Source organism: Diadema setosum, chromosome 17 (assembly GCF_964275005.1).
Source record: "Diadema setosum chromosome 17, eeDiaSeto1, whole genome shotgun sequence".
Taxonomy (NCBI): domain Eukaryota; kingdom Metazoa; phylum Echinodermata; class Echinoidea; order Diadematoida; family Diadematidae; genus Diadema; species Diadema setosum.
The window spans coordinates 6,857,220-7,001,398 of NC_092701.1; the positions used below are offsets into that span (position 1 = coordinate 6,857,220).

The 144,179-nt window shown below is 38.7% G+C and overlaps 7 protein-coding genes and 1 long non-coding RNA gene across 11 annotated transcripts; 4 read left to right on the top strand and 4 right to left on the bottom strand.

The window, feature by feature from the left end:
• Positions 1-2,677: 2,677 nt before the first annotated feature.
• On the bottom strand, positions 2,678-6,449 carry LOC140241253 (uncharacterized). Its single transcript, XR_011902067.1, has 3 exons — positions 6,301-6,449; positions 3,222-3,319; positions 2,678-2,781 (listed from the first exon to the last, which is right to left on the bottom strand). It is a non-coding gene; the product is annotated as an uncharacterized lncRNA (long non-coding RNA).
• Positions 6,450-18,391: 11,942 nt separating this feature from the next.
• LOC140241029 (DNA-directed RNA polymerase I subunit RPA12-like) lies at positions 18,392-23,282 on the bottom strand. Its single transcript, XM_072320799.1, has 4 exons — positions 23,103-23,282; positions 22,178-22,278; positions 19,826-19,935; positions 18,392-19,177 (listed from the first exon to the last, which is right to left on the bottom strand). Exons 1-4 carry the CDS (start codon positions 23,233-23,235, stop codon positions 19,153-19,155), a joined length of 369 nt encoding a protein of 122 aa, XP_072176900.1. The 5' UTR covers positions 23,236-23,282; the 3' UTR covers positions 18,392-19,152.
• Positions 23,283-25,148: 1,866 nt separating this feature from the next.
• Positions 25,149-36,981, top strand: LOC140240706 (3-keto-steroid reductase/17-beta-hydroxysteroid dehydrogenase 7-like). 2 transcript variants are annotated; one of them, XR_011902039.1, is made up of 10 exons: positions 25,149-25,261; positions 28,961-29,164; positions 29,745-29,837; positions 30,337-30,454; positions 30,737-30,852; positions 31,283-31,463; positions 32,811-32,867; positions 33,325-33,423; positions 34,237-35,245; positions 35,280-36,981. XR_011902039.1 is itself a non-coding variant. In XM_072320468.1 (9 exons), the coding sequence occupies exons 1-9, from the start codon at positions 25,215-25,217 to the stop codon at positions 34,342-34,344; spliced, it is 1,023 nt and encodes a 340-aa protein (XP_072176569.1). In that variant the 5' UTR covers positions 25,149-25,214; the 3' UTR covers positions 34,345-36,981. The 2 variants fall into 2 exon arrangements, 1 of the variants encoding a protein (XP_072176569.1); XM_072320468.1 differs by having other exon boundaries at positions 34,237-36,981.
• Positions 36,982-49,900: 12,919 nt separating this feature from the next.
• On the bottom strand, positions 49,901-59,489 carry LOC140240838 (uncharacterized). Of its 2 annotated transcripts, none has more exons than XM_072320610.1 (3): positions 59,349-59,489; positions 52,936-53,527; positions 49,901-51,743 (listed from the first exon to the last, which is right to left on the bottom strand). In XM_072320610.1, exons 2-3 carry the CDS (start codon positions 53,501-53,503, stop codon positions 50,464-50,466), a joined length of 1,848 nt encoding a protein of 615 aa, XP_072176711.1. In that variant the 5' UTR covers positions 53,504-53,527; positions 59,349-59,489; the 3' UTR covers positions 49,901-50,463. The 2 variants fall into 2 exon arrangements, with proteins under 2 accessions (XP_072176711.1, XP_072176710.1); XM_072320609.1 differs by having other exon boundaries at positions 52,936-53,522; positions 59,349-59,477.
• A 2,456-nt stretch (positions 59,490-61,945) lies between these two features.
• Positions 61,946-84,491, top strand: LOC140240780 (uncharacterized). Its single transcript, XM_072320552.1, has 15 exons — positions 61,946-62,180; positions 63,188-63,397; positions 69,398-69,575; positions 70,193-72,187; positions 72,607-73,010; positions 73,749-74,115; positions 75,203-75,350; positions 75,973-76,145; positions 77,055-77,158; positions 78,074-78,302; positions 80,051-80,136; positions 80,943-81,100; positions 81,356-81,605; positions 82,281-82,357; positions 83,835-84,491. Exons 1-15 carry the CDS (start codon positions 62,085-62,087, stop codon positions 84,190-84,192), a joined length of 4,833 nt encoding a protein of 1,610 aa, XP_072176653.1. The 5' UTR covers positions 61,946-62,084; the 3' UTR covers positions 84,193-84,491.
• A 4,017-nt stretch (positions 84,492-88,508) lies between these two features.
• On the bottom strand, positions 88,509-93,123 carry LOC140240450 (small ribosomal subunit protein uS2m-like). The gene is made up of 3 exons (XM_072320221.1): positions 93,034-93,123; positions 92,442-92,555; positions 88,509-90,881 (listed from the first exon to the last, which is right to left on the bottom strand). The coding sequence occupies exons 1-3, from the start codon at positions 93,098-93,100 to the stop codon at positions 90,223-90,225; spliced, it is 840 nt and encodes a 279-aa protein (XP_072176322.1). The 5' UTR covers positions 93,101-93,123; the 3' UTR covers positions 88,509-90,222.
• A 728-nt stretch (positions 93,124-93,851) lies between these two features.
• On the top strand, positions 93,852-99,604 carry LOC140240942 (inosine-uridine preferring nucleoside hydrolase-like). The gene is made up of 5 exons (XM_072320713.1): positions 93,852-93,861; positions 94,514-94,758; positions 95,178-95,472; positions 96,825-96,961; positions 98,668-99,604. The coding sequence occupies exons 2-5, from the start codon at positions 94,573-94,575 to the stop codon at positions 99,007-99,009; spliced, it is 960 nt and encodes a 319-aa protein (XP_072176814.1). The 5' UTR covers positions 93,852-93,861; positions 94,514-94,572; the 3' UTR covers positions 99,010-99,604.
• Positions 99,605-130,593: 30,989 nt separating this feature from the next.
• Positions 130,594-144,144, top strand: LOC140241090 (inosine-uridine preferring nucleoside hydrolase-like). 2 transcript variants are annotated; one of them, XM_072320857.1, is made up of 5 exons: positions 130,594-130,779; positions 131,208-131,325; positions 140,568-140,744; positions 143,038-143,174; positions 143,803-144,144. In XM_072320857.1, the coding sequence occupies exons 1-5, from the start codon at positions 130,594-130,596 to the stop codon at positions 144,142-144,144; spliced, it is 960 nt and encodes a 319-aa protein (XP_072176958.1). The 2 variants fall into 2 exon arrangements, 1 of the variants encoding a protein (XP_072176958.1); XR_011902060.1 differs by lacking the exons at positions 130,594-130,779; positions 131,208-131,325; positions 143,803-144,144 and having other exon boundaries at positions 140,709-140,789; positions 143,038-143,106.
• The last annotated feature ends 35 nt before the right edge of the window (positions 144,145-144,179 follow it).

Consider the following 144,179-nt stretch of genomic DNA (forward strand, 5'->3'; position numbering starts at 1 on the left):
ATATTAATTTGTCTATGTTTAGTAGGACCGATTTAGTTTTTGTAATGTTTTTCCTGATTTTTTTTTTTTTGTTACCAGATTTTACTTTCGACCACCAGAAAATAAAAATCAATGATATTGGTTGCCCGATAAAACTTAGTGCGGAGCCCTGTGTATTCTATTCTTCATTGTGATCGGCCTATACTTCCAGATTTTCATAATCGCATTGCTGGGAAAAAAAAAGTTTCAGTGCTTGCGTTCTCGGGGAAGTAAACTTCGTGAAAGGCAAAAAAAAAAAATAGTTTGAAAAAAGGCACTACGAGGGAGATTGATGTTTTGACAGTGGAGCGTGATTAATGGCAAAGATATAACTGTCAACGTAAGCAGGTGCGCCCCGACGGTTGAGAAATCTACGCGCACGGTATGACTGTCTCGATCAAAAATCAAAACACAGTGGTTAAAGAAAAGCAAATGATGGTGCAGCGCGTAGTGCTATCGTAAAGCACTCCATTGGCACGGGTGCTATGTGCATACCATGTACGTGTGTTGGTAGGTGTTGGGGATTTTCCTTGTCAGCTGTGTATCGGGTATTTCTTCTTGGGCGCGCGATTGTTCTGGTCTCAGAATATTTACAATCGAGTGTGAAAACATTTGTGACATGTCTTCGCTGTCCACGCGCGCTTAATCGGAGATGCTGAGTGATGTTTGCAATTTCGATTCGAGCAACATGCTGGGAAAAACAATAAGTTAATTAAGATCGGGACATTAGATTTCCCTTCGAGGTAACCGAACTTCGAGTTATCTTTTTCGAGCTACGCGAATTTCAATACACGGAAACTCCATAGGAACAATAGGGACTTTCATTTTGCCCCCGAGGTAAGTGATATTCGGCTTATCCGACGTCGAGGTATCCGAAGAGAAGAGGTACTGCATGTACATGTAGTTACACTATTCACAGGACAGTAGAGAAAAAGCACGAGAGAGGGAAATGGGTGTCTAAAATAGGTCGATGTAAGGAGTGCCAAGCCAATTAAGTCTCTAATAGAAGTCATACATATATAAGGAAACAAATTAATCACAACATAAATGATCATGCTCATGTTAACCAATAATTAGCATCTAAAAATGTGTGTAGAAAGCCCATAATATCAGCCTTTCGCCCCGAAGGCTTGTATTATGAGAAAAGAGAAATTTTGGCCGACCCCCCCCCCCCTCCCTGTGAATCTTTAATCCACCAGTACTATAAACACATTCTGAGAATGTGTTTTAGTACATGTACTAGCAAATTCACAAGAGGGTTGGGGAAATTCAGCCAAAATTGTGTGTGGCTAAAATAATTAAAAAGAAAGGTCATCAGCAAAACTACGGGGTGGATGCAGACGAATTTTCATGTGATGACTAAAAAATATGCAGCTAAAGGAAAAAAAAAAAAAGACGGCGGAGAGGGGCCAAGGCTAATTTGACTCCCCTCCCCCCCCCCCCCCACCAAAAAACAAACAAACAAACAAACACCACTGTTTTACAGCACCTTTCAAGGACTCTTAATTTTTTGTTTGTTAAAAACAAACGTCTCGAAGTAAAGAATTCCATATTGTAGGCGAAATGTAGACCGATACAATGTATAAAGTGTACATCCCAAGCTATTAAAGAAAAAAAAAAGAAACAGATTATGAATATCATTTAAAGTAAGAATTTCAGTGTGTTTAATCATCTTTAGTTGAGTTGCAAATGACATGTACATATTTAATAAGAGCAGTAAACTTCGAAGCGCCCCCAAGCCCTTCTATACTTAATTATTCATGTGTAAAGGTAGCGCCAGGGCACTCTGGTGGTCTAGTGGTTATGACGCTGGTCTAGTAATCCAGAGGTCGTGGGTTCGAATCCTGCTTGGGCTGCCTGTGATTTTTTTTTCACAGCAGCCTACAAACTGCACACTGCAGTTGAGTGCGTTACTACGGATGGAGACAAATGAATAATCTATTATTTTAATATACGATGTTTGACATCCTTATTGCAGTCACTTTCTTTAATCGTGAATTTAGAGACATAATGAATTATTATTAAAAGAACTCAAATTTCTGTATTTTGTTGTGAGTTTGCATGGGAACATACACGTATCATAATTTACAATTTTAGTTAGATAAAGAACATCTTAGAACAGTCTAGTGATGGTTGAATAATTATGTCAATTTGTGAAAAGTCCTATCATTTACATGGAGTGCATGTTCCCATGTTTATAAGAATCATACGTGACACATTCAAAGTGGGTTGAAGACAACAAAATAATAAATAAAAGAATAAAGGAGAATAGAACTTAATCTGATTACAGCATCATCTAAATATTGCCAATGTGCACTTAGAAATCTATCAAGATTTATCACAAGGTTATGATTACCACACAAAACCTTCAAGATTTATTATCATGAAATACATACCAATGAACACTTAAAAAAATCTAACGTTCCACATCCACATGAAGCTTTCCTTGATATAAATGTCTCTCTGTAGTGTTATTAAAGTGTAGCAAAATTGTAATTATGACATCACAGAATGGAATGCATTGTTTTCACCTTCAATCTTAGGATCTCCTTTCATGTTTCCACTTTACAATCACATTTCACTGTAGATATACCGTCCTTATGTTGTCGCCCTTCATCCCAATTTCTCCCTTCTATCCTATCTGTAGATTGTCTTCTCTCCTAAGCCATTGTATTCACATTCCTTGATGATCAGCACGATGCTGTACTTTTTTCTTCTTCTCTGAAACAGTCCAGCTCTTCGCTACTGCATGGCATCAGTCATCTGAAAGAAAAGACAGAAATTAAGAACTTTCGATTAAAATCAAACATCATGATACAAGATACAACTTTTATTTTGAGAAAAAGAAATCAGCCAACTAAACTGTAGTTGAAATTATTTTGCTCTATTTATTTAAACATAAAACAAAACGGTATACAGGATCAAAGAATGTCAAAAAAAATACTGCTGTTTTTGATGCATATTCAAATTGTCTCGCCTTTTACATATTTTAATGATGCAAGATCTTATGTCTAGCACTTAGTAAGTCTCATGTAGAATTTAAATTATTATTCACATGAATAAATCTGCATGTCCTTGTAAACAAGGCATTGCTTTGAAAAAGCTGAATATTACTAATTGCATCTGGGAAAGAGTCTACGACAATCAAACTTGTTTATTATCAGAGACTTTAACATCTTAATAAGACCTAGACTCTACATTACCATTGTATTCACATCCGTTGGTGATATACACGACCCTGTACTTTTCCTTTTCTTTTCTGAGACAGTCCAGTTCTTCGCTACTACATGGCACCAGTCATCTGAAAGAAAAGAAAGAAATTAAGAACTTTTGATTAAAATCAAACATCATGGCACAAGATACAACTTTAATTTTGAGAAGAAAAAAAAAAATCAGCCAACAAAACTGAAGTTGAAATTATTTTGCTCTATTTATATTAAACATAAAACAAAATGGTAGGCCTATGCAGGATCAAAGAATGTCAAAAAATGCTGCTGTTCGTATTTGATGCATATTCAAATTGTCTCTTCATTTACACATTTTACTGATGCAAGATATTATGTTTAGCACTTGGTATGTCTCATGTAGAAATTGAATCATCATTCACATGAATATAAATCTACATGTATTTGTAAACAAGGCATTGCATTGAAATAGCTGAATATCACTACATGTACCTGCATTTGGGAAACAGTCTATGACAATCAAACCTGTTTCTTATCAGAGACTGTAACATCTTAATTAGACCTAGACTCTACATTATCATTCAGCTTTTAAAGGTATTAACCATTCACCTATAAAACACTGGCATTGTCATGTGCATCATATTTCTTTGATACTGCACATATTTTCATGAAGTCTGCACAAGAATGCAAATGAAACACGTCTGCTGTTTGGTATTTATGAAAAAAAAAAATCACTAACCTGGAAGTCCTTGGCCTTAGAAATAACACGTGGCGAGTTAGTAGGAATTGACGTTAAAATAGAATAAGAATAGATCTACTAAATAGGCCTTTGCCTCATGAATGTCTGGTCTAATTATAGACTAAGTGAAGTCTAGACCTTTCACTTTTAAGTTACCAGTGGTTCACAAAATTTATATTATAGATCTAGACTACATCTAGATCTAGACATCTAATACTATTAGATCTTGGCAACTTTTGTCTTTGTGACACGAAATTAACACGTCACGGATGATATTGCGGCGATATCCAACAGGATGACAGTACCACTATAACTGACTCAGTAAGTTGACATAGATAACTAACATCAACTTGTTAACGTACGTTAGAGATGGCACCATATACAAAAGCCGGTGACACTGACACTGACAGATCGAACGACTACGTTTAGACTAACGTTAAAGAGTTAGACTCGCCATCTCAGTAAGTCGGCCAAAGACAAAGTCAATACAGGGCTAAGTCAGTGTTACTGTTATGTTAGGCCTAACAAATGTTAACGGTTACTCGGTTAGGTTAGGTTTACCAGAACTCAAGAGTCCTGGTTAAATCAGTCGAGGGACATTTCTTAGAAGTCCTTCGATTCCAAGAATAAAAAGTGTGAAAGAACAAAGGGAAATAAGGAAAGAAGAAAGGACAAAAGATTATGTATGGCTGCTGTGGAAATCGACAGCGCCACTGTATCACTATCAATCAAGCGTAAATATATAAACGCCATTTGGTTGGGCCACATTCACAAGTTTTAGGGGAAAAAAGCCCCACCGCTGTGCTTAGGTACTCCACTCGAACTAACGTTAGACATACACTACACACAGTACGGTACTAGGGCTGAATTCACAAGTATACTTTAACACTGCACTGTACAGGAAAGCCACCTAACCTGTAGAGTACTCGTAGTGTTTAGGTAGTATCACTAGACCACATACTGTCATAGATGACATCTACACCAACGCTGCACACTGGCACTGGTCCGACGGTCCCTGACCAGGAAAAATCACTGTTGGACACTGACCAGTAACTTTTTCAGGAATGGACCAGTAAAGATTGGGGGAAAAAATGGGTGGACTCTACCTACTATTACCACTAGTCTAGATGTAGATCTAGAGCTAGACTACCGTGTACCGGTATGGCTCTGAACTGTGTTAATTTGACTTGGTCTTAACTACACGTAGCCGCGACAAAACGCGGCTACACCTCTATTCCTTCGCAGACGTTGTCATTTTTCAGTGCGGTTGTGCGACTCCTTCATGAATATTTTTATTAATCGTGGAAAACTAAAATACAAGGAATTATCGTAATCTATGATAATCATTCAATAATCAGTATGCGATTTTTTCTTTAATTACGTCAAAAACTCACCGAAATCTGTGGCTGAAATCAGGTCTGTAAACGTCCTTATTGCTTCACTCCTCATCTGCGTGTTATTTGAATGGCATTCACTCTCGTATACTACAACGTACAACGTAGGTAGTCGGAGAGCTAGAGGGCGCCTCTCCGACTACCTACGTTGTACGTTGTAGCATACGAGAGTGAATGCCATTCATAATAACACGCAGATGAGGAGTGAAGCAATAAGGACGTTTACAAACCTGATTTCAGCCACAGATTTCGGTGAGTTTTTGACGTAATTAAACAAAAAATCGCATATCGATTATTGAATGATTATCATAGATTACGATAATTCCTTGTATTTTAGTTTTCCACGATTAATAAAGATATTCATGAAGGAGTCGCACAACCACACTGAAAAATGACAACGTCTGCGAAGGAATAGAGGTGTAGCCGCGTTTTGTCGCGGCTGCGTGTAGTTAACTTGGTCTTAGACTTCAGCTGATCTTAGTTTTAGTAACTGGTACCGGTATTACAAGTAAAGTCTTAACTTAGACTTAATAGTTAGACTTGAAAGTAAAAGTCTAACATGTCTAACTTTATTCTTTACTCTTCCTTTGAGTTTTACTGTTAGACTTTTTTTTTTTTTTGTTTAGTACGCCTACTTTGTCAATCTCATGATTTCATTTTCAACTCAAAAGTCAAGGCTTTAAATAGTGTCTTCGAGACTTTGAAATCTTGCAATCTGCATGTCTTGCACACAGACGTTACGACTACAGTACTCAGTAGTCTCAGAAGTAACGACATAAGTTGAAAAGAAACAATAAATAATATGATTTGGGATCTAATTTGAAATTGTATGGCGTTTACAGACTAGGCTTCATAAGCATCACGCGATTGAATACATGGGACTACACACTACCGCAATTAATGGTTATGGTAGTCCAACTGAAACTGTTATTTTGAGCATGATTTTAATAGGATTATAGCTTACCATTCACTTCACTCGTGGACAGTGGGCTGGCTTAGGCCGTCATTCATCTTTCAGAAGGTTTGGTTCTCACTCTGAGATCTGGATTAGGGCCAAAACCTAATTCTAGGCCAGTAAGTTGAACAAAGCTCAAAGTAACGCAACTGCGACAGTTCGTGAAACCCGCATTGCTCTTCACCGTATCCAATTCGGGTTTTACGAACCGGCGTATCTTTCGTGCGTCGGTTCGTGAAACTCCTTTTTCTCAATTTCTCGATATTTCGAGTACCGTCGTTTTTTTCTTTCTTTGATAAAATTAAGAATAATTAATTTTGTGATCTAAAATTTTGTGATTCGGTAGAGTTTTGAAAGCACTTTCATTTGGTACCAATATCTCGATTTTGAAAATTTTGACCAAAATCGAAATAGCGTCAGTTCGTGAAAACGCCGACGAATTTTTCTCCAATCTACGGGTTTGATATGCACGATGTGTCTGCAAGTGTCATGGAATTTGAAGTATGTACCAAAACATTACAAATACATACCGATATTCATGTAAAACATTGTAATTTCTATGTTCGTGGATGAAGAAGAAAAAATAACCAAGAAAAATCAGGCCAATAGATTGAGCTACATTGAGATCTGAAGAAACAGAGCTATTACATAAAGGGTTTTGGGGTTGGGAGGAAATCAACTACATGTATACAATCTATTAACGAAAACAACAAGACGGAGTGGGCAGTTCTTTTGTTTGCAAAGGTGTTCATGGGTTGGATGGGGTGAGGAGTTGAGTGGAGTCAAAAGGGCACGTACAGTGTACAATATATTGTAATTGTATTATGAACGAATTGTATGAACCTTCAGATACACTGTAGTTTGTAAGATCTCTTTGTTTAAGCAAAAGCTATTCCCATGCAAGATCTGCTTACACAAGATTCCACATTATTTAATTCGTCTGATCTCGTTCAGCCATCACACTAAACCCCACACAGAAAATCACTTGTACATCTTACTAGGATTTTATTTCACTTTTCTATAACAAAAAAAAAAGAAAACACAAAAAAAAAAAACGTGCACCGTTCATTTCCCCAAATTTTATACATTGTACAGTGTATATCTACAGTCTACTATACAGGCAACTCCCGTTAATCACTAAGTCTTCGGGACCGGCAGTTTTCTTTCTATACCGAAACTTCATCATTGCCGAACATTGAAGTATATGAAGATTAAAACATGTAGATGATAATTTTGAACAAGAACTTTTACTTTGTTGTACTGAGAATTTCGTGGTTGTGTTCATTACGGGAGTGCACTTATGTCACTTTTTACAAACCTAACATAGCTCTAGATCGCAAGCCACCTTCGAAATTGTGTTTTCTCTCTCTAGCTCTCTTTCTACCCCCTCTCTCTATCTACGACGTACACAGCTATGGATACACACACACACACACACACACACACACACACACACACACACACACACACACACATACACACATCCGAAGGCAAGCCACAAACCTGCTTGTGATTTACATTTGCCAATAACCAATAACCCTTTCATACAGGGGAAGTCTACCCTGAAAATTCGTTTGCGTGAATAGAGGCACAAAAAGTAGAGAAGCAGGACAGTGGAAATCTGAGCAAACACTAAGAAAAGCTAGGAAAGTTATGATTTTTGAAGTTGTGATCAATAAAAGCACATTTTGGCAACTCTGAGATGAAGCATGTTAGCTCATTTTCAATTCCCTTGTTGTACAAAATACCATACAAGCTCTCTTTGACTCGTTATTGATGATGGAATATATTTCTTGCATGCAGCTGTATACAGAAAAATATACCTGTATAAACTGTACAATGACTGCATAAAAAATGCATGTATGATTAGAAATTTACTTGATATTACAGAGCAAATAGGGATGAGCTTGCATGCAGTACACGTATCACAAAAATTGTCCATTTGTGTTTGGTTGATCACGACTCCAAGAAAAAGCAACATTCTTAGTTTTGATCAGAATTTGCTCAGAATTCGCTCAGCCTTTCACTGTCTTGTTCAGACTCTCATTTTCTATGTCTGTTCACACAAACTAATTTCAAGGGGGATTTCCCCTTTATAATATATTAAGATCTACATGTGATTTTTTTTTCTCTCTCTCTCCTTCAGACTTTTACTTCTTTCTCTCCTTTTAACCTCCGCCTTTCTTGTTCTGAAAAGGTTATCAAGGTCATAACTTCTATATTATTACCCGATTACATAATACAAATGAGTTTCATTATGCTATTTTCTTAATGGACAACTTTCCTGATTACGTCACTATTGGACTTCTGAGTAAGGTTGTACATGCATATAGCTGTGTTTGTATATATATAATACCTATGTGTGTATACACACATTCACATATCCCTTCCTTCATCTCTCCTTCTCCTTCTCTACCTTTACTAGACCCCTCGTTTACCCATTCTACCCTGTTCTTCCCATCTGCTCTACCAGGTGAAAGCTTTCATTGAATCTGTTATTATTTTGATGGGGCCACCTTCCCCATCACGTTGATGTATCTCTTCATCTTTGCAATTTTTATGTGCGGTCCACAGTATGTATGTATGTATGTATTATTGTGAAAGTGCTAGGATATAAAAACTGTGTCACTTTTTCATTCTGCATCCCATACAAACGTCTGTATCTATGTATGTACATGCATATGGCTGTGTATGTATGTATGTATGTGTATACCTGTATATGTATTATATACACATCCAAATATGTGCTAGACCCATTTTTTATCCAGTTTATCTCCTCCTTCCCATCTGCTCCGGCAGGCGAAAGCTTTCACTAATAGTCTTATTATTTTGATGGGGCCACCTTTCTGATTATGTTGCTGTTCATTACCGAGTATTTTTATATTTTTCCAATATCTAAGTTCCATTAAGTTCCTTTAAGCAAAATCTAAAAGCCATTTTTTTTTTTTTTAATCTTATGTATAGTTACTTGCTGTGACCGTTTTGATATATCTGTTCTTATTCTCAATGATGCCTCGCTCGGGTGTCTTCATTTGACTTCATTTGACCACATTTCTTTGACCAAAAGTGCAATTTTATGGAGCATTGAATCCCTGAGTTTTACCTTGACCATCATAAACTATTTTTTACATTCTGTAGAGTTTATTATTATCTCGACATACCGATTTTCGCTTGTGTTTCGTCTTCTTTCGTAATTTAGCATGTTGTACCTAACGCTTATATTGTTTCTTTGGAACCTACATCCTACAAGCATTGCTTTTTAGTAGGTTCCTCATATTTACACATCATTTTATTACATGTCCTTATACATTTGTGAAATTATGTCTAAAATTGAATGTTGTGTTATACATATTTTACTCCGAAATCAAATGGAATATGAAGCCTGAATATGGAATGTGGAATATGGAACTTGAATAAAAAAAAAAAAAAAAAATCTATTAAAAAAGAATGTGTGGTTTATGATATTCATTTTACTGAGAAAGCTACGCAGGACATAAATATGTTATTTCTTTAACTCTGCCCCCCCCCTTATACAAAGGTTCGTATATGTGTGTACAAGCAAATGGCTGTGTATTTGTGTGTATTGTGTATACCTGTATTATGTATTGTATACACATGTCTACTTATTCCTATCTTTATCTCCACTTCTCCCTCTATCCCTCTCCTATCTCTACTCCACATCTCTTCCGTGTTGATACTTGCTTTGAGAATCACTCCCATAACGTTATCATTTCCCCATATTTCTGCAATTCTGAATGGAGAAATATGAAATTTTTATGTATATTTTTGGACAGTTAGAGGAACTATTCTGTGAATTTGATGTTGTTATTTGTATGATGTTTAAAGAAGAATGTGGGTCATGAGGTTTTGTAGGGGTCGGGTGAGAGTGCTGTAGGGTATATGTTTCATGTGATAATCTAGTCATTGGAATGAAATTTGGTTATGAAATATAAAAACAGTTGATGTAATTGTATTGGGGTTGTGCAATCACATTCCTAAATACATGTATCTTATTTGTGGTTATTATCAGTCATGCAAACCTGATGTCTTGTGTATGATGTTTTGTAGTTTCATTGGAGCAGAGGCAAACCATTCGTCACAGTATTTCTTATATAGTTCTGCTTGTTTTGACAAAAAATGTGGAATATGTTCATATCTTGCATGATATATATCAGATGATGCTCAACTTATTGATTTGTGTAATTATTGATATTTTCCCACTTATTTCTATCACATGTGTAAATGCTTATTTAATCTCTAACTGTCTGAATGTTTGAATTTGTATGTATATATTTTATGTAATATTATACGCAATTTAGCCCTCGGGCTACGAGATGTGATATGAATAAATAAACCTTTCAATAATAAATAAAAAATGTACAGTACCAGTAAATTGCACTACAATTACTGTATGCAAATATGCTTGTTGAGATTTCGTTAAATGAAATGTGCAAGTTTAAACTTTGACCTTGACCTATGACCTGCTCTGGTTTGTTCAGCTTCTCCAAATGAAATTTAAAGGACAAGTTCACCTTCATTAACATAAGGATTGAGAGAATGCAGCAATATTAGTAGAACACATCAGTGAAAGTTTAAGGAAAATTGGACAATCGATGCAAAAGTTGTGAATTTTTAAAACTTTTGTGTTGGAACTGCTGGATGAGGAGACTACTAAGGCTCATGATGTCATATGAGTACAACAGTATAAAGAAAATGTAAAGTAAATTCAACATATTTTCACTTTTTCCGCATAATAAAAGAGCACTTGCCTTGCTGCTTTCTAAAGGCAATGGGAATAATATTACCCATAACATATGTCAGTAACGAGTCAAGGAATGTGTACTTTTTTCAAAAGATGAAATTTTGTGAAATTCTTTTTATATTTTCGTTATATTGTTGTACGCATGTGACATCATACACTGCAGTAGTCTTCTCATCCAGCGGTGACTGCACAAAAACTTCAAAAATTCTTTTGAAAAAAAACTTTTGAACGGATTGTCCGATTTTCCTTAAACTTTCAATGATGTGTTCTACTAATATTGCTACATTCTCTCAATGCTTATGTTAATGATGGTGAACTTGTCCTTTAAATCAGGCAAGATTCAATCATACTGTCACACTCCCTCCCTTCATGATGAAAATAAGATGATCGATCCATCGATGAAATCTTTCAAACAAAAAACCCTTGAAGAGGGATTTAAACTCCTGAAAACCAAGCGACTCTTGAGCTCTTGTGTAAAAGCATGAAAAGGGGGGGGGGTGTAATTGATCGGACTCAGATCTCCCCCCCCCCCCTCCCTTTTTAAATTTCCGCAACCCCTGCATTGTTCATGTACAATGCCACGTCTCATGAGCAGCATGGTACTGCAGTTATGGCACCTATGAAGTTAGTTACCTTTTAAGAATAGGAAAATTACAAAAATGCCTTACATACATGGTACTGCATGTGACATAACTCTCTACCCCCCCCCCCCCATGACAGATGCAAAAGAGTAATCACTCTTATCTTCAAAAAAAAATCTAATCACTAAATTCTATGCATATCACTAAAAAAGTCAGGTTTAAGAATGAGTGTCATCACACATAGCAACAGTCAAATTGACTTTCATTTCCATCTTTAAAACTCTACCTGGACTAAAATTACAGACCTGTGTATGTTGAAACCTTACTTTCATATCATATGTGTGTAGATTGCCGATATATATTCATATGGCACCACTATTTAAAAAAAAAGACACCACATTTGCACCTACAAGAAGTCATTTAAGACTTGTCAGACTAAATGAGGAAAAGCAGGACTGCAACATATTTCTTTAAGTTGTACAGTTGTATTTCAGGTTTTAATTTTCCATCTTAATGAGAACAGCACTTCAACCCATCAGATCTTGGGGAAACTGTGAGGCAGAAATAATCCTCTTGTCATTATTAAATTGGCAACTCTGAATTTCATTCTATGTCTTTGATAGGAAAAAGATGAGCTGGAACTGGTTAGGCCAAAAAAAAAAATGGTTTGTTTGCCCTTCGCGACCGACCGAAAATCACGGAAATTTCGGGTCGCGTTTTTTTTTTTTTTTTTTTTTTTTGCTCTTTCAAGTTTATTTTTTTACACAAATTTCACCTTCTACAAAATTATCCATTTTAAGCTAGAGAAAGAATAAAAAAAAAGTCTAAAAATGTTTGTTTGTTTTTTTCATCTCATCGACCCGTCGTAATTGTGTTCGGGCCGCGCGGGTCCACAGGCTACGTTTTACAGCATGCATTGCATGCTACAATGTAGCAACCTTTTTGGCTCACATGCGTGCACGCGCACGAAATCCAATCAATGCATGTATATCATGCACTTAGTACAGGTCTGCACACTGGCGACCAGTAGTCGCGCTAGCTTGCGCATTGGCGCTGCTCACGCACTGCCATGCCATGCATGTACAGTGTAACTGCTTTTCGTTTGCTTGCGATCGGCGGTCATGCCAGACAAGAAGCATTGATGGAAGCGCACGCATTTCTGGGTCATTTTACTCACGATCCGATCCCGGCTTCGCAGCATCGTGGCAGTTGACATGTTAGAATTAATTTACTTGTGTCGATTTTTAGAAAAGTAAAAACATATTCGATATTCAGCGATAGAGTAAATGGATCTGATTGCGTTCAGTTTCATTTTAGACAGTCATTTCACAAATGAATATTTTCATTCGTTCAGAATGATCTCACAATGAAGATAGGCGCAAAAAGGATCACGAAATCGGCCCTTCCGTGTACTTTTTAGGAACGCATGCACAAAATGTGAAGAGATAATACTAGGGAGAGATCATGAAATCATCGCAGTCCCGCTTACTATTTGAGGTAGAAATCGTCCCAAAAAGGATCATGAATTCGGCCGGCCGCGTCCTACACCTTTCAAAAGCTCATGTACGAAATGCGAAGAGATTATAGAGGAGAAAAAAAAATGAATAAAGGACACATTTGGTACGTGCATCATAAAAGATTACAGCCGAATAAAAATTAATGAAATCAACGCAATCCCGTTGAAATTTGAGGAAACAATAGGCGCAAAAAGGATCTTGAATTCAGTCCTGCATGCCGTGTTGGTTATCAAAACGCATGCACAAATGCGGCGAGATTATCGGGAGAAAAATAAAAAACACATTTTCACCCTTCTGGTGCGTGCATTACAAAAGATTACATCCGAAGTAATCAATGAAATCGCCACAAACCCGCTGATATTTGAGGTAGAAATAAGCGCAAAAAGGAACGTGAATTCGGCCGTGTCGTATACCTTTTAAGAACGCATGTACGAAATGGGAAGAGATTAGCGGGAGAAAAATAAAGGACACATTTTCATCCCCTTTTGGCGCTTGCATCATATAGATTACAGCCGAGTAGTAATTCATGAAAATTTCGCAATCCCGTTGAAATTTGAGTAAACAATAATAGGCGCAAAAAGAATCTCGAATTCGGCCCAGCATGCAGTGTATATAGTTTTGAAAACGCATGCACAAATGCGAAGAGATTATCGGGAGAAAAATAAAGAACGCATTTTCAACCCTTCTGGTGCATGTATCACAAAAGATTACAGCCGAAATAATTAACGAAATATCGCAATCCCGCTGATATTTGATGTGGAAATAGGCGCTAAAAGGATCGTAAATTCGGCCGTGACGTATACGCATGTACGAAAAGCGAAGAGATTATAGGGAGAAAAATACAGGACACATTTTCAACCCCTTTTGGCCCGTGCATCGTAAAGATTACAGCCGAATAATAATTCATAAAATCATCGCAATCCCGTTGAAGTTTGAGGAAACAATAGCAATAGGCGCAAAAAGAATCATGATTTTTAGCCGTGTCGTATATCTTTTAAGAACGCATTTACGGAATGCGAAGAGATTATGGGGAGAAAAATAAAGAACGCATTTTCAACCATTCTAGCTGGTGCGTGCATCACAAAAGATTACATCCGAAGTGATTTACTAGTATGAAATCGTCACAATCCCGCTGACATCTGAGGTAGAAATAGGCGCAAAAATCATGAATTCGGCCGTGTGGTACATCTTTTAAGAACGCACTTACGAAATTCGAAGAGTTTATCGGGAAAAAATAATGGACGCATTTTCAACCCCTTTTGGCGCGTGCTTCGTAAAATATTACAGCCGAAGTAATATTTATGAAATCGTCACAATCCCGCTAATATTTGAGGTGGAAATGGGCGCAAAAAGGATTGCGAATTCGGCCCTGCATGTCGTGTACCTTTCAAGAACGCATGCACAAATGCGAAGAGATTATCGGGAGAAAAATAAAGAACCCCGTGTATCGCGTGCATCAGAAAATATCACAACTAAAATAATTCATTAAATCATCGCAATCCAACTGACCACCAAGAGCAGGTTACGCAGCAAGTTCGTGCGCCGATGTTTAGAAAAAGTCGCAAACGCATTTGATACAATCTGATTTTGTTCATTATCATCTTACACTAATTCACAAACAAACATTCTAATTTTTTCCTGTCTTTATTTTTAAATTTCTTGTGCAATAAATAATGCAAGTTTTAAAAAAATATTAATCTGTAAAATGTACATGGGGGGGGGGGGGTACATCCATAAAAAACAAGAAAATAAGTTTGCAAGTCATTTAATGTTTTTTAAAATGTTGTCGTTGTTGACCGGTAAATTTTCTGTTCGGACCTGTAAAAAATGGTAAAACGGGGCATTTACCGGTCCGACAGAGACAGGTCGGACCGGCAGAAAAAATGGGTTAGTGTGCAGCCCTTCACAAGATGGCAACTTTTGCAGCATCCGTTACCAGCTGTCATGGCACCAAAACTGTTTGGAGTTCAGTTGCCAGCATCTCACTGGAAGGTACTTTTTTTGGAGCTGTTTGCAAAATTGAACAAAAATGAACGTTATAAGTGTTTGTCAGTGAGTGTTTCTGCCTCGCGTACCGGGCCCTATAGCAAGACGTAAATTTGAATGAATCTCTTGGAGTTTTGAGTGCATTGACATGGAAAAAAGGGTACCCTGATATTAAAAAAAAAAAAAAAAAAAAAAAAAAAAAAAAACGACCTACCGACCCTCTTGGGTTTTGGCAATTAAGGGCAAACAAGCAATTTTTTTTTTTTGGCCTTAGATTCATAAGAATCTGCACAAAATTAGAATCCTCCATCCCCAATGAAAATTGGCAATATGAGAGAGAAACAGGCTCTCTTTCAAAATGTGTTGCCAATTTAATAATCGATGTAAAATTTAGCAATCAAGAGGATTTTGACAATTTTATAACAGAATAACATAGGGTTCAAAATGAAGGATAATTTGTCTTGCTCTACCTTACGAAACACTAACAGTTAAAAATTGCATGAAAAAGATACAGCACCAAATCACATACAGCTAGTCCCTGGGACACGATGGATTGCAGAAATCAGAAATAAATGGCTGATACATACTGATACTACTCAAGCAACAAGTGAAATCCTTCACACCTGTCACAAAGTTTCTTGAACCTTGGGTCAGGTCATACATTCTACCTCTCCTTGTGGTACATGGCTGCTTTGCCCGATTAATGGTTATCTGCTTTATTACTGTTACCAATCTTATCACATATTGACCTTCCTTCAAACTCAGGCAGTAGTGGTGACCAAGAAGTCACATCACTACACGTATTAAAGGGAAAGCAAACCCAAAGAGCAATGTGGATTGAGTGAAAGCAGCAACATTAGTAGAACACATCAGTGAAGGTTTGGGGAAAATCGGACAATCGATGCAAAAGTTATAAATTTTTAAAGTTTTGGTGTTGGAACCGCTGGATGAGGAGACTATTAGAGGTTATGACGTGTGAGTGGACAACAATACAAAGAAAATATAAAGGAAAATCAACACAAATGCACTCTTCTAGCATTATGAAAGAGCACTTGACTTACCGCTTTCAGAAAGCAGGGGGAATAATTGCTACCCTTAACATTATGTCAGTATCAAGTTGATGGAATTTGTAATTTTCATGAAAAATGATTTTTTGTGAAATTTTCTTTATATTTTCTTTGTATTGTTGTCCACTCATACGTCATAACCTCTAGTAGTCTCCTCATCCAGCGGTTCCAACACCAAAACTTTAAAAATTCATAACTTTTGCATCGATTGTCCGATTTTCTTCAAACTTTCACTGATGTGCTCTACTAATGTTGCTGCTTTAACTCAATCCACATTGCTCTTTGGGTTTGCTTTCCCTTTAAAGGGATGGCATAGTATATGTTGAGGTGGGGATTCAGCTTTTAACTTTTTGCAAGATACAGAAACCACTTTTATGAAATGTTGAAGAGCATGTAATTCTAATAAGCAGAATTCAAAGTTTATTTGATGAAAATGGGTTTTGAAAAGGCCGAGGTATCTGAAAAAAAAGTAAAACAAAGTGATCCTAATAAAAAGTGGGTACAGTGAAACCCCGTTATAACGAGGTCCGTGGGACCGCCGATATTGTCTCGTTATAACCAGTTCCTCTTTATAACCGTACGCACTAAAAACAAAGAAAAACATAAGCATGGAGTCACATACCAATCAATCAAACTTACGAGCAGTCTTTGCGCTGTTATTACACAAGTAGATGGATCATTATTATTGAGAAAGAATAAAAAGGAATCATTTACGAGTTGATACCAAAAGAATTAAAAAAAAGAAGGGGTTGAAAACGCGTTGTTTTTCTTCCGAAAAATCTCTTTGCGAGTGTTGTGCATGCGTTCATGAAAAGTGCATGGCAGGGTTGAATTTGTAATCCTTTCTAGACCTATCTCTTCCTCGAGTATTGAACGATTCTAAAAGAATGAAAATATCATTTGTGAAACACAGTATATTATTTTTATAAACAAAATCACATTGTATTAAAAATGTTTGTAACTTTTTTTTCTGAACATGGGTGCAAGCAGAGTAACATGCATTATTCAGCTTATTTCATGCTGTGTGTGCCCAGCAGGATTGCGATGATTACATTAATTATTCAGGCTGTATTCCATGATGTTTGCACCAGCAGGGGATAAAAATGCATTTTGTATTTTTCTCCCAAAAATCTCTTCGCATTTTGTACATGCGTTCTTGAAAGGTACACGACATGGTTGAATTCGTGATCCTTTTTACGCCTATCTCTTCCTCATTATAACGGACCATTCTGAAAGAATGAAATTATTCATTTGTAAAATACAGTGTGAAATAATAATGAACATCACGATGATTTCATCAATGTTTCCCAACCAGCAAAACAACTGGAAGTCGGAACTAATATGGAAAGGATTATGATAAGCTGCACATGCATTCCAAAAACATATTTCTACATGTTCTGTCACCAGTTTGTTTCACTGAATGAAACATTTTTGAATGAGTATTTTTTTTTTCACATTACGGACTGGTTTGAGCTAAAATCAAGTGGGCTGCCTACGCGTATCTCAAAAAAAAAAAATGAAATACTTATAATCATGTTCAAAGACTGAAGAACATCGGGCGGTATTCGTGTGTCTTATCGCATGGTTTATAAGAAGACATGCAAGGAATGGTACTCAGCATTTGTCACTGATAAAGGAGGATAAAAGAGGGATAGCGGCGATCATTCATCGATAGAGAGACGGCATGAGGATCACTACAATAAAGCTTACGTGTTTATGCACATATAAAATCGTGATACACGTGCCCGCTATGTGGTCAGAATGACTCTGCAGAACGAGAAAGAGAACAGAAGGATAGCGTGAATTTGGTTTTCAATGTTTCGTCTGTCGCGTGTTTGAAAGCGGCAGGTCAAAAAATGGAACCTCGTTGTATCCGATCAAATTGCAAATGTGTTTCTCTATCATGACGCACCGAAGATGTCCTCGTTATAACCGGAATCTCATTATAACCGAACTCGTTGTAACCGATCTGTTTTACCATAGGTTTACACTCAAAGAAAAATGTGACCAACGTGATTACGTCGTTAAAAGCGGTTCCTCGTTATAAGCGAACTTGCTATAACGGGGTTTCACTGTATCAGCTTTTATAAAGATCGCTTTTGTATTGGATATCTAAGGCATTTCAAAACCAATTTTCATCAAATAAACTTTGGATTCCTCTTAGGGAATTATACGCTCTTTAAGCCCCATCTCAACCGAAACTGTACCATCCCGTTAATGCTTCACATAAAATTGTACTGCCTTTTCTAAACAGCATGTAACGATGTGAGTCTCTGCGATATCTTGCATGGTTTTCTTTTTAAACCAGCCCTGTGATATTGGGATTCGAAATTCTGTTGTAGAAAGACAACCGCTACATATGCACACTTTAGCACAGATGGGCAATTTTGTCTGCTTTTCTCCTCTTCAGTACATGACAGCGTTTTTGAGACATTGGAGTCACAAGTCACTGAGGCACATGAGCAGCCAGAGGTCATTGAACTATCGCTCCCTTGAGGCTCTGATGTTGCACACTAGTGCAGATTCGGGACTCTTTTCTTTCTCTTCTTCAATTTGCGCCCTCACAGGCTGGTAGCACGAAGCCTTTTTTATCGCGGCAGTCAATGCATCTCAAGTCCACTAACTGATGCCTCCTTCTAGGCTCGCATTCCTACAATGCCATCAACGACGAAATATTGTTACGCTCCCTCATTGACTGTACTGTGTGGAAATCAGGACGAAGACAGTCCAGGCAGTGGACTAGTTGCAGACCTGCACAAGTTGGGAGTCCTCCCAGATGAGACCGAGTGCTGAACAGTGTAACTCATCATGCAAGGCTCTTCAGCACACACAGTCCCATACACAGTCAACAGCATGTGTGTACAGTCCTGGCAGAGATGTGTTCATTCACCAGTCTGCAGGCCCTTGAGAGTTCATTGCACTCTGTACGTATCATCTCCCATATGTCCTCAAGAGTGTTCAATTTCTTGATTTCTGTTCAAGAGAAGCGGAGCAAAAATATTGTAAGCACTCGGGTAACAACAAACATAATTTTTACATTAGAAAAACAGAATCAAGATAACTGAATGAAAGTAAGAAAAAAAATCGCCCTCAACATTGTTAATGCCTACTGCGTTCACAGGAAATTTACTTACTGACAGTGAAGATGAAACTACAATGTTTTTTCGTTTTTTGTATGTAGACTGTGTGTCCATGTTCTATCACTCCACTATTTTTATCAACATAACTTTCTACTATCATTCTCAGTGATTACCCTTATTACTTTTATCTTTTATAATCATATCATCATCTCCATAATACATTACTATCTTTCATTATCATTACCAACAACACTACCTCTATCATCTATATCATCGTCATCATAAAAATCAGTATCGCTATCATTATTGTTGTTATATATCACACTCCGAGCCTGTTTCACAAAACTGTTGAAATCATTATAGACTACAATACTTGTCCTCAGTTACTGTGGCAACAACCTAATCAAAAGTTACTACTACACGTACTGATTACTTTGTCTAATGGCTGCTGTCAGAGCAACTGTAATTATTGAGGGTTTCAATAATTGCAAATCTCTTCATGAAATGACCACCCGGTCTCAGCATTCTGAAATTTCCTTACTTGCAACTTGGGCAGAAGTAGAAGACGGTTTGCCCTTCATCTGCTGACCGAGTCTGCCTGGTGTGGTAGTGAAGACCTTCATGGCCGCAGCTTGAACACACTCTGTCAACCTAGAGGGCGACAGAGAAAATAACAGAGGGGTATGTAATGCACCAAAATTAAATCATTGCACAGGTTCAGTGACTGGTGTTCAGGAGAACTGGGAACCAACAGTCATAAAAAAACAAACAAACAATCACACAAACACACAAACAAACAAGACAGCAAAACAAACAAACAAACAAACAACAACAACAGTTTAGTGATTGAGCAAAACTTTGATGGTTCATGTATCCTAGTCAATGACCAGTTGTTATTGTTGTTGGGGGTTTTTTCGGGGGGGGGGGGGGTTGTCTTTTTTTTTGGTTGTTTGCTTGTTGGTTATTTTTCATAGTCACTGACAATAACAAACTTTATAATACATTGTACATTGACACGTACAAGGGCCTACGGTGCATGTCAACACTTGGGCAAAAATGCTGCATATTAATTAAGAGTACACTCAAAACAGTCAATTTAATGAGTTCTAGTACAATAATACACCACTTATACCCCTTTCCCGCTGCCCGTCTCGGTGAACCACCGAGAGGTTCCCCGGTGAATTCACCGGGGAACCTCTCGGTGAAAGTTTCAGTGCCGTCGTTTCACACTGCTCTCGGTGAAACTTTCCCCTAGACGGGTTTTCTGCTCTCAACGTGGGTGATCTTATGTACTTGAGTTTGTTGTGCATCTGTGATTTGGTTTTTTCGATCCCATGTTCAGCAAGTTTTCGGAGGAGGGACTCGTACGCGGCAGCGTCAGCCGACGTCCCGCTCAGTTCTTCGTTCACTGCTGCCTCGCTATACGTACTCTCTCTTCGTCTTTGGTCCACACTCCAGCCATTTGCAAAATTCCCTCAAATTTCAACAGCACAAAACGTCAACGGATTTCTCCTGCACACTGTAAACCCAGCACTTGACGAGAAAAGCACAAAATACGAAAAAATCAAGCAAGAGGTGGACTGTATCAGACTTTACTGGAAGAGTTAAGAGCTAGACACTAGAGGAAGACGAAGAGGGAGGACGCATCAAATCGATCAAGTACACTGTAAACCTATATCAGCTTTGTGTATGTATACACGGCGTGCTAATTAAACAATACCACGCACAGCACGATGCAAAACAATGCCGTCGCACTGTGAACGCCATATTGCACACGAAACGACATACAGTATGTAGTGTCGAGTTTATGTTTACAAACACGAATTACTAGTACCCTGTACGTGTGGATTTGGGAGGTCGAGTGCGCGCTAGCTAGCTGAAAACGTGTGCACGACCAGAAACAAAACATGACCTTTGACATAATCTGCATATTTTCCCCGGTGTTTCACCGAGACAACCTTTCACGCTGGGCGCTCTCGGTGAACCACCGGGTGATTTCCCGTTGAACTATCGGAGTTTACCCAGGACGCTTCTCGGGTAAAAATTGCCCAAAATTTCATCGGTGTTTCACCTAGGCTTCCCCTAGGTTTCAACCGAGTGACCTTTCACACTGCGGGGTTCCCCGGGTGCCCCCAGGTGCCCCCGGGGAAGATTTTCTTCAGCGGGAAAGGGGTATAAGATGACAAACTGTATTCCAACTGGAAGAAGAAGAACAAAACAATAACAAAAAGATGGCTTCACACTGATTACATTGGTCCAATGTTGCTCTTGGGTAGTCACATGACAAGCGGTACGGTAATGTGAAGGTCACATCACTCTGCAATGTCCCACTTACAGAATATTCTAGGAAAGTTAAGTAAATGTATTGAAAAGGAAGAGAAAGAATTAAAGGGGAATTCCAGACAATTTTCATAATTTCACATCATGTAGTACATAAATCGACAGCTCCATGTACAGGTTCGTGGAATTTATTGTGGTCCTTGAGCAGAGAAACCGATAAACTGAAAATCTTACACAAATTGCACTGAACAGTGTTGATGACATCAGAGTCTCATATATTTCAGAAATGTAGCAGTGTACACATGTTATTTCATTACAACTCTGCTTGCTCAACAAGTTCACCTGTGTAGAATGTATACCCTATATGCATGCCTTCTTCTTTTGTCCTGCTTCCTTGAGTCCCAACTCATGCGTTGTTATGGTGAGGTTGCCATGTCATCATCCTTGTTCATTGCAATTTGTTATCAATTTTAAACATTCTTATTCCTCATCCAAATCACTATAAATTCTGAAACTCTGTACTCAGTTTGACTAATTCATACTTGTAGTTGTTCAATGTAAAAGTCTGGAAATCATCTACAGGTCCCCTTTAAGAACATTGTGTCACACTCACAATTGGACCCAGGTCTTCTGATGGCTCCTCAGCTTCAACTTTCTTCTTTTTCCTCTCATTGACCTTTTTATGTGAGTGATAGACAACATCTGCCCACGTATCTGTACAAAAAGAACAAAGTTTGACCGCTGTGTCTGTTACCTAAAAAAAACTTACAGTAACTACTTGGTAAATACATGTATATTACACTGCACTTGGCTCGGGCCTGATCAATACAACATGTCAAACATTACACCCCACACATACCATACAGTATGCTCCATTTCTAATAAAATTAAAGTTAAATCTGTTAACATTGGTTAACTATTCAGAAATTGCTTATAAAAGACAGTCAATGAATGAATATTAAACTGACATTTTAAAATGTCATACAAAATCATGCCTCATCAGGGTATCATGATAAGTGTCTGTCATAATCACTAACTATAATGACAACTGAATTGGATATCTTGCCTGTGGATGGCCATTCAATGTTAATGGTACGGTAACCGCAGCAGCGACCCCATACGGACAAATACGTACCGTCTGTTACTGTGTTACAGCGCCCCGCGACGGGGTTAATGGTACGGGTACATTTTTACAACTGCAGTGCAGGCTACTACACCACCGTCCACGAATACCACACTATTATTGTATCAATCACTCAACTCGAGGGAACATGTAGAATCTATGTTTTTATTCGGGGAATTGTGGACATTCTGGAGTATCTCTTCCCTTCATCATGGTACTCTAGCACAGGTTATCTGCATAATTAGCTGATCCTATGCTTTATCTATCATGTAATATGGACAATATATATATGACTTCTGTAATGGGTTAGAAACCTTATTGCTTGAACCCGACCGACAGCCTCCACTGTCAGATAATCTGGCCGGGAGCTTCGGGGAAGGTGGACGGCAACGCTACGCTACACCTACGCACTTACCAGCTGCATTTGTCTCGTAATCGCACGTTCGGCACTGGATAAGCAAACTGCCACGGGTTGGAAATGGCAGAATTGACCCACATCTGGGGCAAAATTCTTTGGCCACGCTAAACATGCTACTCTTCGCATCCATATCCACTAATTTCCGAATTCGAATTAAAACATATGAATTGTGTTGTAATATTCTATTCAGCAGCAGTATTAGATGTAAATAGCATTCGATCCAAGGTTGAGTTCCACTCCAGTGACACGTGCGTGCCAAGAGATCGTACGATGACAATTGTATTTTCATCGGATACACAAATTTGAGAAAATGTGGTTGCTAGTATTGATGCAAGGCGTTAGATGCATTAAAAACACTCGTGGGTGTGTGCTGGGTAACATTGAAAGCAAAGTCAGTATCTAGATGCCTCCTTCTTGGTGTACCTTTGGACCTATGACACATTTAGCATTGAATTCAGGAAAATGTGTGTGTCTGCATATTAATTTTGTGTGTGTGTGTGTGGGGGGGGGGGGGGAGGGGGGATGGGGAGTGGTCATTTGAAAGGATTCCATGGCATTATGAGGGTCATTGAAGTACCTCACGTTGTTCTGATCTGATAGAGTTGATATTCTGATATAGCGCCTTTTCCACTGGATATAAACCGGGATATAAAGCGCTATGCCTATGCACTATTATCCCTGGTCGCCAAAGGAGATAGATCCAATGGATTTGCACAAGAATATCAAGGTCCTCTTTTAGCTAATCAAGGAAGAAGAAGAAGAAGAAGAAGCCACAGAAGACTGAAGAAGAAGATATATTCATTTTCCCCCTGCAACATTAAATTTTGTTTCGTGTATATTGGTCTTCGAGCACATCTCCAAAATTTGACACTTTAATTCCTTTCACCTTCGATATTTTTGTGTTTGTGTTTGTGTTTGTCTGTTTGCTTGTTTCTTTGTTTGTGCGTGTGTGTGTGTTTGTGTGTGTGTGTATGTGTGCATACCCGTTCTTTTATTTGGGGGTGGGATATGAAAATTAGACACTACAGGAAGGCACCTTGTTACTGCGGTTTAGTGCCACTATAAATGCATGCATACGATGATCATACAATTAGCTTCAGCTAAATGATATATTTCAAAAGTTCTAATTTTGTACTTGTATTGTGTTAATAAGGCCTACTAAAGAATATGACTATCACTTGCAAAAAAAAAAATGAGACATGAATTAAAAAAAAGTCTGTTACAAACAGTGTCATTAGGACAATTTAATAACTATAAATCTTATGTTAATGTATTCTATAATCATACATTCTAAAATATTATTGCAAGTATTGTTGATAGCATGTTTATATTATCAGCTTCACATGATTAAATGTACAGTGGTATATATATATGAATTTGATGTGTTCGTTGATATATTGGTGTTGCTGTTGTTTTCATTCCAGTGTTCCACATCCTACACGCTTGGCTTTTTAGTGGAACACTCTTTTCCATCGTTATGCTTACTTCTTTTTTGTTACCATGACAAAAGTGCATTGCTCCTTTTTTGTATAATATCATTCGTGCATATATTTCACATTGTGTTCAATAAACTGTCCTTATCACTTGGATGACAGTCAAATTGTCACATATGACTGCTATGAATCATGTTTTTTTATGGAAATAAATAAACTATTGAATTGAATTGAATACAACTTCTTGTAGGTATATAAGGGTACATTTTGAGTTCCACTTCCTAGCTGTGTATTCAAGGGTACATGTAAATGTTTGTTTCCTCGTGTTTTGTGGGGTTTTTTTAGGGGAGGGTGGTGGACACTGAAAACAAACTGGAAAGTTATTTTTTGACCGAATCTGCTTTGTTCTTTTCTTTTCTTTTCTTTTCTTTTCTTTTCTTTTCTTTTCTTTTCTTTTCTGTTCTTTTCTTTGCCTTTAAGTTACTAGTTCGACGGGGTATTGTAAGGTATTATATTCGGTGTCGGTCTTAATGAAGGCTACCACTTTCTCGCTATACGGTATCCGAAATAAAGGTTCGTCGCCGATAGACTTCCATGCATATTTGTTGTACTGTTGACCTGGTCCGTGTGAAGAAGTGGCCGACGTCTGATGTTGGACGGAGACTGAGACGTCAAAATGAAGGACAATAAGAGCAAAATTGTGTTGATTACTGGAGGCAATGCGTAAGTAGATCAAATTTTGGACGATAAATAATGCAATGTGCCTCAAACGCCCAAACACCTTGCCAATCGACATGATACCGATGAGGCGATGGGAGGTGCAGGTGTTGAGTAATACACAGCCACACAGTCACAGGTCAAGCCCAGTCGCTGCCGTGCATGCTTCGCACGGCGTCTGGTCGGGCTATAAGGTGTGGAGGTGCCAGCAGGCGCAGGCGGTGGTAACTCTGTGTTCAGCCCTCCTGGGCTAGAGTGGGGTTCAACACCCACCTACCACTGCTGGTTTGCCCATGGTCCATCAGTCCATTCTGTACGTAATTCAAGTGACCAGCTGATTTACAGTAGTACACTACACATTTGGGTCAGGAGTGGGGTGTGGGTAGGTGTGGATTTACTGCGACCAGCCCAAACGCGAAGGCAGCCCTCTAACGTTGGGCCTCAACACCCGCCTTGGCCCCGGGGCGCGTGTTTTTTTTTAGACGGCACAGATTGGGGACCCTATCCCTAAACCTAACCCTAATCCTAATCCTAACCCTAACCCTAACACTGACCCCAACCCTAACCCTAACCCTAACCCTAACCTAAACCATAAACCCTAACCCAACGTTTTTCCCATAGGTTTAACACGTGCCATGCCCCAATCTGTGCCGTCTTTAAAAAAAACGCCCCCGGGGCACTCCATGTACACAGCACATACTGTGCAGTGTGGGAGCGTTGGGGCTGGTCGCAGTTATCTAGGCCTATCTGCGTATTAAAATCTAACTATCTACATACAAGGCCAAGGAGCCCCAGCCTGAGGTTAGGTGTGAATTTACAAATCTCTAGAGGGTCTATAGCAGACAGACTACACTGCAAGTACAGAAGAGCACTTGTCTTGAGCAGATCATTTCACCAAGGAGATTCAAACAGTTGTCAGATTTCTATTGATGTACAAAAGAATTTCACAGAGTGCATTTGTGCCTTTGATTGATGATTGATGTTCGAAGCCGCCGTCTTGCTGAGCAATCTGAAGATTCATTTTGAACGTTAACATAATATTGGCCATATTTTGCTTATTTAATTATTAAATGAAATAAAATTTCACTTAATCTGTTAATGATCAAGCATGGTAAAACAAAAGTCAATCCTGTGCAGAAATTTGTGCAATTTAAGTGTAAATCACCAGAGCTGTATCATGTGAAAATGTTTAAAACTGTACCATCCTGGAAAGCCAGTTTTATCACTTTTCCGCTTAATTCCAACAAATAAAACTAAAATTGTGACTAATCTTCAAGTATAATTCTTTATCGATAGATCTATATCAGATTAGTGCCCGGGTATGCCCAGTCGAGTAATTTTCATCTTTATTTTAGCATTTTTTGCGCAATTTCTATTCGCACATCCTCGTGTCTGTAGGGCCTGCCACCTACTTTTTATATGAAGGGATAGCGAAAAGTAATTACCATCACAAAGACATATCTTCCTTAGAAAGTGGCTGGTGATTATGCAATGAGACACAAGTCAATTGTCTTCCTATCTGCATGGCAGATCCTGTTTGACACATGCTTCAAATATTTTTGAGCAGCGGCATCGAACATCTAGCAAAGGAAGTATATTAGACAGTTATGACTCCATTCCCTTGAACCTCCTTGGTTTTACTAATTTAGAGCTGTAGACACGTTTATAGGTCAACTAGAAAATTGTTTTGTACACTTTGCTGTGAAACTGTTGGAAATTCGGGTTAGTCTCACACTGCTCTGACTTTTCTTAGACAGGAGGCTAACCCCAGGGTGCTCCTTCATGCAGTGAAATGCTTTGCATTTGGGCTGGTCGCAGTTAACAGGAGGCATGCCTTTCTACAACTTAGTAAGGTTAACCAAAAGATCGGTCTGTGAGTGTAGGCCTTGATCTTGTCGTCGGGGATATGTTTCATGGAAACTGCGTCTGGCTTCACAACTCTCCTCGTATGGTAGACCGATGGTATCTGTTGGAGGGCTTCTTATCTGACGTTGGGATGTGTGGTCAGCCCATACACGTCCCAACGTCAGATTAAGAAGCACTCACCGTGAAGAGACAGATCCCATCGGTCTAATCCTAGAGTAAAATACCCAAAATGAAAAATACCTTTGGGAACTGGGAGCTGTTGAACTGTTAGTATTGTTACGTAGAAAATTATTCTGATTATCCAAAAGCTAGGCTGTAGCAGTATTGGAACAGAAAAATGAAATTAACCTTCTGAATTCCTTACTTTTGAAATCATTATTAATGTTAAAGAAATGAATGGCAAGTATTTTTAGATCACAGATTGATTTTTATCTATGTTCAGCAACTGTATGAATCTGGAAAAAAAAAAAAAGAGAAACAAACTATTAGTTAAGAAATGGACTGTGCATTGAAACAGAATTCATTGACATGTTTATCTGCCGTGGTACCAATGCCAATGGTGAGAACGAGATGCAGATGCAGATGGACAGATTCTCCTCAGCCTGTGACAACTTCGGCCTTACAATCAGCACCAAGAAGACTGAGGTGATGTTCCAACCAGCTCCAGGGAACCAGTACCACAAACCACAAATCCAGGTGAACGGACAGACTCTCCAGGCAGCAAAGACCTTCACCTATCTGGGCAGCACCCTCTCCAACTGTGTCACAATTGATGCTGAACTCAACAACAGGATCTCTAAAGCCAGCAGCGCTTTTGGGAGACTCAGAAAAAATATTTGGGAGAAGAGGAATCAGCCTTTCAACAAAGCTGAAAGTCTACTGCGCAGTTGTTCTCACCACGCTTCTCTATGGCTGCGAGACTGGGACTTTGTACCAAAGACATGAGAGGCAAATCAACCACTTCCATATGTGATGCCTCCGCAACCTCCTTCGCATCCGCTGGGAGGATAAAGTTCCAGACACAGAGGTACTGAAGCGGGCAGGCATCCCTAGCATCATTACCAAAATCTGCAAGGCCCAGGTGAGATGGGCAGGCCATGTCACCCGCATGTCTGACGACCGCATCCCGAAAAAGCTCTTCTATGGAGAACTCGCTGATGGGAAGCGCAAGGTGGGAGGACAAAAGAAGCGCTTCAAAGATAACGTGAAGTTCTACCTAAAAGACTTCTCCATCAACACCCAGTCCTGGAAGACACTTGCCGCAGATCGCCCTTCCTGGCGCCACGCTATTGCTGTAGGGGCCCATAGAACAGAGGAGCAGCGCGTCAAGCAGGCAGAGCACAAACGCCAGATGCGAAAAGCTAGAGTAGCCAACCCCAACAGTGTAGCCCCTACCCACTTCTGCCCTACCTGTGGGAGAGGCTTTCTTGCCCAGATTGGCGTCATCAGCCACCTCCGATCCCATCGAGCCAATTGATGTCATTGGTCATCCTCGAGAACGAGGGACAAACACATACACACACACACACAGTACTAAATGTCAGACATCTGTACCAGTTAGCAAGAAAGTACTCTAAAGATCTATGATAATACTTAATAGGGTATCTAGCAGATGTTCCAATTATTGCAATTTACACCAACAAAAGCACTGTTACAAGTATGGATAATGGTTAGTAATAGGGAGCAGGATTATCATGACATCAGCACACAGTATTCTTAACCAAGAAGTAAATTCTTATTCATTTCAAGCTTTGTATGATCTAATAGTCTCTTATTCTCTATGGTATTTACTCTATCTCTTACAATTCTCGGTATGCTTGTATCCATTGTCAAATCCAGGGGGATAGGGTATAGTGTTGCCGATCGCCTCCTGTCCCTGGACATCACCCTCTTGATCGTCCTCGCCTGCCGAAACCTGACCAAGGCTGAGAAAGCCAAAGAGTCGCTGGTTGCTGCACACGAGGGAGCCCAGATTGAGATTGTACAACTTGACACCAGTAAACTAAGTTCTGTCTACGAGGCGTGTGCAGATATCAAAAGAAGGTACAAACTTGTATTTGTATTAAAGTATGCACTAATCTTGATGTGGAAGATAAGAAAGATAGGGGCAGAGATTCTTTAGATGTTCTGTGTATCATCTTGTTGAGTGGTAATCCGTCAAAATTGGACCAATTTTCCTATGACACATATTTTGTATTTACCCCAGCCCAAGAATACTCAAGACTAGTCTTCAACAAGTCATTTCTTTTGGCCTGGTTTGTGTGCACTTCCAGTTTTCATGGCAATTCCTTGACAGATTGCAATAATTCATGACATGGAATGCAAGATATTAGCTTAAATTTCAGGTAACATGATTTATAGCCGACTTGGCAAGATTTAGGTTTCTTCAAATTTGTGTAACTTGTAAATTGCCAAGTGTTGTATGTACATGGTGGAATAAGTGTATTTGTCATATATTGGTATTTTGATTATAATCTGTATAGACTCTCCTCCCACTATTCCACGGTCGTTGAAAATGTGTTTATAAACTATCTAGATATGTTCTGTCCAAGAATCGGGTTCTAACCACCACAAGATTCATTCTTTGGAGAAGCCATTGCTTTTACTGTTCTTTGTCTCTCAGATTTTTACGCCTGGATTGTCTCTACTTAAATGCTGGAACCATGCCTGATGTGTCCTTTAACTATGTCAACTTTTTCAAGAGCTTCCTAAACCCGTGAGTATGTGCATTATAAAAATACAAAAGTTTGAGACTTTAAAAGTCTTCAAATGGCAGTTCTAATGCGTTTCCTGTGATGATAACTTCTAGATAATGAGAAGTAGAAAGAAAAATAAGTGGCAAGAAAGAACACTATTAGCAAAGGTTATTCATCAATCTCAATACAAGTTCAGTTTGCACCTGTTATTGCGTACGCTACAACAAAAATGTATGATGTGTCACATTGCATCAGTTTTATGTTACAATGATGATCATTTTTATTGTTACTACCAATACAATAAGTATCATCATCATTAGTAGTAGTAGCAGTAGCTGCAGTAGTAGTAATGATTATAATAATAATAGTATGAGTAGTAATATTGCACTACTTTAGTAGTATCAACATCATTGTCGTCATTGATTGTTTTCTTGTGGGGTCTGTCTAAAAAGTTTCAGGCTCAGAAACTTATACAAGTGCTCACCATGCAACATCCTTGATTTGTTTGTTCTGCTGCAGGCTGAAATTTATCAGGATCCTTTCAACGGGCGAAGGGCTCCTAAAAGTGAAAGACAGCATGACGGAAGATGGTCTTAGGAATGTCTTCTGCACCAATGTCTTCGGGCACTTTGTGCTGGTATGGGAGACCAACGGTCTGCTCTATATGTACGACATGACTTGAATTAACAGATTCAGTGGTTTTTAGACTCTTAACAGTCAATGATTTTGTATGATTATTACAATTTTCCATATTACTCTGTTCTTACTTTACCTGTCCTCCAATTTTCTTACTGCTGTCACTGCTTGAAACCCTGGTGTACTATGTCACAGTGGTGTTTGAATGGAGGCTGATGACACTCGTACATCATCTTCCTCTCTCTTTTTTTCTTTTATCTTTTGATACTTTTGCCTACCATAGATTCAGGGTTTGTTGGATCTTCTCTGTGCTGATGGAGGTGCACGAATCATTTGGACCTCGTCCAGCAACGCGTCGGCAGATTTCTTCAGCATCGACGATATCCAGCATGAAAATGGGTGGGTTGACTTTGAAGATAACAGATCGAATGATAGTGGTGTGTAATTGAAAGTATATGTAGTCATTTAGATAGAAATTAAGAGTAAAAAACGCGAAAAGTGTAGTTTTTCCTTGTGTGACTAGTCTCACTCAAGTATGCAAGACACATACACAAAGTTAAAACAGACATGTGTAGCTTTTGTCTAAGCTAGATTTATTTATTTTATTATGTATTTTATTCTTTATGCTGTACAATGTATACTGGCACTAGTCCAAAGGTCTAGACCAGTAAAAATCACTGTCGGACTCGGACCAGTAACTTTTTCAGTAATGGACCAGTAAACAATAGAAAAATGGGATGCCTATTGGTCCGACCTGTCTGTCGGACCAGTGGAAAATGGGTAAAGGTGCAGCCCTGACTTTGGTGATTTTGTATTAATGTTTTGACAGGCATGAACCGTACAGCTCTTCCAAGTATGCCATTGACCTCCTGAGTCATGCACTGAATGAGAAGTTTGGCTCCAGTGGACTGACGAGCCGTGTGACGTGCCCTGGTTTCACCTCCACCAATATGACCAATGCAATCCTACCGGACTGGATATGGGCATTCTCTTACCCTATACTTTACTTGGTGAGACACTCAATTGCATGGGAGGTTGCTGAAACATAAGGATGGATTTCCAGCATGTGAAATTGAAAAGCAGTTTCAGGTCCCCTATCCTATTTGTCTTGATTAGATTTGCAGATAAAATTGTGTTTATCTGTTCAACTGGACTTACTTGTGAAAAGTCCAGTCAAACAGATTTGATTTACTATACAAATGATGCACAGGATAGAGTGCGTTAGTGGAGATGTAGCGCACTCGAGGGTATTTACAATTGTGAAACATGCACGAGGCGAAGCCGAGTGCATGTTGCACTACATTGTAAATACCCGAGAGTGAGCTGCATCTCCACTAGCGCCACGAAATAATCCTGTGCATCATTTGTTTTATAAAATGGGTCGAAAACTAACAGCATTTTTCACGTATCTTTGTGGATCAAGATGTCCGAAGATGTTCGTCCCAAACATTTACGCACGTCGCACTCGGAAATCCCGCACACATATAAGTACTGTACGTATAAGAGTATACGTACGCCACACATGCTATGCACACAAGAAAGGCCGGCCGGCAGCCCGAACTAGAAGTTGTTTACAGGATTGACAGCGTGTATAGTAACACGCGACGCACTTGTAACAACTGATTGAGTGCGCACTGCTGGTGCAAACATTGTGACGTCGGCCGTGCATGTTAGTGAGAAATTAATACAAGCACACGTGACTCATTTCAGCGCTTCCAATTGGCTACATTCTTGAACCCATTTTATAAATGATTTTATCATACTACCTGGATGTATTAAAATCTACATCGATAGTTTTGCAGTTGTGCCATTATGTGAAAGAGGTGTTAAGCTTGTGCTGAAATCAGGAAAGCTTCGTCACTCTTTGTCAGATGATATGATTTACATCAATGGTTGATACAAATACAGTGGACTCTCTTTATAACAAAGTTCTCGGGAATGGTGGTTGTCTTTCGTTATATCTTAATTCCATTATAACCGAACAAATAAACAATAAAAATACATAGAGTGGATAATCTTGGGGCCTGAATTTTTACCTTGTTGTAACCGGAATTTCGTCATAACCATGTTCATTATAATGGGAGTGCACTGTAGTCTCTAGGGTTTTTTTTTAAATCTTGTCAAGTTTAAACTTCCATAACGTTTGTAACTCAAGATTTAATTCTGATTAAATTTTTATTATCATTTGTGAGTGATTTTATTCTCTTTGTTCAAATCCAGCATGGTGTGGCGTGTACACCAATTATGAAGCTTACTTCTGTCTGTGTGGTTGTACTGTATATTATTTTGGTCTCTGTCATGACCAGTGAACACTGAATGATGTTGGTGTGTGTTCTTTTGTGTTTTCATATGTACAGTGCCGTCTCGTTGCACCAAGGTTGTGTATAACACCACACAATGGAGCCGAATCGCTGGTGAGTAACAGTGATATGATCATGCTGTTGGGTTCTTTTTATACCCCCACCCCCACCTCCCAACAAAGTTTGAAGTGGTGTTTGGGAACCAGCACATGGTTGGGTGGTCAGGCAGTGGGGCAGTTGGTGGCTGTTTTAAAGGTGTTAACAATTTTGGATTCACAATTACCTGCAATAATATGTATGTACCATCTGTTGTGAAATCAAAATGAGACCAAAATGATGTCCAATCTTTGTCCTCAAAAGTATTATGTTAAAAGTTCTTTCTGTTTTGCTCTGTTGTCTTTTGTTTGTGCATTTTGATAGTACGATATATCTTTAGAATGACCAATTTTATTTCGTTACTCTTCACAACAGCCGAATCTCTGCAAAACACGGCTGATACTTATAGTCAGTGTGCTTATCCGAGCTCATGATGTGTTTGTTCTGTTTGTTATTCTTTTCTTTTCTCCACAAGGTATGGCTTTTCAGTGCAGACCCTTCAGAAACAAGGTCGGACATGAAGTATGTCAGCCACTGCTCACTGCTTGGAACCAGATATATACACACCGACAAGGTATGTCAATAATTTGCATAAAATATTTACTTTGATAGTATCCAGGTCTATTTTAAGTATGATGAAATGTCAGCTTGAATGCAAAGTCAACTTACAAATTGATTTCAAGCTCTTTATTAAAACTTCAGTAAAATGTATGAATATATTATGATGCAAGAACAAGTTAAAGACCTTATGAGGAGTGTGTATGGCTGGGCAGAAAGGAGTAGTTTCCTTAAGTGACGCCTTAGCCTGGAATAGGGAAGAGTGCTGACGCTTTAAACAGACACAAACAATCGAAAGGAAATGGAGAAACAGGTGATGCAGATTTTTTATTTCAGGCAGGGCATATAATGTTCCTCAGTGAGGTCACAATAGTGACTACAGTCAACCTTGCCTAAGTGGAATCTATTTGGACTGAAGAAACAGCTTCGACCTACAGAAAATTCGACTTATGAGGGGTTAAAATCAATAGAATATAAAGGGAAGAGGACTTGAAAAGGCCCTCAACTTAGGCGATTATTCGACTTATGCGAGGTCAACTTAAGCAAGGTTAATTGTAGTTCTGTTTGCTGCCCTCACAGATGGGACTTTCCTGTGAGGAGTAAATGGACAATGACAAAATTGGCGAGGAAGATCTGCTGAATTATTAACATAAGATTATGTTAGAGCTGTCTGAAATGCAAACTCTTTGCCTAGTTACTTTTAGCCACCCAAATGTCAACACATTTACGATGCAAAATATTTCCAACTGGCAGCCACAATATTAAGGAAGGTATTACCTAAGCATCTCAAGCAGACTGCTGATACAGCAACTGATCTCTCCCAATCCAGCTTACTTTTGCTCCAGATGATCCCGAGACGCTCTTCAAGAAGATGAACGTGTTGGAGCAGAGTTTTAGGAAGAAGTTTACAACAACTGTATCAGCTGATAGCTCATGATGATAAATGTGGCTCATATTCCTAGACATAATTCCTCTGCATTGGATAATAATCTATCAAGTGAACAATGTGAGTGATATAGTATTGCTAATGCTGTCTTATGACAGGATAGATGGCAAGATTCATGATTTTACAGAAGAATGGCTACTTCCTTCATCTCAGGGCCTTTAATTTTGAAGAGTGCAGCAATATATGGCAGCCAAAATGTACTGTTATCTCCTTAATGGACAAAAAAAAAAATCCACAAGAAAAAGTTGTACTGAATGAAAATAAATGAAGATTTAAGAAAAAGACAAAGAAAGATGCAGCATGCCCGTTAAAGTGTATGGTACATGTATTTGACATGATCAATATGTGTTAGAATGGATGGCTGTGTAGAGATGATGAAAGGATACCACAAATGGAAAGACGCCATATTTCTATTGATCTGTGCTCATCACGTACAACATGTAGATGTCCGTCCAGCATTTATCTACATGTACATGTATTTGATGAAACATCAGCTTGTGAGCTGGGTGATAACAAATTGAAAGTGGTTGTTTTACAGGGTGTTAGTTTTTATTGTCCTTATTTAAATGATGCAGGCCTGCACAAGTTTATAAACAAAGACTGTACTAGTGGAATAGATGTAAACAGAAATAGCACCCTACCTTCATGATGCATGTAAAGTGTAATCTTGCTGCTGTTATCGTGAACTACAGTTAGAAATGTGATGATAAATCATTCTTGTAGTGTATTCAAATTGTGGGAGCACATAGTTACACTTCTGCAGTGTCGTTGAATGCATACTTTTGGCAAGGAGATGCATATGATATGGCGCGAATAAAAAGAAAACTACCCACACTTTCACCCAAGAAACAACTTGACAATGTGATGTTGCTCTGAATTCATCCCGAGGGAGGCAAGAGATTCAAAACAAAGTCATCCCGAGGGAGGCAAGAGATTCAAAACAAATTCAGAATCTATGAACTACATGTATGGTCAAACATTTGCACAATTACTGATAGAAAACTTTCGTGAATTCGTGATGCATTTTGTAGTTCCGAAAAATAATATGTAGGCCCTAAAAGCTTTAACAGCCTAAATCCTGTGTGCACACAGCCATTCTTTCTTTGGTCTGTGGTGTGTTTTTTATGTGTTCCACATTTCCATATCTGCAGCCATTTAATCTCTTGCTGAAAAACATCAGAAACGATGCGGAAGTTATCTGACAACAATGCCTTTATGGAAACCTTGAAGAAAGTTTTCTATATTTTACAATAGACTCCTATTATAAGCCATTCCAGGAATTGTGATATAGCATATTGACGGTACATTGTATACGTACTGGGGCCAAAATTTTCTACACACCTTTATGCACTTTGTTTGCTCAGATACTGTAAAGTGGAAATTTTCGTGGTGTTGAAATTTTCTCACATTTTGCACTTAACAAAAACCACCGCGAAAAATAAAAGCATGTGAATACACATATTTTTGCTTGCATCATGTTCCGTAGTTGATGTCTCGATTCATGGAATTAAAAGCCTGTGAAACTCTTCGTACCATGCTGAGCGCGAAAAATTAGTCCTGCCAAAATATCCACTTTTACAGTACAGCAAAATTTTTATTTAACAAAGGAAAACTGCCGGTCCCGTGGACTTCATTTTAAAGGGAGTTGCCTGTACATGCAATTATCATTGTGGTAAATTCACCTGGAGAGACAAATCTTGTTGCTGAAGGCTAAGTTACAACAATAAACAACTTTCAGGAATTATTGCATTTAACAACGCACATCCACTGTCACTATGCATTATGTTGTTCTAGGATTGCCTCGGTGGATGTCATTAATAAAGGGTAATTGTACTGTGATTTCACTTATTATATGTACAGATTGTATGTGCTACATTGTCCTGTATGAAGCACCAAACAAATACATACACTTTGTATGTATCAGTACTGACTTGGGGCCATTGTCATGATAATTTGAATAGTTGGAAAATTCATCATACATTTACTAGATCTCTAAATGATAGTGAAAAATTCAGAATTCATTCATTTGGAATTGGTGCTGTGTTATGTTAGGAATCAAATATTAACAAATGAGATTTCTTTATGAAACTTTTTTGTTAAATGCAAGAGAATATTAAGTCGAGGTGTGATGGTTAGGTTTCAATTTTCTTCAGTTTGTCTCCCTCACTTGTTAGAGGTAGACAAATTGAAGACAACTGAAACCTCAACTTTTTGTTGTCTTTAGCGTTGAAGCAATTCGTAATCATTCCTGGTGGCCATGTGATCAGGAATAAGTTAAGTGTATTTAATTCAGATGGGAATTAACTTGAGGTGTATTAACAGTATTACTATTGTAACAAGATTATTCAAATCTTGCCTTCAAATGATTCTTGAATTATACTTTTACAATACAGTGTAATTACAATAATATTCATTATACATGTATGCTTGATCTTTTATGTGTTTGCAAACCTCAGTTTTACCTGTGTATATTAAACTGTCCCAAGACATCACCTATAGATTTTTCTCAGCCATAGAAAATTTGGAGCAAAGGGCAGGGAAAAGGAGATGGGAATTATCTGTAAAATCAGTACATTGTATGTCAATCATGTTTTTAATGTCATTGAAATAAATATTGAATCTATAGAATTTTAGATTTGAACAGGTGTTCTTTATCAATGTGATTGTTTGAGTATCCCAGAAAGTCTTGTTATTTCTCATTATACCCCTTCCCCCCACCCTTCACACACGTACACACCCACACACGAACACAGGCAAAGGCACACACACCTAATGAGAAAAAGTCCATCACAAAGACTGTATACGCTGTTATTTTCACATACAGATATTTTCGTGAATAACGAGGTCACAGACATTTTCGCGAGATGTTGTTTTCGCGAATCGACGCGGACGCTTATGTTAATGCTCTATTAATACAGCGCATGGAGTCATTTTCACGTGTTGTTAAATTCGCGATCCAACTGTGATTTGCGAAATTCACGATAATTAAACCCTCGCAAAAATAACAGCTTATACAGTACTACATGTATATACTGGCACATTGCAGTACATGTACAGGTCACTTTGAACAGGTTAAATTGATATTGAATCTGTATAGGTGACATGCATCATTGTGATTCATGTATATCCAAGAGAGATTCTTTTTACTGCTACAATGTAGTTATCCCCTCTCTCACACAACACACACACAGTTACAATGTATAATGTCGAGCAGTCAATATCACAATGTACATGTAACACTGGGCAAAGTAATTTCACATCATTATACAAAATACAATGTATCTTTTTAATAAAAAATATTGCAGTCATATTGCTTCTGCATTTATTCGGCAAAGTACATTTTGTACTCATCAACAATGTCCATGAGGGAAATGACATTGTCATGTTAAGTGAAGAAGAACATTTTGCAAAGGCACAGTCCTTGTTCAAGCAAGTTTTAAAAATCAATTTAAAGAAATAGCAAGTGTGCTTTTAGAATCTTACCAAGAAACAGCTTGATATGGGCCGGCATTTTGGGTACAAATAATGGTAAAGCATATCTTTTTTCCTTCAACCCCACTTTTAAATCTCACCAGAAATCAAAAGTGAACTTTCATCAAGAATCAGATAGGCTATTGTCCATCTACAGGGTAATCATCGCTGGCAGTGGTACCAATGTCAAATTTTAACAATTATTAGTTTTGACATGCTGTAAATCTGGTCAGAATGACAATTCTACAAGTTCACAGGGACAACTCTGCATACACATACAATGTAGAATAGACATTCACCTACTAAAAAGGTGCATACATGGACTAATCTGTCTAATGATTCAAAAGAGCAACAACAACGATCATGCGATGTTAAAGGTCACAGGCAGGGGTCTATTGCTGATATCATGCGCTGCTTGTCAGGGTCAGTGTAAGGTTCCTTCACAACATTGATTCTACTACATTACCACAACACTTCTAACCTCGCTTTTTTTTTCTCCATTCCCCCCCCCCCTTTTTTTTTTTGGTTTAAATTTTTGATCCCAAATATCAAACAAATATACTGTAACCAATGAAGAATTGGTAGATTAGTGTATTAGTAAGAAAACGGGTGAAAATTTGTCAAATATTGAAAGTTCCGTGACAGATTACATAATCGATCGATTATTTTAGCAATCGATCATGAATCAATCAGTTTCAGGGAAACTAACGATTATGGATTGTTTTGTTAGAAATTTTAGAGGGGTAATAATTGTTGGAGATGCGATTATGTTCAGTAATAATCTTTCATACAGTTATTGCTTCGTTATCTAATCATTTCCGTATGATGAGGAGGGTTAATAGCATTAGTATTTGAGGAAAAGGTCAGTAAGAAAAAGGCGTAACTGTTTCGGAAATATAGCGGTCAGAGAATAATAAGAGGTCGAATATGTGGCGTAACAGCTGGGAGGGCCTGGGTACGGGCCAAGGTGTGGATGATTAGTGTTGTTGAGTGTTAATAAAGCGTTGATTGAAGTGGACACTACTGCCTGGCCGTTTCCTTTGAAATCTGCTGCAGTATAACACAAGTATTGGTGAGTAGTGCGATGCAATTACGGTGCTGTTTAAATAATATGCGAGTGAACTGGTGGTATCTGATATTGGTATCTCAGAGACTCCAACCCCAAGTACCTTCTGATCTGGAGATTCTCCCGCCCGAAACCCCTAGCAAACGGGAGACTCCAAGTTGATGTGTGCGAAGCGCGAAGTTCCTAGAGTTCTAGATGTTCTCTGGTGCTATCTAAGGCTTATTTTTTAAACATACGATAGCAATAAGTAAGAAATGCTTTCCACCGGGAGACGAAGAGCCAGGGCGGGAGAAATCAAATCTCAAGCGGGAGAACGGGAGATTTTGCAAAAATGGGCTTTCGGCGGGAGATCTCCCGTCGAAAACGGGAGAGTTGGAGTCTCTGGTATCTGCGATGTGGTGGATGAGCTGCACTGGTACTGGTATCTTCGTTAATTGTGACTGGTGGTAAGCAAGTAATGGGAATAGACTGGTAGTAAGTAACCCAGCAATATGGTACATTTGAACGCCGTTCTCCACGCCTGGTTGTATATTTCAACCAAACGGACCCCAGCCTAGTTCGGACCATCCTGACCCTTCTCCAGCTAGTTGCCGGGGGCCGGATGGCACACAGCGTTTAACAACATATACACTAGCGACTGAAGGAGAGAAGGCTACAATACTTTGCCTAATTTCAACTATAGGCCTTGGTGCTTCCAAAAGAACTTTTCACTTTGGGGCTGTGCCCTCCAGTGAATCCAGTCATCTCTGCCCATATACAGGTTCAAGTGCAATCAATTTCCATGAAAGAATAACACATGTACAAAACACTTAAAAGTCAATTCAGGTTATGTTAGCAGTCTTTTCCTTTGTCTCCCCTAGCAGGTTATACACTTTCTCTCAGTAAAGAGAAACATGCATGCAAATCATTTTTTAACTCTTGACATATCCTCTGCAAGAGAGCGAAATTGTTACAATTCATATTAGCAAGTTCAGGATAGCAAACAAAATGCAGATTCCCATGAAGCACCATCAACAGGAGGTCATTAGTACAAGTTACCAACGGATAGTTTCATAAACTTCAGATGCACATCTTGGTTGGCAACACCAGTAACCTATTCAAAGGAGATATAAGAGGAAGGACATACCATAGAAATTACCTTGTGACATCACAATATGTGAATACATTTGTATTTCCAGTTACTAAAAAACAAACAAGCAGACAACACACTATTCACTGATCAGGGCCCCGTTTCATAAAATTGTTATCAGTGACAAGTTGTCATAGTTGTGACAAGCTACTGAATCCTTGCATCTGATTGGCCATGAGCAAATTTGTCATAGATGTGTGGCAGTTGTTACTGATAACAAGTTTTATGAAACGGGGCCTTGATTTGTACTATACCATCTGACAACAGAGGCTATAATACATCATTATGGAGATTTTCTCTCATTCACATTTAAATTTTCTTTTTCTTACACAATAAAGCAATCTTGTACTTGCAACTTACTGACTAGTAGATCGGAGGAAACAGTGCAAAAGAATCACTAGCCCCAGTCACACTGGCAAAACTTCACAATTTCCAAGTTTGACAAGTTTATGTTCTCAAAGTTTCATCAGTTAGACTGCAAACTTCAAAACAAGTCCATGTCGTTGCTGCCACCTCTTAGAAGGGTTGAATGCTGCATTACATACATCTATGTGACTGTGATGCTGCTGCTGTCCAAGAGCCAAACGGGATGACAGAAGTCTGGGCCTTCTCTCCTGCAGCCATAGCAGCTCTCCTAGTATAGCTCCATTAACAGAGATATAAATTAACAAAAAAAGTTACAAAAGGACTGTACAGTACTGGTTAAAGCGAGAATTCAGCTTGTAACGTTTTGTGAGATAGAATTTAGAAACCACTCTACTCTACTCGCTAAAGAGCTTACAATTCTAAGGGGAATCAAAAGTTTGCTTGATGAAAATCGGCTTTGAAATGACTGAGGTATCTAAAAACAAGGTAAAACAACAAGATTCTAATAAAAGTCGTGGACTGTCAATTTTATTAGGATCGCTTTTTTGGATATCTCAGCCATTTCAGGACCAATTTTCATCAAATAAACATTGAATCCTTCTTGAAATTACATTCTACATACTTCATATTTCATAAGAGGTTTCTCCTTATCTCACCAAAAAATTTTATGAACCTGATGTTAGGTTTCAACCAAAATAATATGATCTCTTTAACTCCACCTTCACAATTAGTAATTCTTATCATGAGTCACTGACTCCTAACCAACATGTCCATACAGTAGATGTATGCACTATAAGCAGAGAAAATTGTTTATATAATCAAGTTATTCACTTTTTGCACAATCTTTATTAAAGGCAGCCGGTCGTCGCAGGCGATTCGCAGCTCAGTAGAAAAACACGACAAGCTGCTCCTCCCGTTATTGTACCCCCGTACGTACCGAATGCCGAACACGACGCTACGCAGCGCACCAGCGAAAACCTGAAGGGGCACGAGCGCCGTGCGAGCTGTCCACTGTAATTTCAACATGGACGCCCGAATACCTACCGAATGGGGCCGAATGGGTGCATGCACAAAACCGCACAACAGCCATGCGCATGAAAATCTCTCCCGGTCCGCGACACAAGAAGTAGTGAGAGCTGTAGGGTGTACGTACGTACGTATCTGGCTCCAGTCTCTGTTTATATGCACTATGGTGCCAATTTCAGCAATCTAGGCAATAATATTTAAAAATGTCTGAAAATATTATATAACAATATCATAAATTATTCATATATTACGTTGTTTAATATTTGGTATTTATAAATATGCTTTGATGAAGAAATATTAAAACTCTAAGCTTCATGTATAGCAAGTTGCAATGCATATGGCCATATGGCAGGTTGTTATGATCTCATCGTGCAATGTTGTCTGCTGCGTCAGCTGCATGTGTTATACGTACAGCTTACAGTACGTTGGGCCGGATCGTAACATAACAAAGTTGATAGAAAGTCGTCGGCACCGGTATGTCAGTATCAATATTGTGTGTGGTATGCGAGTACTGTTTGCAATAAAAAGTGCTGTACTGTTTCGGCTTAGCCTTGGCTTTGGTTTAGTAATGAAACCTCACAATGGAGATCAAACAGCCGTCCAACTCGAGGCAACGTATCTACTTGTTTGACGCTATCGACGAGTGGAGAACGCAGAGAGACGTGTTCTTAGCTGGAGGACAAGTAAGAGACCAGAGGGGGAGGCTTCAGCGTCAGCGTGCCGATGAAAATTTTGCTTTCCACTTGCTGGAGTTGCATGAACAGTTTTGCAGGAATTTTTATTTAGAGTGTGCAAATTCGTGTTACGACATGCACGGTGGAATTGTGTTGCCACGGCTTACGCCAATCAAGCAACCCCAGCTGGCCAAGTCAACAACTTCAAGGAATCCAGATCCAGATGATGTGTATAGTAGAAGTCTACACATGAATCAGTGATTGAAGTGGAAGGACTTTTTCTAATCTAGTATCAGTAACTTTAGGGCATTTGCGTTTGATCGACAAGTAGGCCTATTTTTCTATGTATAATTCCGCGTTCTCATTTATGTCAAATTATGATAATGCCGTAATTGAAATGACATTTGCTGGGTCAGTTTAATGTCATTAGTCCCATTAGATGAGACATTTTTCATATCAATCATGTTATGCAAATTCCCCAAGAATATGATTTAGGATTTGCAAATAAAAAAAAAAAAAAAAAAATGAATAGATCTATCGCAAGCTCCATCATACATGTAGTCTAACCCAATAGATCTGGTAGAACTCTAACGTTTAAACAGGGGAACTAAAGGTTCAAAGATGATAGATCTAACAATAATAGATTCTAGTTTAGGCCCTACTTCGACTTGAAGGTATGTCGGTTGGTGCACGGCCCCCTTCTATCACGGCCACAGTTACACTGTGCAGTGCAACTGTGGCCGTTGGCCCTGCACGGGCACAGTGACGTCGCTTCCGGTCCCCGTCCTGAATTTACACACGCCAGGGCAAGTATGGTTGGACCTACTACTAATCGACCGCCTAATGTTTATCTGCTTGATAAGAATATTTAACACTGAAATTCACGTAAAAAAACTTGACCTACGTGATTGAGAAAATCCAGCTCTATCAAATGCCGTTGTTCCGTTTTCGATTCGAAGTTTCAGTGCAAAAATATCGCCGACGAACTTGCGTGGCCTCGTTTCAGCTCCCCGCGGTAAATCGCGTTAATAGGATCGACCGCTGTTTTTGCATTGACAATGCACGCAAACCGAGTTGTATTGAACACCGTGTTGTACGAAGCTTTTTAGAAGCCTTTTAGAAACTTCCATAGACCTTACATTGTGCTGTCATTACGATTCGGTGAAAATATTCATTCGAAATTTTGTCCTTGATTAAAACCATTAATGAACAATGAATTATCGCGTTTTCCCACACCATCCTCATGGTACATTCAAAGCCAATCCATTTTTATGTGCTTTGCGCGCAGATAAGTGCGTACTAAGTGTTCAGTGCGCGAATTATACGCGGTCGTAAGGGTGGTCGAGGGCTATACACAAGACACAGGGTCTCCGACCCAATCGTCCGCGTTTAGAATGGACAACTTGGCGGTAATATCCGCTACCCATGACGATGTGTCATCGTCCATGATGGCCACCCTACCTATAATCTGATCTGACGATTACAGTGTAGTTAACGACTGACGACGATCGACGGTGCGATGAAGAGAAGGCGTACACTGTAGTCGTACAAGTATAGGCAGCTAGCTACTATAGCTCATGCGAACATTGCATCACACAGTACCGTACCATACATTCAATTCACATTACACAAAACGTACCTGTACTCCCCGCGCTCAGATCAATCACGCGAGCAAACGAGATACTATAGCGCGATACATTTCTTTAGGGATGTCTTGCGCACACACACATTTCGCTTCGTAGCAACTTCGGAAGCGAGTTTACGTGCTGCCGCCCGCGGCTGAAATATGTCCATGTATCCTCGCGACTGGGTGTCTTTAACACCTGTACCGGTACATATGAAAGACAGCTGGAATAAATTTAATTAGCTATAAATGTAAATAAACTGTGGGGAGGATTCCTCACAATTAACTGAAAACAAAAACAAAAACAAAGTATATGTACCTTTGGTCCACTCCCCTGGTGTGCGTAGCAAGAATCAACATCACCTAGCAGCCAGTATACGCAAATGCTCTCAGTTTGCAATTCCTTCCATGCAGTTTAAGCAGAAGCAGCTGTGCTCTCTGGCCGAGATGTGCCAAGGTGAAATTCCCTTGAGCGGCTGTGTTTATTATTTAACTGCTTTGAGCTGGGTGCTTCTGTTTTTTTTCCTCCTCCAATTCCTTGCCTGCTTCTTCTTCTTTCTTTCTTTCTTTTTTTCTGAGCATACCAATGTCTTGCATCTATTTCTTCCATTTTCAGCTTGTGCATGTGTTGGAGCAGGCTTGGAACCAGAGGCTTTCTGTCTTCCTCTGTGGTTTAGATAATCACACCTTCTCCATATCGAAGTCTCCAGAGCTTGCATCGCAACTGGTCAACTTCATTTTGCTGTTGGCGCCTTTCTGGATTTTCCTTTCTTCTTCGCCTGTCTACACGCTGCCTTACAGCTGCTGTCCTCTTCTGTCCTTTGTTAGTTCTCCCTTCAGAAGGGTTTAGAACACGTTTGGCGACTCGCCTCTTCTTACTAGCCGACTTTTGCCTCCTTTCTTTTCCTTTGCGTTCCTTTGCTTTCTCAGCTTGTTCATGTGTTGGAGCAGGCTTGGAGCCAGAGGCGTTCAGTCTTGCTCTGTGGTTAGATATTCTTTCCCTGCGCACTTCTTTGTCTCTACGCTTTTGCTCCTCGCTTCTGGTGAGTCGCCAGAGCCTGCATCGCAGCTGGTCAATTTCCCTGTGGTGTCGGTACTTTTCTGGATTATCCTTTACTCTTTGTCTGTATGCACGCTGCTTTTCAGCTGATGTCATCTTCTGTTTTTTACCATTTTTCCCCTCAAAAGGGTCTAGAACAGGGTTGCAGACTTGGGACTTGATGCTGGTTCTGCACTTAGATAGATCCAACCTGGAAAACAGCAGAATGATAATGATGTAGCCATCTAACAATGCATTCTAGTAATCTAGAGACTAAATTAAACTTATCAGCCAACAATAAAAATGTCAATCTTCTGCCATATTGCATTCTGCCATATTGCATTGTTTTCCCAATAGGTTTGCAGTACACACTGCCAATGTGAGATGACAATTTCACAAGACTGGCAAATAATCAATCATTATCTAGAAATTTACAATATAGATCTATACCCCAAACATTATCTTATTTTCATGAAAAAAGTTTTAGCCACTTTCAATGTGTGGAAAAATGGAGAAATCTGTTTACCTTGTCTTGACCCTTGACCCCACTGCCCAAAAATTTCCCTACCGGTACATATTCACTGCATGGTAATGCACATGTAAAAGTTGTGGGTGCTGTTCGTTATTCCGAAGCCAAGTTCAATATTCCGAAGGTTTGTTATTCCGAAGATTTGTTAATCCAAAAATGAAATTCGGAAAAACAAACTTTCGGAATAACGAATCTTCGGACTGAGGAGCCTTCGGAATAACAAACCTTCGGAATAACGAGCTGTAACAAAAATTGTAACTGTGGCATAACATTAGCCATTTAACATATGAACATAATTTTTGACCTCTAACGTTATAGCCAAATCCCTAATGATATTATGTCAGGCAGGGTATGCATTCAGTATTACAGGTATATCAGTACAAAGTTCATGAAGACCCCTTGAGCCACTTCTGAGAATTTTCATTTCACCTTTGGCCCTTGCCCTAGTAAATAACCCAAAACTTTTCTAGACTCTTGTAAGTCTCTTGCTCTGGTAATGCATGTAATACTAATGATGTATATAGACACTCTACTTGACTCTAGGCCTCCATTAGTTTTTCAGGCTTTGCAGAAATATAGGGGGAAATACATGACCAACATGTACTGAAATTTAGCATTTGACCTCGACATATGACTTTTATATTATAAATTACATTGGAGCTGTGTGCACCCAAAAGTTGATAGACAGCTTTGTTCACTTACACATACGTGGCACATTCGATGCCAAGTTAACAAGTTAGTTTGGATATCTCAAACCATGGTCCATGGAGCTACAAACGAAATGCTACAAACGAAACGAAACGGTTTGTACAACTTACTACAACTTAAGTTGTATGTTGTCCATAAAATCAGCCCCCATCCTGAGGCATCTATCCTTCCAAGTTTACATGACTGTTACTACGAATGCGTAGTAACACCTGTAATTTTGCCTTAAATCGACATATACCGGTAATCAACTAAGATCTACCGCGATGCCAATCGCATTAAACTTACAACACAAAAGAGAGTACATGGGACTACTACAACGTAGTCCCATTTGTTGCTTTTCATGTATGTTAAATTCTGTAACTGTAACGGCCGCGTCCTAAATTCTGATTCGAGACCGAGACCGGGCTCAAGTTTAGTCCTAATGTCAAATGACTTCTGAAAGAGGTTTCATACAACAAATAAAATTAAATATATTGTAATGAATGTCGTTCACGTACGGCATAGAATGAGAATCAGTCGTCATCGTCGCGTCGTTGGATTTGTACCGGCTCGCTCGTGCGTCCGATCGTGCACAGGGTCTACATCCAAACGTTTGAGTGCAGTGGTGATGGCACGTTGTACAACGCCAGTGCACAACACTCGCCGGGAGCAGAGAGCTAGCTAGAGGGAGAGAGAAGAGGCGCATATGATGGGGGGGGGGGGGGGGGGGGGGGGGGGGGGGGGGGGGGGGGGGGGGGGGGGGAAGGAAAGTACAATGTTGTTGTTGTTGTTGTTGTTAATGTTCTTGTCTTTGTTGGGTTTTTTTCCCTCTTTTTTCCTCGCAAAAATAGATCTACAGTTCACTGCCGATTTTTAATTTTGGCAGGTCTGCCTGGTGGGTGTTTCACAAAGAATTCAAGTTGAAATCAATAAAACATACGAATAAATTTTTTTTTAAAGAATTCAGGTTGATCCTACATTTGAGATTCAGTTCCCTAGTCAGTTTAATTTGATTTTTTTTTTTTCAGAATCTGCTTCAAACTGCATGTGAAAAATAATTAATTAACAGAAAATTCCTTCATTCCTTGTTTTATTTGTATCATTAATGCCTGCAGGGAAAAAAAGTCTGCAAAATTGTCATTTTCATCTGAAGACACACACAGCATACCAAATTTTTAAGATGATCTTAAAAAGTTAAGATCGACTTTGAAATCTTTGTGAAACCACCAGTGTGGTGATGTAAAGTGTACAATGTCTTTGTATGGTAACATATAATATACAGTACTGTATACGCCGTTATTTTCGCGTATAGATATTTTTGCGAATGACGAGGTCAGACATTTTCGTGAGATGTTGTTTTTGCGAATCGACCCTGATGCTTACGTTAATGCTCTATTAACACAGCATTAACACAGCACATGGAGTCATTTTCACGTGTTGTTAAATTCGCGAAAATTAAACCCTCGCGAAATTAACAGCTTTTACAGTATATGTAAACATATATATATATATATATATATATATATATATATATATATATATATATATACAAACATTGTATATACTGCCTAATTTTCCAGTCTAGCTTATTGCAATTACATGTACTGCATTTTTATTTTTTCATTAGTATCTTCGCTGGTATTGTTACATACCCCTCATGGCAGACTTGATCTCGAAACTGGTTTCAGCAACATATGGCTGACTTCCATCCCGTTTGTAGCAACACTGTTGTTTCTTTTGTATGAATACTTGTTTTGTAATCTTTGTTCTCTCTTTTCTATGTAATTCTGTGTGCAATTCAGTCTTATGACTGCGAGACATGAATACCTTAATAAAATACCATATCTATCTACAAGTGTATCTATCTATCTATCTATCTGACACCGTATATGCTTTGTAATTACCGAGGTGTCTGTATGTTATGGATTAAATGTTTATTACAGCACCATAGCTACTATAGCTAGCAATAAAACCAGCATTTGGAATGAAAGATATGATAAATGTTTCGGCTACAATGTATATTAAATGGACTTGTACAACAACAACTTTTTCAGTCCTTGGAGCATTTAATCATTGAGTCATAAGTACATGCAGGCCTTCATCAGTCAAATGATGTGTAAGAGATATTTTGCTCTTGTTTCACTTTATTTATAATGAGACATCTGGGCTGACTGATATTTGTATCACTAGATTAACATTATTTCAAACATTTCAATGCATTGGTCATCGAATCTAGTGTCTCAGTTTACAGAAAATTATTCCACACACAAACAACATGACAAATACAGCTGAAATAGAAGAGTTTCACAAACATGAGATCTAATTTGGGCACATTTGGTATCATAAATATGAATAAATTTGAGAACAAAATAAAACAGAAAATATAAAGAGAATTCAATGTGTTTACATTTATATGGGACAATGAAAAAGCCTTTGGCTTATCTTTTGAAAGGCATGGGAATAACATCACAATCAACAAGCATGTATGTACTCTCATTGACAAAAAAAAAAAAAAATTTTGAGAATTCTCTTTATAATTTCTTTATATCATTGTACTTCAGCAATATCAGCAATTATCGTAGTCTTCTTATGCAGTGATGGCAGCACAGAAAATTTTACAATTCTTGGTATTGCATATGCGCAGAAAACTTTTGTGCACGCTGAATAGCCCTGTCACAGATGCACTGTGGGATTCCTCGGTGCCATTATCGCTTCCGGTTGACCTGCGTGTGTCTTAGTTCCAATGCAATTCAATACAATAATTGTCTGCTTTTCTTTTATTGCTGCTCTTTTCTTCGCTTAGAAGTCAACTAAAAAAAAGTTTGAAATTTCAAAATTTTACTGATTTGCGGTCACTCGGGTCATGGTTCACTACTGCAAGGCTTCAATGTTCTGGTTACATGATGGAAAGTAAAGAAATATTCAACCAAAAATACCCCTGGATAAAGATGTTTTGTGACCTGCGTACATATGCCGTCAAAACGAGGCAAGTTTGTCCCCTGAGCTATCCCATAATGCATCTAAAATGCTGCTCTGCGCATGGCACCTAGGTATTGACGATACTGAGAATTGAACAAATTGTCCAGTCTTTTCTTCAAACTTCACTGATGTGTTCTCATGCAATTGTTATTAAAGAGCATTAGATTTTTGCCACAGACATAGAAGGAAAAAAAACCCTGTTCTGCAAAATATAATATAAAATTGATCTCACAACATTTGAGTTTTAACATCAGTGCCGGGCCATTTTTGCGTTCACTCAAATTTATAGCGCAGATAGCAGCTTGATGCAATTTTCATATGGGTGGACCATTTTACTTCATAAAGGCTGCGTCTTCACAAAATCCAAATCTACTTTGCAACACAACGCAGGGGGAGAGGAGAACGGCCAGTGCAATCGTCTTGACGTCCGCTTTGCAAATCTAATGCTCCCTGCAGTATTCACTTTCACACATAAATTTGGAGTTCATTGCCCTCTCATTGGCCCGAATTCACGAAGGTGGTACAAATGAAACCGTGGTTTAAACCATGGACAAAAACCATGGAGCGCTAAGTGTCGCACGGAATATTTCCTTACGAAATTGGTCATTTCGTCGACAAAATGACCGTTTCGTTAACGAAATCATCATTTCGTGGACGAAATGTTCATTTAGTTACAAAATGTTGTCATTTCGTTACAAAATAATCATTTCATCGACGAAATGACTGATTTCGTAACGAAATATTCCATGCGCCACTTGGCAGTCCATGGTTTTAGTCCCTGGTTTAAACCATGGTTTCATTTGTACCACCTTCGTGAATTCGGGCCAAAATGTTCACAGCAGAACTTCTGTAATCTTGGTTTTGACTGTTCACGGGGAATTGATTCATGAAAAGTCCCCCCCCCCCCTCCCTCCTAAAAAATAATAAATAAATCAAGATAAATAAATAAAATCCCGGTCACTTTCTTAGGGCATGCGACTTTTTGTGTGATACACAGCTCACAGCTGGCTACTTAATTACAATGATAACAATATATCATTCTGACAATCATTTGTAGAATTTGGTATTGAATGACCAAGAGTTTTTAGTATTCTGTCATTTGGTCTTAGAGTTTGATCATTCAGCTTACAATCAGCTACAACTTTGCCATGAAAGTCACAATAAACTTGTGGAAGATCAAAGAAAACAATCAAAATAATACTAACCTGCTTAGAATGTTCAAACTTACAATTCTACTTAACATCTTACTTTAAAAAAAATCGAAAATCATTATGCAGTAGTATCCTTTCCTATGCCACTATGCCCTTATGTACGTCCCTCACATATCTTTCTGTAATTAACTTATTTCTGGTACAGTTACACAAAATAGACAAGATTAATTACATAACAATGACCTCAATGGGGTCATTTGTTTTGTTTCAGAAGCAGATACTCCTAATGTCTGAAGGTGACTTTTAACCTAAGACAATATATAAAATAGATTAGGGTCACTTCATTCACTCTGTATGTACTCTTGATGGTCAAATGTTTCTAGTTTGCACAAACTCAGAAAGAAGATTTGCCTTCTCTTCAACCTTCTTGCAGCCTGAGGAAGAGAATTGGCCATTTTCTGGATAGTAAGAAAGTTTATCCGCAATCCACTCCATGTCTTCTCTCGCTAGGGTCACATTTTTCTGTGCTGCTGCTTGCTGAATGCACAGTAGGACATGCTGTCTCTCCAATGGCAGAAATGGAATGTGACTGTCAACAACTGCCAGCAGTTGGGTGTAGACTCTTTCAAGCTTGGTCGTGTCTTCCTCAACACCAGTGGGCAAGTCCTCAGGTGCCGATTTTGGAAAAACAGAGTGACCTGATTCTAAGATAGGAGTTAGCTCTTGCAGGTTTATATCCTCTCTTTTTCTGCCCTTGTAAAACTGTTCCATGACATAGTTTACTATCGCATTTCCTCCAATGTTTGTGATGAGGACGAAGGCCATCTTTTGCTCCTGAGACGCTTGTCGCTTGCGGACACTCTTCAAAGTGAATGCCAAAGCTTCAAAGAGGTTGGCAGCACTGTCGTATCCCAGATCTTCTACAACATAAAGGACCACGGGGCAAGCTCTATACAGGATTCTTCCAAGGTCAATGAAGTCCTCCAGTGCAACGGAGTAGTCATAGGCTGTTACAAGATGATCCCTGACTTCTACAAGTGAAGGTAGAAATTTCATCATGCACTGTTCTCCAGTGCTTTTGGGAAACAATGCCTTTCCCATCAAGTCCACAACGAAAGTCTTACCAACTCCTGGCTGTCCATGGAACATAATGACCATGGATTGGTCCTTGGCATCCTTGGCAAAAATTCTCAACAGCAATTTAGGCAAAACATTCACAACGATAGGTTGGCCAAATAATTGGCTGTGCAGGACTGTCTCAAGGGTTTCTCCACCAACAGCAACAGCTGGACTGGCTCGATGCTGCGCAATAAGCCAGAGGCTGAGGTAGAAAAGGACTGCGAGTAGCACAGCTGCCATGCACACGAGCAGGAAGAGCCGCACGCAGGGGCACCGACTCCCACTGGCGACATCTTCCTCTGGATGGTCCTCTTCCAGGATTTCTTGTGCTCCTCCAGAGAACCACACCCTGTCGCCTTTGTCCTTGCCTGAGATTTTCCTCCTCCGGGGACCTTTCTTTTTGATAGATGATGACAGCGGTGTTCTCGGTGAGTCCCCACTGCCGCTGTGGATCATACTTGGAGACTGTCCTGGCGATGGAAGACTGCCTGAGCTCTGGTCATGATCAGGGTTGAATTGCACTTTGCGACCTATTTATGGAAGCGAGAGACAAGTGGAATGATGGACATTACTTCTCACTACAAATGCATTATTTCCAGAAGCAAATAAGAACTACACAACAGGGCTCTACATTAGCGGTGGTCCAGCTAATATTGGTGTTGGGCCACATATCTTATCATTTGGTGGCCCAATCTGGCAACTAAGATTCAAAGTGGATTGTTGGGCCACTACATATCTTTTTGGGACCACCAAAATTTTAGTTTTAAAAATTGGTGGTCCCCCATGGGCCACCAGATGAAAAAGTTAGTGTCAAGCCCTGCACATAATGTGTACTGATATAATGGCAAAGACTACCCCGAAGCAAAATTTTGCATAATTATATAAGCAAGAGCATAAAGGCAACAATTCAGGGAAAGACTGAGCAAATTCAAACAATTATGAAGTTAGAAATCTTTGAGTGACACAGTATTCACAATCAGGATGTGTGGTGCCCTGATGGGCTGATCTGACAGCAGTCAGATGACAAACATATGTCATACATCTTTTCTTAGTCTGCATACATGCACAGCCAAGTCTTGAGTACCGGTAATCATTGTATAAATCATGAATTGAAGACACCCTACAATATTTTGAAAGAGTGAAACAAATGGGACTGATGGACATAAAGAATCTTATAAAGCTATTTGCCAAGCAATGTTTCAAACTAGGAGGATGAAAACTAAGCCATTTTTTGACTACAGAGTATTCACTGTAACTGAAAAAGCTTTGATACAATCTCCACACAATAGGACATCAACCTCTTGATTCTCCTCTATTGACTCAAAATTTACTGTATCCAATACAATTACTTTCAGCGTACAATTTGTCCATTTAGATGACAGCAACGAAACAACATTTCAGTCTACACAGTATGACACCTGCTTGCATACAGCCATGAAAATCTGCATTCGCCGAAATGAGGGAATGATAAATAGTGCTCAGATATTTTTCTTTGTATTAAAAGGTAGGTTCTTCTGCATGAAGACCAAACAAGTTTACAGTTGAGGCATCTAGTCTTAAATTTGGGTCTATCCCATACACCTGGGTTCAGCCATTTTTACAACAGGATCAATCCAGTTTTAATCCAGGATTTACATGTTCATACGTAAATTGGATGTTTAAAAGAGATTAAAGTAAGCGATACAAGCACCATGATGTGAATTGTGTTGAGAGTATTGATACCTGGAAAACTAGGAGAGGAAGAACGACCACTTCCAGAATGTAGCCACATGGTAGAATCTGGACTTGTGCCCATTTGTCTGGAACCAACCATAGAGGGTGATTTTGGACTGTAAGGAGAGGAATGTGGACTATATGGCAGAGTCGGGTGCTGCGATGCAGAAGGTGACCATGGGCGGCCGCTTGGAGTGGACAGGACAACATCCACGGAGGTTCTCATCCTGACAACTGTCTGACCGGATGGACAAACCATCACATCCATGGTCCGGTCGTATGTGACAGAACCCTCCTCGTGGGCATTGTTGAGAGGATGTCTGAGAGTTTCCTGTGTACGGTGCACAGTCCCGTCCAGATTGCCATGAATGGATGGGGAGACTGGAGACAGGGACCTCCTGCCTCTATCGTCGTTGGCACTAGGCCACATCAGCGCCAGGCAGTTCTCGGAAGCACTCCCTCGCTTGTTGGAACCCGACAGCAGCATGATGGGAGAGGTGTGCCGCGGCTCATCAAGACTCGACACCGGGGGTAGTGCAGGAGCTCTCACACTCTTTGAAGATGAAAAGGAGGTCATGCTGATTGCCTAGAATCACCTGCACTGTAATGTAAGGTGAGCAATGTATTGGCAGTGAGCAAACATTGATGTCACAATCTTTTGATGCTTTTTTAAAGAGAACACACCATTTCTGGGTGAGGGAAAATCAGATACATGTCTTAAGTTCTATTGGAAAAATTAAAAATTATTACATTACACAAATTCTATTTACTATTACATGAATAACAGTCCAACAGTTTTGCAGCCTGCCAATTCAACAGGCTGAGAGAAGAGTTCTTTAAAGGGGAATGTATGTGAATTGAGTGAACGCAGCAATGCAGAACCAATCAATGCTCAGAGTTTGAGGAATACTGACCAAGCCATTTCCAAGCTATTACTTTTTTCTTTTCTTAAGTTCTGTGCTGGCATCGCTAGATGAGAAGACTACAACAAATTGTGATGTCACTGTAATTAAAGATGAGTAGAAAGCCTCTCAAGATAATATTCAACATATTTTCATTTTTATATTAGCATAGTAGCATAGTAATAAATGTCATGAAAACTAAAAGTGATAATTGGACTTGTAAATCTATTTCAAAAACAGCAGGAATAATATTACCCTGAAGGTATGAACATATAAGTGTAAGTATTAATAAAAGTCAAGGAAATGTGTTTAGCTTAGTGGTTTACTCAATACTGTTCAAAGAATTTAATTTTGTGGAATTCTCTTTGTTTTGTTTGATACCACAGAAAATCTCCCTGCAATCGCTTTGGCCTGGGATCACTACATTGAAAGATCACACATCTGTCTGTAATGCGCACTGCCATGGAACATGGTGTACTGTATGGCGTAAAAGGGCATTGATTTTGATGTGAAAATTCATCATTTTGAATATTTACACACACAACCAGCTTGCACACAACACAAATAACAACCCCAAACCAACGCTGCACACTGGCACTGCTCCGACAGTCCCTGACCACAAAAAAAAAAATCACTGTTGGACCAATATTTTTTTAGGAATGGACCAGTAAAAAATGGGTTAGTGTGCAGACCTGCCCAAATAACCTCAATCAATCGCTACTGCGACTCAGTACAAGCTGAGAGAAAGACAGAAAAATTATCGTCTTCATAAAGATACCACAGAAGGACTTGCTCTGATCGCTATGAGATTGGTACATTCATATCAATCGCAGCGCTCGCTGCGCCATGCTGCTGTGAATGTGTTCTGTAGAGTAGCGGACCCATCAGTTTGTGGCAGGTGAAGGCCTTTTCAAGGGTATTTTGTAGTATTCTGGTAAAACGAGCAAAGAGGTACCAAAGGCCTCTTGACACTGCATCACAATTTTGTATGGTCATGGACAATTACCCTTTATGCAGAAAATTTGCAACCATCAAGAGGACCCAGTTTGCTGCACTCCACACAAAAATGTCCCCTGATTTCTTTAAACATTAAACTTTTGCAAAAACCAAATATTTCTAAATGGTCCAACTAGTTTTCTGCTTGTTTAGAACACTTTATTTGGATTCATTATCTCGATCCTTCACGATTGATTCCAGTTGAGCCCAGTTTTAAGAGTACGGGTCGCCGAAAAAAGCGCTAAAAATCGAGAAATACACCGTTCTCTTGCAGGATTTTTGCTTATTGCAAGCTTGGAGCGTGATGGTATCCTCAAAAACGGAAAAGAAAAACAAAAGTTCCGTACGTGTCGATGCAGTGTCTCAATGTACAAGGGTTGAATGCAAGTGCCGATTCCCCAGTATTCGGTCACCAACAGGCGCCACAACGTCGCCGATGCAATTGTGCGCCAACTAGGTAGTGACCGTATTCTGGGGAATTTTCAAGGTGACATATTTTGGGATTTTGTGAAATTCTGTGTGATATTTAACAAAATGAAAATTAAGATTAAGAAATTTGATATACAGTCAACTTCGGATATCTCGACGTCGGATAAGCCGAATATCACTTACCTCTGGTGCAAAAGGAAAGTCCCGATTGTTCCTATGGAGTTTCCGTGTATTAAAATTCGCGTAGCTCGAAAAAAATAACTCGAAGTTTGGTTACCTCGAAGGGAAATCTACTGTCCCCATCTTAATTAACTTATTGTTTTTCCCAGCACGTAGCTCGAATCGAAATTGCAAACATCACTCAGCATTTCCGATGAAGCGCGCGTGGACAGCGAAGACATGTCACAAATCTTTTCACACTCGACTGTAAATATTCTGAGACCAAAACAATCGTGCGCCCAAAGAAATACCCGGTACACAGCTGACAAGAAAAATCCCCAACACCTACCTACAAACGTTTTGTTTTTTGTTTTGTTTTCAGCAATGCGATTATGAAAATAGTGTGACATATGATCTGGAAGTATAGGCCGAGCATAATAAAGAATAGAATAGACAGGGCTCCACACTAACTTTTATCGGGACACCAATATCATTGATTTTTATTTTTTGGTGGTCGAAAGTAAAATCTGGTGACACAAAAAAAAATCAAGAAAAATATTAGAAAACTAAATTGGTCCTACTAAACATAGAAAAATTAATATTAAGCATTATTGAAGTGATACAGATGCCCATGTCTAAAACAAATGAATAGAAAATTCAATCATCTTATTTTGTGTTTTACGATTTAGCAAATAGGCGTAGAGATTATTATAAAAGTTGATGCCTAAATATTTAGGAGGTCAAAACTTACGTTTGGAATGGGAGCATTTGCTGACATTTGTTAGCATCCGACATTTGTTTTAGCATTGTAAAGAGCTGAAAGTTACCGTTATTCATTTCTTATTGTAAACGAAGCAATCATCCGACATTTATTAGTCTGTTAGCACCTTACAGAGCCAAATATTACCGTTAATCATCTTTAAATGTAAGCAAACAACCGACATTCATTTTAGCATCTTACAGAGCTGAATGCTATCCTTATCCATTTCCAAATGTGAAAGGAAACATCCGCTATTTGTTTTAGCATCTAACTGAGCGGCTAATACCGTTAATCATTTCCAAAATCATGTAAAAGCAACAATCTTATATTCATTTTTGCATCGTACGAAGCAGAATATTACCGTTATTCATTTCAAACATCCGACATTTATTTTATCATCATACGGAGCCGAATGTTACTGCTGTCCACTTCCGAAAGTGAAATGAATCATCTGACAATTATTTTATCATCGTACGCAGCCGAATCTTACTGTTTTTCATTTTTGAACGTCAAGGCAGACATCAGACATTTATTTTACCATCAAACGTAGCTGAATGTTACTGTTATTCATTTTGAAATGTAATAGCAAATATCCAATATTTTTTTTTAGCATCGTATGGGGCAGAATGTTACTGCTATTCACTTCCAAACATGCCAAACGAAAAAGCAATCATTCGACATGTATTTTAGCATCTTCCGGAGCTGAATGTTATTGCCATTTACTTTCGAACGTAAAAGCAAACATCCGGCATTATTTCATCATCATACGGAGTTGAATATTATTGTTATTCATTTCAGAACATCAAAGCAAACATTTGACATTTATCTAAGCATCTTCCGGAACTAAATGTTATTGCAACTTACTTTCGAACAAAAAAGCAAACATCCAGCATTTATTTCATCATCGTAAGCAGTTGAATATTATTGTTACCGGTACTCATTTCCGAACATCGAAGCAAACATCAAACATTAATTTTACCATTGAACGCAGCTGAATGTTGCTTTTATTCATTTCAAAATTTAGATGCAAACACCAGACAGTTATTTTAGCATCGTATGGAGCAGAATATTACTGCTATTCACTTCCGAACATAAAAGCGATCATCTGACATTTATTTTAGCACCTTCCGGAGCCGAATGTTATTGCTATTTCCTTTTAAAAGTATAAGAAACATCCGACTTTTATTTAACAATCGTACGGAGTTGAACATTGTTTTTCATTTCCGAACGTCAAAGCATATAACGTCGCTGGGGTGACAAGACCTTGTATCTCAAATTTTGGTGAAAATGACTTTTTTGTATTAGTGGACAAATAATCGGTTAAGTGATGTCCTGTCCAAATCCCAGCTGTCTTAGTTACCCCAAAAATGAAGCCACCACGGCATGTCAAAGGAACGGCTATCCCATTCAGTATAGTGCTTTGGCTGCCATGTTTTTTGGCTCTCCTGAACATTTGACATTTTTGAGATACGAGGTCTTGTCGCCCCAGCGACGATATTCGACATTTATTTCAGCGTCTTCCAGAGCACAATGTTATCCTTATTCATTTCCGAACGCAAAATCAAATGTCCGACATTAATTTTAGCACCATATGGAGCCGAGTCTAATCGTTTTTCATTTCCAAAAATATGAGCAAACATCCAACATTTATTTTAGTATTTTACCAAGTCGAATATTATCGTTATTCATTTCCAAAATTAAAAGCAAACATCTGACATTTATTTTAGCATCTTATGGAGCCGATTGTTACCGCTGTTCATTTTCAAAGGTAAAGTCAAACATCCGGGCCACCAAAATCTTTATTTCTGAAATTTTGATTTCAATTCCGATTTTCAATCAATTCATTCATATAAAAACTAAATTCCAATTGACAAGCATGCAAACAATCGGTAGGCACTATAACAGATCGTTCTACCATGTTGAACATCGATAAACGTCGGATAAGTCGAAGAAAATTTGACGTACGCGTACCTCGAATTTCGCGTACGTCGAACCATTTTCTTCAGTCCCGACGAATTCGAGGTATCCGAAGTTGACTGTATTTCACATACATTGCTGTAGATATGATGTACATGTATGTATTATTTTGGTTTGAAAAATATTGCAGAAAAGCTTAAATGACCGAATACTGGGGCGCGGTTTTACCCTATAGTCAGATGATAGTAGGGGTGCCGCAAACTGGTGCCTCGACTCTATTACAGCACGTTAGATCTAACCTTACAATACTACAGTAAGTTTTTAGCGAGATACACACAGCCGTAAAAGATCCCGCTTCATTCATTCATTGCAAAGAGCAGGGTGTCTAACCCGGTGAAGTGGTCCCACCCCACATCCAACTGGACCCCATGGAAGACCAGCTTAGTGTAGCTGAATATGGGCTATCCAGCCATCTTCACAGATGGAAAATGAACAACAAAAATAACAACAACAACTGCGAAGCACAGCATCTAGTCGGGCTATGAAGATCTATCATCTACCGTGCTGCGCTGTCTGCTTGCCATTGAAAGTGTCAAAACGGTGAAAATTTCATTACTACTGGACTTGAGTCTCACTCAGATGCAACAGATTCTATTCGTGGCTGTTGAATATTGATTTGAAAGCGAGTTTGTGCATGTTTTGAGATCAATTGACAAGCAATTGACGAGTATAAGGTGCGAAAGTACACTTAACGTTAAACTTACGTTGTGGTTAGCGCCAGAAGTAAGTTCTTGCTGAGCTCAGACAGGAAAATCTTGTTTGTTCAGAACAGAATCAGAGTTTTTAAATCATTTTTTTTTTTTTACTTTTTTTACGACGACAAGATACAGACCGGCGGTACTAGCTACATAAAATTAGGCTGAGCCGAGGTCGATCGATCATTGACATTGCGCTGTGCCGCACTGCACTGGCCAAGTGAGCACCATTCTTTTTTCTTTCTTTTTTTGGTATTTTTCATCACGCCCACGCCACAATACGGACAGCTGCTCTTTTCCCACCTCCTTATTCTCAATCTCATCCACCACTGCACCACTCCAGGCCAGGGCAGTGCAGTGCAGTGCCGTGGCATTGCCATTGCATTGCATTTATTGGCACCACCAATCCCATTCCAAGCATCATGGCATGGCATTCGTATTGTTCACACCACACTGTGCACTGTCACTATTTCGTCTTTCATTGAATTATAAAAACATTCTCACCTCCAAAGATAACACACTGTCGAGCTGTCAGCAGTACCTAACTCAATTAGAGGAATTTCAAGGTCCATATCTGCAGCAGCATAATGGTAGGAGAAATGGTGTGCAATACGACAGTCCACCTGTTCCCCGTGCCTGTGTGGCCTACCCATACCTGTGTCTATCAAAGTGCCGTGCTTTTTTTAACCTTGGCTCCGGTTTTGTTTCGCTGCGCACGTAACTGTATTATATGCCGACTATCCATAAGAATAGATGCACGCATCATCATACAATGGGACCAGCGATAGGAAATGTTGCCTTGGTTTCGTGTACGCTGCTGATGGAGTCTCTTCGTTTTCGGGATCCAAACCACCCGTCGTGCGACTAATTTTTCAAAGTACGGAGTAATATGCTGTCAGTCAGAGAGACTTGAGTCTTCAGATTTCTGGTACTGGTAGGATAAACTGAAACTTCAATTTCATATCATTCTTGTTTCATTGGTAAATCACTCGACGTATATATTCACCTGTCGGTCTGAGCTGTGTACTTTCTACTGCTGCTGTAGCTTGTACGGTAGCCCCGGAGACCGCGTCGTGCGGCGGCTGTCGCAGTTACTGCTGCTGGTACTGATTCACTGTGACGTGTTATTCACATCCAACACGGCTGACAGCTTCATCAGGGTCGTCGGGCCCGACCGGGCCCCCTGGCCCTAGTACACTGCTCTAACGTTAGTGACACTGTAGTGTATTGTGTTGATATCAGTGCAGTAGAAAACGTGTCTAACAATCTTAGAGATGTAGAGGTCTATGTGGTAACACTGAGTTTGGTGATGTTCCTTTAAAAAAAAAAAAATGTGACTGAGCTTTCAAAAATCATGTCATTGTTTGTAATGTTTTGTATGCCTATGCGACATGGGATTAATGTTTCTGAATTCATAAAAATTAATGAAATCTTTGACAATGAATATTTGTCATTTGTAAAAATGTAAAGTTTAAAGTTTAATTCAATTGCACACTTTTTCAGAGAATAGCCTAACCCCGACGGGGCACTGCAACTATCTAGTATGGTTGGACCTACTAGTGCTACTCATCGACCGCCTAATGTTTATTTGCTTGATAAGAATATTTAACACTGAAATTCACGAAAAACAACTTGACCTACTGTACGTGATTGAGAAAATCCAGCACTATCAAATGCTGTTCCCTTTTTGGTTCGAAGTTTCAGTGCAAAAATATCGCCGTCGAACTTGCGTGGCCTCGTTTCAGCTCCCCGCCGTAAAGCTCCTTATTGAGATCAACCACTGTTTTTGCATTGACAATGCACGCAAACCGAGTTGTATTGAACATCGTGTTGCACGAAGCTTTTTAGAAACTTCCATAGACATTACATTACGATTCGGTGAAAATATTCATTCGAAATTTTGTCCTTGATTAAAACCATTAATGAATAGTGAATTTTCGCGTTTTCCCACACCATCCTCATCAACGGTCAAAGCCGATCCATTTTTATGTGCTCTGCGCGCAGTGAAGTGCGTACTAAGCGCTCTGTGCGCCAATGTATACGCGGTCGGTTTCAAAAAGGGTGGTCGATATGTAGTAGTAGGGCTACCATACTAGTAAACACAGTAGCAGAGACTCCAACTCTCCCGTTTTCGACGAGAGATCTCCCGCCGAAAGCCCGTTTTTGCAAAATTTCCCGTTCTCCCGCTTGAGATTTGATTTCTCCCACCCTGGCTCTGTGTCTCCCAGTGAAAAGGCCTCTTAATCATTGCTATCGTATGTTGAAAAAATAAGTCTTAGATAGCACCAGAGAACAGCTAGAACCCTAGGAACTTCGCACGCATCAACTTGGAGTCTCCCGTTTGTTAGGGGTTTCGGGTGGGAGAATCTCCAGATCAGAAGCTGCTTGGGGTTGGAGTCTCTGCAGTAGTAATGTGCAGGGCCGGCGCACTGTTTTCAAAACTTCTGGGTTTCATGAGCTAACAAGCAAAAAAAAAAAAAAGGTCCTCAGCTCATCTCTCCCCGTCCACTTCCGGGTTTCTTCAGCTAACAAGCAAAAAAAAAAAAAAAAAAGAAGAGGTCCTCAGCTCATCTCTCCCCGTCCACTTCCGGGTTTCTTCAGCTGACAAGTTAAAAAAAAAAAAAAAAAAAGAGGTCCTCAGCTCATCTCTCCCCGTTCACTTCCGGGTTTCTTCAGCTGACAAGTTTTAAAAAAAAAAAAAGGTCCTCAGCTCATTCTCTCCCCTCCCATTGTAGTGCCTCTTACATACTTCCGGGTTGAAAAAAGTGTGGGGGCCCCAAAGTGATGACACCTTATGTATTCCTTTGTATGGTGCACAAAAAGTGTGGGGGCCCGAGCCCCCACGGCCCCCACGGCTGCGTCGCCCCTGATGTGTTGGGCGTGGCGCGGGGCGCTGTAACTAGAGTATAAAGTTTAACACTGTTCATGTTTGGGTTGCTGCCTCACTGGTGCGGTTAAGAATGGCCTTGTAATAGGCTGTATGGCTGTAAATTGATAGATCATTCATGGAATTGAATTGCTGTGTGCGGATTATGTGTGAAAACTGCCCATTCATGATCCAGTCTGAAAAAAAAGTATTACCGGTATTCACTTAGATCTAATCGTTATGTGCATGTGCTATTGCCGTATATCTTGTTTTGAATACAGAGAACATCAGCTCTCAACATGTCGCCATGCAAAAGCAGTGCCAGTGTGTACGTCTGATCTGATGGCTGGACGGTACAAGAGTAACTTTTCATCATGATGGCAGGAGACATCCCTTTGCGCCAGAACTTGAGCGTCACAAGTATTGCAGAGTTTAGCGAGCCGATCAGTGAGACAGATGAAATTGAAAGTGTAAGTGTGCATCAAAATATAGGCTATTGATAAGGGTTCATGACTATATGAGTTTACACAGCAGAATAATTGAGACAAAAACCAACTGAAAAACAAATCCCAAAAGAAAGTTTTGTCATTTATCTTATATGGTAGGCATTGCCTGCATTTCATGTCAACTAATAAAAGTGTCTGTCACCAGCATGTTTGAATTGTTATTACAGAATCATAGGTCAATCATTTAGCCTTTATCATTTATTTGGCATCTATTCCAATTATTGTGTATATTTAGCACTACATCCCTTATTTACTTCATGGACAACTTTGGCAAGATCCTATGCAGGAGTAAAAAAAAGAAAAATGATTGTGCATCAAACACCATGTTATCATTACACATTGTTATCAAAAGCTGTTTCATATATTAGAACCAGGAATTATCATCAACATCATCACTAGGCGTTTTCACGTCAGCCCCATGTTTCGAAATAGCGCGCTATTTTCTGACTTGGGACATTTTTCCGATAGCGAAATAGCGTACTATTTGACAATGTGAACACAAATTAATGCGCTAATTGTATCGCTCTGATTGAGAAAATTTCTCGAGTCCAACTCGGGAAATTTCTGAAATAGCGGGATAGTAGCGCGCTATTTGATAATGTGAAAACGACTCGAGAATGCATCCCATAATGCCTAGCGTGTGTGACCCGATCGATCAAAGCAAACTGCAGACAAATCATGAGGAATTTTTGAGAGGGCACACACATTACTGATGCTGTTTGCACATACTCAGCTGTCGAATTAGCTCGAAAAAATTCGGGCTAAGTCTCTTCGGACTGATGTGAATAAGAAATGAAATAGCGCGCTAGTTCGCAATTGTGAAAATATTTCGAGCTTGGATTTTTATTGGGCTGATGTGAAAACGCCTATTGCTCTCATTTGGAGGATCTCCCAGCAATAATGGTTCATGACAACATACCATTCATAGCCACCTGCATGAACATAATGTGCGTTTCCATCTGTATTTAAAGGTCCGGCAACTGCAGAAATTGGGAGACAAGGCATTCAAGAAGAAGGACTATGAAAAGGCCTCGGCATACTACAAGGAAGCACTGGAGATCGATGCAGAAAATGTACAGCTCCTGTCAAAGAGGGCAGTGTCCAACATAGAGCTCAAGAATTACCGGGAAGCGAGGCTTGATGCCGATGTCCTTGTGAAGCTTAACCCTCATGTTCCTCAGGTGAGACACGAGTTCAAATGTTCTCTTTTGTATTTCAGACTGCCAGGAAACCAAAGCACAAATATGACTATAGTTTGAGTTAATGCAGCAATATTAGTAGAACGCATCAGTGAAGTTTGAGAAAAATCTGACAATCCCTTAAAAAATTATGAGTTTTTAAAGTTTCTCTGCTGACATTCAGTCATTGCTGAATGAGAAGAGTACAACAGTTTGTGACATCGCTGCAGAACAAAGATATAAAGAAAATGTCAAGAGAATTTTGCAAAATGTCATTTTTCTGGCATAGCTGAAGAGCATTTGGCGAACATTGTACTTCTCTCAGAGAGCAAGGATAATAATATTACCCTTAACATATGTCAAAATCAAGTCAAAGAAATGTTCACTTATTATGTTAAGAAATAAAATTTTGGGGAATTCTCAGTACATTTTTTTATATCACCGTTCTGCGATGACATCAGAATTTTTTGAAATCTTCTCATCCAGCAATGGCAGCACCAAAAGTTTAAAATTTCATAACTTTGGAACAAATCATATTTTTCTCAACCTTCACTGATATGTTGTACTGATATTGCTGCATTCACTTAATCCACTAAAGTTTATTTGTGGAAACTTCCCATTTAATTGGAATGAAACTGGATGGAATATGATTAATTTGATTTACAATGATTTCATTTAAGGAGACTTGAGCAATTGGACAAATGATAGAAATGGCCTCCATTGTGATTTCATATCTATCAATCATTGTATGTTCTAGTGTGCATCCTGGATAATTATAGTCCATGGATTACATTTAATGTCATTATATGTAAATTTTGATTTCATGAAATGCATGTGACACTTCATGTACTCAGACAGACTTCCGCTGAATGCCACTGACTTGCACATCGTCGCTGTCACCACGAACTGGCATTTTAGCGCTCTAGCGCACGAAAGTTGATTTCGAGTAAATCGCGTTTAAAGTTTTTATGTTTTTAAACTTTATGTTTGAATGCGTTAATGGAATAAGATTACACTAAATTTGATATGTAGTCAATCTACATGACTTAGGCTTTCTATTTGAGTATTTTTCTATGATCAATCATCAAGAATTTCGTCAGAATTAGCTTCCATACAAAAATGTCAGTTCGTGGTGATTAAAGAAATCGTTTTCCCGCTGTGTGCAGTCACCACGAAGTGACATATTCAGTGTTGCGTACGCATTGTCAATGGAGTATCCAGCACAAATCATAAGAAATCGAGCAATCGTTTGTTTGTTCATATTTCTATACTTGAACTTATTGAAAACATTTCACTATTAATGAATGAGAATAAACAGCACACAAACTTTCTATAGATATGAATTGTGCTGAAATATCAGTTCTCAGTATGCCAATATGGGCTCCCAAACAAAAATGTCATTTTGTGAAAACTTCACTACACAGTCCGAAGTTTTGACAAAGAGACATAAATGCGCATTCTCACATTTAATAACACAAGGTGTACACAGACATTATGGGTACACACAGACAAACACACACACTCACAACCCCCCTCCCCACACACACACACACCCACACACACAACACACATACACACCAACAGAAGCTCACACAGCTAATATGCAGTATGACATATTCAGCCATCTCGACTAAAACAAAAAAAGGTGACTTTTCGGTGATCTTCGGGCGCTCACCATCTCCCCCCCCCCCCCTTCACGCGTGATATTATGAAAAAAAAAAAGAAAATATGCGACACGCGAAAACAAATGCAAAACAAAACAAAAACAAACAAACCAAAAAGGTTTGGGGGAGGAGTCGAGGCATCAAAAATGGTCAAAAATGGTCTGAAAAATAAAAACAAATTTGGGTTCGCGGGGGGGGGGGGGGGGGCAATTTGCGCTCGCGCCCCACCCCACAGACACTAAATCCTCGCCTGGACACAATGAAGAAATGTGTAACACATTTACATGTGAGCAAAACACTCTTCTGGTACAATACAACCATATCAGAATGCTGATCATCATTCCAAAGGTAAACAAGTATGCAAATGATTGAAAAAAATGAAATTTTTATCAGCATCCAAATTTGTTTTATTTCATAACACTGGCACTAGTATTTCATTACAAGAATTCAAAAGCATATGTTCGCTTTATTGTTAGATATTTCTAAGATTTGATTCAAGAGAAGAATGTGATTGGTTGGCTGTACCAAGTTGTTCAAAAGGAAAAAAAAAAGATCAGTTTCTGAAACTGAAGTATTAAATGGATGCTATCACTATATCAAATGGAATTTACTAATTTACTATCTGCATATCTACAAACCATCCCCCATGAGGTTTTATCAAACTACAACAACCATATCCCGGAGAAGTATGATGAAATTCGTTGCTTTCACTTCTTGAAGCACCTAACAAACTATTTGAAGTGAAAGTTTCGGGGCTCCATATTTACACAGCACCAGGGACAGTGAAAGCATACTAGAGCTACACATCTAACAGATTTGAGAAACTGCAAAAATATAGTAAACAATGTTCTTACGACTATAAACAGCATATTACCAATTACACATTCCCTAGACTCCGGCACATAGAATTGGGAAATGTTTCATGCTGAGCTCATATCACGGTTATTATGAAGTAAAATGGATATATTAATACATAATTGTTCAGCTTTTTGAATGGAAGAGTGAGTCGTTGTCAGGAGCATTGCTACTTCCATCAGGAGAAAAGTCTGTCTCACCCCACACGACTGTTAGAAGCGCCTAGTTACTCCCACTGAAACAGATTTGACCTCATATAAGTAGGCACCTTTTTTCACTCAAAATGCTCAAAACAACATCAGGTAAATTTGATTTTGTTCTTGCCACTGTAAAATTGACACATTTTTGTGTCTGGAGATGAGTACTTTGCTCACACCTTTCCTTTTGTGATGAATTCTGAAATTATGGAATATTTACCAATGTTAGTACAATGCAGGTGATTCATGATGGCTATGCAATGGGATGGGTCCATTTTAGTCAAGGGCCTTGTTTTACACCCGTTTGCCTCCACCTATATCGGTATATAGGGTGATCTGCTGCTGCCCAGCCCTCGCGATCGCAACCCCTGCAATCATGCAATTGCCTTACAAGGTACTTAGGGGTCACTGGGTGATCTTGCCATAGAGATAGGGTGAAGGCATGGGGACTTGCTTGAGCACTCCTAATACAGAAGATCCAAAGCCCAACCTTACCAGCAACCATCCACAGAGCTATCTGACAATAGGCATGCTGACATTGTTGCCTAAATGCAGCCATATAGGTGAAAGGCTTCACTGTTCTCGGGGTATTATAGATGGATTTTTCTCGGAGTGAATGTATTTGCATGATTATGATGTCAAGGGAGCCTTTGAGATCTGTAAGGTGCTGCCTCATTCTCATCAATGCCTCTGAAATCCCACAAGCCAACCTAGATTTCCCTCCCATCACTTGAAACCTTTGACACCCCCCCCCCCCCAAAAAAAAAAAAAAAAAAAAAAAAATGGTGGTGCAGATGCTGGTCTGATGCCATCTCTGATACCGCCCAAGTTACCTACAATCTGGCCTGGCAACAAAGCCAAAGGGCTTCAACGGGTGGTGAAGCAAATCTTCATGTCTTCATCCTGTTTCTATGGCAAATGATTACCCTCTGACCCCTGAGGAAGTTCTGAACATCATCAGATGTGGTTGTAATTAAGGCAATTGCAGGACTGATATGCATCTTTCGCCTGAGAATCCTGCAAATTTGGGGCTGATGTTGCCTGCTGCCAAACATCAAATTAAAGAGATCTTTGAAGACAATAAAAAGGACAGTTTTAGTTTTAAGACAAGAATGAATGACCTCATGATGTCAAAGTGTCTAAATCAACACCTGAGAACTGAGAGAGAATTGAAAAAGGTACCTCACATTGCTCGGTGGTTGATGTTTAATGAATAGTTTGTACGGTATTGCGTTAGGACATTTTCATTTATGCCTTCACCAGTTTTTGTTGTTGTTTTAATTCAAGAAGAAAATCAAGTTTGCTCGATAATATCAAGGCTGTACTCCTAAAATATATCATATCGCAGTGATGGAGGTTATGATCCATTTCAAACTCGCCTCAGGACCCCCCCCCCCCCCAACTCCTTGCTAAAAAAAAAGCTACATTGTAAAGGGTTTTTAGTTAATGTCCGATGAGTTTTTGTCAGCAGCCATGTATCTCTGCATTACTGTATAGGATTTTCTGTATCTTATTAATAATGGTTTTAGGGAAATGCATATTAGAAGCTTTGCTTTCTAGCTTTCCCTCCATTTTTAACATGATTTGATTAATACAATGCATCTGGGCATCTTAATATATTTTGTAAGTATGACATTTTTATATTCAACCTGCATGTAGAACATGATGGTATATTGATTTTTTTTTTTGCGTGATGTTAAGTGCACTTTTATTCTTTGTTGAAACAAGATAAAAGATATGAAATTGTGTTAAACATCGTAAGGCTTTTGAATATCAAATGCTCAAAACTCTATTCATAATTCCTGGCAAGAATCCTAATCTATTTGCTAAATTAGGACTTTTGCATCACAAAAGAAAAATTTTTTGTTCAGAACATTCTTCAGATATATTATGATCAGCACTAAATGCTAATAAACGCTGCATGTCAGAAAAAAAGAAACCCAGCAAATTGGTTTTCTATTTCCACATATATTTTTGTTATACATCTTATACAGGAGAATAAGAGTGGCGACCATTTCGAAATTCAGAATTTAAAAGAATAAAAATACATGCAGGCCCTCTATATTGTAAGTAGCACCCAATATATTTCTATTGCACACGCAACACATTATAACTGCGTAGGTACGGGACTGGAAATACTTCTAAATTGTTCCATACTTCCATGCATATTTTTTGCCATTCATATTGTACATGAGCATAGGAATGGCGGCCATTTTGAATTGAAAATGAGCTTTAAATACTAACTGAACCCTATGAAATGAAAATTCTCTTGCAAATGCAGATGGAGTAACTCTAGGAACATAAATGTACAAAGTTTAGTGGAATAATTGGTCATAGAATGCATATTATTGTGATTATCACGGCCAAATTAGCATATTTCGGCCATTTTGGATTTTGGATTTTGCCGAAAATGCTCAAGGTTTCGCGAGTGGCATCAATCAGATTTGGAATCAGTACCCTCGAATTGACAAGAAACCATTAAAAAAACATTGTATAAATAAAAAGAAACAATTTTAGGTGCCTTCTAGCCTGGACTAAAGAGGCATTTTAGTGCGCGTTGCAAAGTGTCTCTTTTGTGATATCTTGATCCGTGGATTTAGTTACGAAGTTAATTTTCACAAAGAGACATTTCAGAGCGTGTTGCAAAGTGTCTCTTTTGTGATATCTGAATCCGCGGATTTAGCTAAATGTCGTTTCATGTGTACGTCATAATTACGTAACCATCGAAATATGAGTCTCCAAATTTAGCAGGAATGTAAAGGGTCTAGAGTAGAATCGAAAAATGTGAAAATCTCGAAAACGTGAAATCCAATCATTTTCTACTAAAATGCCAGTTCGTGGTGACAGCGACGACATGTGCAAAGCACACCTCGTTTGTGCTTGTTTAGCTCACTGACTAAATTTAGACCATGAATTTGACTTTAAACTTCCCTATTGAATCCAGCCAAAGTGTTCAGATGCAGAATGTAACTTGTACAGCCAGGAGTTCAAGCACAGTACAATGACAAGAATATGATTTATGATGTAAGGGCTGTTCATCAATGACCAAAATGCTTGTCAGAGAGCCTGTAATGAGTGATACCAGACACATTTGATTCTCTCAGAATCAACACCAAAATGTTTTCAATAAGATAAACCGTGTGAAGTGAGAGATTATTTGAGTGAAATACTGGCGAGACTTAGCCACAAATCATGCCTTGATAATCAAACCATGCTGAAGAAAGAGAGTGAGTGTGTGACGAAAGAAGTCAGCAAATGGCAATGAATTTCATTCACTTCACTTACAGGGGCACTATCTGTTGGCCGTGTGTCTTGATAACCTCGGGGAGTATGCTGCAGCTATCGCAGCTTTCTTGCGGGCTGTCAAGCACGATCCAAACCATCAGTCACAGCTGGTTGATAATGTGGCAGTAGTGGCAGCAAACTTGTGTCAGTTCTCTGATGATGTCCTTCAGAAGTTGGAAGGTGAGTGAAAACTTTAGGTCCCGAGAAGTCCAAACTGAGTGATAATAATAATGATACCGGTAATAATAATAGAGAAATTGAGAGTTAGATATTGTCAATCTACTGAGTTAACCTATGATAAGATTTTAGAACTGCCATTGCAGTGTATTATGCACCAAGTTTGTTACAACTGTCTATTTATTAGTGGAAAATTGAGCAAAGAAAATGGGATTCCATCGGGATTCGAACCCGAGACCTCCGGATTGCTAGCCTGGTGCTCTACCGACTGAGCTATAGAAAGCCCTAGTTCAGTGTTCGTCCCAGAAACCCTAAATTCTCAACGCTCGAAACCCTAAAAAACCCTATCTCGAAACCCTAAATTCTCAATAGTAGGAAGACATGGGAATTACGCCTTTTTAACCAGATTTCAATCCATCTGTAGAGGTTTCTCAGTATTACACGATTAGAATGCAATGTTCAATAGGCAAAAAGATGTTTGAAATGCAGCTTGATCATCATGTACACATACTCTAATGACTAATGTCTGAAGAATATGATGCTGCAATCGCAAATGTCAGAGCTGTGTAGAGTTGTACAGTATCTCTCACTTTTTATTCATTTCAATTTTCCTCATCCAGATGCGGCTCCCGTGGATAAGCTGATGTTGGTGGCGGAGTGTCTGTATGAGTCTAAGCAGTACATTGTGTGCATCCATGTACAGCAGACCATCCAGGACTTGAAGCAGACCAGTGTGGAGGTCCGGCTTAAGTCCCAGTACCTCCTGGCTATGTGCTACCAGAAGCACCAAGAGCTGGACCGAGCACTGGACCACTTCCACGCCCTCCTGGTCCAAGCCTTGAGCCACAAGAACAACATCTACGAGGCCTCGGCCTACCACAACTTGGCCCAGCTCAACCTTCGTGTGGGACAGATTCAACAGGGGATACTGTTCTACGAAAAGCTTCTCTCCATATGCGAGGACTTGAAGACAGAGGATGGTGGGGAAGATGAGTCAGGGGAAGCTGAACACGTTAAGGACAACCTTGTTGGAGACAAACTGCAGAGGCATGTCCACGAGATTCTAACGAGTGCATACAGAGCAGCCTCAGATCTCTCACAGGCCCTCTTCCATGCGGACCAATACCTGCACACGACCGTGAGCGGGGAAGTCAAGAATGACCAAGAGGTTGTTGGTAAGGCTTACCTCCTGGTGGGATTCCTCAGAGAAGGTGTTGGAGACTATTCAACAGCCCTCAAGCACTACCAGGAGTACTTTGCCATCAGCAAGGCCAAAAATGACCGTGTGGGCATGGCCAGGGCGTATGGGTGTCTTGGCCGAGTCTACCACCAGCTCCACAATCTCACCCTGGCCCAGTCATACTATGAGCAGGAGCTAGCCATTGCTGAAAAGTGGAAATATTTTGAGATGGTCGCTGCCGTGCTCAAGAGCCTGAGTAAATTGTTCGACGAAAGAGGTGAGCACGATGAGACGTTCAAATACTTGGAGAGGTACCTGAGGGTGAGTCGAAAGTTGGATGAGTTTCACACAGAGTGCGAAGCTCTGATGGACATTGGGGATTTCTATCTCCATCAAGATAGGCTGCTGCAGTCAGAGCACTACTTTGAGCAGGCCTATGGCTTGGCAGAGAGGACAAAACTCTCTGAGCACAAGCACAAGGCTGCCTCAAAGCTGGCAGGGATCCTCGTTCAGTCTAATGAGGAGAAGAGCTTGGAGAGAGCACGATTTCTCTGCCAGGAGAGCATCAGATTTTGCGAAGGACTTGCCACCATTCACGAGGAGGAAGGCAGCGTATTCCCCCAAGAAATGAAGGAATGTCTGAGGCAGAGTAGCGCCATTTTGAAGGTCAGTCTCTGCAAGCTGAAAAGAACTATCGAAGCACTTGAGCATGCAGAGGCCTTGAATAGCATTGAATTCCAGGATATACTTGCCAAGCAAGCCAGGAACGGCGTCGTTGAAAGGTATGCTTCACTGGATTTCCAGGACATGTGCAAGCTCGTTAACTCTCAGTCAAGTTCTGTCCTGTATTATGATGTCACAGACTGTGGTGTCCTCACATGGGTCCTAAAACCAAATGAAGGATGTGTTCACTTTGCCCTTGAGCTTCCGACCAAAGGAAAGAAATGCATGCAGCACCTCCACAATCTCATTCATGCCATTTATTCAGAGGAGGGCGGTCTTCAGAATATGTATGATTGTGAGTACAGAGCGCTCCCCATGTTGGACTCTGAGACGCACCAAATGCAGATGTACTTCAAGTCCCTATCTAAACAATTCAGAGCTTCTCTGAAACGCCCAGCGAAGAAGACCAGCAATGCGACAAGCCCGGCCACATCTGAAGCCAGTGAGAATCCCCTGAGAGTGCTGCACAAAATCCTCTGGTCGCCCATCGTGGAGTACGTTTCGGAAGGTGAGGTCATCGTCGTCTCAGACAGCATTCTGACCGAACTGCCCTTCGACTCGCTGATTGACCAGAGTGGTCGCCAACTGGGTGAGACTCATCGGGTAACAGCCGTTCCTTCTCTGAAGGTGCTGCAGACTCTCATCTCAAACCAAACTAGCGTCAATGACATCTACTTGACAGATTCTGTGGATGACCAGGCATCTCTTTCTGGTAAGTTATATTTTTCATCTCAGAGGGCATGCGATATGTCAGTCAAGTATGATATATTTTTTAAATCCTCATGATAGGAAACAATATATTTTAAAGTCAGTAAAAGTTTGAAAGTGATATCTTGGACAGAATGACTTCTCGTGATACTATGATGTGCCAATATTGACATCAAAATTCTGTGTCTTTTGTAAAGACATAAAGCTAGTTGAAAAGATATCAATTGTGTAATGTTCAATTAGCTGTTAGTACTTCAGTAATGATTATATTATCAGGTGGGTGCATGAACAGTTTGGGTTTCGTTTTTCCACATTTGGTTTCTGAACGCATGTTGAAAGTGAGGAAAGCTAAAGGAACAAGATTTTTTTGATCAAATGCAGTTGCACTCTTTATACTCTCTCTCTCTCTTTTACTTCATACAGGATTTTCTCAGACAAAGTCTGACCCTACCAAGATCTATCTAGACCACATGAATCGGGTGGTCATACCTCAGTCAAGTCGGCCTCACCAGCCTGTCCAGGACTCTATCCGGGTGGCACCGGAGATGGCCGCTACCGGGATGACCAACCCAACGGTCGTGGCCTTTGACACAAACTTCTGTGACAAGATTCCGGATGAAAGGGACCCCGTCGCAGTGATGGAAGAGCGGCGAATCGCGGGGGCGTGCGCCCGGGGGAGCACACTAATCAGTGAGACGTGGAGTGGGGTGGAGGTGCCCTCCGTCAAGGACGGAAGATTGGATACCTTCCGGCAGAGGGAGGGCAAGGCAGGGGTAATCGTCATGGGCAACCCAACTCTTCCAGAAAAGATGAGGCTTCATGGCAAGGTAAGGATCGATGATGGCATATGTTCTGTCCTTCCCATGTCCCATTTATAACTAAATTTGCTATGAAGTATGTAAAATATATCAAAATGGACATTGAGAAGTGGCAACAGTTACCATAGAATAGATCATTGTACATCTGATATGTAATACTGTCAATCTTGTGCCTTGAAGCACCACAAAATGATGATATTTTTGAAAATACCAAACAGTGTAAACACACAGAACTCTAAGTTACTGAAACGCTGAAACTGGGAGAACAATTTGATTGATCAGACAAAAAATGCCGGGGGTCGTGAATGAAGGGGTAACATGGATATTACTAGTAGCAATTTTGAAGTCATAGTAACAAAGCAAGGTGTGGTGGTGTGAACCACAAGTAAAACAGAAGAACCAAGTTGGAAGAAAGGATTTGTATGTATAAATAATCCATCTTTAATATTTCTCCTCTATTATGACTTTCTGCAATTTCTGAACATTGATAAGAAAGAAAAGAGAATATCTGAAAGACTACCTGGCCATCTGTTCTGTAGAGGAAAACCAGTTATTGCAGTACAATTCAAAGTTTTAACGACATAATACATAACAGAAGAAGTCTGAGAGTCAAGAGTATCAATGTTACCCCGCTGAAGACAGGCTGATTTTGCTCAACATGCAATTCCCACAGACACTTGCCTGAGTATACTTGTGACTTGTCTTCAACAGGTTAAGGAAAATTGTTTTGCATTTCTTTTATCCCAGATTTGGAACTCTCCTCCAGAGCTTGCTGTGGCCCAGATGGAAGTCCACAAGATAGCAGACTACCTCAACACCGATCCATGGCTGGGGGCCAGTGTCACCAGAGATGCAGTCCTGTCCAAGTTGCCCCGGGCAACCATCATCCACCTGGCCCTGTATGGCTCATGGGAGGAGGGGGCTTTGGTCTGTGCTCCTAACCCCACCACCCAGCCCCTGAAGGGTGGGGAATATCAGGAAGAGGCCTACCAGCTGGGGTTGCAAGATGTGCTCGGGATGCGGCTCTGCAGCCAGCTGGTGGTTCTCAGCTGTTGCTATGGTAACAGGCATCGGCCATTCTGCCTCAGTCTTCCTCTGGCCTTCATCGCAGCTGGTAAGTTTGTTCACCATATTGAGTAGATGTGGTCCATTTTGACATGAAATCCTTTACCTGTAGTACCTCATAGCCGTGGTATCAGATTTGAATCTATTCTTAAAGCATTAAAAAAAAATGCCTTTATATTTTATAATACTGTAGAAGATGTTATTTTTGCATGCAGATATTTTTGCAAATAAGGGGGTCACAGACATTTTTTGCAAAATGCTTTTTTTTTTTTTTGCGTGCGATTTTGAATTTAGGGCTGATATAAGTGCCTAAATGCCTGTCCATTCACAATATTTTCATGTGTTGTTATATTCGCGGCCCAGTCATTATTTACAAAATGTGAAAAAATAACAGCTCTTACAGTAGTTAGAAAGGAGTAAGTAGCAATGGTTCCCTAAAATCGTAGACCCAACGTTGATTACTCAACTATATCAATGTTGAAAGAAAGATATTATTCAGAGGGATGAAGGTTCAGGTGTAAGTTTCTTCAATTTTTCTTCCTCTACAAATTTGTTAAATTGCAACTGCTGATCTGTAAATTAACAAACATGTCGGAAAAAAAGGAACCAGTGGGACTCGAACCTGTCATCTGCTGCTTTCCAGGCAGCGACACTATCACCAGCTGTCCCTGGTTGCCGGCAGTGACACGATGAATATGGAACAAATACCCAAGCTCCGAAATTCCGACATTGTTATGTTAAGTAGTCCAAGGCGGAAAAAGGCATATTAAATGAAAGAAAGATATTATTCACAGGGTTGAAGGTTCATGTGTAAGTTTCAATTTGTCTCCCTCTACAGATTAAATTAAATTTGTAGAGGGAGACAAATCAAAGAAACATACACCTGTATATCTATGTTATTTCCCGTACGTGACAATATGTCATTTTTATTACAGGACATTGTTCTACACACACAAATTTGATGTGTCAAATTTGTGTCAAAGGCTCAAAATGCACATCATGTGACACCCAGCTGTATTTGAGCATTTATAAAGCATACAGCACTAATCATCAGAAATATACATCACTTATAAGCCTAATTTTCATCATCTTCTGTAAGTTATGGCCACAACCTTTCCATTAACTTCATCCACCAGGTGCCCAGTGTGTACTGGTGATGCTGTGGGCCGTAAGCGACCTGGTGAGGGACAAGTTCTGGCACCACTTCTACATGGCCCTTCAGGAGGGCACCATGGTGTCCCATGCGGTGTACACTGCCAAGCAGGCCCTTCGGCAGGACAACAGGTAACAAGATGGGGTACATGTGGGGGGGGGGGGGGGGGAGGGGGGAGTGGAAGAAATGGATTAAGAAACAGCTGGATGCACTTTATTAAAACCTAGCTAAAAACCTAACTAAACTAAAACCTAGCCTCACTAAAATCTTTTCTTGTTGTTGCTACATTTATTAAAACCTTAATACTAATTAAGCTCTGAACTAACACATATTATGTATACAAATGGAATATGTAGCAAGAAAAGGGAAGGGAGTGAACAAAATGGGATACGCACTGGATTGATTTAGAAGTTTAATTGTAAGCTTTAAACCTTGATGTGCCCAGGTGCTTAGCCCAAACTGCCAAGCTTTTTCATCAGTGTTCAGTATTTCAAGCTTTGGTTGCAGATTTGCAAGCCCACTCAGGTGTAGTGATGTGCCTCAGTATAGCACGGAGGCCACTAGGAGTTAGGAATAAAGTTTGGAACAAAGTACAGTAGGGGTTAAAGAAACTATTTTCAGTATTTGTAGGTGTTTTAAGGATTATGTTTCTGTCACATGATGTAGTATTATGAAAGATTTTTAAGTAAGATTTTGTACTATTGACTATCTACTATTTACTTTTTACTTTTTTTCTTCTCTCTTTCCACAAAGATTTCAAGATGCCCGCCACTGGGCAGCATTCCACCTGATCGGCTTTGACCAGTACATCAACCTGATGACCATCAAGCACGCCCTCATTGACCACCAGCTGAATGAGACCGAGGGACACATCCTCAATGCCATGAAGGAGAACGCCCTCAATGTTCGGGAAGACGATCCTGAGGGTGAGGGCTGGGGAAATTCTGCTTGATGTCTGTTTGTTGGGCCTGAAGTCAATTCTTTGTTGTTGTTCATTTTCTATCTGTGAAGATGGCTGTATAGCCCATATTCAGCTACACTCAGCTGGTCTTCCATGGGGTCCAGTTGGATGTGAGGTGGGACCACTTCACTGGGTTAAACACCCTGCTCTTTGCGATGAATGAATGAAGCGGGATCTTTTACGTGCATGAGTTGTGACTCTCTCATTCACGGGACCTCCATTTTATGTCCTATCCGAGGGACAGAGTGTTTTGCCTCTTGTTAGAGGGGGCGGTATGATTACACACAACATTGCTCAGTCCAGACTCGGTTTCAAACCCGGGCCCTTGGGATCATGAGGCAGATGCGCTACTGACTGAGCCAACTCACCGCCCACTCACCACTTTACTAACAAAGATTAATGTGACGAGACAGAGTGGTTTATAAATGGGCTTGAATGTGATATTCATGATTTCTGTAGTAAACTGCTTCTTGCTTCTTTTTTGCACATAATTGTGATGCTTTTTTTTAATTTTCAATTTTTTTTACAGCAAACTTATGAAACATAACAAAGCTAGCTGCCACATTAATGCATGCATATTATGTACAAATATATTTCTGGAGCCAAAGATATCCTGTGGTGTAAGAATCATTTTGTTTCTTACCTCTCTCTTTGCAATGTGACTCGCACATTCATAGTCCATTATGAATTATAGAAATAAGGGAGAAAAAAAAGCTCGTTATATACATGATGCATCCTTTCCTTATAGTCTCATTTCCAGTATACATGTACCTTTTGCACTAATAGTATCATAATGATGAAGTCTAGAAATAAGTTTAAAAATTATATGTCTAATAAGTAATGTTTCCATACACTTTCTTTTCTCATTTTCCAGAGGAGACAGAGTTTGCTCTAATCAGGAAGTTATGTGGCCATCTGTCTGCTGCCCTCACTCATCATGTCCAGCATCCATCCGTCCTGCCCTGCATCCTCAAACTGGTTCGTATCATTGTGATTAACCTGTTAAAGACTATAGTCCCGAGTATTCTCGGGCAGGTGTGTGTAGGAAATAGGTGTTGTAGCAAAATCTCTCCATCCTCAACAGGTTAAGGTTAGGTTTAGGGTTAGGGTTAAGGCTGGGGTTGGGTTTGGGGTAGGGTATGGGTCAGGGTGTGGTGTAGGACTAGGGCTGGGGCTTAGGTGAGGATTTAGGATGGGGTAGTGCTAGCATTAGGGGAAAGGTCAGCGTTAGGTTTGGGATTGGCATTAACCCGTTGAGGACGGACTGATTTTGCTACAACACATATTTTCCATAAACACCTGCATGAGTATACTCAGGACTCATCCTCAACAAGTTAAAGTTAAGGCTAGGGTTGGGTTAGGGTTAGAGTTTGTCTTAAGGCTGGAGTCATGGGATACCAAAGTGAGGGGTAGGATAAGCGTTTAATTTTGGGTTGGGATTAGGAGTAGGATGGGGCTAGAGTTAGGGGTGGGGTAGTGTTATGGTTAGGATAGGGTCAGTTTTGGGTCTGGATTGCAATTAGCACTGACTCTGAGGGAAACAGACCATTGATGCTGGCTATTGCTCCAAATACCAGAGTCAAACATTGAATTATTGAACCCTTACTCCCCTCTCCACCCAACACAGGAGTAAGCAAGCAAACAAAGTTTCTATGGTACAGGTCTGATTAAAGGATGACAGCCAATTTTTGTGTGTATTTGTTGGGTTTTGTTTGTTTGTTAATTTGTTTGTTCTTTTTGGGGGTGGTCACTTCTGTCCTTCATTGTCTGCAAATCACAACCTGACACAAATGTGCACAGTTTACAGATCTGTGTTTTGTGATTGGTACCAATTGCAAATTATGCCAAATCTCCATGCCAAGAGGTGTCCTCCATTGTTCCCCTTTCTCATAGCTCCAGCAAGGCAAGGTGATCCTCGGCGACCGCGCCCAAGATCCGCCTCCCTCTTGCATCCTTCCACCGGAAGTCTTAGCCTCCCCAGCTGCTATCCCTCTCCTCACCTTGCTGGGCTTCCACTTCCAGCCCAAGGGTCCCACCAACAGTGAGCCCTACGTTGTCTTCCCCACCTGGGACCCTGACGGCCTCTTCCCTCCCGCCCTTCAGGCAGTAGAAGCCATGACTGGTGAGTTTAACCCATTGATGACGGGCTGGTTTTGCTACAACATGCATTTCCCATAGACACCTGCCCAACTATACTTGGTACTCGTCCTCAACGGGTTAACAGCCCGTTGCACACTATACGACTTTGCCACGATTTACTGGTCGTATGACCTTAAGACAGGAAGTGTGACATCACCAGCCTTATTGTCACTTTCCAGTCATGCGGCTGGGTCCTAGTGCCAGTCATAGAGATCGGACATGTCAAATTTTCATGACCAGTCTTGAACTTTCAGCCAATCACAATACAGTATAATGCAAGCACATGCAATGCACATTGCATGCACTTCTTATGCTCTTTAGTATCATTACTGAAGCCAGTACGGTCGTAAGCCTACCTGTGTAGTCTGGTTATAAAGTGTGTGGTGTCGGGTCGTGCAACTGGTTGTATTATTATTTGGCCTGCCTCTTTAGCCCTGTGACCGGTCTGATTGTGTAATGTTAGGCAAGCTTAAATTGATGAGTTTAGACAATTTTCTTTTTGGGGAGTATTGAGTATCTATAGTGGCAGTTCAATTCTCGCTATCGCCAATGACGTAAAAAGTACCTGGATGTTGATTTAAGCGTCATTTACGGTGCATTATGGGATAGTCCGGTAGCAAAGTCATTTCCGTTTGTACGCGCGTGATACGTGACTAATGCTATTTACACACACAACCGACCGTATTCTACGTGTACTTCCTGTTTTCTCGACTTGAATTACAACTTTAATATGATTTGAAATTTCTCCATTCTTAAGAAATTGCTGTTAATACGACTATTAGTTGTTGCTACGAAGCTGCCGTGTGTTGTTCGCACGACAATAAATGAAAAAAATCTACAGAAATAGGACCCTTACTGGCATGCGAGACGTGACGTGGCCGTGTGGGTGAAGTTTGCGGGTGACTCCACAGCGCAGTACGTGCACGCGCGATGTACTAGTAGTGGTATGCACTAGGTAGTAGGCCTGTGTAGTGCCTATGTACATTGTACATACTGTACTTACTTGGAAGAAGTTGCTTCGGAGACAGGATAAGTTCGAGATCACTGTTCGTTCCGGATTGTGTTCGCGACATTTCGACAGAGAACAAATAAAAAAAAAAGATGGGCATTCTATGACGATATCCAGGTGGGTGAATATTTTCCAGCATATTTTCAGTGTATGCAGAGATGACTGATCTGTGATGTGCACATCGATCGCATGATCAAGCAGTACACTGTACCGGTATGTGTTAGCTTATGCGCTGCGTGCAGAGTGGTGCATGCTAATACAAGGCCGGCCGCCGGCGGGGACTCGACTACAGTGTACGAGTATGACATGCCTGGCCACTCGCTGGCTCGGGAGGTACAGCCGCCTACTGTACTAGTATCCGTGGTCGGCGCGGCGCTATAGGTAAGGTACACGTACGCGCATGCTAGTGTTGTGCAAATTATGCTCCGAGCCGGAAGTGCCCTTGCTACCAAGTGCACTAAATCTTGACGAAAAAGCCACATCCGGGTACTTTTTACGTCATTGGCGATAGCGAGAATTGTAATCAGATATTGCTCTGAGTATTTCAATATGTGTACTCGGTGAATAATAGTACTTTTCATCAAAGCTGGAATGTTAAAGTAGTTTACAGGATAGATTTACATTACTGTGTATTACTAGAGTTGTGAGACTGTTATATCAACTGAAGTTATGTCAAATTCACTTGCATGTTTTTGTCTTTGTTTTTGTTTTGTTTCCTCCAGATATTGTTGTCAACACAGAATGCAGCCACACTCTAGCCAAGGTCTTAGAAGTTCATGACAAGCTCACATCTGGCCTCATTGATTTGGTAAGTCAGGAAGTTCTAATTCATTAATTATTCAAAGAACCTTCTTTCGGAGAGTTCTAGTATGATCATGTGAGAAGAAGCAGAAAGTTTGTAGACCCTGAAACAAGTATTACACCCTCACTCTCTCAACTAATGTGTTGCAGTTTTTCTAGCTGCCAAGCTGCAGTTAGAGGTATCTGGAGATAACTCTATAACAAAACAAGCATGAGTCTCTATTTTGCAGCTCTCCGTGAAAATGCCATCAAATAGATTTAGAAGGAGAAGGTCATTATCCCTTAAGCAACTGAAGATCCTACACAATACAAAGTGGCCTATGGCTCCCTAGAAAGTATGGCAATATTGACACTCTCATTTCGACAACTTTCTAAATTATCTAAAACAGCTCACTGCATGTTGTTGTTGTTGTTTGTTTTGTTTTTTTGCTATTATAAGTTATTTTTATATGAAAGCCTACTAAGACTTTACCGAGAAAATGGTGTGTTACAGAAGTAATTCCAACATTCTTTTGTTGACCTCTGACCTCTTTGAAATTACAGAATTATATATTCTATGTGAAAACAAAAAAATGATAAAGCATAAGATAATTTTTTAAAGATGGACAAACAGTTTTGGGCATTTTAGGGAGTAATTAGAATTAAGGGTGGTTTCAGGTGTTTCAGTTGCTTATGGGTGACGTCCAGTCGAGAAGCCATAATCCATTTACTCTAAAATCTGTGAGCATCCCAGTCCCGTAAGAATGTGAGTAGATTTTGGGGAATTTCTTTTTTAGACATACAACCAAATGAGCATGAATATTTCTCTCGTAGCTCTCCATCACAAAGCACATGCCGGAGGTACAGCTGAGGGCAACAGACTCGGGCATTCAGAGCATGTGGGTGCAGAACAAGGCGAGGGCGCTGTTACATGCCATGGGTTTCCGACAGATCGGCAAGCTAATCATGTTTGATGGCAACAAGGCCAATAGGTGAGTTGAACAGATTGTTTGATCAATAAAAAGTTTCAAAAGAAAAAAGTTGAACAATTTTAGGTTTACTTTTTGATAAGCCTTTTTGTCCTTTTTTTTAATCTCCTTGTTTTTCGTCACAGATTTCTTCACTCAGTCTAAACATATTGAATCAGTTTCTTTCGCAATACCCATTCCATTTCAAAACTAAGTGCATATCGACAGCTTTACTATGAATAGAGTAGTCATCTGCTTTTTGTGCCTTTGGTTTCCAAGGAAACAATTGTTTGCCGTGCTCCAAGTCCTCTGTGCCATGTCTGGTGAGAAAGGCAAGAATATGTTGGAGCGGTTGGACATGCGCTACCTGGGCATCGCAGCCAGCCGACTGGCCACTAAGTCCCCCAGGCAGTCACCGGTCAAGTCGGCCCGAATCATGTCCGGCAGCACCATCCGGATGACCACCCCGCCGGTGACCAAGGTCAACAGGCTCCGAACCCTGAACCCAGTCGTACTTCCTGGAAACAAGGTAGAGATAGATTTGTTCTTGATAGGAGTGGTCAAACTGTGGTCACCCATATTATTCAATCAGGGCAAGAGTTGTACAATTGTAATAGTAAGAGTGCATTCCTTCACAAGATCTGATGTTTAAATTAATTCAGGTTTTAATACTTTTATCTTTGGAACCTTTATCATGTGTAAGCTGAATAGTAGAATTGGAAAGCACATTCTATATACAGTCTCTCATTTGTAGTGTTGTGCTGTAATTTTGCTGTTGTTGTTTGTGATATGAAAAAAAAAGTAATGAATATGAGTCAAAAGGATACAAAGATACACGTTGGATTTTGCTTGAATGAAATAGATGTGTATTAAAATGTGTTCGTGATGGAGCTTGGTTGAGCAAGTCATTAATGTAATATTATAGGTTCTTTAAGGAGTATGGTCACACCGATAATCTTGAGCGTATTGATATTATTGTTATAAATGTATTCTGTGTGGAATAGTTGAGCCAAAAATATGATTAAATAAGTGTAGATTCTTGACAGAGTTTGGTTAAGCTGAAGAGCATGAAAATATAGTGGGTATGCATATTATATGATACGTTTCCCTACCACTTGTCGTTGTTGTTGTTGTTTCTCACTCCTTTTTTGGATGTGATGACAAATACTGATAGCATTCTTATTGTTCTTTGATTTCTCTCCAGATGGAAATGTCCACTCCGTGGTTGATGGAGGAGGCTCATCCCCTGGAAGTCAGAGAGAAAATGAAGCTGGCAAACAGGTAAGAATCAGAGAAAACATTAGATAGGTGGAGCAGATGACAGGTTTGAATCCTTTTGGCTCCTTTTTCTCACACATTTGTTCAAAATCAGGGGCGGATTCAGGACTTCCGTAAAGGAAGGGGGGAGCACAAAACAGTTTATATTTCTGGTGCTATTTAGGGAGTTAATCAACTGACAAGCCCCCCCCCCCCCCCCCCAAAAAAAAAAACAACAACAACAACAAACAAACAAACAAAATTAGGCTTAAGCGCAATTTTCTGGTGCCACTACAATCAGCTGACAAGGATCATCGTGCAATTTCATGCATATTTTCTTTACAAAAAATACAAAGAGGGCACACACACTCAGTGTGCCCCCTTTCATCATTTCCTCATCATTTCTTTTATTTTAAAGAATAAAAGCAAAATTAGATGGGGCATGCGCTCCTGGATCAGCCACTAAAAATTGTAGATCAGTGGTTTGATTTTATTCGCTAGAAATGCAGAAGGTGACACTTGATGAAAATTTAATTGTTATAATACATCTTCTGCCATCTGCAATATTTTTCTCCCGTTTAATAAAAACATTGTTTTGTGTGTTGGCAATGTACAGCTAAAACTCTCAAGGGAAAGTGTCCCATTCTTCTAATCTGAGAGCAGGTTATTGAGAGGGAAGGTAAACACAAAAAATTTTACAGATATTGCTGCTGGATATTTCTGTTTACATTACATTGTACTACTCTGTCTATTAGTATACTGAAGGCCAACATATACAATGTAAATATACACCACAGTATATCCTCCTCAGCTTCACACCCTCATGAATGCCTGTAAACACACACTGACACTGGTGTTTGAAAAAAAAAAAGAGAGAGGGAAATTACTGTATTGTGGTTTGTGTCATTACCAGAAGTTCAATCTACTACTGATGTATTACTTGTCCGTTATGTACGGAACCAGAATACAACTCGGTATGCAATAAATTTGACATCGGTCAGGTATTAGACCTAATCTAGATTTTATTCTTCTTGGTGTTCTTTTTTTTTCAGTTGGAAACAAACAAACAAACACAAAAAACAGGAAAGACTGAGAAAAATATACAGGGAAGGGTTTCTATTTTTTTTTCTCAAGACTGACATTAATATTTACAAATGTGGAATAAAACATGCAGTTATGTGTGAAGAAACACCAAAACACTCACTGAGGAAATTGTCAAGAAAGACGGCAAAATTAATATCTTTTTCAAAAATGAATATATACAGTATATCTTTTTAATTTCTCTTTGTTGAGAGTAGATAAATAGTGTATTTTTGTGGGGGGGGGGGGGTTGAGGGGGAGGGGAGAGTGGGGAAGGAGATCACAAATGAAGTTTCTGTCAGATGGAAAGAGTTGGAGAATTGTTTTGTGTGTGTGTGTTTGTGTGTGTGTGCAAACCACCATAGAAATACCACATGACTATGCTGCATGGCAACATTTTCTCTATCACTCTGCACAACAGTCTGCGGGAAAATCACATCAAGTTTGCCAACAGACTGAAGAGCAACAAGACGTGGCATCTGGACGGTGTCGAGCCGCAGGCCGACGAGGAGAGGCAGAAATTTGGCCTTCCCCCTGACCGGCCCAAGAAGGTCAAGATGAAGCCCAACGCCACTCCGTCCATGCCTCGAGTCCCCGTTGACTACGTCCAGCCGCTCAGCGCGGAGGCGCTGGAGCAGCGTCGGGACTACGCGCATTTCATCGCGAGGGTCAGGTCGATGGATCTTGAAAAGCGGCACCAGAAGTCCGTCCAGGCGCTGTTTCTGCCCTATGTTGGCAGGGGCAGGGGTGGTGGTGTACAGAGGACTGAGGCCAAATGAGGTTTTGACAAAGTGTGAAAGTATTACAAACATGATTTTGGTTATATCATTTCATGATGGGTGGGGTCAAATTGGGGACCAATTTTCGCACTTGTCTTCTTATCAAAAATGCATGGCCAGATTTTCACCAAACTTGGCAGATATTATCGCTAGGGTGATAGAGTATGTATCGGTACGAACAGGTACCATTGTCTCATGCAGGGGCCCTTAGGGAGCCCAGAACTCCCAAAGTAGAGAATTTCAAAAAACAAATAAACAAACCCTTCTGTGAAACCAGAAAGGCTCTGAGTAAACACAGTGTACATTGGTTGAGTGTACTCTCAAGTCTGTGTGTGGCAGATGCAGGGATGGTCCCCACTGGGGCTGGCACTAAATTGGGAGCCAGTTTTAACATTTTGATCTTCTCTTTGAAAATGCATGGCCAAATTTTCTACAAACTTCACAAGCATTACTACTAGCATGGCAAAGTTTGCTATCTTCTTCTTGGGTAATAGTCTGCAAGAATGCATTGAAGGTGATTTTGCATTACTCGGGTGAGCGCTAGATCCAGAGACCCACCGGGTCTCTTGTTTTTTGTCCAATGCAATGCGGGTTTTATTTGTATATGTGTCATACAGGAAATCCAAGAGAATGAAGTCGTTGGGTCATTGTTAAAAGGATTGTATAGTTTTGGTTGAGACCTAACTTTAGGTTTCTAACATTTTTTAATGAGATAATGAGAAATCTCATATGAAATATGAACAAGCATATAATTCTAAGAGAAATTCAAGGTTTGACTGGTGAAGATTGGTTTTCAATAATTAGCAGACATATCCAAAACAAACCGATCATAATAAAAGGTGGGACCCACCTGTTATTAGGATTGCTTTGTTTTACTTTGTTTTCTGATATCTCAGCCATTCCAAATCCGATTTTCATCAAATAAACTTCGAATTCCTCTTAGAATTGGATGCTCTCTAATATTTCATAAAGTGGTTTCGTATCTCATATAAAGTGAAAAGCCTAATCCTCACCTCCACCAAAACTTTCATCCTGAACACCTCCCATGTCCTTTACATACCTGTAATCATGCAAAATGTCACAATTTATTTTGAAATCCTGCACAGATGTGTAAAACAAGACACAGACAGAAACAAGGGATTACGGACAGAGGCGATGTCAGTGATGGAAGTATCAGAAGGAAGTTAAAAGTGCAATTCCAAAGTATATTCAAGTTTGATGAGCAGAGTAAACTCTATAAATAGAGAAACACAGAATGATACAAATTTTGTTATTAAAAGGAGAATGAAAACCAAATATATGTACAGTGCATGTATATTTATACCTCCGCCACACATAGTGTGAAGGGGGTATATAGGAATCACCGTGATGTTGGTCGGGCGGGCGGTCGATCGGTCGGTCGGTCTGTTGCAAAATCTTGCGTCGCGAACTCCTCCTGCAGTTTTGAAGCAATTTAAATGAAACTTAGGGTAAATGATGATATTGAAGTATAGATGTGCAAGACATATTTTTTGTGTTTGTCGGACAATGCGTTGCCATGGTAACCATAATTTAACCAAAACCTTGTGGATTGAATAACTTTCATAGTATTTAAGCAATCAATTTCAAAATTGGTATCTATGATGATCTATAAGTGTAGTAATGCAAGACACTCTTTGTGTTTGTATTTGACAAAGCGTTGCCATGGTAACCGCATGTTTTCTTCGAAATCTTGTGGAGTGAACAACTTCCACAGTTTTGAAGCAATTGAAATCAAATTTGGTAGGCATTATGGCCTTGAGGCATAGATGTGGAACACATAATTTTTGTGTTTGTCGGACAATGCGTTGCCATGGTAACCATAATTTAACCAAAACCTTGTGGATTGAATAACTTTCATAGTATTTAAGCAATCAATTTCAAAATTGGTATCTATGATGATCTATAAGTGTAGTAATGCAAGACACTCTTTGTGTTTGTACTTGACAAAGCGTTGCCATGGTAACGGCAGGTTTTCTTCGAAATCTTGTGGAGTGAACAACTTCCACAGTTTTGAAGCAATTGAAATCAAATTTGGTAGGCATTATGGCCTTGAGGCATAGATGTGGAACACATAATTTTTGTGTTTGTCGGACAAAGCGTTGCCATGGTAACCATAATTTTACCAAAACCTTGTGGATTGAATAACTTCCACATCATTCAAGCAATTAAGGACAAATTTAGTATGTATGATGGTCGGGAGGTTTAGTTATGTAAGACACCAATGTGTTAATATAAGAAAAATGTGTTGCCAAGGTAACCACTCATTTTTGTATCAAATTGAACCATTTAATCTATGAAGGTGAAATTTGGTGTGTATGATGCTCTTTAAGTGTAGTTTTGCAAAATGTCCTTTGTTTTGGATCGGACAGTGCGTTGCCATGGCAACCGCATGGAGTGAACTTCTTCCACAGTTTTCAAGCAATTGAAACCAAATTTGGTAGGCATTATGGCCCTGAGGTATAGATGTGGAACACATAATTTTTGTGTTAGTCACACAAACTGTTGCCATGGTAACCACAATTTTACCAAAACCTTGCAGATCGAATAACTTTTCCATCATTCAAGCAATTAAAGTCAAATTTAGTATGTATCATAATCTAGAAGTGTAGTTTTGCAAGACACCAATGTGTTAGTTTAAGGAAAATGTGTTGCCATGGTAACCACTCATTTTTGTATCAAAATAAACCATTCAAGCTATGAAGTCAAATTTGGTGTGTACATGTATGTGAGTGTAGTGATGCTGGGGGAAAGCATGTTTCCATTTGCTGTAAGTTTTATACTCAGTGTCAATTCTGTAATTGTACAGTAAACTGAAATTATTCTGTTTCCAATTCGACAAATGCACAAACTTGGTACACATGTATTAACGTCATTGCCCTCATGACATCACACACTATAAAGCAACACTAGATAACAACACTAGATAACAACAGTGATAATTCTAGTTGGGTTGAGTAAATGGAGCAATGAAAGTAGAACAAATCAGTGAAGTTTGAGGAAAATCAGACAATTGATTCAGAAGTTCTGAATTTTTACATTTTTGGTGCCACCATTGGGAGATGAGAAAACCACCACATTTCATGACATCACTCATGGACAATACTGTACAAGTTGTACATATACTAAGTAGGTGATTATAAAGAAAACATACACCTGGATATAGGATTCAACATATTTTCATTTTTCTGTCATAATGAGATAGCACTTGACGTACCTCTTTCAGAAAATAAGGGGAATTATGTCACCCTAGTCATTGCCAGTATGAAGAGGACAGAATGTGTACTTTCACTTTAAAAAAAAATAATAATAATTTTGTGGAATTCTCCTTATATTTTCATTGTCCGATGTGTGCTGTCATGAACTGTTGTAGTCTTCTTATCCAGCAGGGGCAGCACCACAACTGTTGAATGGATCGTCAAATGGAAATTTTTCGCGGTGTTGAAATTTTTGCGCATTTCGCACAACCAGAAAATAGCGCGAAAATAAAAGCACGCAAATATTTTTGCTTGCCATACGTTCCAGTAGTTGACGTCTTGATTCCATGGAATTAAAATCACGCATAATTCTTACCCTGCCAAGCGCAATTAGTTGTGCAAAAATATCCACTTTTACAGTAATATTTCTGCATTTACTCAATCCATGTACCATTTGGTTTATATTTGGATTCCCCTTTAGTACTGTACAATACATTAACCATAAGTGGATATTGTGACTTATTTTTTTTTTATTTATTTTCTTTTTTCTTACAATGGTATACCACTAAGGAGGAATTTGAGAGGGTAATTTTTGAAAATTATTTTGACACAGAATTGTGGTAAAATGTTGTGTTGGCCACTTGGCATATCATGATCATGCAAGAAGAGAGCTTTTGTGCTGTATGTGAAGGATGTATCGTGTCCTAAATTTTAAACTGCATCATTAAAAGAAGAGGTAAACTGATGCAATACTTTGTGTAAATCAAGTTGTATTTGATACTATAAAAAACTGCTGTATATATTTTTTCGAATTGAATGAATGTTCAATTTCCAGTGTCTTTCTCTGCAATTACAAATTAAAGATGTGACTTCATTCATAAAATGTCAGTGGGTTACTGAGTATTATGTGAAGTTGTCATCAGAAAATTTCAGAGTTCCCAAGCAGTTCCTATTCTTCTTTGCGATTTAATTCACACACACACACACACACACACACACACACACACACACACACACACACAAGTAAGCAAGTTTAAAAGTTCACTCACTTTCATCTTTGCCTTTTATGCAGCTTCAGAAAATCCAAGATTCAAGACTAACAGAGGATACGGCACATGGAGTAGAAATTCAGTCTTATTCAGGCAAGTGCCTACACAGTGTCTGTCCACACACAGTACAATGTACAAATATTTATGTTGAGGCATATTTTCTGACATAAATAATGAGTACGCCAACCTCATTCATCAAATAGTTTTGCAGGGAAAAGCTAATTTCTTGCTGTTACCATCTTAACTCAAATGGTTGCAACTGAATGGTTGCTGCCTAGCTGATGCAGAGGTGACTGCAAATAGAGCAAGGTTGATATTGAAAGGATTTATGAAAAGAGACCCTGCAACACTTCTCTTCATCGGATACGGGTTCCAAAATCAGTGGCATCTGGAATACACCTTTCATTCAAGAAGCACCCTGCACATCTACATTGTTGCACTAGGTTGGAATTTTGATGGAATATGTAGCAAGTTTAGAGGGACTGTACAGTACTGGTTGAGGTGAGTATTTAGGTTTATAACATTTTTTGGTGAGATAATGAGAAACCTCTCATGGAAAATGAAAGAGCATGTAATTTCAAGAAGGATTCAATGTTTATTTAATGAAAATTTGCCTTGAAATGGTTGAGATATCCAAAAAAGCGATTATAATAAAATTGACATGCCACAACTTTTATAAGGATCTTTGTTTTATGTTGTTTTTTGGTATCTCGGCCATTTCAAAACCAATTTTCATCAAATAAACTTTTGATTCCCCTTACAATTGTAAGCTTTTAACATTTCATGTAGTGGTTTCTAAATACAGTGTATCTCACAAAATGTTGAAAGCTGAATTCTCACCTTAACCAGTACTGTACAGTCCCTTTAACAGTCACCTCCAATGAAGCATAAATACAACTGTACAAGGGAGTGGGGACTTTAAAATAAGGATAGAGGGGAGATTTGTTTACAGAGTGAGTTGTCCCAAACCCTTATATCAAAGATCTGGTAATCTTTGATTTGCATCCAAAAGTACATAAAACAAATGGTGAATATGCCATTTCATACAAGCAGGTTTGCAGACACAGAAAATCTTCTCGGGAACCAGAGATGATGTGCACTTGCACAACAAAATTAATCACCTGGAGTAAAGTGCAAAGCCAAGAAAAAAGATGATTTCTTACATTTTTCTGCCACTCACAAAAATGCATCTGGGCCTTGTCTCTTTCCTTCAGGTTTTCTCTTTTACTTCTTTATGTTTCATACGACAACATGCAACTTTCTCAAAGAAGTGGTTCAAGATTTCATGATAGACAACAGAAGGACTGCATCTTTCAGGTTATGGGCTGGGACAATTGTAAGTCTATTTTTAATAAAAGAGAAGATTTAAGCTGTCAAACATTTGTCATAGTGCTTTGAAAAAAAAAAATGCTTATAATACATTAAAGTATTGAGTGCCTCATCTTTAGAGTGGCAAAATGTGCTGTGATGGATGGCTAGTTGAGTTTTGGTTTGTTTGTTTGTTTATTCTGTTTCTGCCTTAGACAATGACAACAACATAATGAAAGGCTTTTCATGTTGAGAAGCAACCATTGGATGTTGCACACAAGAGAGGAGGAATCCATACGTTAGTCTCGATAGTTGCTCCACACAACTCTGGATTGTCCATCTCTTTTGACAGTTTGTCACTTTTCCACAGTTCTCAAGCACACTCTTAAACAGATTTAGTTCACAACTCTTTTGCCTTTAAAGTCATGTGCATCAGTCTTTGAAGACAGGAGGGACCATCATACTGGGGATGACTCCTGCTCTTTCCTTTTTTGCTTGCCCAGTAAGACAGCTTCCTTGAACAACCTGATGTAGAGCTCCATGGCACTAGGTGTGTCATCATTCCCTGGGACAGGGTACGTGATCAGGTTTGGGTTGCAGTTGGAGTCCACGATGGCCACAGTGGGGATGTTCATTTTGGCTGCGTCCACCACAGCCTGGTGCTGGGCGAGGACGTCATTGAGGGTGTTGAAAAACACCAAGAGGTCTGGGAGACGTGTCCCCGGCCCCATCTGGATTTGAGCGTTGGTGAAGCACCCTTTCTGCCAGCGGCGCGTATGGGCGTACTCGCCGCACTGCCGAGCCATCTCCTCCACATCGTGCGCGAACTGCGGTGTGCGGCTTACAAAGAGAATGATGCCGCTGCGGTGAGCCATGTGCGCAGTGAAGTTGAGGGCGCTGCGCAGGAGGGGCACCGTCTGGTCAAGGTCAATGATGCACTGCTCACGCCGCGTCCCCACCAGGTACTTCTTCATGCGGGGGTCCAGCAGGCCTTCCTTGTGCCCGAGGTGGACCCGGGCCTCAAACAGGTCCCTCCTGGTGAAGAGACTCTGGAGTCCAAAGAAGTCTTCATGCTGCAGGGATTCATCACTTGTGTCAGACTTTGTCTCAACTGCAACTGCAAAAGTCAATAAACATAATATCTATATTCAAAGTCACATGCACCTATAATTGTATTTTCTTTCACTACATTTGATATGCAGCACTGTTAACCAAATACATGCACACCAAAGTGATTACTATGTGTCATTACACCAATGACTCACAATTTCTTTGTCCATTAAGACAAGTGATGTCCGAGGGACTTAAAGAATTTACCTGATTTTTTTATGATTGGAAGTTGATTCACTCAACATATCTGGGCCCTGTTTTATCAAAAAATATAATCGATTTTAAATTTCCTTAACGCACAGGCTGCCATAAGGCATCTATAGACTAATGATTGAAATCAACTTTATAATCAATTTTAACTCTTCATAAAACAGGGCCCCATTCTTTAAAAGCAGTCCTTTAAAAGCAGTCTAAAAACTCACTTGTTTAAAGCCTCAATTTGACTACTCATTACATGTACTTGATATTTGTATGTCCTTTATCTCCTTCACTTTCTCTTCCTTCTGCGCCTAGAGCACTCTGCAGAGTGGATTTGGCGCTATATAAATCACATCAATTATTATTATTATTATTATCATTCTAACTTTAATTCAAATGATAGCAATCATATGCTGTTTTCTTATTTGGCTGTAACATGGTAAAAATGAACACCACTTTGGTATCAGAAAAACACAGAGCTTGAAATGTAGTCTGCAAGACACCATCTACAGTGAAAGCAGGAGGTCTCAAACACAGATAGACTCCTAAAAATGTGGTGAACATATCAAGCTTGTACACAAGTCATTTAAAGTTACAATTATCCCTTCATCTTGAGGTGACTTGAAGCCAATTTCATAGCGTATTGATCATTAAAAAAAAAATCAGAAACCATCAAAGGTGCTTTAGTAATACTTTGACCAACAAAATAATAGCTTCTTCATGACTTTTGCCTGTGAACACAAGATATCTAGTTAAAAAAAAAAAAAAAAAAAAAAAAACTCATGGCACAAAAATACTGATCACACAATTTTCTTTCACTCTAAAGTGCAGGTACACATGTAAAACCACTTCACTTTACAATCCAGAATCTTCTTTTTGTTCACAGAATCTTCTTTTCTTCAAGGAAAACTACAGGAGCCACATGCATAAAATGTTTGCTCACCCTATGATACATGAGAGATTCTAATGAAATAAAAAAGAGCCACAAAGACTGTCAGTTATTATTCTAAAATTAATTTTCTATGATTTTACACATGTTACTGCTTCTATTTCATATTGCCATACACAACATTTCACTGAGTAGCGAGTACAAGCAAAAAATTTACGTGCAAGTAATTTGACAACTAGCTTTACAATAGCCCCAACAAGTTTAGCCAGAATTTGTATCCCTTTCGAAACAAATACATGTAGGCCTAGCATCAAGAAGTACACAAAACAACAGTTCCCATCTACATGTCAATCAAAGTTTCCATGAGGTAACTGAAGGAATTCCACAATTAACACTCTTATCTAGGTATGCTCAACTGAACCGATGGTCTTCCATCGTGTAGTTTTAAGCTTCTTTACACTCATACCATTTTATACCAACCTTCTGCATCAATTCCATGGTTGAACTCCCTTGGCTGTGCCTGAGAACAGAGACCAGCTCTCATGAAGGTACCCAGCAGATCATTCTTTTTCAAGCTTTGGTGACAAAGGACACCTGAAATAAAGAAATTACATATTTTATAAGATAACACTTGGTATAAGTATTATAACATCAATCATTATCGGTCAATTTAATGTCACTCTGTAAGTAACTGTTTACAACTAAAAATACAAGTTTCTTAAAGAGAGAAAGACTAAAAGCTAAAAGCTAATTTTAGCTCGCATTCTGTTGCAACAAATATCACTGCTTTGTGAGTCTATACTGGAAGCTTCAAAATATCATGACTATCCTGTTCTAATTCTGACTTGAATGAAATTTCTGTCTTTCTACAGCTAGGGGTCTACATTAGAAATGATACGTAAATGATGTGTAGTATTTGCCAGCAAAATTATAAGTTACTGGGACTACAGCTACACTTGCACAATTGAGGATAACGTGTGTGACAGTGTCGGAAATCGATGTACCATTGTAGTTTCCTCTGTTTATCCCATTATACAATTATCAGCAGTCAAAGCATGCACTGTGTTCCTACCTGCATTACGAGTTAAAAAGTGCTTGAAAACTGACAGCAGGCTTGGTATCGCCATCGCCATTTGCATTTCCACAGTGTCTTCGGTCTTTTTCCGTGTGAGATCTTGATGCTATGATTATGCAATCGCTTGTGACCACGCGCGCCGGCGGCGGCGCCACCACAAACAGGTAAACTGCGCCCGCGCCCCCGCTAAAGATCGTACACACTCGTAAAACGCTGGCTTGGTTGCGGGGAGGAGCTGTCATCCGGAGGTTGGACGGACCAACGCCTCAAACGCGCGGAAGCCAACGATAAAAGAAAGCATCACCGATCCGCTCTTCAGATCTTGACTTTGATCTTTACAATATTCTATCCATCCATCCATCATTGTTGATGGGAAACTCCACTCTGTCGTGTGTCGCTCACCTGTTGTTCGTTCCAGTTCGAATTCAGTCATCATTGGAATCCGTGATATTCTTATCACACATGCACTTTCTTCGAGTGTTGGTCCTCTTAAAGTAGGCTAAAGGTCTATAATTTATAGAAGGAGCAGGAGCAGGAGCAGGAAGGCCGTAAAGGAGTGGATTCTCAAATAGACTCTAAAATAGTCTCTATAGAGACTCTAGCGTAGACTCCACAGCTGCAGTAACACTACCCGGGTGTAACAGAGAGCATAGTCTTAGATTGAAGTAATTTGACAAATGTTCAGCTCCAGGCTTCTCCTCCCTTCATCATCAGCTTCCACCGTGTACCGGATTCTTCGAAGTGTGTCTTCAGCTGTTTGTACAGCCCCAGGGGAGATTTTGCAACCACTAACATCTCAGAGTCGGAGAAGTTTCCCATTTCGAGGTGCAGTACATGTACCACAATTTAATACACAAACCTTATCCAGTATAAGTTTGGGGGGGGGGGGGATCGACCGGGAGTGCAGGCGTGTGAGTAGTACATAGTCGCCCTGTATATGTCGTTTCTACACATCATGATAATTGATACAATCACCACAATACAATGTACCAGAGAGTTAGTTGATAGATCTGTGATATGCTATGTTAAATGCAATTGTGTTGTTTGATGACTTTTTAGCATCTGATTTTATAGTGAGATAGTGTAAAACTAAAAGTAGTATGATGCTTAAATTCTTGAATTTCTCTACATTTTTTTCTATCTGAACCAACATATGTAGATCACTTTATAATATCATTACCATCATTTGCCATCAAATAACCTGTGACATCATTTATTAAGTTGTAGTATTGTGAACATTTTAGCAGCAACACATGGTTGGTAATACAGCAAACTAGTGGTTTAGAATATATTATGAGTCTATCATTGGAGAAAACATTCTGTCTCCATCCATGTAACATTACAGATGCAGCACATAATCTGCAGCCATTATCTGCTTAAAATGCTAACGAATTTTCATCTACACTGCATTGTATGATAGGAATTTTAAACCTTGTGTGTTTGGGTAGAGTATGATCTTGGCTTGTTTTCATTGCAGAGAGGCCTTCAATCTCTGGGCAAATCCTCAAGAAGTATACCCACCAGCGGAGCTCGATCATGTCGGAGAAAGTTACCATGGTGATAGACTGCGACCCTGGCATAGATGATGCGGTAGCCATCATGATGGCCCTGGGTCAACCCAACGTCGATCTGATCGGGATCACTTGTGTCACTGGGAATGTCGAAGTCGACAAAGTCACCATCAATGCCCTACGCGTGCTGGAGAAATTCAATAAACTAGATGTGAGTATGAACAACAAATTATATGGATGATGATGGTGATGATTGATCATTTTTACTATAAATAATTATGAAGGATGATGATAATGAGCTCGCGCAATGATGAGAATGATTATGGTCAATTTTAACTCCAAACACTGTAATTCTATAAGCAGTGACACTATAATGTTAACCATAATAGGGCCTGTACAAAAAGAAATAGCCTCACATCATGGCTGTTGCTTTAACTTTCCAATTTATATGAAATGAATGAAAGTACAATGTAGGGCCTACTGTAATTCAAATGACCATACCTTACTATGAGACAAGGGTATGTGTAGATGCAATAGAAATTGAATTGGAATGCAGCAAAATATAATGTATGGTTCTACAGAATTTGAACTTGATTTCCCAAATTCTTTGAATCAATGTCCAACCCCTAGATTCCTGTGTTCAGTGGTGCTTCCCAGTACATCGTCACTGACCCCAAGGAAGCCAAGCATGTCCATGGAACGGACGGATTGGGTGACATTCCCAACCCAGGCCCCATGCCCAGCCGAGACCTTGTCCAGTCAGAGCACGCTGTGCAGGCCTTGATTCGGATGGCCAATGAGAAGCCCGGACAGATCACACTAGTGGCCATTGGACCGCTAACCAACTTGGCCCTGGCCATTAGACTCGACCCTACCTTCACAAGCAAGCTGAAGGAGTTAGTCATTATGGGTGGAAATATACAGGGTATGTTGCTCACTTTTCATCGTCTTGCAAATACTGACTTGTGAGCAGATTAAAAGTAATACGAATTTAAGTTAGTTGATCAGAAGTCAGTTTCATTAAAAATTTAGATTGGCAAGTTGAATTGTAATATATTGTAATTACCAACTGCATTGGGAACACATGAGATCATAACTCTGTAGAACAATAAGAAACAGGAAAAGTGGTTGCAGACTATTTACAAGTCTTCCCGCATTTGTTTCCCCACACTCCAGGGTGCTACATAACTTTATTTTGCCACTTGCTCGGTCGGGCAAGCAGATTTTCAAATTTGCTGCAAAACACTTGCCCGAACATTAATTTTACTTGCCCAAAAAGAAAGTCCAAAATGTAAGGAAATAATATAGCAAATCATGTGTTAGTCAAGGGCTTAATAAAGCATACCTGGTAATCATTTGAATAAACCGCACACAGTGATTTGCACGCTCACAATGGAGTAACAAATTTGGTCCGATCAAGTGTTGCCATTGCATTGCATTGGGGCTTCTTCATATTATACATTGTAAGTGTTGGAAAGTTGCTGAAATGATGTTGAATCACCAAACAGCCATTGTCTTTGGGATTTGTATGGTTGACTTTGTGGGTTCGTTTGGGGAATATTAGTGAAAAAGAGGTGGCTTCAAAACGTTTTGCTTGCCCAATTGCTTTACTATAATGAGATTCATTATACTCTTAAATTGTTTACTTATTCTGTTTGTTGAGCAAGTTAACATAGGAAGTAGATAGGCTTCATGAATTCAATATCTGTTTTAATTTATTAGTACAGTGCAGCAGATTGGCATTGAACTCAAGAGGTCTTGTAGCACAGTAGAGTATGCATAGTTTCTAGCTGTATCAACAAATGAACATTAATACAGTATTATTATAAAGTATAATGAAGATGCTTTGATGATTGAATGCTGATAGCACTCTTGCAGTTAAAAAAAAATGTCAAAATGTAATTCTCATGAAGAGTGTAACAGTGATAATGATGTTTGTTGAATGATGATAGTAGTGATGATAATGATGCAGATGACATCATGATCATGATTACTCAATTTACTATAATTCACAGAACTACAAAATCAATTGATTTTATGATATTGATAGCATTTATTAGAAATATTGACTACTGTGATATAATGAGATTTAATTACGATAGTAATGGTGATGCACTGATATTATCGTAATTGTTCAGTTTATCATCATTCACAGTTACAAAATCATCATGATTTTTATGATATTGATATAATTTAAGAGAAAATAGAAATTTTGACAAACAGATATGATGAGATTAGATATGACAATAATAATCATCATCATCACTGTCACTTTAGCCAGAGGAACAGGTTTCTGGACTGCTGAGTTCAACTTTGGGACTGACCCCGAAGCGGCACACATTGTCCTCACGGATACCCAGTGTCCTACGCTCGTTGTTCCCCTGGAAACCTGCATATCTCATAGCATTGACTTTGTAAGTACAGGCCAGGATTAACGATTAATCTTTACATTATTCTGGCTGTGATATTATGAAAAATATGCTTTCATCTTGAGATGATATAAGCAGGGGCCGTATTCTGAGAGCTTATTAAGTGTCTGATTAGCACTTAATTACCGAATTGGTATTCTGAGAGCATGATTAAGTAGGGGGTATATTAACTACCATAGCAACAAGCGTTTTGGCGGGAAGGACCTACGCGTTTGCGCGTATCAATGCGCGTGGACCTCTGAGAGGACTTAATCACAGAGTTAATTACGAATCGGTATTCTGAGGGTGTAATTAAGTATGAAAGTTAATGGAAAACTTAATGATACCAAAGAGTGTCATTAACTTCTCCGATATCACGCAATACATCGTGTTTTCTCTGCCACAACGATGCTTACCGTCTTCGGTAACCGAGGAGCGGTTGAATGTTGTTATCATGGTATCCGTAGAATTCAGAGAAAAAAAGAAATATAGCCGATCTTCGAGGAATTTTGTCATTTTATGTGAGCAAAGAGGTTGAGATCTTCGCGTGCGTAGGTGAGGGGTTGTAATCAAATACCGGAGTGTGCGCACGGAGCTCTTGGGTTGTAATTACAGGGGGCGTGGAGGAGCGCGCATTGAGGGCATATTTGCGCGTGTAATCATCATTTTGGCTTCTAACAACGCGTCTGATTGGATGGAATAACAATTAGATGGGAGGGACCTAAGATAATTACAGGGGACTTAATCATACCTTAATTACGTCCTCAGAATACCGATTTTGCCCATGATTAAGGGCCTATTAACTTCACGACTTAATCACGAAGTTAATTACAGACTTAATTACGACCTCAGAATACCACCCCAGGGCCCCAAGCAATTTGTTTTGTTGAGGTTCCTTGTGCCTAGATAAGGTCAGGTTGATATTCCCTGGAAGAGCTAGGTCAATTGCTTTTTCGTTGTCCCAGAAATTGATTTTAGTTGATTTTTGTCAATGCATTGCTGTTCTTTATGTAGTTTTTCTAGTTTGGCATTACAATTTCTTGTTGAGTTCTCACCAAGAGATGGTGGCAAATGGAATTTTAACTTGAAGTTATATCTTTGAAAGACATTGTCAGATTTGCCTCATGCTTTCACTGAGTTTTCTCAATGCTTTTTAAGTAGGGAGATTTTTTTTAATATTTATGTTGGTCATTGTGCGATTTCATGAATACTTTTGGTATACTTTTTTATGATTTTATAACTCTTCGTAATTCTGGAAATATTAAAAAAGAAAATTAAGTGGGTGCACCCCCCCCCCCCCTTGGATCCGCCACTGTACCTCATTAAATATTTGCTAGAGTTCACTAGTCTTGGAACAGACACATTGCACACTGCAGGTGACCATGTTTGAAGTCATGCTGTGAGAGGAAATTACCTTCACTAAATGTTTGCCTGTTTTACATGCTAACAAATGGACAGTCATCCCCACAAATGTGGAAAATCGGCAAGGCTGAAGAACGTAACAATTTCCACCATTTATATTCATAGCAGGACGTGTTAAATTCTCCGTACATGCTGAAGTCGAATATCGCCTAACTTGATGCACTTTTTTTTCTTTAATAGTCCTGTCAAGATGGGCTTATGTGGAGTTGACTGTAAATATCAATTCATTATTACTGTTTCAACTGTTTTTTTAATGATTTTTTTTTTTTTCCTTCTACCCTTTATTCAAGCAATGGTTCTACGATCTCGGTTCCAATAAGTCCTCTCGGGGCCAATTCATGCATGCCATCACCAAGACCCATGTGAAGAATTCAAAAGAATGCTACAAGCGGCCCGCCTTCATGGTGGCTGACGCTTGTGCCATGTTGGCGGCAGTTTGCCGCGGCTCCGTGCAGGAGTCCATCCATTCGGTCTGTAAAGTGGAGCTAGTAGGCAAGTACACCCGCGGACAGATGATCACCAACAGAGTCAACACCCCGTGGATCCCCGACCTGGAAGGCGCGGAGAGGGAGGTCGTGACCAAATTGAACATGGATTTAATGTACAAGCTGCTCAATGATGCTGTTGCGTGACATCACCTTTGAGAAGTAATATTCGTAGGTCGTATTCTATATTTTGAAAGTCCTTGCAGTCGATAGAAATGTCAAAGCCTTCCTGGGCAAAGCATTGTTGCTAGCACATGGCTACTATAAAAGTGGAAACTTTCATGGAAGTTTTCAGGCTTGACTGGGTAAGATGCATTTTGTGTGTTTTCGATATTAAAGAATCAAAATAAAAAGTAACTAGTATTACTTATAATATAAGCAAACAAATTGAATGCTTTCATTTTCCGCTAGATTCATGTTGAGCCAAATGCAGGAAAATTTCCACTCCACAAAAATTCCCACGTTTCCAGTGTTAGGTGGACAAGGAATTCTTTCCATAGTCGAATGTGTGATTTTAACGCTTAGTATGACTTAATTCTTCTCAGGGAGATGAAATTGTATCTTACGGTGATAAAAAATCAAATGCAGATTCATTTTATGTCATGTCATCGTGTGTTGCCTAACATGGGGTTATTTGATTGTGCCTGAGATGTTATTTTACTTAATGGACATTTGAAGAAAAACCAAAACATCATTATGAAGTGGGGAGGTAGCTCTGACAAGTTTTATTTAAGGGTTACTCCTTTAACTCTTTATGTGCCATGTTCGCACATCCAACTCAGTCGACGGCGTGCCAACTTCGCATATTCTGCTCAACAAACAAAGCCGCCGAAACCGATCAATAAATCGCTAATCCCCCGGTACAATGAAAGCGTATCTCGTGCTTTTGTTCCTCTCACTTACAGCTCGCAGTCTATGTGGTGGTTAAGATCAAGCGGTGTTCCTAACTAGATTTGCGTTTGCATTCTAAGTTTCTGTCATGGTTTTATGTGCAAAAGTCATGCCTTTATAGTAATGTAGCAACTGGTCATTTAAAAGAAATATTGAAAATAGATTTGTCATGTAATGTATATCGAAGCAAAGTTTGGCATTCCTCTAACACTTTGCTCACTAGAATGTCCAGCTTAACAGAAATTTGAAAAAGTTATACAAATTGGAAAAACAGATTTATTTCTCAAAGCATGACTACCTTTGTGTCTCAGAATAACGTGGCACACAGGGGGTTGCCATCATGGCACATAAAGAGTTAAAGATATTCATTAAGATCTTTCTTTTAATTTAATGTAGAGTCTTTCATGTTCTTTCTCTTTTTTAAAAGCATTCAACGTTTGACTTTTTTTTTTGGCATCATTTTGTCAATTTGCTTTTGTGTATATTATATTTTGTTAATATACTAGATCCTTGTTATTAAGAGGTAGGTCTGATATAACAAAACCCTCTTATACAGAGTAAATTTTGCAGGGCCCAACAATTTATATTTCTTTGTTTTTGTACTACAGTGTAGGGAGAATGCTGATACAGGTACCAAGGTACTTGTCATGGCTTTAAAGGTCCTTATTATAACAAGTTGTTTTTTTTGCACTGTATATTTCATCCCCTCCCCCCCCCCCCTTCTTCCCATTATTAATATCAGTGTTAGTGTTCAAATTCATGAAATTCTTCCGTCAAGATTTTTTCATTGCAACTGATTGACAAATTGCCCTACATCGACGTCAATTGTCAATCAGTTGCAATGAAAACATCTTGATGGAAGAATTTTATGAATTTGAATAATTATGCAGTACCCGCTGCATGCTACAACTGTATAAGGACAAACAACACTTGCTGTTGGGCGGAGGCTTGATGGTCTTATGGTGATGACGCCTGTCCAGAGATCATGAGGTTGTAGGTTCGAATCCTGCTCGAGTGTAATGTATGCCCATGATTTCTTTTATCATGGCTACTACTTAAACACTGATCAATTCAGTGTTAGTGTTGTGATGATAAACTTCAAGATGACATAAGTTTGAAATGTAAAGCTAAGAGAGAGCAAAGGCTACATTCTTTCTTTCTTTTTTCTAGAGCAGTACCTGTACATGTATGTCTTTGCTTGCTATTGGAGTCACATACACAATGACCATTGGTATTGTCATTGATAAAGTGCTACGTTTTTGCTAGTAAAGTTTTTTATCTTCACACGGTGAAGACATAATTTGCTGTAAAAGTAAACACATTAGTTATAATTTGCTGGCATTTATGAAATTTTTGCTCATGAAATCGAAGTCTATAATTATGTACAGAGTGTGTCTGTACATAATCTGATAAGAGAAAACCAGAACACAAATATAAATGTAGATCAAGTGAAAGCAGCAATAGTGTTTAGTGTAAGTTTGACAAAAACTAAGTAGTCGATTCAAAAGTTGTTTGGTTTGGTTTTTTGTTTTGTTTTGTTTGTTTTTTTTTCATTTTGTTGCCGTCAACACTGGATGAAGACTACACTGTACTTTAATTCATGATACAGTATCATTGTTGACAACAATGTAAAGAAAATATAAGGAATATCCCACTTTTTTTCATGTTCAGTATACATTTCATTGATTAGTTACTGACATGTTATGGGTAATACCTGCTTTCTGAAAGAGGTTAGTCAAGTGCTCTGTCATTATGCTAGAAAAGTGACAATATGTTTAATTTTCTTTATATTTTCTTTATATTGTTCTCCACAATGGCAATATGACATTAGTCTCCTTATCCAGCGATGATGGCCCCAAAACTTTAAAACTTTATATATGAAGGAGGTTATCCCTGTAAAAGTTTATCATTCAGTTGCAATAGGGTGCACCTTACCTGACAAGCGTTTGCCTCTTATAGGTGTCACCCAAATGAATCCTTGTAATATTTACCTTGTTTTATATCCGAAATAAATGTGAATTGAATTGAATTGAATTGAAGTTGTATTAGAAATTGATCATCTTGGCATAGTGGATAGGGCTCGGTGCTTACAATCGGAAGAACCTTAGATCGAATCCTGCTGGGTTTGAGCATCTATGAGCAAGGTTTCAATGTGTCTCTTCATTCAAGAAGAAGGAGGTGTTATTATCATCTTCTTCAATCTTCTTCAAATCTTTGACATATGTCATGACCCCCGCAGTATAAATGTGTACACAGTGGCAGATCCAAGAATTCCATAAAGGGGGGGGGGGGGGGAGAGAAAACATTTCTGGTTCTACTTCTGGGTTAAATGTGCTGACGTGCAAAAAAAAAAAAATAGAAATGGCTCCCGTGCAATTTTTGGGCCACTTTCGTGTTTCCTCAGCTGCCAAGCAAAAAAAAAGTTTTCAGCACAATTTTCTGGTGCAAAAATGAAAAGGGGGCATGTGCCTCCTTTCAATTTTGTCTTTTTCTTTTTCTTTCATTTTTCAAAAATTAAAGGAGGGGGTACGTGCCCTGCCCCCCCCCCCCCTTTGATCCGGAACTGGTACATGTATTACGTTTTCATCATTGTATGGAGTAAGAAATGTAAAACCAATTACTGAAACATCATTTGTACTCAGTGAAATTTCACAGAAGATGTATTCTTCAACCTTTCTTTACATGCATGTTTGTATAGGTGGTTAATTGTCTCCTGTAAAGTTATTACATGTAGGCCTACTATATTTAAAAGCAATAAACTTTATTGCTACTGAAGAACGTGTACAATATTTGTACCATGTCTCATACTTTTAATACGAGCTGTGTGTCTATGTGTGTGTATGTTCATTTCTACTTATTTAGGCCCCCCCCCCCCATTTTTCCTATACTTTAAAACGAAAAAAAAAAAAAAAATCGCCGAAATTTTGTTACTTTTTTCTTTCACATCTTGCGCACATATTGAGACCCTAAGTTGGATTTAGCATGTTTTCATGACCTCTGTCACCGAAAATGTTTTGCAAAAATTAATGATTCAATCTTGGAGATTACATGATGGGCAATATGTGTGTGCCAATTTTCACCATGGTCACGCGATTGATGGCTGAGATCTTGGGGGGGGGGGGGGGGCGAAGTAACTCCCCCACACCCTTTCGGTCTATACAATTTAAAAATAGCCTGGGCTATGTGCTATGTAGGGTTTAGGTAGACATCATTGAAACTTCTGCATGAATTGTCCTGTTCATCCGATTTTACTCCATTTGTTACAGTGTACTTTGGGACTCGATGACATTTTGATAATGCATGCAATAAAAAAAAGAGATACTAGTACAGAGGCCCTACTGTATATACATATTACATGATATGTACAGCTACTCGCGTACTCACAAGATATATATTCGTGTGTGTTATATCATGTATATAAATGAAGAGTTTGTTTGCAAAAACCGATAAGTCCATATTTGCCAAATGGAGATATTTGCGATTAAAGGTCAAGAAAAATAAAGAGAATAATAAGAATTTTTTTGCTTCTTTAGACCATAACTTCAAAAATGTACCTTTATATGTAGTGACCAACATATCATTTAAAAGGTATTATTTTGTACTTTATGACAGAGATCTTACTTCAAAATCTTCAAAAATGGACTTAACGGTTTTTGCAAACAAACTCTTCAAATATATATACATTTATATAAAAAAAAATGTCAGTTCTGCTTCTGTTTGTAAAAAATATTGAAGAAATCAGAGTCAATTAAAAAAAGACACCGCAGGGACTGAGAATTTTCCCTTTTTCCAAATTTTTGGCTTCTGCCATATACATGTATTTCATATATGATACCAAACAAAACATATTTAGTATAATCATCAAATATGTTTTGAAACCGTTGTTATAAAATCCCATTCAATCCAGAAAGTTCATTCTATTTTATTCCATAAGTTATTACGGTATTTCATGTTATCCTCAATATCTATCCCATGCATGCACCTCAGCTTAAAGGCCTAGTCATTTTTTTTTTTTTTTTGTCCCGTCATGTTTTTATACAGACAATAAAGCTGAAGAGGATCAGGTACTATAGTATCAAAAGCTTCAACAACTTAAAGCTGGTCAACATCCCTTATGTCATGATTGTGTGTATTTGTGTGTGTGTACATGAAATATATATATATATATATATATATATATATATATATATATATATATATATATATAATTATATGTATATGTATAGATATATATAATTATATGTATATATATATATATAATTATATGTATATGTATAGATATATATAATTATATGTATATGTATGTGTATATATATATATATATATATATATACATATACATATACATACACATATACGTATACATATAATTATATACAAACATACATAATTATCTACATAATACACAGAACACACACATACATATATATCAATGTACTCACTATAATGCCGCAATACTCCAGCACTTCTGGTTCCAGAGAAGAAAACTTGAACAAATTTCATTCAGTTTGGAGCTTTTGGGCCCCCACCGACAGCACGGGAATGCCATCCATTTGAACAAGTGAAACTTATATACCGTACCCTAGAGATGCTACCTGCCAAGTTTACAGAAAATCCGTCACAAGGTTTTCAAGAACAAGCTGAAAATAAGAACAGAATCGGTCCCTATTTCTTCCCCTCCCTCCCCCCCCCCCCCCCGCCTCCCACCCTTGGATCCACCATAAACAGACTTGAAACTACAGTCATCAATGTATTTCTTTATAGCACTAACTTATAGCTCTATTCTGGTTCTAGAAAAGAAGATTTTTTAAGTTTCAATATCATAACCTTGGTAGTTCCTGCCCCCCCCCAACCCTCATATAAGCAAATTAAAATCCTACCACCCTGAATAGGGATTCTATGATACCTGCCAAGCTTAGTAAAAATTAGTCATGGGGTTTCCAAGGAGCTAATAAGGTTTACGCGCAGTTTTGACAGAATCTAACTTCCATTTACATACGTAATATTGACATAACAAACTGATTCCTGATGACAACAATGATTTGCACATTTTATAGGATATGTTTGCACATTTCACACTGAAATTGAACGCTTGCGCAGTTTACTTCGTATATGATAATTTGCTCATTAACGCGGTCGATGCAATTTTAGAGATTTTCACTTTTGAGAGTATGATGTTTTGCACACGTACAGAGTGTGCACATTAAACTTTTTAACCGCTCCAGATACCCCAGCCTGTCGAGTGGCGCTCTCACATTCCACGATTCCTATAGAGTAAAATAACAGGCCTATATATATTGTTATTCCTATCTCACTTGAACTTCCTGTAAGTGTTGGTGTTAGGAAGGGGCGGATTCCTAATTCTTTGTACACCGCTATCTATACTGCTCATTAGGAGCACCAATAAGATATAGACCTATATAGAGATTTAAGTAACTTGACAAAATGTTCAGTTCAAAGGTTTTTCCCTTCATCAGCAGTTACCATCGTGTATCGGATACTTTGAAGTGTGTCTTCAGCTGCTTGAAAAGGGGAGATTTGGCGTCTCGTGTGTAGTCGGACACGTCCTCCATTTCGAGGTGCAGTATACCCACAGAAAACTGCAGAACTATATATATATATATATATATATATATATATATATATATATATATATATATATATTATATACATATACATATACTATATATATATGTATATTATATATACATATATATATATATACTATATTATATATATATGTATATTATATATACATATATATATATATATATATATACTATATATATATATATATATATATATGTATATTATATATATATATACTGCAGAACTAATAGGCCTATATTATACTATATTGGAAATAATATTCTGTATAAGGTCATTTTTATTTTGGGAAGGGGGAGCAAAAATGTTGCTTTTAGAATGATTGCCTAAAAGTACCGCATACCAACAATGCAAGGTTCTTGCAGATGGTTTACTTGCAGTTTGCTAGTGAATACTTATTACTCCTGTATAATTCTAATAAGAATATCTAGAAACGCACTATACGAGAAGCCTCTACATTAGTATTATGAATTTTCTACATCATGCACCGCTCCTGTCGTACAATAATAAGCAGGTGCAAGTATATGTCATATAAGTGGAATGTTGTCAACAGTTTTCATGGTTCTGATAATGATCAAAAGTATAGAAGGACTATAATTATGATTCCTAAATTCTCGACTTTTATCATACTCTTTTTCTGGACCGTTAATCATTGCCATCCAGTTATTAGCACTGTTTATTAGCATGATACATACATTTTAGTTTCAGTTTTGTTTAATAGTGTCATATGAGGAGTTTTTTGACAACACGGTCTCTGTCCACCTATATATTGATCTGTGGAGGGGTTTGTGGTCAACCTGAAGTTAATGCGAGCGTCAACCTGTCCCGAAATTGCGCATAGATGGACGGTTGGTATATAAGAATAAATTAATGTCCAAATTCTGCTCTGATCGTAAGCATATCACTATTCGTGAGGGCATCTTATTCTTACGCCATCGCATGATCACTAACAATATCGCACGCGCATAATTGATTGTATGTACAGTATTTACAATAAGATTATTTGTCATTTATTCTTCTCCAACATTATTTTCTTGGGTACACACAACCCGGCGAATAGTGCCCGCGTCAGGTTGTAATATTAATGGTGTAAGATTAGTCTGAACTTGTTTTCGTTTTTTTGTTTATGATAATGTTGTTTAGTGATACTTGTGTTACGTTCTGGGTGATCCACGTGGTGTTATAAGTCTTGCTTTTTAGTGGACCATTCTTTTTCCATACTTTCTTTTCCGTCAACCTTTTAAAGTATGCAGTGATGTTCTTAATTATTCTGAATAGTTAATTGAACATGATTATTACAGTATATCTCATTATACTTTAGGATTCACATTGCGTTATGCGTTAGGTACTTTTTTTTTCAAACTGATCAAACCATGTGATGGTGTAATGCATGCTTTGTATTTTCTTTTTCTCTAGTGTAGCCATCGTAATGCTGGCATGCATGATTGTATCCCGTAGAATCGTATCGCAGTATCATAGCATCGAGTTGGGACCATGGCGTCGGCAAAGACAGCCGAATTGAATTAGTACATTGGCCGAAATAAAATAGGGCAAAAGAACGGAAACCGAAATCGTATCACTTTTTACGAAGATAATTTGTCTTTAAAAATGCAGTCGTTTTCAGAATGAAAGACCCAAAACTCAAATGTTAACAATGTTAGAGACAGAGGGACATATCTTGAACATTTTTCTTTTTACAACTTCGTAATTTCTAGCTCGGCAAAACGGCGTATCTTGAGATGTGCATAAAGATTATCTTGAGATGCGCATAAAGATTAAAAAACAAAACATTTACGATGGTAGGGTAAGTGAAAGTATCTTCACATAAACACCGGTTTACGCTATTCAAATATTTAAAGGGACATTCCAGACGATATGATTTCACATCGTGTAGTACCTAAATCGACAACTCCATGTACAGATTTGTGGAATTTATTGTGGTTTTTGATCAGGGAAACAATACTTTGAAAAACCTTAAACAAATTGCACTGAACAAGGATGATGACAGAGGAGGTTCACATATTTCAGAAATGTAGCAGTGTAATTCTATTACAATACCGCTTGCTTGCGAGTTCACCTGTGTATAATCTATGCATGCCTTCAGGTTCTGCTTCCTTGAGCCCCAACTCATGCATACTTATGGTAACTCTGCCATGTCATCATCCTTGTTCATTGCAATTTGTTCTAAATTTTGAAAATATTCTTATTCTTCATCCCAGCCATCATAAAATCTGAAACTCTGTACTCACTATAACTAATCTATAGTTATTCAAAATAAATGCAAAAATCTGAAAATCATCCGGAGGTCTCCTTTAAAGTGAAAACTAAGTTTCGGTTAGTGCTTGAGAACCCGTCTAGCACCATTTCATTTTTGCTTCTTCTTCTTCTTCTTCTGGTTAAGTCTGCCTCCTTCAATAGCCTGAAGATTCTTGCAGACTGGTGCTATTTACATTATAATACAATTTATTTACAGATATTTACAAGCACATAGAAAATTTGACGAATGATAATGATAATGATAATGAATAACATTTATATAGCGCTTAATACTGATGTTTCTAAGCGCATTGATTCGGAAAAAAAAAGAAGAAGTACGACATTAAAATAAAATACAGCATTATGTAAATATACAAATTATGGTATAACATGCAACAGCAAAACAACATAATTAAAGTTGAGTAAACAGATAAGTTTTCAACGATGACTTGAACTTATCAACGTTATCAGCATTACGAATATGGAGAGGAAGTTTATTCCAGAGAGACGGGGAAATAACAGAAAAAGCCCTATCACCATAGCGGGTGCAGGTGCGGGGACCATGTGATAGTTGGAGAGTGGAGGAAGAACGAAGAGAACGGGTTGAAGTGGAGGAGCGGAAAGAAATTAAGTCTTTGAGGTAAGATGGAGCAAGATTATTACATATCTTGTAAACGATAAGGAGGATTTTGAAGGTGATACGTTGATGTATGGGGAGCCAGTGGAGGGATTGGAGAACAGGAGTAATGTGGTCAGATCTTTTTGTAAGGGTTACAAGCCTAGCAGCTGTGTTTTGAATTCTTTGAAGTGGTGCAATATACTAGAAGCAGGGAGACCAACAAGAAGGGAATTGCAGTAGTCAAGGTGGGAAGAAACAAATGCGTGGATGAGACGTTCAGTGGAAGACTGATCCAATAACTTACGGATTTTACCAATTTTACAGATACCCCAAGCAGCAGAACGACATGAGTTCTTAATGTGTTGTTGAAAATTCAGGTGCTTATCTACAATAACTCCGAGATCTCTGACGGACTGAGAGGTGGGTATAGTACTGTCTTCGAGGGAAAATTCTGTGAGAGAACCACCTCGCCTAAACTGAGAATGAACATATAAAAATTCTGATTTAACACAATTCAATTTCAAATAATTATCACATGACCATTGCTTAATATCCTCAACACATCTACTGAGTTTGCAGAGTGCTTCGACTTGAGTATTTGGTTGTATGATTATATAAATTTGAGTATCGTCGGCATACATAACATGTAGAATATCTTCATGAGAGTTGATTACAGAAGACAGAGGGGCTGTGTATAGAATAAATAGTAAAGGACCAACCACAGACCCCTGGGGGACACGATGTCTGTGAGGGAATGACTGAGAAAGTGCACCGTTAACGTTTACCATCTGGTGGCGGTCATGTAAGTAAGATGAAATCCATCTCAAGACTGTTCCCGTAAGACCAAAGTTGGACTCTAATCTGTTCAGAAGAATCACATGATTGATAGTGTCAAACGCAGCAGAATAATCTAAAAGCAGGAGAGCAGCTTCGTGGCCTTTGTCTACTGCTAAGAGGAGGTCATTGAGTACCTTCAATAAGGCGGTTTCTGTGGAATGAAAGTGCCTATAGGCAGACTGACTAGTAGGAAACAACTGGTGTTCATCGAGGTGATCTCTGAGTTGGCGAGCCACCACTTTCTCGAGAACTTTACCAACAAAAGACAAATTAGCAATGGGGCGGAAATTGTTCAAATCATTATGGTCTAAACTTGGTTTCTTCAAAAGGGGCAATATGTGAGACCTTTTGAAGTGCTCAGGAACTACGCCAGATGACAATGAGAGGTTCAGAATATGAGTTATTGCAGGAAGAAATTCATCTAGACACTCTTTTAGTAGCCATGTGGGAAGAGGATCTAGAGAACATGACTTGGACGGAAGAGAATTAATGAGACGTTTCACTTGTGACTCAGTGATTAAAGCAAACTCTGAAAATACACACTCGGTGTTTACATCTATGTGAGAGGAATTTGAGAAAGAGATTTCAGGAGACACTGGGAATGAAGAAGCAATGGTGCTAATCTTGTTGTCGAAAAACTCAGCGAACCGATTGGCCAGTACAAGATTTGAAGTATGGTCAGGAAGAACAGAATCCGGATGTGCAATTGTGAGTTTTTTGATGATGTTGAAAAGTTGTTTGGTGTCTGCGGCAGCAATCTCCTGTCTTAGGTGCCTTGACTTAGCGTCGGCAAGGCGGTTGTAGTAGGACTCACACTCTTGCCGATACAGCTCTCTGTCAATGCAAAGACCAGACTTGATCATACGGCGCTCTGCGCGGCGTCTGCGCCTCTTAGCCTCCTTCACTTCTGCCGTGTACCAAGGATTATTCGGCCGCACTGTTACTGATCTAGTCTTGAGTGGAGCGTACTTGTCAAGCAGTCTTGTTACATGAGAGTTGAGCTGCAGGACAGCCTCGGAGGGACACGCTGGCTCTCTGACCTGGGAAAGTGATGCTGCAATGTCGTATTTAAAGGAGCAGAGGTCCATAGACCGTAGATTTCTGGAGGTGATCTGCTTCCTAGGGTTCGCCGGGCCTTTGAGGTTGAGGGTGGTGATGACGGCGGAGTGGTCAGAGGGCAGAGAACAAGATTCACATTCGATACAATATTGTCGACTTTTCTGCTAAGAACTAGGTCAAGCGTATGTCCGGCTTTATGAGTTGCCCCTGTAACATGCTGTTGAAATCCTAAAGAGTCGATGGTGCTTAAAAAAGACACAGCCAAATTATCCGAGCAATCATCAACATGTATGTTGAAATCCCCGAGCAGAATGGAACGATGGTCATCGATTGCCACTGATTCCAGAAGTGTAGGGAATTCTGACAAAAATAAGTTATTCGTTAAGTTGTTCTTAGCAGAAGGAGGTGGTCTGTAGATGCCATATACTCTGAGAGCAGATGAATGAGAAAGGTTGATTGTGACATCAAGGAGCTCAAATGATGAGAACATGAAAGTGTCATTTTTGGAAATACGTGCAGTTGAACGGACAAGCAAGCAGATGCCACCACCTCTGGAATTTGTTCGAGGGCAGTGTACAAAATCAAAGTTTGGAAGAGAGGCCTTCAGATCTGCAATTATCAGGTCGTCTTTTTGTGTGCCAGTTAACCAAGTCTCAGTTATAACGAGAATATCGAGCTTGGCATCTACCACTAGGTCACATATGTATGCAGACTTGTTGTTCAGGGAGCGAGCATTCCAAATACCAATACGAGTTACAGAGGATATGTCACTTACTGTAGGCCTAGATCTTGTCCGACGGTCTGTAACGACACGAGATGATAGATGTGGTTTGTGAGCTCTGCGACCACGATGTGTACGACGACGTCGTCTGATGCCGAGCTCACAGATCCTTTGCCAGACATCTTGATGAAGAAATTGGTCGGCACCTTTATTAAGGTCATGTAATGCGTGAACATCATAACTTACACGGTGGGGTGGATCGGAGTCATGATGCATACGTAGGCTTACATTGTCGCATTGGTGATGGTCCGACTGAGTCGGGCCAGGATTCAGCTGTATGTCCCCACATAACAAGATAGAAAGCTGGAAACATGCATGGTGGTTACTATAGTAAGCAATTGGATGACCATGGTATTTCCACGAGTCCGGTTTGGTGGTATTCACGCACTTAAAGAGGTCCAGGGGTTGAATGAACTGATCCTCTGCGGATGAAATGAATGGTGACAGGACTGCACAAAAGATGAGAAGCCACCTGCAAAACCCCTCCATTGATGATGATTGCTCAAGTACAAGAGTCAGTATACACTGAATACAAGAGTCTGTTTACACAGGAATTTGTGTCGGCTCACAAGAATGGATGAAAAGCTGCTTGGTAATCTCCTCCATTGATGGTTGCTCGATCAAGTACAAGAGTCAGTACACACTGAATACAAGAGTCTGTCTACACAGGAATTTGTGTCCGCTCACAAGAATGGATGACAAGCTGCTTGGTAATCTCCTCCATTGATGGTTGCTCAAGAACAAGAGTCAGTACACACTGAATACAAGAGTCTGTCTACACAGGGATCAGTCTCCACTGAAGCAAAGTATGCAGAATGGGTACCTGCACCCATGTACAAAATGGTGGCACAGGGTAGTAGAACGGCATAGGAATAAAATACAAGAGAATATAACAAATCGTACACCAAGGATGCACCAAAATTGTCTAGGAAAGCCCCAAGAACAACAAAAATATTATGTTACAAATTAGATACAAAACACTCAACATAAAACACTTTACAGGAGGAAATATTACAGAGCCCGATATGAGTGGGGCTACCTAGACCAGGCGCACACCAAAAAAAAAAAAAAAAAAAAAAAAAAAAACGAAAACAACTAGCCACTGTGATCAACCGTTAGACGGTTTCGAAATGATCCCACAGATGGCGCAGAAACAATGTCTGACGACAGGGAATTCCAGTTCCTTACAGTTCTTGGGAAGAACAAATGGCGATGCGATTCAGTTCTCGAATATGGTACCTGATAAGAGTGTGGTTGCGAGGCTCTCGTTAACTGAGTAGCCTGTTTGATAATATAGTCCTGTGCTGAAAGAGGAGTAAGATTATTGTGTATTTTGTACATCATAATTAGCCTGTCATTTTCTCTGCGCTGTTCCAGAGTGGTCCAATCAAGCTCTTGTAGCATTTTGGTGACACTTGAGGTGTTATGGTAGCGATTTAAAGTGAATCGCGCAGCTCTTCTCTGGACCATTTCCACTTGGTGGATTAGGTTCTTGGTGAATGGGTCCCAAACTGTAGAAGCATACTCAACAATTGGTCGAACCAACGTTTTGTAAGCTGTGGCTTTAACATCAGTAGTTAAGTATAGGTATAAAGATAGAGAGTGATAGAGTGGCCTATAGATAGAGTTGGGGCTTAATCCCTTGCTCTGGGGGAAGTCGTAAAAAAGATGAGGGTATGAATGGGGGTGCGATATGAAAATATGATGGTAGAGAAAGGGGGGAAAAATATAAGGGTAATGGAGTAACGTGTCAGGTGTATGAGAAAGAGTTGATGGTAGTGAATGTTGGTAAATAGTGAAATTATGGTGGTATTTTATTGGTCAAGTTGAAGTTTGACAGACTTGTTCACATGCTTTATAACGTGTTGTGTGAAAGGTGGGAGAGCATCGACTGGTGTGATTTTTTTGGAGCAAGGAAATACGTGAAGAATGATGGTAGTTACGTTCAAAGATAGAATTGATTATGATGGAAGGGGGAAGCTGTGGTTGTAAAGTGTATGAATAACTTGGGTGATGTGGAGGGAGAAAACATCAGAACTATAAGTGTAATGTATTGCATTTGTAGAGACGATAATTTTGACAGTTATTATCTTTGATTAAGGAATTTTCAGTTGGTGATAGCAGACAGGGATAAAAAATATTTGCTGTCCATGGTGTGTGGGATCAGTGCTTTGGATGAGGAATAAGAGTATTTTCCAAAATTTAAGACAAATTACACGGAAAAAACATGACAGCTTCGCCATATGAGAGCATGAGTGCGGGCTCAAGGAAGCAGAACAAAAGAAAAAAGCATGCATAAAATTTACAGAGGCGTTGTAATGGAATTTACATTGGTACATTTCTGAAATATGTGAGCTTCTTTGTCAGTATCCTTGTTGAGTGATATATATATATTTTCAGAGTAGCGGTATTTCGGCTCAAGCACGACAATAGATTTACAAATCTAGACATGTAGCTGTCGATTTATATACTACATGTTATGACATTATGAAAATTGTATGGACTTTTTCTTTAAACACAGTCTAAGCTGGCCCAGAAGATCGTGAGCACGCGATATTTGAGAGAGTCATGAAGAGCACTTTGATTTGACTTTAAGAAATAAACGCTTTGATGTTTAGGTTTGTTTTTTGTGCATTGTGAATGGTCTGGTACGACAAAAAATATTGCTGAAGTGTAAATTTACATGCCGTTTATGCAAGCAAGACTGAAGAATGTCCATCGAACTGACGAAATGATTGCACAACAGTAACAGAAACGCACACAAATAACACGTCTGTGGCGAGTTTTTTTGTTTTTTTGTTTTTTTTTTGTTTTTTTTTGTTTTTTGGTTTTTGTTTGTTTGTTTGTTTTGTTTTGTTATTGTTGTTTTTGTAGACGTAACAAATTCGACTGGCACGAATATCAATGTAAATATTGCTGAAGTGTAAATTTTTATGCCGTTTATATGCAAGACTGAAGAATGTCCATCGAAATGATTGCACAGCAGTAACAGAAACGCACACAACACGTCTGTGGCGATTTTTTTTTTTTTGTTTATTTGTTTTTTTTTTGTTTCGTTTTGATTTTTGTTTTGTTTTGTTGTTGTTGTTTTTTGTAGACGTAACAAATTCGACTGGCACGATTATAAATGCTACATAAAAAAGTCTGATATAGTCGCAGTGTACGATAAAGACGGTAAATTGCAAGACGCAGTTGGTCCGAGCAAGTTTATATTTTGACTTCGAGTGTATTTAAAGCACTGGCCAACAGGAACCAAATTATTGTATCGCACAAAAGTCATACAGCGAACGTTGCGACTGTGATTTGGAGAGGGAGTGTCAAATATTACGCGGTGATGAAAGAAAAAAAAAATATTTTCAGAAGACAACGGTGACGAGTTTTGCAAGGGGCTGTTTGGTGATGAATCGAAAGTCGATTTTAGCGCACAGTTTAAACGCTACGGCGGGTTATTTGTTTAAAAGTATGAGGAATCTGTATAGCACCAAATCTTATTTCTATCGGTAAAAAGATCGTGCCAATGTTTGTGTCTTTTTTTTTTAATTAAACGCGCTTCGTCGACTCTATCATATTTTTGCCTTTGCCTCTGGCTGACATACCAAACACATTTGTGCTGTTAGAGCTGAAACAAAAGATATTCTTGTATATGTGCATTGTTTTTGTTGTTTTTGTTGTTGTTGTTGTTGTTTTGACACGAAAGGAAAAAGGGAATACAAAGATCCAATGTCTACCATAACAGATATATACAATTTAAAAGTTTTGAGTATCAGAACCCAGGCATATCCGTCCATTTTTTTAAATCGGTATAGGCCCTAGCAGAGAGGTTGCTTTCGGCAAGCAAAGTTGTTATGGGAGGTGGATTTAGGTTATCAGTGACTTAGATATTTTGTGTCACTGCTGCTTGCGATTTAGATCTCTCGTTATTGACATTACTACGAGATTCCGACGATATTGCCATACATACCCTTACAAAATGCTTCACTATAGCTGCAGCGTGTTATTTGGTGTAAACACGCAATCCAAAAAAGAATATGGGTTTGCTCCTACCTGTGGGTAACGCCTTCGAGATATTCAGACGGGAAGCCAGTCATGGAGTGGTTTCAATACATCAAGAAAATGGAGAACATGCACACAGGGTATGCGCAAAACCAAGATGAGATGGAAAAAAGGTGAGGGTATGAGAAAACAGAGAGATAAAAGTGTGGTGGTAGTGAATGTGGGAAAGATATAGGTAAACGTCAGGTGTACGAGATAGATATGATGGTAGTGATTGTTGGTGAATGGTGAAAATGTGACGGTATTTCATAGGTAAAATTGAAATTTGACAATCTTGTTCACATCGTTTATAATGCGTCGGGTGAAGGGGAGAGAGCATCGACTGGTGTGATTGTTGCTGAGTTAGGAAATACGTGAAGAATGATGATAGTCACGTTGAAAGATATCGTTGATTACGATGTTAGGGTAAAACATGTGTGTGGAAGGGTATAAAATAACTTGATAGTGAGTAGGAGAATTGTTCAGAACTACATGCAATTGCTGTAGAGGCTCCTACAATTCGACATTATCACTTCGTCACCGATGAACATGGCGGTTTCTTCAACTTCGTCATACACAGGTACTCATCGTGTAGCAGGTTTTTTTTAGAAAATCGTGCGTGTCAGTTGGCAGAAAATGTTTTTAAGGTAAGATGCTGAAAGCAATTTTGCTGTTTGTATTGTGGATATCATGTCGTAATGATCGAGTGTTGGCAATATTTTTGATGATGTCCGTATAACGTTAAAGTTGATATTGAAAGCATAATCATGATGTTGAGTTGAGTAATGATGATTGTGACACATGATAATGCAGTTTAGGTAAAATACGTAGTATCTGAATATGTCCATACTGTGGCAATGTTTTGAAGTTCAGAAAAAAAAATTGCCAATGCCTGAATTTATTTTTGTAGATATTGTTTTTAATGTATTTTAGTGGTAGCAAGTCGAAATAAGTTTGATCTTACAAAATGAATAAAAAAGCAGACACACAAGGAACAAGAACATTGACTTTAGAACTAGAATGTAAAGTCCAAAAATAGTGGATGAATTGTGGGAGAGGGGTAGATTTGAAGCGTTTTGAGAAAAACCCCAGCATAACTGAAGGTAGTGTGGAATTAGTGTACTTACGGTTGCTTTCTTCGCCATGCATTATCACGAACTGCTTTATAACAGGATTCTCACACAAAAGTGAAAGCGAAAAATCATCGTCAAGAAAGACCAACCTGGGCTATTGAGATGGGGAAGACGATGAAGGTACTTGTTTGACAGATATAGGCTGAGCGGAGGCAAGCACGACAGCAAAATCGCAAGTCATGTTTTCGATGTGGAATGGAGGAAGACTGGAAGAGGGAATGCCCAGTTAGACTGAGAAACAAGAACACGCAGGTACGAAATTTGATAAACAGTGTCTCTGTCAGACCAGTTAGGTTTCACAAAATCGTGTGCAACAAGAGAATCATAACGCGCGATTTCAAAACTGTACCGTATTGTCAAACCTGGAAATCAATCGAGTTTCTTGCATTACATTTTTTGGATTACATACTTTCGGTGAATTTCAATTTGCATATTGCGATGATGGAGACTTTAATGTAAAGTTTAGATATCTTACAAGGGACAGAAGAGTATATCGTAGTGAAATCATTTTCTGTGAATATCGTTAGTTTTATTACAATAAGCCTGTCACATTAAGGCAGGCAGTGGCGTATCTTTGACAAGATTTTGCGATGATTGTTTTTTTTGTCGGTTTTCGTAAACTTATTTTATGCAAACTAAGAGAAATATGCTAGTTACGTTACCTTCGTGTATTCTTTGCAACTGTACAGTTTAACTCTGCCTGTCTCCATTTCAGTTTAAGAGTTACTGTAAGGCTCTTTTGTGCAACGACCCCTTTTTTTTAAACAAATGTGATGTAATGGAAACGAATTTGATGAATTGCACATTTATAAATGGTGTAGAGAATGCTTTCGTGTTGATATCGAATCTGTGATTGTTTTGAACACCAAATTTTTTGTCCAATATGACAACAATCAGTTGTAACTGATGGATGAGATGTCGGTACATTTTGTTGAAGTTTGGCAAAACTCTGCTTGATGTAGTCTTATTTTTTTGTTTGTTTGATTTTCAATCTGTCAGGATGGCTGGATAGCCTATATTTAGCTGTACTAGAACTAGCAATTCGCCTAATTTTTCTATGACAAGATTGATTAGGCTTATTATACGGGTATTTTGTAGAAAAAAAAAAAAAAAAAACCCAAAACTAAATGTGTCCAAAGTTGACTTAAATCTCTCTAATGTTAGTATGATGAAAAGCCGAAATACAGGAGAAATAGTAATGTCCTATGATAACATTCTCGTCTATGGTGTGTGACGATTTTTTTTTAAACACTGTATTGGTTTACAGTTGTACGGTTGTTTGTCACGAGTATCACGTTCACTAACGTTTCTTAACGATAAAGATATTTAATAAGTCATCAGAATGCGTTGGTACTTGGAGAATCAATTTGATAGTTGTATTGTGTGTCACAGCATACCTCTGTGTTGTGAATGTTTGAATAATATATGCATTCATTAAAGCGTGCAATGTGTATAATTATGAAGTGACTACAGAAAATGAACCACCTTAAGAAAAAATAACATTCAAACGTGATTCATTCATCGTTCATTAAACATAATTATTGTATACATAAGAATTACGATCTGAAAAAAAAAATGTCTTCTCCTTCTGACTGATATGATAAGCTCATGGTGCATGTACAGTGTATGTGTGTGTGTGTGTGTGTGTGTTTGTGTGGTGCGTGACTTATCTTACACAAGGTGTTTGTGTGCGAGAGGTGTTTGCAGCATTCTATCATGATTGTTATACTGACGTAAATTACGATATAAACTGAACGTTTGCAGTAACGTTTAGACACGTTACAAATTTCTCGTCACATATTTTCTACGTACGTACATAAAAGATTTAGATGCAATCGATACAGGCTTAAAATAATTTACAATCATAAACAAACACAGATGCGCATAAATACATGTTGCGGTAATTTTGCAGTTAGAAGTGAGCTGTGAATGTTGCCTGAAAGAAATCGGAATTGATATATGAATGCGCTCTGTGCCTGACTCTGTGCGAATATTGTGTGTACGACTAGCATGGTTGGAAAAAAAAACAGTTATTACTCATCCTTTAGACTTAACTTTGTACCCGTCAATACTTTTCAAAAATTGCGAGTGAAAGAGACATGTATGTGGAGAAGAAGTGCGTTGTGTTTCCGATTAAACCAATCGTTGACTTTTTGTTGTTGTTTTGTCGATGAAATGAATCGTTGATCTTTTTTTTTTTTTGGTCGTCACTCTTAAAACAAACCCGTTCCAAAAAAAACAACAACAATTCATTCTTCGTGCTATTTCGTGAAGAAAGTTTGACAAGATTAAACGACATATCAAATAAAAACTTCAAATATCAAACACACTGTAACAACGTACGAAATATTTTGATCGTTAAAAAAAAAAAATGTTAGTGAACGCGATGGTCGCGACAAACAACCATACAGACTGTTAATTAAGCTAGGCCTATGAATATTCGTCCTTTGATGTTTTCTATGGACGTACATCAAAGATTGAGATGCAATCGATACAAGCATTAAATAATTTACAATTATAAACAAACACATGTGCGCATAAATACATGCTGCCATAATTTTGCAGATAGAAGCGTGCTGTAAATTTTGCCTGAATGAAATCGGAGTAAGATAAACGAATGCGCTCTGTGCCTGACTCTGTACAAATATTGTTTGAACAACTAGCGTAGTTGCAAAAAAAAAAAAGAACAAAAACACAAAACAAAACAGTTATTACTGATCCCTTGGACTTACTTCGTATATACTCGTCAATACATTTCGAAAATTGTCTGAGAGTGAAAGAGACATGTGTATGTCGAGTAGAAATGCATTGTGTTTCCATTTCAACCATGACAATCGTTGACTTTTCGTTGTTGTTTTGCCGATTAAATCAATGGTTGAATTTTTTTGTTGTCACTCTTGAAGCCCGTTCCAAACAAAACCAATTCATATTTCATGCTATTGCCTAAAGAACGTTTGACAAGATTAAACGTAATATCAAATAAAATCTTCAAATATCTAACAAATTGTAATAACTGACAATTTTTTTTGATCGTTAAAAAAGTGTTAGTGAACGTGATGTTCGCGACAAACAACCATGCAAACTATTATAAGAATATTCGTCTTTTCATGGTTGACGATTATTCTTAATATTTTGCATGGTTGTTTGTCGCGAACATCACGTTCACTAACACTTTTTTAACGATAAAAAAAATTGTCAGTTATTACAATTTGTTAGATATTTGAAGATTTTATTTGATATTACGTTTAATCTTGTCAAACGTTCTTTAGGCAATAGCATGAAATATGAATTGGTTTTGTTTGGAACGGGCTTCAAGAGTGACAACAAAAAAATTCAACCATTGATTTAATCGGCAAAACAACAACGAAAAGTCAACGATTGTCATGGTTGAAATGGAAACACAATGCATTTCTACTCGACATACACATGTCTCTTTCACTCTCAGACAATTTTCGAAATGTATTGACGAGTATATACGAAGTAAGTCCAAGGGATCAGTAATAACTGTTTTGTTTTGTGTTTTTGTTCTTTTTTTTTTTTGCAACTACGCTAGTTGTTCAAACAATATTTGTACAGAGTCAGGCACAGAGCGCATTCGTTTATCTTACTCCGATTTCATTCAGGCAAAATTTACAGCACGCTTCTATCTGCAAAATTATGGCAGCATGTATTTATGCGCACATGTGTTTGTTTATAATTGTAAATTATTTAATGCTTGTATCGATTGCATCTCAATCTTTGATGTACGTCCATAGAAAACATCAAAGGACGAATATTCATAGGCCTAGCTTAATTAACAGTCTGTATGGTTGTTTGTCGCGACCATCGCGTTCACTAACATTTTTTTTTTTTTAACGATCAAAATATTTCGTACGTTGTTACAGTGTGTTTGATATTTGAAGTTTTTATTTGATATGTCGTTTAATCTTGTCAAACTTTCTTCACGAAATAGCACGAAGAATGAATTGTTGTTGTTTTTTTTGGAACGGGTTTGTTTTAAGAGTGACGACCAAAAAAAAAAAAAGATCAACGATTCATTTCATCGACAAAACAACAACAAAAAGTCAACGATTGGTTTAATCGGAAACACAACGCACTTCTTCTCCACATACATGTCTCTTTCACTCGCAATTTTTGAAAAGTATTGACGGGTACAAAGTTAAGTCTAAAGGATGAGTAATAACTGTTTTTTTTTCCAACCATGCTAGTCGTACACACAATATTCGCACAGAGTCAGGCACAGAGCGCATTCATATATCAATTCCGATTTCTTTCAGGCAACATTCACAGCTCACTTCTAACTGCAAAATTACCGCAACATGTATTTATGCGCATCTGTGTTTGTTTATGATTGTAAATTATTTTAAGCCTGTATCGATTGCATCTAAATCTTTTATGTACGTACGTAGAAAATATGTGACGAGAAATTTGTAACGTGTCTAAACGTTACTGCAAACGTTCAGTTTATATCGTAATTTACGTCAGTATAACAATCATGATAGAATGCTGCAAACACCTCTCGCACACAAACACCTTGTGTAAGATAAGTCACGCACCACACAAACACACACACACACACACACACACATACACTGTACATGCACCATGAGCTTATCATATCAGTCAGAAGGAGAAGACATTTTTTTTTTCAGATCGTAATTCTTATGTATACAATAATTATGTTTAATGAACGATGAATGAATCACGTTTGAATGTTATTTTTTCTTAAAGTGGTTCATTTTCTGTAGTCACTTCATAATTATACACATTGCACGCTTTAATGAATGCATATATTATTCAAACATTCACAACACAGAGGTATGCTGTGACACACAATACAACTATCAAATTGATTCTCCAAGTACCAACGCATTCTGATGACTTATTAAATATCTTTATCGTTAAGAAACGTTAGTGAACGTGATACTCGTGACAAACAACCGTACAACTGTAAACCAATACAGTGTTTAAAAAAAAATCGTCACACACCATAGACGAGAATGTTATCATAGGACATTACTATTTCTCCTGTATTTCGGCTTTTCATCATAACATTAGAGAGATTTAAGTCAACTTTGGACACATTTAGTTTTGGGTTTTTTTTTTTTTTTTTCTACAAAATACCCGTATAATAAGCCTAATCAATCTTGTCATAGAAAAATTAGGCGAATTGCTAGTTCTAGTACAGCTAAATATAGGCTATCCAGCCATCCTGACAGATTGAAAATCAAACAAACAAAAAAATAAGACTACATCAAGCAGAGTTTTGCCAAACTTCAACAAAATGTACCGACATCTCATCCATCAGTTACAACTGATTGTTGTCATATTGGACAAAAAATTTGGTGTTCAAAACAATCACAGATTCGATATCAACACGAAAGCATTCTCTACACCATTTATAAATGTGCAATTCATCAAATTCGTTTCCATTACATCACATTTGTTTAAAAAAAAGGGGTCGTTGCACAAAAGAGCCTTACAGTAACTCTTAAACTGAAATGGAGACAGGCAGAGTTAAACTGTACAGTTGCAAAGAATACACGAAGGTAACGTAACTAGCATATTTCTCTTAGTTTGCATAAAATAAGTTTACGAAAACCGACAAAAAAACAATCATCGCAAAATCTTGTCAAAGATACGCCACTGCCTGCCTTAATGTGACAGGCTTATTGTAATAAAACTAACGATATTCACAGAAAATGATTTCACTACGATATACTCTTCTGTCCCTTGTAAGATATCTAAACTTTACATTAAAGTCTCCATCATCGCAATATGCAAATTGAAATTCACCGAAAGTATGTAATCCAAAAAATGTAATGCAAGAAACTCGATTGATTTCCAGGTTTGACAATACGGTACAGTTTTGAAATCGCGCGTTATGATTCTCTTGTTGCACACGATTTTGTGAAACCTAACTGGTCTGACAGAGACACTGTTTATCAAATTTCGTACCTGCGTGTTCTTGTTTCTCAGTCTAACTGGGCATTCCCTCTTCCAGTCTTCCTCCATTCCACATCGAAAACATGACTTGCGATTTTGCTGTCGTGCTTGCCTCCGCTCAGCCTATATCTGTCAAACAAGTACCTTCATCGTCTTCCCCATCTCAATAGCCCAGGTTGGTCTTTCTTGACGATGATTTTTCGCTTTCACTTTTGTGTGAGAATCCTGTTATAAAGCAGTTCGTGATAATGCATGGCGAAGAAAGCAACCGTAAGTACACTAATTCCACACTACCTTCAGTTATGCTGGGGTTTTTCTCAGAACGCTTCAAATCTACCCCTCTCCCACAATTCATCCACTATTTTTGGACTTTACATTCTAGTTCTAAAGTCAATGTTCTTGTTCCTTGTGTGTCTGCTTTTTTATTCATTTTGTAAGATCAAACTTATTTCGACTTGCTACCACTAAAATACATTAAAAACAATATCTACAAAAATAAATTCAGGCATTGGCAATTTTTTTTTCTGAACTTCAAAACATTGCCACAGTATGGACATATTCAGATACTACGTATTTTACCTAAACTGCATTATCATGTGTCACAATCATCATTACTCAACTCAACATCATGATTATGCTTTCAATATCAACTTTAACGTTATACGGACATCATCAAAAATATTGCCAACACTCGATCATTACGACATGATATCCACAATACAAACAGCAAAATTGCTTTCAGCATCTTACCTTAAAAACATTTTCTGCCAACTGACACGCACGATTTTCTAAAAAAAACCTGCTACACGATGAGTACCTGTGTATGACGAAGTTGAAGAAACCGCCATGTTCATCGGTGACGAAGTGATAATGTCGAATTGTAGGAGCCTCTACAGCAATTGCATGTAGTTCTGAACAATTCTCCTACTCACTATCAAGTTATTTTATACCCTTCCACACACATGTTTTACCCTAACATCGTAATCAACGATATCTTTCAACGTGACTATCATCATTCTTCACGTATTTCCTAACTCAGCAACAATCACACCAGTCGATGCTCTCTCCCCTTCACCCGACGCATTATAAACGATGTGAACAAGATTGTCAAATTTCAATTTTACCTATGAAATACCGTCACATTTTCACCATTCACCAACAATCACTACCATCATATCTATCTCGTACACCTGACGTTTACCTATATCTTTCCCACATTCACTACCACCACACTTTTATCTCTCTGTTTTCTCATACCCTCACCTTTTTTCCATCTCATCTTGGTTTTGCGCATACCCTGTGTGCATGTTCTCCATTTTCTTGATGTATTGAAACCACTCCATGACTGGCTTCCCGTCTGAATATCTCGAAGGCGTTACCCACAGGTAGGAGCAAACCCATATTCTTTTTTGGATTGCGTGTTTACACCAAATAACACGCTGCAGCTATAGTGAAGCATTTTGTAAGGGTATGTATGGCAATATCGTCGGAATCTCGTAGTAATGTCAATAACGAGAGATCTAAATCGCAAGCAGCAGTGACACAAAATATCTAAGTCACTGATAACCTAAATCCACCTCCCATAACAACTTTGCTTGCCGAAAGCAACCTCTCTGCTAGGGCCTATACCGATTTAAAAAAATGGACGGATATGCCTGGGTTCTGATACTCAAAACTTTTAAATTGTATATATCTGTTATGGTAGACATTGGATCTTTGTATTCCCTTTTTCCTTTCGTGTCAAAACAACAACAACAACAACAAAAACAACAAAAACAATGCACATATACAAGAATATCTTTTGTTTCAGCTCTAACAGCACAAATGTGTTTGGTATGTCAGCCAGAGGCAAAGGCAAAAATATGATAGAGTCGACGAAGCGCGTTTAATTAAAAAAAAAAGACACGAACATTGGCACGATCTTTTTACCGATAGAAATAAGATTTGGTGCTATACAGATTCCTCATACTTTTAAACAAATAACCCGCCGTAGCGTTTAAACTGTGCGCTAAAATCGACTTTCGATTCATCACCAAACAGCCCCTTGCAAAACTCGTCACCGTTGTCTTCTGAAAATATTTTTTTTTTCTTTCATCACCGCGTAATATTTGACACTCCCTCTCCAAATCACAGTCGCAACGTTCGCTGTATGACTTTTGTGCGATACAATAATTTGGTTCCTGTTGGCCAGTGCTTTAAATACACTCGAAGTCAAAATATAAACTTGCTCGGACCAACTGCGTCTTGCAATTTACCGTCTTTATCGTACACTGCGACTATATCAGACTTTTTTATGTAGCATTTATAATCGTGCCAGTCGAATTTGTTACGTCTACAAAAAACAACAACAACAAAACAAAACAAAAATCAAAACGAAACAAAAAAAAAACAAATAAACAAAAAAAAAAATCGCCACAGACGTGTTGTGTGCGTTTCTGTTACTGCTGTGCAATCATTTCGATGGACATTCTTCAGTCTTGCATATAAACGGCATAAAAATTTACACTTCAGCAATATTTACATTGATATTCGTGCCAGTCGAATTTGTTACGTCTACAAAAACAACAATAACAAAACAAAACAAACAAACAAAAAAAAAAAAAAAAAAAACTCGCCACAGACGTGTTATTTGTGTGCGTTTCTGTTACTGTTGTGCAATCATTTCGTCAGTTCGATGGACATTCTTCAGTCTTGCTTGCATAAACGGCATGTAAATTTACACTTCAGCAATATTTTTTGTCGTACCAGACCATTCACAATGCACAAAAAACAAACCTAAACATCAAAGCGTTTATTTCTTAAAGTCAAATCAAAGTGCTCTTCATGACTCTCTCAAATATCGCGTGCTCACGATCTTCTGGGCCAGCTTAGACTGTGTTTAAAGAAAAAGTCCATACAATTTTCATAATGTCATAACATGTAGTATATAAATCGACAGCTACATGTCTAGATTTGTAAATCTATTGTCGTGCTTGAGCCGAAATACCGCTACTCTGAAAATATATATATATCACTCAACAAGGATACTGACAAAGAAGCTCACATATTTCAGAAATGTACCAATGTAAATTCCATTACAACGCCTCTGTAAATTTTATGCATGCTTTTTTCTTTTGTTCTGCTTCCTTGAGCCCGCACTCATGCTCTCATATGGCGAAGCTGTCATGTTTTTTCCGTGTAATTTGTCTTAAATTTTGGAAAATACTCTTATTCCTCATCCAAAGCACTGATCCCACACACCATGGACAGCAAATATTTTTTATCCCTGTCTGCTATCACCAACTGAAAATTCCTTAATCAAAGATAATAACTGTCAAAATTATCGTCTCTACAAATGCAATACATTACACTTATAGTTCTGATGTTTTCTCCCTCCACATCACCCAAGTTATTCATACACTTTACAACCACAGCTTCCCCCTTCCATCATAATCAATTCTATCTTTGAACGTAACTACCATCATTCTTCACGTATTTCCTTGCTCCAAAAAAATCACACCAGTCGATGCTCTCCCACCTTTCACACAACACGTTATAAAGCATGTGAACAAGTCTGTCAAACTTCAACTTGACCAATAAAATACCACCATAATTTCACTATTTACCAACATTCACTACCATCAACTCTTTCTCATACACCTGACACGTTACTCCATTACCCTTATATTTTTCCCCCCTTTCACTACCATCATATTTTCATATCGCACCCCCATTCATACCCTCATCTTTTTTACGACTTCCCCCAGAGCAAGGGATTAAGCCCCAACTCTATCTATAGGCCACTCTATCACTCTCTGTCTTTATACCTATACTTAACTACTAACATCAGAAGATTTTATGCGAAGATTGCGTTTTAGAAAAGCAAGCACGTTATTGGCTTTATTGACAGTATTATTGATGTGTTGGGTCCACTTCAAATCAGAAGTAATGGTTACACCTAAGTACTTCACGGATTCAACAGATTCAAGAGGGGCGTTATTTAGATGATACACGTGTTGCACCTTACTTCTTTTCCTGGATATTGTCAAAACCTTGCACTTATCTGTGTTCAAATCCATCATCCATTTTTTCGCCCAGTCACCAATTTTGTTTAGGTCCTCTTGAAGATTTTGCGTATGATGTTGATTGTCGATGGTCATGTAAGAAATTGCATCATCGGCAAAAAGGCGAACCTTTGACGCGAGACCATCAGGTAAGTCAATATATCGAAAGAGTCCACTAAGAAACTTACCTGGCTGACGCGGTTTGCCTGAATGATGAGTCGGTTTGGAGTATTTTGAGAAAAATAATAATAGTAGGAAAACCGACTTTTATTCCAGAAGGCTCCAGACTAACTCGGTCTCGGGAAAAATTCGACCCTACTTCAAACAATTCAAACGCAGTAAGTGATCGCCACATTCTACTGGCCACTGCATAATACCAAATGAATGAGGCCTAACTGAATGGACAGGAAAGTGCGTGCTAACGTAATCCTGTACAAAACAAAACAAAAATGACAGCGCGCGGTCCTCAGTTGCTGAGACGCGCGGTCTTTGGAGTTTTTGTTGTTTATCAAGCGCCTTTGATTGTTTTAGAGGTGCTTGATAGGCGCACACCATTTTGCATGCGCGCAAAAGAGGTTTTTGATGCGCGCGTTGTAACAACTCGGACCATTACTGCGAGTAGCCAGAACACGAAGCGCTAGTTTATACAGGCCGCTCCCATGGACAACACTGTACAATCAGAGGGACAACCATTACAACTCATCCCGCCGTCAAAAAGCGAAGCCGAGTTATCCCCGAGTCCGAGTTTAGCCTGATCCCGTTCGGGTAAGTATGAGACTGAACCTTTTTGGTTAATATTTTACATTTTCGTCGTTACCCATCGAATATCTTGTAATAACATCGTTATCCTGCACATTTCATAAGCATACGTTCACATTTGGGAGCGAAATTTGACAACTTTTGCAGGCGTACCAGAACTTTGTTTGGGCTTTAAGTGCTGTGGTTTCATTTGGAAGAAAGAAAGTGAAATCGCGACGCACAGACAAATTATACGACCGACACACATAATTATTATGCTACCATACTAGAAGTGACAAATAACGATATGAAATAATACCGCAGAAGAACATTAAAAAGATTGTCATCATGAAGAGCTGCAGAGCTGATTATACCTGTAAGTCGAGTGTCTATTACGTTCTTTTGGCTTACTGCGGTGTGTCCCCGGAGGAGGGTGACGATTTCGCGATGTAAGTTTAGAAGTAACGTTACGTGTACGCTCTTCTAGCAGAGTGGAATTACCGCGATGCAAAGTGATCTTAAATTTGCCCTCATCCTCCGCCGTCTTATTGTCAGAAATTTGCAAGAAGTTCCAAGTCTCCTGCCCTTTGGCGTCAGTGTCATTGGTTTTAGCAAGGCTTGTGATAGCATACATTGCCCGTCTCTGGAAAGTGCTTATCTCATAATGGTCTACCTGACATAGTGGTCCAAGCCATAAAGAAGATGTATGCCGGCTCAAGATGCTGTATAAGAGCTGACGATGGTCAAGCGACAGGTTCGAGATGCTAACAGATGTACGTCCAAGGATGTATTTATAGGCCTATAGCCAAACCTTTGTGCCATTAAATTGGGTCACGGTATTAGAAGATTCTACGTTTCTACGGTCCATTCCTTGTTTATCTGTGATATATTGGATTACTGCACTCAATTACATTTTAATTTCAAAGCTTCATTTACTCATCAGTTTAGTCTATTAATTGTATTGTCTGCATAATCTTGTCTTATCCACCTTCAAAATCACCCCTTACAGTATCGATGTAACATTAAGAGAATTGCTATATCTGAAAAATTTTCTACATTCAAATTTACATTTTGATTCAATTCCTACCTTGCCCGTGTCCATATCATAAGTTGCCACAATCGGCTCAGCTGAAGACCTGTTCACCCAATTAAAGGTCTCGCCAGTGATATATCCTTGCTATACCGGTATAGTTGTCAAAAGCTTCGCCACAAATTCTATCCGTATTCGAGATATTCATGTATACTATTCTCTAGCAGCGTTAAAGTCGTGTACGAATATAGTGATTGTACATCATGCAGTGTTTCAGTCTAGAGGAGTTATACGAGCTTTCATAGGCCATACATTATGCCCCCCCCAAAAAAAAAAAAAAAAATGTATATATATATATATACAATCGGATCTTCGCATTGATAACACCCAATATGATTAAACCGTCTAAATGCTACTTCAGGGTCTTAAAATATAACATCTTAGCTCTATTTTGCAGAAAACCCATTCAATTTGGTTAAGCGGTCACAGAGAAATGTGGATTGTTGCAAAGCATGCCATGAGTCTGATTCTTCCAAGTTTAGCACTTGGATGCTCTTGGAACTGCATATTAATGTGTGAACACAATAGACAGAACTTGGAGGGAAGAGATTCCTGACATGCTCTACAAAATTCCCCATTTCTCTTTGATCACTGAAGCAAATCAAATTGGGTTTTCTATAAGATGTGGGAAATGAGTTATAGTTTCATACACTGAAATTGTATTTGGATTGATTCGCTATTTTTCAAGTTATCGTTGCGGAGGGTACCGTTGTATTTTCTTTTCTTTTTTTTTTTGACATAATATCATACGGTATATTAGCTGTTATAAGGCAAAAATCGTATTTCAAGATGCATTTGCGTATTCTAATAAATTAGTAACTACAAAGAATATAACAACGAAAAAATTGCTCATAATTATGTTGTAAATGTTGGCCTTATCGTGAATTTTAACTCCTTAACCTTCTTTTCACGACGATACTGATTCGAATTTGAATGCGTTGCACGTAAATGTTTAATTTGAACGCCTTTTTTTACGTTTATTTGAGAAACTCATGAAGTCGCATGCTGATGGAATTGAATTGAATGAACTATCTAGTTACTTTTTTGAATGTTGATCTCGGTGATCATTCAGTTCACTCGAACTTGAATGACCGCACTGTTAAATTGAATGCAAATCTGATGAAATTGGGAGGGAAAACCTATATAACAGCAATTGCAACAAGCTCCTGACTTACAAGAGCTGCTGGTTAATGTCATCGATGGCAATGACCATCCCTCCCCCGTGATGTTTTCGTTGGTCATCAGGAAACGGCAGTTTCCGATACTTCACATAGCCTTGGCAGTTCAATAACAAGGGGACCGCATCGTAAGGTCATTTGCAGGATGGCTTCAGCTGCATTCAGGCAGCTAAACAGAATTTTGGTCAAGCAGGACATTCCTTCAAAGATTAAAGAGACATGTTACAGAAAAAATATTATTGGTGTTCTCGATGCGAAGTGTCTCGGAAGAATTCTACCGATCAAGTACAGTGACTTTATAACCGAGAAAGAAGTCAGAGAAATGGTAAAGCAACTTCCAGTATCCGGTGCAATCTGCAATAGGGTTCTTTAATGGTTTGGTAATGCTGCAAGACCCCAACTCTGTGGTGGAACTCGCAAGGGTGAAAACGCAGAGGCAGACCCAGGATGAACTGGCAAAAGATTACATTCATCGTGATCTTATGGCAGCCTTGGAAACTATAGCATTGAAGACATAAAATATCTGACCGCCAGTAGATCCAAACAAAGAAAGCTGCAATATGGTGCCTCATGCGCCAGTCGGCGTGGGAGTTACTAAGTCTAAGTAGGGCCTAAGTGAAGTTCTCTGATATGGTAACGCCATTGGATCTATTTGAAAAACAGGTACTCACTCTAAAACGACAAATCTTTTTGTTTTCTTTGCTGAAATTTGACGAACTTGTTCTGTATAGCATTGGTAAGAAAAATGAAAAAGTCTATCGCGTTTACATGTCACAATCAAAGGACGGAAAATCATTTAAAGATTGAAATTTCAAAGTCAAACTTGTTTTTTTTTTTTTTCAAAGCATATGAGTTTCTCTTCTCAGCCTTATAACTTTCGTCCGAGCTGAGTTAAGCGTTTCATATGTGTCATGGTAACGTGGACCATATCAAAGGTCAGCCTCGAAGCATCTTCCCTAATGTAGTCAGTTCTGAGGGACTCTACAGAGCAGAGACGTGTGAAACTCCCAAAGCTAAAATCGCAGTCAGTCACTGTTCTGTTCCAGCGGAAAGGCAATAAAATTTGATGATGAAACTAGGAAAAAGAAGGCAGCATTCACTGCATTTTTTGGAAGCACCTCAGACAGCATGATAAGCAGTTCTTGTATCACCTAGGTTTTATACCATCGGCAGGTCACTTCTTCGCATTGTAATGTCGATACGACGTCGTCCATTGTGTGGTCTTCGAGCGTCAGTTCGGGTAAACTTCGCAATAAAACTTCACATTTTCAGTTTAGCCTATCTATTCGGGTGTCATCGTAGGACCATCATCTGTAAACATCGTAATTGCTTCGTCTGTTGATTGGTTGTTGGCCACGTTCGGAGCCAACTTCGAACAAAATTGAAAATTTTATACTGGTACTCGTACTTTCATCTCTCCTGCGTATGATAGGTATCTCACAAACTGTCATTTCAGAGAGGTCTTCATCGTCTGGGCAAAGGTAAATATTCAGGAAGCATTCCATCCCCCGGACTCCAGTCATGGCAGAGAAAGTTGTCATGGTGATAGACTGCGACCCTGGCATCGATGATGCGGTAGCCATCATGATGGCCCTGGGTCAACCCAACGTCGATCTGATTGGGATCACATGTGTCACTGGCAATGTCGAAGTCGACAAAGTCACTATCAACGCCCTACGCGTGCTGGAGAAATTCAACAAACTAGATGTGAGTATGAACAACAAATTTTATGATGATTTTGACAATCAGTGATTGTCATAATATAAACAATGATTATGAAAGTCTTTGATAAAGATAATGTAAATGAACACAGTGATAAAGATGATGATGGTCGATTTTTTTTTTATTTCACAAACATTTTGAAATTTCATAAACAGCGACATTGCATATATGTCAACCATTACGGCCTATATACGCTATAATGTAATAGAAATAGACGCATATCAAAGTTTGTGCTTTTTACACTAAACTATAGGAAATGTCTAAAAGCACTGCAAATGGCCAATGCGCATGCTGAGACATTGTGTATGTGTAAATGCAATGGAAATGAAAATAAACTGCAACAAAAATTGTATGGTTTCTACAGTATTTTAACTAGATAATCCAAATTCTTCGAATTAATCTTCAAACACTAGATTCCTGTGTTCAGGGGAGCTACACAGTACATTGTCACTGACCCCAAGGAAGCCAAACATGTACATGGAACGGACGGACTGGGTGACATTCCCAACCCAGGCCCTATGCCCAGCCGGCGTATTTTTTATTTACACGCTAGCCTGTGGCTTTTCGCAATCTAATTCAATGAAACCGCTCGTGATGCGTCTATGCTTACTCCACTAGGGTTGTTGGTTGCGAAGAGTTCTGTGAGCTGCACTGAACCCTCCGCTCGCGACAATTCGATTCGTACACGTTCATCAGTGAGTGTGTGATGTACGCGCTGTGAAAGTTTTGCTCGCCGTGGTAGACCTACATCCAAGCAGTACATGTACGTATGTAAACGAGTGAGAGTGCGAAAAAGAAAACAATACGAAACAAAAAAAAATCTGACCAGGAGGAGAGGGGGAGAGAGAGAATCATAAGGAAAGAGATAAAAAAAAAAGCAATGAATATTCTGTGATATCTCATCAAACCTGCACAAAAGTGATCATCATATTCAGGGTACATTCCATGGAAGACCAATTATTGGTGTATGATGGGGGTGTATATAATGGGCTACACTGACCGAATATTATACATACATATATATATATATATATTATATATGTATATATATATATATATATATATATATATATATACAGGTTGGAGTGATTTTTAAAGGGATGGTAGGGGCGCTGAGCATACTCCCAAAGAATTACATTTAGATGATCATTTTTCGCCTTTGTAAATTGTAGGCCTACACGTTTGCGTTTACTGATATGTGGGGGGGGGGGGGGACTGAAGGTGAAGCCAATCCTCCCCCCCCCCCCCCACCATATTGAAACGCATAACGACACAATAGGCCTACACATGACGAGTAATCCAACAGAATGTAAGTATGTAATGTAACACTTTTTCCATCTCCGTTGATTGATAATTCAGATATTGACAGGAAAGATTGAAGGGAAAAGGAGTGGAGAAGAAGAAGAGCATGGATGGAAAGCTTGAAGGGAGAGTAGTTGAAAGTTATGGAATAGGCTATAGCTGGTACATATGCATGTACACACCTGTACATGTATCAGAGAGTTGTGAAATAACATGATCGCTTAAATCTAATGACACCTGAATGGAACAAACATCATATATACATTGGAAAATGTTTGCCTTTTTTTTTCTCATTTTAAAATTAATACATTGTATCAAAAGTAATGTATTTGTCTTTCAGACCCTCCTCACTCTCTTCTTTCCAAAACGTCTCTCTTCTCCCGTCTCTCCATACATCATAGTATTTGTTCCAAATACAAGCTCTCTCCATCTCTCTTGACTCCCTCTCATATCACATGATTTCTGTTTCTAAGACCCCCTCTATTGTATGTGCATGTATTAACTTTATTTCTCAGACCCCAACCCCCTGTTATATCTGTTGCTATTAAAGGCCCCCAAATCTATCTTCATACTGATGGTATATTATTTTGTTTCTCAAACCTGTCCCTCTTTTCTTCATACTAGTTTGAAAGACTCACTCTGCCGATATTCATTTCCCGACCTCTCTCGGACCCCCTCCTTTTTCAAATGCATGACTCGTACATTCCTTCCTCGATCACTGCTTGAATTAGCCTATATATATATCATACAATTTATTTGTTTCTCATACTCTCTCTGTCTCTCCCATTCTCTCTTTCTGATTCTTAAACTTTACAATGTTTGTTTACAAGACCACTTACTTTCTATATACATTGATCAGTTTGTCTAGAAACATGTACAGTCACATGTTATCTAGGAAAATTACACCACTGTTGCATGAAGTCATTATGCACTTTATTCACTTCTTTATGTTCAAGCACTTTTTTTCATGAAGGTATACTACAGATGTAATCGGATCCTCCAATATCCAAGAAGTATTGTGATACAAACTAGAACTATCACTCAATGTGATTAATATCCCCAAAACTAAACACTGAGGCAGTTAGCTCAGTAGGCAATGATCACTTTATATATATGCTTTTCTTTAAAAAAAAAAATACTATGACAATGTATTGTTCAACATTGAATAAAATTAACAATAATGTGTTATTTTGCTCACTGATAGTCACATGTTCCATATCTCAAGTCAAGTGCTCAAAACTTGAGTGAGTAAAGTCAGTAAATCAGCAATTTCTATGATTTTCATTAAGAATACTGTTACCATGTCAACACAATGTTTGACATTAAGAAAAAATGAAGTTTGCACAACTAAATGTCATAGCTGTCACATGTGCCAAATTTCAAGTCAAATGCTCAAAATCCGAGAGAGTTAGGTGAATTCACAATATCATTGCATAAGATTTTCATCCAAAATATGCTGTCACCATGTGTAGAGCCCACTAATGTCAACAATAATCGACCAGTAGAGTCATAACAACCACTAATGTGACTGCCGTATCTTCAAGCTATATGCTTACTTGACGACAGTCTTCTGCATTTATACACTCCGTTAATTCAGTCAGTGATTTTCTTTAATCTGTCGATACACGTATATCTCAATTTTATATTCATTTCATTTCATTTCATTTTCATTTCATTTCATTTATTTCATTCCTTCTTTCTTTTTCGTCAAACATAACACGAAATGAATCAGAAGATATAACATAGGCATGTATTCGACTTTACATGGTAGATAATGGTTAACAAATAGGAAATTATACATGCATACCGGCAGAATACAAAGTTATGTCTGGAGGGGGAAAAAAAGAAAGAACTGAGAGGTTCACTGAAAAGCATGCTTGTAAATTGTGAACCACTCAAAGGATTCTTGTGAATACATTAAACTTTTTTTTTTCTTTTCTTTTTTTTTTTTTTTTTTACAAAGACAGGAGAGAACAAGACAGGACAGAACAAGACAATAGAAACACAACGACATTACATGACTTTACAGTAGGGTCTACCATGACAGTAATAAAACACAAAAGAATAATGGAAAGGAAGGAGAGAAAGAAAAAGGAAATGAAAGGAAAAGCCAACACGCTGAACATCGGGATCGTAAGAGGGAATTGAGGTGTTTCAGCTCAGTCAGCCGAGCAAAGTGTATACAAATAAGATAATGTTAAAAATATACAATGATGAAATCAATGATTGACGATGAACCCTTAGGCTGTAAAGACCAGCTAAGTAATGAATCGTATATATCTTAATATGAGTTCAACAAAAAATATTTTAACTTACGCTTAAACGAATTCAGAGATAAAGAATTTTTTATATCACAACTTAAAGAATTCCAAAATCTAGGGCCAGTGTATATAAATGTATTTTGAGCCAATAATGTTCTCAGAAGGGGTAAATGAAACTCATTTGATCGCCTGGTGGGATAATTATGAAAATATTGATTTCGGGGAAACATTGAATCAACTAGTTCAGCACTTTCCCTTGATCTTTGACCTTTTGACCTTTGAGGCAAAAACAAAAGAAAAAAAAAAAACTTTCCAGAGAATCTCTATTAGGTTATATATGCATACACCAAGTGGAAAAAAAAATAATCCTGCTAGCATTGCATAAACAAGGGGGAAATAGTAAAATTTTGAAGTGTTGCCCTTGACCTTTGACCCCTGACCTTTGACCCCATGAACCCTAAATTCTCTAGATAATCACTGCCAGTCAGTACATGTAAATATACTATTTTCCATGAAGATACCTTGAACAATTTCCAAGGTACAAAGAAAAAAAGGTGAAGTTTTAATGTTTTACTTGACCTTTTGACCTTTGACCTTTGACCTCATGACCCAAACTTTCACCAGAGAATTTTAATCGGGTAATACATGTATACAGTAAGTTTCAAGAAAATATCTTCAGGCATTGCATAGATATGGTGGAAATAGTGAAATTTTATGTATTTGACCTTGACCTTTTGACCTTTGACCTTGAGCATGTGCACCCAAAAGTTGATAGGCACAACCTCACCCCATAATACACATACATGCCAAGTTTCATTAGGATACCTCAAAAGGTTTTGATAATTACCCTGTCCACAAAACTCATTACGGACGGACGGAAGGACGGAAGGACGGACGGACGGAAGGACGGACGGACGGACGGACGGACAACCCGAAAACATAATGCCTCCGGCACCACTTCGTGGCGGAGGCATAGAAATGCTGGGAAGTGCATTTGTGTTATAATTAAACATAAACTGACCCAGCTGTAAGAAAAACAAATCTTTGATTTTTTAAATCTTCTAACAAATAATGGATCTGCATGGGAACGTGGAGAAACGCCACAAATAATACGAAGTGGTTTTTTTTTTTTTTTTGTAATAGCAATAATCTATCTAATAAAGTTTGATGGGCACTATAACCCCGTGCTAAGATATAAGGTAATATTAATGAAAAATACAACGTCAGCAAAGAAGACAACGGGATATGAGATTTAAGTCTATTAATAATACCAATATTACGCGAAATTATTTTACAAATATTAATAATATGAGGCTTCCACGAAAGTTTATCGTCCACTGTAATACCGAAAAACTTTGTATGAGATACACGCTCTAAGTGAACGTCATCAAAGATGATATCTGTGGGTAAAACTTCTATAGACTTACTGAATAACATATAGTTAGTTTTCTGAAGATTCAGTGATAATTTGTTGGCTCTTATCCATTGGGTCACTTTTTTTTAAATTCGGAATTAACAGTGGAGTGATTGGATTTTGGTGGGAGAAGAAAATATTTGAATCATCGGTAAAAAGTATAAAAGAAAGTATGTCGGATGATCTACAAAAATCATTTATGTAAATGATGAAAGTAAAGGTCCTAATATACTACCCTGAGGGACGCCACATTTAATAACTTCAAGACTAGATTCGGATGTACACACTGCATGTTTCATTCTCTTGTAAACAAAAAGAAATGACTGTATTTAATGTTTTTTTTTGTTTTGTTTTAAAGAATATTTTATTCTTCATCAATGGAAACATAATATACAAATAAATTGATACAAAAATCTCCGGACCAATTTTATAGTCCTTTTCAGCAATGGATGCAACACTGATACCAAAACTTTACATCGGTTTAACATGTTTTGATACACTCTGGTACATTTTTTTCACAATAACTATATACAATTCATATAAACATCTCTTCTTTTCTAGTTTTACATTACTAATTCCTCAATCTCTTAACAATTTTTTCTTTCATTACATAATAAATTCTATTAACTGAATCACTTACCCCAAAAATATTTCTTTTCAGCTTTCATACAATCCAACCTAAAATTTCAATATCCATTGATTGAAGTTTTTTTGTTAAAAAACAAAACAAAAACAACCCCCCTCGCCACCCCCTCTACTCAATACCCCCGTCCATTCTCCCTCTTACTACCCCACCCCATCCCCCCTCCCCCTTCCAGAACCCCCATCACAACAAAACCTCAAAAGCAACTGAAACCTATGTGTCCTGACTTACATTATTAATACGAGTGCGTGGAAAAGGCATTTCTGGTGGATGTGCGGCAGACCATACTCTGTTAAATAAACGCAAAGCAAATTCTCAATTCTTTTTCCAGTTTTCCCACTTTTGTAAATGCATTGACAACGTATTACGTATAACTGCTAATTTTTCTTCTTCTAACCTATCCTGCTCTATAGACCTTTTAATGAAATATTCCGTTGGGGGTGTCTTATTTTTCCTTCCTAAAAAAAGCAATTTCTTCACCAAAATTATAACATGGTCAACTGAGCTTTTCCTTTATCTGGTAGCTCTATACCAAAAAGGATCTCTTCCCAACTCAACTGTTGCAAATCAACATATTCAAAGAAAGTACTACATTTTCCCCAAACTTTCCTAGCAAAATCACATGTATGAAATATATGTTTATACGTCTCTTCCTCATTATGACAAAAAGAACATAAATTATCATTTACGAACTTAAACTGAAATAATTGATGATTTGTGTACACTATTCCATGCAATAATCTATATTGGAAATCCCTCAAAGCAGAACTCAAAGTGCTACTTCTTATCCTACTAAAAATACATTTTATATCTCTATTAGAAAAATCACAAAAATATAAATTTCTCATTTTTTCTTTCACCGAAGAATCATCATTTGTAATATCATGATCGATGCAGAAAATTCTTAATAAATTCATTTCAATTTGGATCGTGTAATGTCATAACAACCACTATAATATCATCATAACACGTCGACGACAAATGTCATAATGGCCATAACACTAATGTCATAACACGTCGACGACAACTATCAAAATCGGATTAACCACAAATGTCATAACACGTCGACGACAAAATTTAAAATCGAATTAATCACAAAATGTCATAACGCGTCAACCACAAATGTCAAATTTTTAAAACTTACTGCAAATGTCATAACGCGTCATAGGGGAGGATCCAGGAATTCCGTAAAGGCGGCGCGCTGCCTTTACAAAATCAAAGACTGGCGTGACCCCCCCCCCCCCTTTTCTTCTTTTTATTTCTGTTGTTTTAACAAAATATAGAGAGGGGGCACAAGAGAGGGAAGCGCCCCCTCTCGATAATGTCAAAATCGGATTAACCACAAATGTTATAACACCTCGACCAGGGCTCAGTTTTATGAAGAGTTAAAATTGATTTTATAGTTGATTTCAACGACAAGTCTATGGGAGCCTGTGTGGTAAGGAAATTTAAAATCGATTTTATCTTTTGATAAAACGGGGCCCAGAAATATCAAAATTTCCAAATCTACTGCAAATGTCATAACGTGTCACAGGGGAAGATCCAGGAATTCCATAAAGGGGAGGCGCCTTATACAAAATCAAAAGCTGGCGCAACCAGCTTCATTTTATTTCATTTTATTTCTTTTTGTTATAACAAAAATGTATAGAGACGGAGGGGGCGCCGCGCCGCCCCTCTACAAAAGTACAAGCTGGCGCACCCCCCCCCCTCCCCCGCCCCCATTTTTTTTGTTTTTTTGTTTTTACTTCTGTTGTTTTAACAAAAATAGAAAGGGGCACCAGAGGGGGATGCGCTCCCTCTCGATTCGCTATTGCATCATCCACAAATGTCAAAACTCATTGCTTGCATTTCAGGGGCGGATCCAGGAATTCCGTAAAGGGGAGACACCTTTCAAAATAAAAGGCTGGCGCAACCCCATCCCCTTATTTTTTTTTCGTTTTATTTCTTTTGTTTAAAAAAAAAGAAAGAGAAAGAAAATGAAGGAGGGGTTACTTTTGTAAAGGCGCCTCCCCTTTACGGAAGTCCTGGATCCTCCCCTGTGACGCGTTATGACATTTGCAGTAAATTTGGAAATTTTGACATTTGTGGTCGACGTGTTATGACATTTGTGGTTAATCCGATTTTGACATTTGTCGTCGACATGTTATGACATTAGTGGTCATTACGACATTTTGTCGTCGACGTGTTATGACATTGCACGATCCAAATTCAAATGAATTTATGAAGAATTTTCTGCATCGATCATGATATTATAAAAATGAAATACAGTCATTTCTTTTTGTTTACGAGACAATGGAACATGCAGTGTGTACATCCAAATATAAAACTGAGATATACGTGTACAGATTAAAGAAAAGACTAAGAGAACACATCGATTGGGAACCACTCGGAATAAAGAAAATCAAATGATCTGACTGAATTATGGCACATGTATTGGGAGTGTAAATTCAGAAGACTGTCGTCAAATAAGCATATAGCTGCGACAACCACATTAGTGGTTGTTATGACATTAGTGGTCGATTATTGTTGACATTAGTGAGCTCTAACATGGTGACAGCATATTTTGAAGAAAATCATACAATGATATTGTGAATTCACCTAATTCCCTCAGCTTTTGAGCATCTGACTTGAAATTTGGCACATGTGACAGCTATAGTTTTGCAAACTTCATTTTTTCTTAATGTCAAACATTGTGTTGCCATGGTAATATTATTTTCATGAAAATCATAGAAATTGCTGATTTGTTTACTTTACTCACTCAGGTTTTGAGCACTTGACTTGAGATATGGCACATTATTGTGAGTGAGCAAAATAACACATTACTGTACTGTTAATTTCATTCAATGTTGAACAATACATTGTCATGGTATTTTTTTTTTCCCAGGAAAAGCATACTTGCAGTAATCATTGCTAGTTGAGCTAACTGCCTCAGTGTCTAGTTGGGGGTATTATTAATCACATTAGGTGATACTTCTAGTTTGTATTGCAGTACTTCTTGGATATTGGAGGATCAGATTACATCTGTACCTTCATGAAAAAAAAAGTGCTTGAATATAAAGAAGTGCATAAAGTGCATAATGACTTCATGCAATAGTGGTGTAATTTTCCTTCATACATGTGACTGTACATGTTTCTAGACAAACTGATCAATGTATATAGAAAGTAAGTGGTCTTGTAAACAAACATTGTAAAGTTTAAGAATCAGAAAGAGAGAATGGGAGAGACAGAGAGAGTATGAGAAACAAATAAATTGTATGATATATATATAGGCTAATTCAAGCAGTGATCGAGGAAGGAATGTACGAGTCATGCATTTGAAAAAGGAGGGGGTCCGAGAGAGGTCGGGAAATGAATATCGGCAGAGTGAGTCTTTCAAACTAGTATGAAGAAAAGAGGGACAGGTTTGAGAAACAAAATAATATACCATCAGTATGAAGATAGATTTGGGGGCCTTTAATAGCAACAGATATAACAGGGGGTTGGGGTCTGAGAAATAAAGTTAATACATGCACATACAATAGAGGGGGTCTTAGAAACAGAAATCATGTGATATGAGAGGGAGTCAAGAGAGATAGAGAGAGCTTGTATTTGGAACAAATACTATGATGTATGGAGAGACGGGAGAAGAGAGACGTTTTGGAAATAAGAGGGTGAGGGGGGTCTGAAAGACAAATACAGTACTTTTGATACAATGTATTAATTTTAAAATGAGAAAAATGGCAAGCATGAATTTTCAATGCATTTCATTCCCTTCAGGTGTCATTAGATTATGCGATCATGCTATTTCAGAACTCTCTGATACATGTACATGCACATGTACCAGCCTATTCCATAACTTTCAAATTTTTTGTTTTGTATTGTCTTGTTTTTCGCACTCTCACTCGTTTACATAGTACAATGTACGTACATGGACTTGTTGGATGCAGGTCTATACCACGGCAAGCAAAACTTTCACAGCGCGTACAAACACTCACTGATGCACGTGTACGAATCGAATCGGCGCGAGCGGAAGGCACTGTACAAGTAAAAGTAACCCACAGAACTCTTCGTACCCGAGCGGAGTAAGCATAGACGCATCACAAGCGGTTTCATTGAATTAAATTGCGAAAAGCCACAGGCTTGCGTGTAAATAAAAAATACGCGCCCAGCCGAGACCTTGTCCAATCAGAGCACGCTGTGCAGGCCCTGATTCGGATGGCCAATGAGAAGCCGGGACAGATCACGCTAGTGGCTATTGGACCACTGACTAACTTGGCTCTTGCCATTAGACTCGACCCTACCTTCACAAGCAAACTGAAGGAGTTAGTCATCATGGGTGGGAATATTGAGGGTACGTCGTCCGCTTTTTGTAACGCCTGGCAAATGTAATCACTATGTGAGTAGAATATAAGGAGTATACACCATGTAGGTCAGTAAATCAGAAGTTAGTTTCATTAAAGATTTACTGGAGTGGTATAGTTTTAAATTCCTCGTACGCTCTTTCATTTTTTTTTGAATAAGTGGTTTATCTAATGAATATCGGTTTTGAAATGGCCGAGATATTCAAAACACGAAGTGGTGCTATGCAAACGTTGGGTCCAACATTTTTACCACGACCACTTTGTTTTGAATATCTCAACCGATTGTCTTCAAACTTTGAATTCCTCCTAGAATTGTTTATGGTCTTTCATATTTCATAAGTGTGTATAGAATACACTACACTTTCTCATCTCACCATGAAAAAAACAATCTGAGGTCCCATCTCAGGCAAAACTACACCATCCCTGTAAATCATCTACTTAGTCGACCAACTGCATTTTGAACACGAGTATGTGGTCTTAACTCTCTAACAAGAAGAAACAGGGAAAGTAGTTCCAGAGTATTCATATAATAATATGTAAACCCTCTTGCATTGTACATGTTTCCCCATACCCATATCATTACGATTACTGTGTGATAATTAAATATTGATCCTCTTTTTACTAATATGCTAGTTGTTGAGCAAATCGGTACAGTAGATTTTCGTGCTTTGTTCATTATACACTGTAAAAACATCGGTGTCAGATTTAACACCACGGGTGTTAAATCTAACACCGATCAAACTTCAATAAAGGACCACACCCACAGGTGTTAAAAATGCACTGTGATGGTGTTGAAAAGTGTTCACCTGACACTTCGTGGTGTTAATTTGACACTGTACTGGTGTTAATTCAAAAATGACACCACATGGTGTTGATTTGATATTTGCTGGTGTTGATATCAATGGTTTAACACCCGTCCAGCTTCAATAAGGGACCGCACCAGCTGGTGTTACTTTGGTGTAAATTTATTTTCACATTTTTTCAAAAATCTAGTATTTTAATGTAAAATTCTTGATCGTCTTGTTTAAATTAAAAATCAACAAGAAGTGCAGTTACTAAGAAACTCTTCAAAAACAGTTAAAAATTTGGAAATTACACCCGTAGGTGTTAATTTAACACCATAAATAAGCACCGAAAATTTAACACCAGCTCGGTGTTCACTATTTAACACCGGACTTTTTGCAGTGTACATATTCATGGAAATTCAATCATTCATAATTCGTACAGTGCTGCAAAGTAACATCAGACATCTCTTGCAACGCAGTAGAACACAGACATAATTTCTTTGCGCTCAACGACTTAAATGATTTAATTTCATTGTCAAATTATAATGAAAGAGATTCGATGATTGAATGATGATAGTATACTCTTGCATCCTAAAATATTTCAAAACGTGATGCTCAAGTGACAATTGTGAAAGTGATAATAATTACTAATGGTTATGATATAGGCCTAGGATAAATAACGATGCTGATGACATTTTTATGATTATTCACTGTACTATCATTAACAGTCGCATAATCATATAATTATTTATTATTTTGATATCATTCATTAATATATATATATATATGTATATATATATATATATATATATATATATATATTGCAACTGATTGACAAATTGCCCTACATCGACGTAAATTTGTCAATCAGTTGCAATGAAAACATCTCGACGGAAGAATTTCATGAATTTGAATATATATATATATATATATATATATATACAATTATAAGAAGAATGAGTCTCAAATACGCCATCTGTAGATCCAACAAGAAGGTTTGTATTCACAAAATTTTCAACCCGCCTCGGGCCTTTGTCAGTGTAGTGTATACTAGGACAAAAACTTATCATTGTCCTAGTATATATTTGTTTGCAAAAACCGATAAGTCCATTTTTGAAGATTTGGAAGTACGGTCTCTGTCATAAAGTACAAAATGATACCTTTTAAATGATATATTGGTCACTACATATAAAGGTATATTTCTAAAGTTATGGTCAAAAGAAGCAATAATTTCCTTATTATTCTCTTTACTTTTCTTTACCTTTAATCGCAAATATCTCCATTTGACAAATATGGACTTATCGGTTTTTGCAAACAAACTCTTCATGTATATATATATATATATATATGTATATATATATATATATATATATATTATATGTATATATGTATTAAATATATATATGTGTGTGTGTGTGTGTATTATATTATATATATAAGTTATAATGATATGATGAGAACCTGATAATAACAGTCATCATTGCCACTGTCTTCGCAGCCAGAGGAACAGAATTCTGGACCGCCGAGTTCAACTTTGGGACTGACCCCGAAGCAGCGCACATCGTCCTCACAGATACCCAGTGTCCTACGCTCGTTGTTCCCCTGGAAACCTGCATATCTCATAGCATTGACTTTGTGAGTATACACATCATGATTTATCGTTATCATCTTGACGTTATGCCCATTATATACACACACATTCATTCCGAGATGGAAATGCTCACAATAATAGGGTCTATATGGAATTAACCGAAATTTTTAGACAAATCTTTGAAATGGATTGTCAAATTTTCCTTATACTTTCTAGCTAAGAGTGTTTCACAAATCTTTCTACATTAATGGATCCACATAACTGTTTTAAGTGATTGGAGACTTCCCTTTAAAGTGAGACTGAATAGAAATTCATCTCATGGAGCCACTTGGTGTAAAAACCCTGATGAATATTTGCACTTTTAGGTGGCTATAGTCTCGAACAGAGCCATTCTACACGTTTTACTACTTACACTATCATGATCATGTTTGAAGTCATGCTCACCTGAAGAAGAAATTGCCTTCATCAATAATGTTAGACTGTGTGCTAATACCTAACAAATGTATTACAGTACTCTCCGCTTAATCGGGTACCGCTTAATCGGGTACATGGTACTCCGCTTAATTGACAAATGAAACATTATGTAATATATCAGTATACCTGTCACCATAACAATGCTAATTGGTTGTTTATTCATTTTTTTACTCTCTTTCTTGGTAACCTTTATTCAAGCAATGGTTCCACAATCTCAGTTCGTGCAAGTCACTCCGGGGCCAGTTCTTGTATGCCATCACCAAGGCCAATGTGAAGAATTCCAAGGAGTACTACAAGCTGCCCACCATTATGGTGGCTGACGCATGTGCTATGGTGGCGGCGGTTTGCCGCGGCTCCGTGCAGGAGTCTACCCACACCGTCTGCAAGGTGGAGCTGGTAGGCAAGTACACCCGGGGCCAAATGGTCACCAACAAAATCAACACCCCGTGGATCCCCGACCTGGAAGGAACGGAGATTGAGGTCGTGACCAAATTGAACATGGACTTTATGTACAAGCTGCTCAATGATGCTGTCGTTTGACATCACCACTCGCTAAGTGCAATATGATGGGTACG

Coding starts and splice junctions, on each gene's coding strand:
- LOC140240838 (XM_072320610.1), bottom strand. CDS start 53,503: ATGACCTCCTTTTCATCTTCAAAGAGTGTGAGAGCTCCTGCACTACCC. Junction 51,744..52,935: donor TTCCTCTCCTAGTTTTCCAG/GTATCAATACTC, acceptor TTCCATAAATAG/GTCGCAAAGTGCAATTCAAC.
- LOC140240706 (XM_072320468.1), top strand. CDS start 25,215: ATGAAGGACAATAAGAGCAAAATTGTGTTGATTACTGGAGGCAATGC. Junction 25,262..28,960: donor TTGATTACTGGAGGCAATGC/GTAAGTAGATCA, acceptor TGTCAAATCCAG/GGGGATAGGGTATAGTGTTG. Junction 29,838..30,336: donor TTCAAGAGCTTCCTAAACCC/GTGAGTATGTGC, acceptor GTTCTGCTGCAG/GCTGAAATTTATCAGGATCC.
- LOC140240942 (XM_072320713.1), top strand. CDS start 94,573: ATGTCGGAGAAAGTTACCATGGTGATAGACTGCGACCCTGGCATAGAT. Junction 95,473..96,824: donor TATGGGTGGAAATATACAGG/GTATGTTGCTCA, acceptor CTGTCACTTTAG/CCAGAGGAACAGGTTTCTGG. Junction 96,962..98,667: donor TATCTCATAGCATTGACTTT/GTAAGTACAGGC, acceptor CCTTTATTCAAG/CAATGGTTCTACGATCTCGG.
- LOC140240780 (XM_072320552.1), top strand. CDS start 62,085: ATGATGGCAGGAGACATCCCTTTGCGCCAGAACTTGAGCGTCACAAGT. Junction 75,351..75,972: donor GCCCTTCGGCAGGACAACAG/GTAACAAGATGG, acceptor CTTTCCACAAAG/ATTTCAAGATGCCCGCCACT. Junction 81,606..82,280: donor TCGTACTTCCTGGAAACAAG/GTAGAGATAGAT, acceptor ATTTCTCTCCAG/ATGGAAATGTCCACTCCGTG.
- LOC140240450 (XM_072320221.1), bottom strand. CDS start 93,100: ATGCAAATGGCGATGGCGATACCAAGCCTGCTGTCAGTTTTCAAGCAC. Junction 92,556..93,033: donor CTTTTTAACTCGTAATGCAG/GTAGGAACACAG, acceptor TCTTTATTTCAG/GTGTCCTTTGTCACCAAAGC. Junction 90,882..92,441: donor CCATGGAATTGATGCAGAAG/GTTGGTATAAAA, acceptor TGACTTTTGCAG/TTGCAGTTGAGACAAAGTCT.
- LOC140241029 (XM_072320799.1), bottom strand. CDS start 23,235: ATGGATGCGAAGAGTAGCATGTTTAGCGTGGCCAAAGAATTTTGCCCC. Junction 22,279..23,102: donor TTACGAGACAAATGCAGCTG/GTAAGTGCGTAG, acceptor CTTTTTGTACAG/ATACGTGGGCAGATGTTGTC. Junction 19,936..22,177: donor CAGAAGACCTGGGTCCAATT/GTGAGTGTGACA, acceptor GTCGCCCTCTAG/GTTGACAGAGTGTGTTCAAG.
- LOC140241090 (XM_072320857.1), top strand. CDS start 130,594: ATGGCAGAGAAAGTTGTCATGGTGATAGACTGCGACCCTGGCATCGAT. Junction 131,326..140,567: donor AGGCCCTATGCCCAGCCGGC/GTATTTTTTATT, acceptor CGCCCAGCCGAG/ACCTTGTCCAATCAGAGCAC. Junction 143,175..143,802: donor TATCTCATAGCATTGACTTT/GTGAGTATACAC, acceptor CCTTTATTCAAG/CAATGGTTCCACAATCTCAG.